Source organism: Pithys albifrons, chromosome 24 (assembly GCF_047495875.1).
Source record: "Pithys albifrons albifrons isolate INPA30051 chromosome 24, PitAlb_v1, whole genome shotgun sequence".
NCBI lineage: Eukaryota > Metazoa > Chordata > Aves > Passeriformes > Thamnophilidae > Pithys > Pithys albifrons.
Window position 1 is genome coordinate 3,147,926 of NC_092481.1, and position 121,179 is coordinate 3,269,104.

The 121,179-nt window shown below is 55.3% G+C and overlaps 3 protein-coding genes across 7 annotated transcripts; 2 read left to right on the forward strand and 1 right to left on the reverse strand.

The window, feature by feature from the left end:
- Positions 1-6,876: 6,876 nt before the first annotated feature.
- Positions 6,877-79,686, reverse strand: PTPRU (protein tyrosine phosphatase receptor type U). Of its 4 annotated transcripts, XM_071576581.1 has the most exons (32): positions 79,455-79,686; positions 60,902-61,030; positions 50,572-50,843; positions 50,417-50,498; positions 49,625-49,740; positions 48,864-49,038; positions 47,698-47,991; positions 46,790-47,098; positions 42,626-42,735; positions 42,139-42,340; positions 41,162-41,264; positions 40,096-40,369; positions 38,532-38,568; positions 37,946-38,084; positions 35,670-35,699; positions 34,212-34,369; positions 30,005-30,195; positions 28,314-28,386; positions 27,311-27,387; positions 26,565-26,582; positions 25,733-25,769; positions 25,224-25,321; positions 25,020-25,136; positions 24,259-24,413; positions 21,813-21,948; positions 21,571-21,720; positions 21,301-21,474; positions 18,411-18,551; positions 17,432-17,557; positions 14,371-14,528; positions 13,208-13,343; positions 6,877-10,741 (listed from the first exon to the last, which is right to left on the reverse strand). In XM_071576581.1, the coding sequence occupies exons 1-32, from the start codon at positions 79,525-79,527 to the stop codon at positions 10,679-10,681; spliced, it is 4,353 nt and encodes a 1,450-aa protein (XP_071432682.1). In that variant the 5' UTR covers positions 79,528-79,686; the 3' UTR covers positions 6,877-10,678. The 4 variants fall into 4 exon arrangements, with proteins under 4 accessions (XP_071432682.1, XP_071432684.1, XP_071432683.1 ...); XM_071576583.1 differs by lacking the exon at positions 35,670-35,699; XM_071576582.1 differs by lacking the exon at positions 26,565-26,582.
- A 12,121-nt stretch (positions 79,687-91,807) lies between these two features.
- Positions 91,808-102,068, forward strand: MECR (mitochondrial trans-2-enoyl-CoA reductase). The gene is made up of 10 exons (XM_071576611.1): positions 91,808-92,035; positions 94,020-94,117; positions 94,963-95,094; positions 97,214-97,357; positions 97,445-97,547; positions 97,883-97,985; positions 98,408-98,481; positions 98,889-98,949; positions 99,886-99,958; positions 100,225-102,068. Exons 1-10 carry the CDS (start codon positions 91,866-91,868, stop codon positions 100,386-100,388), a joined length of 1,122 nt encoding a protein of 373 aa, XP_071432712.1. The 5' UTR covers positions 91,808-91,865; the 3' UTR covers positions 100,389-102,068.
- A 990-nt stretch (positions 102,069-103,058) lies between these two features.
- On the forward strand, positions 103,059-116,083 carry SRSF4 (serine and arginine rich splicing factor 4). 2 transcript variants are annotated; one of them, XM_071576727.1, is made up of 6 exons: positions 103,059-103,231; positions 110,670-110,812; positions 111,704-111,816; positions 113,466-113,680; positions 114,423-114,506; positions 114,660-116,083. In XM_071576727.1, the coding sequence occupies exons 1-6, from the start codon at positions 103,125-103,127 to the stop codon at positions 115,426-115,428; spliced, it is 1,431 nt and encodes a 476-aa protein (XP_071432828.1). In that variant the 5' UTR covers positions 103,059-103,124; the 3' UTR covers positions 115,429-116,083. The 2 variants fall into 2 exon arrangements, with proteins under 2 accessions (XP_071432828.1, XP_071432829.1); XM_071576728.1 differs by lacking the exons at positions 103,059-103,231; positions 110,670-110,812 and adding an exon at positions 111,208-111,394.
- Positions 116,084-121,179: the final 5,096 nt, after the last annotated feature.

Genomic DNA, 121,179 nt, shown 5'->3' on the forward strand with positions numbered 1-121,179 from the left:
GCAGAGCTTGAGCCCATCGTGCCCCCTTGTCCTATTGCTGAGTGCCTGGGAGAAGAGACCAACCCCCACCTGGCCACAACTTCCCTTCAGGCAGTTCCAGACAGTGCTGAGGTCACCTCTGAGCCTCCTCTTCTCCAGGCTGAACACCCCCAGCTCCCTCAGCCTCTCCCCACAGCACTTGTGCTCCAGTCCCTTCTCCAGCCTCGTTGCTCTTCTCTTCTCACTTGGGTTGGAAGAGACCTCTGAGATCATCAACCCTTGATCCAACCCCACTGGGATCACTCTGGCACTCTGTGCCCTGGACTGGTGATCACAGTGGGGTTGGATCAAGACATGTTGGATTCTCTGTCCCTGGAGGTGTTTCAGAGGACACTCAGTGCCACATCCAGTCCCTTCTCCAGCCTCATTGCTCTTCTCTGGCCCCGCTCCAGCCCCTCAATCTCTTTCCTCAACTGAGGGGCCCAGAACTGAACACAACACTCAAGGTGTGGCCTCCCCAAGGCAGAGTCCAGGGGAAGGGTCACTGCCCTGGGCCTGCTGGCCACGCTAGTTTGGATCCAGGATTTCATGGGAAGATCCTACCTTGGCATTGCACAGCAGCTTGACCTGGTCTGAAGGTCACCTGAACCACCTGGGGTCAGTGAGTAAGTCCTGGATGCTCCAGGACCTTGGAACATTTCACCTCTGCTTCTCTCCACCTGCCCCTTGGTCTCCACAGCCTCCTGGGGCTGGTCTGTGCCCTGCAAACAGGACCCAAGGGAGCTGGGAATCATAAAACATGGAATCAGGGAATGAGGTATGTTGGAAAAGACCTCTAAGAACAGGTGGAACAGGTTGGGCAGAGAAGCTGTGGCTGCTCCATCCCTGGGACTGTCCAAGGCCAGGTTGGACAGGGCTGGGAGCAACCTGGGACAGTGGAAGGTGTCCCTGCCCATGGCAGGGGTGGGACTGGATGAGGTTTAGGGTCTTTTCCAACACAAACCATTCCATGATTTTATGATTCCAAGATCATCATGTCCAGCCATTAACCTGGCACTGCCAAATCCACCCCTAAACCACAGCCCTGAAAGGGGACCTGGCACTGCCCTCTGCATCAGCCCATGTGCCCAGAGGGCATCCTGTCCCCATTTGCCTTGGCAGGGGCACCACAGGGATAACTGGGCAGCATCTCTGGGGTTTGGGAAGGAGATCACCATGACAGCTGAGGAGCACAGGACTGATGGGTGAACTCCAACAGGGTGGCTGGAGAAATGCCCAGAAGGGGTTCAGCCTCCTGAGTCTGTTCAGGAGAAATTTTTGACAGGGTGAAATATGTTCTTATTCCAAAAAAAGCCCCCCAGAAAAACCCCCAAAGCAAATCCAAGTGTGAAATTTGCTGTGAAATTATTAACCCCCTGGAGAAGTTTCTCCTTTTCAGTGCTAAGGTCCCAGTTTCAGAGGAGGCTCCTGCCTGACCCCCTGATGCTCCTGCCTGACCCCCTCATGGTCCTCCAGCTCTTCAGGGTGGGCTGCAGGGCAGGCAGGGGGTGGTGCCCAGGGGGTTGTCAGGGCAGGTTTACCTGGAAAAAAAAATCCCTTGGACTTCCTATTCCTTGGAGACCCTGAGATCAGCTCAGTTGGTTAAAACTTGGTTGCATTCCAAGGTCATGGGTTCAATCCCCTGTGTGGGCCATTGACTTAAGAGTTGGACTGGATGATCCTTGGGGGTCCCTTCCAGATCAGAACAGTCTGGGATTCCTTGAAGCAACAACTTTCTGAATCCCATCTCAACAACCCTCATGTCCAGAACCTCAGAGCAACAACTTTCTGAATCCCATCTCAACAACCCTCATGTCCAGAACCTCAGAGCAACAACGTTCTGAATCCCATCTCAACAACCCTCATGTCCAGAACCTCAGAGCAACAACTTTCTGAATCCCATCTCAACAACCCTCATGTCCAGAACCTCAGAGCAACAACTTTCTGAATCCCATCTCAACAACCCTCATGTCCAGAACCTCAGAGCAACAACTTTCTGAATCCCATCTCAACAACCCTCATGTCCAGAACCTCAGAGCAACAACTTTCTGAATCCCATCTCAACAACCCTCATGTCCAGAACCTCAGAGCATTCCCAGAACTCTGCAGACCCATCTCAGGTCTCCCAGCCCTTCCTCCAGCCCCTGCCTTCATCCAGACACTTCTCATCCCAAACCTAACCCTGAGGAGAAGAAAAAAAAAAAAGAAAAAAGCAGGTTCTGAGACCCAGATCCCAACCAGAAGACGTTTCTGATGAATTTTCATTTTATCTCAACAAAACTCCTGGAGCTGCAGAGTCAGCCAATGCTTCTTCAGACCTCATTAGGTGTCCCATGGAGCAGGGAGGGACGAGCTGCTCCAACATTCCCTTTTATTTGTGCTTTAAACACCACCCAGGTGGGAATGGGGAGGGTTGGATCGATTGGCAGTGCCAGCACGGGCTGCCCGAGGTGAGGGTTCCTTAGAGGGTGGTGGTTCTGCCAACGTGTGATGCCAGGGAGACACCAGAGGGGCACCAGCAGCCCCCAACCCCCCAGGGCACAGCTCCAGCCAGGGCAGGGGGGAGTTCTGGGAGCGAAGACAGGGATCAGCACAGGGGGATGTTGGTGGGGGTCCAGAACATGGAGATGTGGGCCCAGAACATGGGGATGTGGGTCCAGAACATGGGGATGTGGGTCTAGAACATGGAGATGTGGGCCCAGAACATGGGGATGTGGGTCCAGAGCATGGAGATGTGGGTCCAGAACATGGGGATGTGGGTCTAGAACATGGAGATGTGGGTCCAGCACGTGGAGATGTGGGTCCAGAACATGGGGATGTGGGTCCAGAGCATGGAGATGTGGGTCTAGAACATGGAGATTTGAGTCCAGCACATGGAAATGTGGGTCCAGAACATGGAGGTGCGGGTCTAGAACATGGAGATTTTAGTCCAGAACATGGGGATGTGAGTCCAGCACATGGAGATGTGGGTCCAGAACATAGAGATGTGGGTCCAGCACATGGGGATGTGGGTCTAGAGCATGGAGATGTGGGTTTAGAGCATGGAGATGTGAGTCCAGAGCATGAAGATGTGGGTCCAGATCATGGAGATGTGGGTCCAGAAAATGGAGGTATGGGTCAAGCACGTGGGGATGTGGGTCCAGCACATGGAGAGGTGAGTCCAGAACATGGAGATTTGCGTCCAGCACATGGAGATTTGAATCCAGAACATGAAGATGTGGGTTCAGCACATGGGGATGTGAGTCCAGCACATGGAGATGAGAGTCCAGAACATCGAGATTTGAGTCCAGGACACAGAGATGTAGGTCCAGCACATGGAGATGTGACTCCAGCAACCATTAACATGGAAGGGCCAGTTGAGCACCACCAGTGGCCACCAGAGACTCCCTGTTGACTCCAAGGGCTCCAGGCTGCTCAGGAAGGGGCAGACCCCCCCCCCCCCCCCCCCCCAGCCACTGATCTGCAGAGACATCCGAGACCTCAGACAAATCCCAGATAAAACTGTTCCACCTCTTCCAGCAGGAACAGCTCCCCTGGCCTGGAAACCTCAAAGACACAACACTGAGAGGAGAATGAAACAACTCATTTGGTTTTTCCAAACGGCATCCTGAGAAAATCATCCCGTTTGTAGCCAGAGGATGATCCTTTTGGCAGCCTGAGCCCCCCTGAGCTGTCTGGGAGTTCCTTGGAGTTGGCTGAGTGTCCTCACCCACCTGGGGTTGGACACTCACTCCACAGATATTGTTGTTGACCTCCCTCTTTGACATTCTCCCCGAACTTCCCGAGCAGGATTTTCTTGTCCAAGCATTTGTGGTTTGTATCTGTGCTCAAATGCTGCTTTATAAATAGCAGGAGCTTTATCTTGACTCTACCCAACAAACTCAACTTAAAGCTAAATGCATAATTTACTGCAAATTAAACTTAATGGGACTGGAATAATTATGTTGACTTTTGGAAGTACTTAAGGATAAATACATGATTAGATATTTTGCACACCGCGAGGAAATATTTATTTCTAAATACAAATTCTCCCCATCCAGCCTTTTGATGGAACATTTAGAGGTGACATGAGCAGCATAAAGATTCCAGTCCTGTTCAGGCCACTTTAATAAATTATCCTCCAGCATCTTCAGCACTGGAGAGATGGGAATTCTCTGGAAAAGCTGCCAGGGATGGCATGGGGAGATTGGCACATCCCTGGATGGGGCTCTTCAGCCTCCACTCCCTGTGCCCATCATGTCCTGGGCATCCCTGCAGAGCTGGGCTGTCCATAGGACCAAGGTCATGCCACAAGGTCATCCCACTCAGGGACCCATCACACACTTCTGCCCAAAAAATCCCCCAGGTGAGGATGGGTGGGTGGTCTGGGCACGAAGCTCTGCCCCAGGGATGGCAGTGGGACAGGTTTGTCCCCATTCCAACCTCATCCCAAGGCGTGGGAGGTCTTGGCAGGGTCTCTGGAGGACAGAGCTAAGAGGGGATGGAGAGGATGAGGCCAACCTGAGCCACAGCAGCCCTTGGCCTCATCACAGGTGATAGATGGGCCACTGGAACTAATTGCATTTGGGTTTTGATTTAATGAATTAATCTGCCAAGGTTAATCAGGAGGGTTTAACACACCCTCCCCCAGCCCTCACCCTGGGCTCAGGACAACCTTTCAAATGCCACATCAAAAGGAAAAAGCCAAAACCTGAGAGGGTTGAACTGCCATGAGGGGCAGGAGTGGGGACCCCCACACTGGGAAGGGACCTGCTCTTAAAAGAGGGAAAAGGAAGCCCAAAATTCCTTTGGGAATTCTTTTGCTCATGTCCCTCCAGAACTGGGTGGATGAGATCTGGGCACCCTCCTGGCAACACTCCCCCAGTCCTGAAGATGATTTGGGGTTCTGGGCTCTTCAGGGGCAGGATGGCCATGGTGGGGCTGGCAAGGACAAAGCTGAGCATCCACTGGGAATTCCAGCCCCTCTGGGCAGGTGGAGAGGAGTGGCACAGGGGTGGCACAGGCGTGGCACAGGGGTGGCTCCTGGCACATCCAGCACTGTCTGTCAGCCAGGATTAGGGATGAGCCTGGGGATGGAAGGACAATATCCAGGTCACCTCCAACAATGCCACGACATTGGCTTAGGGAACTTCTGAGCAGCTCTACCAGGGGGTGTGTGCTCCTGATATCAGCACAGAGGGGGCCTGGGGTGGCAGAGCAGCTCCCAGGAGCCCCAGGTTGGGCACTGGATGGCACATTTGGATTAGTTATTGAAATGCAAAGTGCTCCTCTGAAGCAGCTCTAAGCCCCCCAGGCCTGGCAGAGCAGCAGCAGGACCCAAGCCATGCCCATGCCAAGGAACTCTTGGCTCTGCAGAACAGGGAAAGAAGAGAGTTCCACCCCACCCCATCCCATCCCCTCCTGGGGCTGCCCCACAAGAGGCCACTCACCAGGACACGCTGATGAAGCAGAGGTGGGACAGGAGGGACATCTCCATGGGATATCTCCATGGGATGAGGACCTGCACTGCTGGTCTGTCCTGGCTCCAAGGACCTGTTGGCTCTCCTGGGCTGTCCAGGTCTCTTGGAGAAGTTGCAGGGATGAAGTAAGGAATGACAGTGATGCCACCCACCTCCCCAAGCTCCTGGGACCTCAGAGAGCCATCAAACCCAGTGGCCACCACCCTTGTCCCTGCAAACAGCTCCTTTTTTACCTCAGTGAGCCATAACTCGAGGCCCTGGTGGGAGCAGCTGCTGCCTCTGCCTTCATTACAGCCCAGAGAGGGAATGATGACCATCATAAACCAGGGGAAAGGCTTTTTCCTCATTTGCTCCTGGTGACAGTGAGTGCCCAACGAGCTGTGGTGCAACACAGCTTGGGAAGAGCCAGGCTCCAGCTCCAGGGCAGAGGGGACCCCGGGGAGGAGGGTGAGGAGCCACCACAGAACTCAGAAGTGGCTCTGGATGGGCCACCAGGCTGTGGCTGTGGGGCACTCAGAGCTGCCCAGCAAGACCCTTGCAGGAAGGTGCCTTACTTTTATTTTTCATATATTCAAATGTATCAGGTGCCTGTTTGGCTGGAGGAGAAAGGGACAGGGCACTGCTGGTGGCCTGGGGGCTGCAGGGTGGCCTCACCCTCTCCTGAAGTCCCCAAACAGCCCCAAAGCCCCCAACAGGGAGCAGGACCCTGAAGCTCACAGGGGCCAACCCAACTCAAGACCCCCCTGCCCTCCAGGACATCCCCAGAGTTCACCCCCTGCCCACCCCGAGCCCTTCCCAAGTGCAGGACTTGATCTGAATTTGCATTATCCCCCTTTTATTATTTATTGGTGCAGTGTAATTACTGCATCCTTCACGAGCCTTAATTAAAGATGAAAAACAATCCTGACAAGTCAATTAGTTTGGGGTTTCTTTTTTTTTTTTTTTCCTTGGTCTCCATTAAATTAAGACTCAAGTGTTTCTGGAAGTGTTTAATATCACAACACATTTAACTGAAGGCTGTTCTGGAATAAATAAATCACCAGAAACAATGCAGGAACTTTTCCTCTCTTTTTACCACCAGGATTTCATTTTCCAGCTGGGAAAAGCCCTGAGTTTCTTCTTCCTCCACAACACCTTTGGCAACACTGGAGAACTTCCATCACAAGCTTTGGGCACCCAGGGTGGGTTTTACCCAATCCAAGATCTCCAGGAGGACACCAACAGCATCTCCTCTGTGCCATGAAGGTGTTTTGGAGTCCTGGAATTTGGACCTGCAAATTAAGCCCCTAAAATATCCTTAAAAAAGCAAAATATGACTGATAGAGAGTTTTGGGGTTTTTTTCTCCACCTGGAGCCTCAGAACTCCCCAAACCACAGCAAAAGAAATCCAGAGGCCATCACGAATTTGGAACATTTATTTATGCAACTGATTTTCTGAAAAGGAAAGAAAGCCAAAATAATGATAATAATAATAATAAAATAATTAAAAAAACAATTAACAACAGCTGGATGTGTGGGGTACAATCCACATCAGACATAATTCTCCCTCCTCCTCATGGGATCAACCCCTTTGGCAGCACCTCTTGGATGCTGCTGCTTTTCAGGATCACTTTTTCTGCATATGGACAAAATTTGGTGGTTTTTCTTGGGTTTTGTATTTTTTTTCCTTTTTTTTTTTTTGTTTGGTTTGGTTTTATTAAAAAAAAAACAACAAAAAAAAGCACCACTCCAACCTGTAATACCAATAAACATTATCCATCTTAAGAACAGTATTTATATTTTTATAGAGAGATTTCTATATATATATTTCTATGTACAGGATGTCCTTGCCTGATGTCAGAGGAGCATCTCAGGAGGAGCTGGAGATGGGTTGGGTTTTACAGCACTTGGATTTCAAAGTCTGCCCTTCACCAGAGATGCCCTAAAACCCCAGAGACACCCAGCAAGGAGGTATCAAAATAAAATAAAAAGGGGGGGGAAAAAAATCTTGATTTTAAAACATATGTACAACTCCTCCAGCTTCTGCTGTCTCTGTAGGACCAAGTGGGGGTTCAATTTTCCACCTTTTCCTCTTTCTGGCAACACTTTCACCTACAGCCCTGTGGGATGGTCCCTCCTTCTGGAGCACAGGGAGGATGTGGGGGAAAATCTGGGATGAAGCAACAACATCCCTCCAGCTCCCAGGGCTGAAGAGCCCCCAGATCATCCCATTCCCAAGGATTTCAGAGGTTCAGCTCAGCCCTTTTCATCCAAACCCAAGGAATTCCTGCACCCACCATGCAGAGCCTTCCCTAGGACAACATGGACATGTCTATGGAGAGAGGGGGATTGGGGAAAAGACTCTGATTTATTCCAAGTCAAGGCTTGTGATGGGAGTTCCTGGTGTCACCAGGTACTGGTCAACTGGACCATTTGGGGGTAAAAAGGACTATTTGGTCACAAGACAAGATGGGCACATGACAGGGTTGGACAGCAGGGATAGAAAAAATGGGAATAATGTTGTATAGCCCTTGGAATAAGTCGTCAGGCTGGGAATTACTCAGGGAGCAGGTGAGACAGCCAAGGGTCTGCCAAAACCTTTGGGAGCTGCTGAATCCCCAACCCCACAGTGGGTGCAAAACCTCCAAGGGCAGGGATGGATCTCCTCCAACCTTGGAAGGTGGATGGAACATCTGGGTTTGCTCCCCCAGCCCTCCTGATTCTTGAGGGAGAATTCCCTGGGGAGAGACATCCCAGCTCCAGGTAGGCAGGGCAGGGAAGCTGCCCCTGCCCTGGGCAGGTGGGGCAGGAGGATGGGGGAGCACAGATGGGGGATGAAGGATGAGAGGAGGGGGAAGGATGGGGGAAGGATGAAGGATGGGGGAGGGGGAAGGATGAGGGAGAGATGAAGGATGGGGGAAGGATGAAGGATGGGGGAAGGATGAAGGATGGGGGAAGGATGAAGGATGGGGGAAGGATGAAGGATGGGGGAAGGATGAAGGATGGGGGAAGGATGAAGGATGGGGGAAGGATGAAGGATGGGGGAAGGATGAAGGATAAGAGGAGAGGGAAGGATGGGGGAAGGATGAAGGATAAGAGGAGAGGGAAGGATGGGGGAAAGATGAAGGATGGGGGAAGGATGAAGGATGGGGGAAGGATGGGGGAAGGATGAAGGATGGGGAGGGATGAAGGATGGGGAGGGATGAAGGATAAGAGGAGAGGGAAGGATGGGGAAAGATGAAGGATGGGGGAAAGATGAAGGATGGGGGAAAGATGAAGGATGGGGGAAAGATGAAGGATGGGGGAAAGATGAAGGATGGGGGAAAGATGAAGGATGGGGGAAAGATGAAGGATGGGGGAAAGATGAAGGATGGGGGAAGGATGAAGGATGGGGGAAGGATGAAGGATGGGGAAGGGATGAAGGATGGGGAAGGGATGAAGGATGGGGAAGGGATGAAGGATGGGGGAAGGATGAAGGATGGGGGAGGGATGAAGGATGGGGGAGGGATGAAGGATGGGGTTGCCCATATGCACCCTCCAACATCTGGAGAAGTTTCTCATCTGTTCTGCTCCATCCCCACAAAACAATATGATGGTGAAGGGTTGGTTCTGTCTGGCCTTCAAGACAGAACAGACCCCAGACCTGCATCCCTTTGGCTGCACCTTCCTGAGGCTGTTTAATCACCACCAGGCTGTGAGAGCAGAACCCCCTGTAATTATCACACCATCAGACACAGGAAGTGCCACCTCACACCCACCTGCAGCAGGATGGAGCCAAAAAAGCAGCAGGTACCTGCAGTCACCAGCCCTGGGTGGCACCAGGGCTCGAGGGCCTCCCCCTGCCCAGCCCCAACACAGGGGCACAGCTCAGGGGCTTCAGCACAGCCAACACCACCCCAAAACTGGCCATCCCAAAACTGATGATCCCAAAACTGACCATCCCAAAATTGATAATCCCAAACTGACCATCCCAAAATTGATAATCCCAAAACTGACCATCCCAAAACTGACCATCCCAAACTGATTAACCCAAAACTGATTAACCCAAAACTGATTAACCCAAAACTGATTAACCCAAAACTGACGAAGCCAAAACTGACCAAGCCAAAACTGACTATCCCCAAACTGACCACCACAAAACTGACCATCCCCAAACTGACCATCCCCAAACTGATCAACCCAAAACTGATCAACCCAAAACTGATCAACCCAAAACTGACCATCCCCAAACTGATTAACCCAAAACTGACCAACCCAAAACTGACCACCCCCAGACTGACCATCCCACTCCACCAGCCCCAGCAAAAGCCAAGAGCATCAATGGATAACTGCCTGGGGGTGGCATCCAGGAGGGACATGGGATAGACCTGAATTTTGAGGATTTTGGCTTCAAACACAGCTAATCACATGGGAAGGGTTAAAAACAGCCTTTGGGGCTCTTAATTCTACAGATGCAGAGGATGGTGTGGAGGTGCAGGAGAACCATCCCTTCCAAAGTCCAGGTGGGTCCCTGCAGAGGGACGTGGCCAGTGCTCCCCCTGCCCTCCCACCCCCCATCCCTGCTCCATCCAGGGCTGGACACTCCAAGGGTTGCAACTCACAGGACTAAAACAAGCGAAGATCAAACTCATGGTGTGAAGGGGCAGAAACTCAAGAGCTCCTGGGAGGGTCTTTGTGCCCCCCAAAGGGCAGAACCCGCTGGCACCGCTGGGCTCCTCGGGAGCAGCTCCAATCCCACGCTCCACTCCAAAACCAACGTCTCTTCTCCCAGTATCCATCCTTCCCTGCTGGGAAACGGCCTGGGCTCCTCCTGTCCTCCTCTTCCTCCCTCCCTGGGCTCCTCCTGTCCTCCTCTTCCTCCCTCCCTGGGCTCCTCCTGTCCTCCTCTTCCTCCTCTCCAGCTCTTCAGGGGCACATCCTGCTCACACCGACCCCATGGCCGTGACTCCAGGGAAGGGCACGAGTCGTGACATCCAACCCGTGCCCACTCAGACACACTCAGGGCACAGAGGGAAGATGGAGAGCAGAGGACGAAGATGGAGAGTGGCCAACACATCCAACACATCCCCACGTCCTTCCACGTTCTTGAGCCGATGGGTTTGCCCGTTGGGTCCTTTGCTGTTTCCCTGCCCACCTTCAGCAGCAACGCCACGTCCAGGTGGGAGATGCACAGTTGGCACGACCCCTGCGCCAGCACTTGCCACCCCTGTGCTGGCCAGGTGCTATCTGGTCTCCAGGGACTCCAGATATTCCAGTGCTATGTCGTAGCAGAAATGATACTGCTCCTGTTTGGAGAGAGAAGAGAGGATGTTGTGATCCCAAGGGAACTGTTTCCCAAATCCAGCCCTATCTGAGGCAAAAGGTGTGTCACCAACCCTTGAGGGGCTCCATGGGATGTCAGCTGGGCTTGTGTCCTCTCCAGACCTCATGGCAGTCCTTCAGAAGCCACAGCCAGGAAAAACTCCACTCTTGGCAAACAACACCCACTGTTGGTGTTGTCCACATTGTCCCCAGATCCAAAGGCACCACGAGCAACAAATTTCCAGTATCTTGGGGACAAATGGCACCTTCACCTCCCCCAGGGGATGGCCAAGGACTGTGGCATCCACAACCATGGAAATACAGTTTCTTAACCACCTCAGGGCACAACCAGGAGCAGCACTGGGGGCTCAGTGACCACCATCACCCGTGTCCAACCTCCTCATCACCACAGTGAGTGACATGAGTCAATCAGATGGTGGCAGGGCCATGGCAACGATGGAGTTTGGGGTCAGAGGTGTCTGAAACAAAACCTCAAGCAGGAAACTGAGGAGGGTTTTTGTTTCTGAGCTCAGCAGAGGCTGGAACTGGTGAGTGCCAAGGTGACCATCCATGGTCCGGGTGGGTGGAGATGCCCTGCCCTGGCTGCCAGGACATTCCTCATCACAAATTCTCTCAGTGCTGATAGAAAGGTGCTGTTCTCCATCCCCAGCAGGGATTTGGTCTGGGAGTTTGCTTTGTGTGACAAGACACAAAGGGAGGAAAGTCCCGGCAGTTTCGCTCCCAAAAATCCCAATTTTCCAAGGGAAATGCCAAACAAATGAGCATTTTGGTGCTCAGGTCCAAGTCTGACCTTCCTGTGAGAGAGCCAAGGACTGGAAGTGGAGAAGTTCCTCTCCAAGCCTACAAAAAGCCCAGGCTCACTGTCCCATCATTTCCTGAGAGATCCATGAACGATGTCAACATCCTCCCACCCTTTGTTTTCCCCCAGGGAAAGCCCAGCATGGGTTTGATAGCAAAAATCTCTGAAATTGGGCTTGCAAAGGCAGCCTCATCCATCCTCACCCTCATCCTCCTTTCCATGACGTGTCCTCTGCTCTCCCACCCTTGTACAACTCCCAGCACAGGAAACCACCTTGGCAGTGCCCAACCCCACCAGGTGTTGCTCCAACGGGCAAATAACCCAAATAAATCAGGATTTTGGTGCTGCTACAAACACTGGGACATCAGGTGGGAGCAGGGAGGGAAAGGGGAGAGCTCATCTCCTCAAATCCCATCCCCAGGACAGGGATTGCAGCACCAAAAATCCTGTTATCCCACATGGCTGGGAGGCTGCTCAGGGATCCAGGTGGGAGCAGGCAGGGGGAGAGAGAGGAGGACTTCAAAGAGGGGAGGCTGTGCCAGCTCAGATTAAAAGCACATAATGCTTTTTGGATTAAGAAAAGGGATTGTTTTGGTTTATCATCATCTAAAGATAAAGCCTGGGGGGGAGCAGAGGGGAGGAGGCACTGGCAGCAGGAGGTGCCCGTGCTGGGCTGTGGCACCCCAGGATGGGTCCAGCCTCCCAGGGACTCTAGGACATTGAGACTCCCAGGATAGCTGGTTCAGGTTCATTTGAGGCAGGAGGCTCCTCCTGTCCTGATGGGAATGTTGCTTTTCTTTAATACCTTTGCAATTCAGCCCAATGGGTCTGGTGGCTTCGTGCCTGTCACATCATCTCTCCATTCTGTCCCTCCCCTCTCACCCTCCCTCACCTTCTCCTCTGCTTTTAATTCCTAATGCAGATCTCATCCCCTCCTCAAAACCATTTCATTTTGCAACTTAAGGGGTTTATAATCCACACAGGGTGAACATTTCCAGCTGACTTGCTTTTAAAACATTATGAGGCACCTGGATCCTCCCCCACAGGGATGGCCACGCAGCTGCTCCATCCCCTCCACCATTACTGAGGGCATCAATTAGGGCAGGGCCTTTCCACCCTGACCTGCTGCCACCTCCAGCCTCCTCCTCAGGGCATGTGGCTCCATCACCACTCCCAGCAGCTCCTCCAGCCATTGATTTCACTCCAAATGCTGATTCCTTTTGTATTTCCAACAGGAATTTATCTGAGTCCCTGTTATAGTTTTCTCTCTGTGCTTGGGGGGGTTGGCAGTTGCTTATCTCAAACCAAGACAGTCCCCCTCAGAGCTGCTCCCAACACCAAAACCCTTCCAACCACCCACAGTTACATCCCATAAGTTGAGTTGAACCTGCCTTCTGACTCTTGGGAAGGATTTCCACCAACCCCAGTGCTGACCCCACGTTAGCATGGCAGGATGAAGACAAGCCCAAGGCTGCTCTGAGGAGCTGCCACTCTTCCCTGCCCATCCCATGCACTGGCACGAGGATGCCCATAAAGCTCATCAAGGTTTGGGATGGAAAATGTTGGGAATTGAGCATCCCCAACACCTCTCCACCAGCCAGGGTGGGTCTTGGTGGTGTCAGGTGCTTACCAAGGTCTCCACCATATTTGGCTTGTAGTTGCGGAGGGTCTTTGCAGCATAGAAAACATCTGCCATGTTGTGACACTTGATCATCTCCAGGATCATGGTGGAGGCACAGAAGGTGCCACTCCGGCCACCTCCATTCCTGGTGGGAGAAACACACTTGTTGTGGGGACAGAATGGCCCTAGAGAACCATCCTGCTCCCTCTACATCCCCCCTTCCTCTGCGCAGCCCTTTGAGGTGTTCCAGAGCAGGGGGTTCATATCCCAGAATCTTCCCAAACTGGGAGACCTGAACCTGCCCCCCATGGTGGCAAGAGATGTGATCCTGCCCTCCAGGGATATGAAAACACCTTTCTGGACCATCCAAGCTGGATTCTGAGGACAGTTTGGGACAGTTTCCAGCCCTGCTATGGGTCAGCTCCTTGTGTGACTTTGGGGAAGCTGCTGAGATGCTCCTCCATCCCCAGAGTGACCCTGTGGCCTGGAGGAACCTTCCCACACTTCACCTCCCCAAATGCTGGGCTCCCTAAATCCCACACCACTCCATCTGCCCCCCTGGCAGCAAAGGGAACAGGGCAGAGGGAGGGAGAACACGATGCCAGTGTTTGACAAAGCACGTTCTCTAATTATCCCTCGGCTAATGAAGATGGACAAGGCTGTAATTAATTTCTGATTCTGCCGTCTCTGCCCGTCTGGGAACGTGCCAGGTCCCACCTGAGGGTGTTTGGGAGCCAAACTCACTGGGAGGAGGGGGATGGAGCCCATCTCCAGGCTGGATGGGGCTTGGAGCAATCTGGTCTGATGGACCTAGTACCTTCCAATGCAAACCATTCCATGATTCCATGTCCCCCTCAGTGGAAAGCAAAGGGACTTGCACAGCTCCTGCCACATCCCTTTGGAGCCTGCAGGACGTGGTGACAGGGTTGGGACCTCTGCCAAGCCCTGCTGCAGGACAGGGACAGGCATGGAGGGCAGGGTGGGTGCCAGGGTGGCACTCCCACCGAGCATCCATCTCATGGAGGAGCTTTGACAAGGTGCCTCACCCAAACCACTTGTTGTGGCAGAGGTGACACCACCTGGGGACAAAGTCACCCCAGTGAGGGGTTTTTGGACTGCCAGGCACAACTGTGGCCATGGAAACTGGTGGCATCTCCCCAGGGGACACTCACAGGCAGTGCACCACAGTCCTGCCATCCCCACTTTCCTTCTGCCACCTCTCCACTTGGGCCAGGAGGTGCAGGAAGGACTTCTTGGAGTCGGGGGTGTCTCGGTAGGCCGACCACCGCAGGTACTGGAAATGCCGGACCATCAGGTGCCCCTCCTGCAACTGGAAAAGCAAAACTCATCAGCTGGAGCCCATGGGCTGCCCTCACTTGTCTCTGCTGGAGGTTGGATGGAGGGCAAGAGGGGTTTGCCAGGCATGGACAGTGGAGAAAAGAGAGGAAAACCCTTTCCTGGTGCTTTAAGCTGGATAGTTCCTCAAGCTCACACTGGTTCCACCACCCCATTGCACCCAGGGAAAGGTGTGGCTTATGCCACCTCACAGCATCCCAGGCTGTCCCTCTATCTCCTAGAACTTCTCACCAGACCCCCTGAGCCTCCCCGAGGCTCCTCCATCACATCCTCCTCCTGCACACCCAAGATCCACAGGGATGAGTTTCCATCCTGCTTGCTGGAAACCAGGAGGCTGCTGAGGAGCTGCCACCCCCAGAGGCAGGAGCTTAATGCCTGGTAATCTGGTTAGTTTGGAAAGCTAATCTGGTTAGTTTGGAAAGCTAATCTGGTTAGCTGGATCCAGGGGGAAGATTAAAAACATCCACAGAGCTCAACGAGACCAGGTTTTAGCCAGGGAGATGTGGGGGCTCTTCCTCGGGAGAACTTGGAGCATCCAGAGGATGGGATGGGATGGGATGGGATGGGATGGGATGGGATGGGATGGGATGGGATGGGATGGGACGGGACGGGACGGGACGGGACGGGACGGGACGGGATGGGACGGGATGGGACGGGATGGGACGGGACCTCAGGGCTTGGGAGCTTGGAGGAGAAAGGGGGTCAGGCACAGAGGGGGATGCTCAGCTCTGGAGGGCTCTGCCCACCCAATCTCATGTGCCTGATGAGCACCAGACCTTCTCCAACCAGCAGGATGAGGAATTCCCATGGTTCTCCAGCCCAGGAACTGAGGGCATTCAGTGCCCATTCCAACCTGCACACCCCAAACGGGCTTTTCTGAACCTCCTGGGGAGCTTTTCTGAACCTCCTGGGGAGCTTTTCTGAACCTCCTGGGGAGCTTTTCTTCACCCTTTTGGGAGCTTTTCTGAACCTCCTGGAGAGCTTTTCTTCACCCTTTTGGGAGCTTTTCTTCATCTTTCCAGGAGCTTCACTGTGGGTCAGCGATGTTCCTGTGACAGGTTGACCACCTTGGACTCCAGTTTCTGCTTCCAGCTTGAAGCCAGGAAGGCAGAAGGGGAAAGATGAAACAAGTGGAGTCAAAGCAAGAGAAAATTCCTGTGGCAGCCCAGGAAGGAAAGCTCTGAGATGTGTTTTGAAGCTGAGGTGAAAGCTCTGCAGAACTTGTGACATCCCCAGTGTGTGATTCCAGCCAGCAAGGCTTGGCACGAGGTGGCTCCAAGCATTTACCAGCACTGCTCCAGCAATCTGCTCCCTGGGGAATCTCCTCTTGGATCCAGAGATTTCCATCCCACTGAATTGAGCAGGGAACACGTTCTGCCACCTGAGAGCAGAGCATGTTTGGGGTGGGATTTTATGCTGACACCCAGGAAATCCCAGATGTCCCACAGGGAGCGTGAACCAAAACCCTCTTTGTGTTAAGAGTCCAGATAATCAGGATTTATCTCCTCTGGCCCCAGCTACCCCTCCAAAGCACCTTCCCAGCCAGGCCACACACTCCCTTCCAAGCTCCCTAATTCCCATCTGCCTGATGACCTTCACTGGGGCATTGCCCTCAGCCTCTTGGCAACCCTCAGGAGTTTAAAGACTTGAGGGATGTCACCTCTCCCTGGATGGCTTTTGGAGGTAAATCAGCTTTTGTTTCTCCAAGCACAGCTCTGCACCCACGTGGGCTCTTCATCCCAGGCCGTGTCCTTTCCATAATTCCCTGCAATTCTCTTCATTTCAGAGCCAGATGAGCCAGCCAAGGCATCCAAGCAACAAGAAAAACAGGTCAAAAACTTTGCTGGTCTTCTCACCCCGCAGGAAAAGGTGCCATGTCCATGTGAGGTGTCTCCAAGCCACAATATGTGTGTGGCAGGGCAGAGATGGACCTCCAGGGAGGAGGAGAAAGGTCTTCCTGCACTTTTCTAACATCTTGCAAGGAGCTGTGAACTCCAGAAAGGTTGGATGGAGCAATGGCAGTTTTACAGCGTCTCCTCTGCCAGGAGAAGAGCTGGGACTGCATCCTCTGGTGGAGCTGGGTTAGGCTGAAGACAGCAGCACTCAGGGGGGACCTTCTCTCTCCCTCCAAGTCCCTGACAGGAGGGTGAAGCCAGGTGAGGGTTGGGCTCTGCTCCAGGGAACAAGGGACAGGATGAGATGGAACAGCCTCAAGTTGCACTGTGGAGGGTTTAGGTTTGACATCAGGAAACATTTCTCCACCAAAAGGATTGTCCAGCCCTGGCACAGCTGCCCAGGGCAGTGGTGGAGTCATTGTCCTTGGAGTGTTCAAAGGTACACAGATGGGGCATTGGAGGACATGGATTGGTGGTGGCCTTGAAAGTTGCACTTGATGACCTTTGAGATCTCTTCCCACCTAAACAATTCCATGATTCCAGGATCTACAGCACCATTCAGTTACCCAGCTGGGCAAAGACCAGCTCCAGGGCTGTGTGGCCTCACTGGGTTCCTCCTTGATCTGCTCTCCAAAGGTCTTCAACATGGCCCAGAGAGGTTGTGGACTCCCCATCCCTGGAGGTGTTCAAGGCCAGGTTGGACATGCCTTGGAGCAACCTGGTTTAGTGGAAGGTGACCCTGCTTATGGCAGGGAGGTGGGACAAGATTGTTTTCAAGATCCCTTCCAACCCAGACCATTCTGGGATCCTGTGGTTCATACACAGCAGCTCTTGGGGACACCCCAGCCCTTGCCCAAAAAAGTGACCCACCTGCACATGAGCTCAGCCAGCCCTGACACTCCCTGGGGGCACCTGGGCAGACACACATGAAGCCCCCCCAGATTTCCTTTCACTGGCACAGAGCCAGAGCAGAGCCCCTCACCCGTGTGATGTTCTGGACTCGGAAGAGCCGGGACACGATGTCCTCATCGGCCACCCCAGACACGTACTCCACCTCCATGGGGCCGTAGTGCTGGAGCCCTGGCTCAGGCCAGTACTGCAGGCAGGGCTGTGGAGAGAAGGACACAGCTGAAGCAGTGGAGACACTGAGAGACAACCATGGCATGGACTCAAAGACCTGAGTAAAGACCATGCCCTTTTTCCACCTGCATCTCCACATTTGCATGAGGAAACTTCTCCATCCAGGGAGAGTCATTAAAACCAAGTATCAAATAAACTGGGCTCAGAAGAAGCCCCTCAGAGGGCTGGATCAAAGTGCCAAACCAAGGTCTACAAAATAAACTGGGCTCAGAAGAAGCCCCTCAGAGGGCTGGATCAAAGTGCCAAACCAAGGTCTACAAAATAAACTGGGCTCAGAAGAAGCCCCTCACAGGGCTGGATCAAAGTGCCAAACCAAGGTCTACAAAATTAAGGAAGGACAGGCAACCACAAAGCCCTGGTTATAAAATGTAAGAGTGGGCAGGCCCTGGCACAGGTGCTGGAGCAAGTCCAGAGGACACCACAGAGATGCTCCAGGGCTGGAGCTCCTCTGCTCTGGAGCCAGGCTGGGAGAGCTGGGGGTCACCTGGAGAAGAGAAGGCTCCAGGGACACCTGAGAGCCCCTTCCAGGGCCTAAAGGGGTTCCAGGAGAGCTGGAGAGGGACTTGGGACAAAGGATGGAGGGACAGGACAAGGGGAATGGCTTCTCACTGCCAAGGGACAGGGATAGATACTGGGGAGAAATTCCTCACTGTGAGGGTGGGCAGGCCCTGGCACAGGTTGGGTAGAGAAGCTGTGGCTGCCCCATCCCTGGAAGTGTCCAAGGCCAGGTTGGACAGGGCTTGGAGCACCCTGGGCTGGTGGGAGGTGTCCCTGCCCATGGGGCCAGAGCAGGACAAGGTCCCCAGGGTGGCTGAACTCACCCAGGCAGAGTTGGACTGGTTGAGCTGGTTGAGCATGACGATGGAGGTGCAGCCATAGTCGTAGACCAGCCTCCAGAAGTCGGTGGTGGTGTTCTGCAGGGGGTGCAGCGTGACAATGAAGGCAGCACTCTTGGTGTAGCTCTGCACAGAGGGAAGACAAGCACCACTGAGGATGTGCTGGTGGCACTGGAGCCACTGCTGTCACGCCCCAGGGAATCAGTGTCATCAGAAGAGTGGCACCAATCCATCTTCTCCATGCCGGAGCAGAGCTGGTGTCCCTGGCACAGCCTCAGTCACTCCATGCCCTGGTGATGGGGAGGTCCAAGTGATCCCTGCCCTTGGTCAGGATGAAAGCACCCACCCTCTGCTCTCCCAGGAAAGGGTATTTTCCATAAATAAGGAAAGTGTCACCTTTGAGCCCAGAAGAAGCAAAAGCATCACCCACAGCACCATCCCCATCCCCCGTGTCCCACCACTGAAGGGGCACCAAGAGCAGCAGAGACAACCACTGACCTGGGCTCAAGGGTGTTTTGGGGGAAGGAAAGAAAATCCCCAAGCAGAAAGATCCTTAGAAAGTGCAAGAAAGTGGAGGAGCAGGAATGTTGGAACAAGGGACAGGAGGAGAGGAAACGCCTCAAGTTGTGCCAGAGGAGGTTCAGGTTGGACATCAGGAGGAATTTCTTCACTGGATGGACTGTCAGGCATTGGAAGGGGCTGCCCAGGGAGGTTTGGAGTCCCCACCCCTGGAGGTGCCCAAGGTAGGACTGGCCATGGCACTCAGTGCTCTGGGCTGGAGGACAAGGTGGGCATCGGGCACAAATTGGACTCGATGACCTTGGAGGTCTTTTCCAACCTCAGCGATCCTGTGATGTTTTGGGTGAGATTCAACCCCTTGGTCATCCTGCCACCAGCCTGCCAAGGGCCAGCTGAGCTCACCACTGCCTCAGGCAGACCCAGATCAACAGTTTGGCTCCAATCCCTCCATACACAGAACCAGAGGGGTGAGGGCAGCAGATTTCACCAGGTGTTGCCCAGGCTTGCCTTGGCACCCCCATCTTTGGCACAGGTGTCAATGCCAGCAGGGCACCACAGACCATCTGACAGATGGACAGACTGACTGGGCAAACCACTTAAACAAAATGAGACTTTTTTTGATTTTTTACCCAAAGAGGGAAATGGGTTTTATCCCTTCAGCGAGAATTTCATCCTGAAGGCTTTTCCTGTCTCTAAAAAATATTTCATTTGCTGACCCTTTAGCAGAGATTAAGGGAGGCTCAGTGGTGCATAAAAATAAACTGGATATGCAAAGAGCCAGCAAGCTGCAAACAAAGCCCCAGCCTACTGCAGCCCTCCAGGAGCCACTCCCACCACCAGCAGCCCACTCTGCTTTCCTGACTGTGGGAACAGGGACCAGGGAGATGGGATCAGGACCAGGGAGATGGGATCAGGACAAGGGAATGGGATCAGGACCAGGGAGATGGAATCAGGCCCAGGGAGATGATGGGATGAGGACCAGGGAGATGGGATGAGGACCAGGGAGATTGGATGAGGACCAGGGAGATGGGATCAGGGCCAGGGAGATGGGATCAGGACAAGGGAATGGGACCAGGACCAGGGAGATGGGATCAGGACCAGGGAGATGGGATCAGGACCAGGGAGATGATGGGATCAGGACCAGGGAGATGATGGGATCAGGACCAGGGAGATGATGGGATCAGGACCAGGGAGATGATGGGATCAGGACCAGGGAGATGATGGGATCAGGACAAGGGAGATGATGGGATCAGGACCAGGGAGATGATGGGATCAGGACCAGGGAGATGATGGGATCAGGACCAGGGAGATGATGGGATCAGGACAAGGGAGATGATGGGATCAGGACAAGGGAGATGATGGGATCAGGACAAGGGAGATGATGGGATCAGGACAAGGGAGATGATGGGATCAGGACAAGGGAGATGATGGGATCAGGACAAGGGAGATGATGGGATCAGGACAAGGGAGAAGGGATCAGGACCAGGGAGATGGGATCATGGCACTCAGTGCCACGGCCAAGCTCAGCTGAAAAACCTCCAGGGATGGGAAATCCACCCCCTCTCTGGGCTGCCCATTCCAATCCCTGAGCACTCTCTCTGCAAAGAATTTCTACCTGCTCTCCAACTTCAATTTCCCCTGGCAGAGCTTGAGCCCATCGTGCCCCCTTGTCCTATTGCTGAGTGCCTGGGAGAAGAGACCAACCCCCACCTGGCCAGAACTTCCCTTCAGGCAGTTCCAGACAGTGCTGAGGTCACCTCTGAGCCTCCTCTTCTCCAGGCTGAACACCCCCAGCTCCCTCAGCCTCTCCCCACAGCACTTGTGCTCCAGTCCCTTCTCCAGCCTCGTTGCTCTTCTCACTTGGGTTGGAAGAGACCTCTGAGATCACCAAATGCAACCCTTGATCCAACCCCACTGTGATCACTCTGGCACTCTGTGCCCTGGGCTGGTGATCCCAGTGGGCTTGGATCAAGACATGTTGGATTCTCTGTCCCTGGAGGTGTTTCAGAGGACACTCAGTGCCACATCCAGTCCCTTCTCCAGCCTCGTTGCTCTTCTCTGGCCCCGCTCCAGCCCCTCAATCTCTTTCCTCAACTGAGGGGCCCAGAACTGAACACAACACTCAAGGTGTGGCCTCCCCAAGGCAGAGTCCAGGGGAAGGGTCACTGCCCTGGGCCTGCTGGCCACGCTAGTTTGGATCCAGGCCAGGATCCCCTTGGCCTTCTTGGCCACCTGGGCACACTGGTGGCTCCTATTGAGCTTCCTGTCCCTCAGTCCCCCCAGGTCCAAACCAAGCCATGAGAAGTTGCCAGAGACAACCCAAAGCAGCCCCTCCCACCCCTCAGGGGCCACTCACATCAGTTAAGGCCGCGTTGATGTAGTTGTTGCTGTCTCCATCCACGGAGATGAGGAAGGGAAGGCACCGGTCGGGCGGCAGCACGTCCATGCTGCGGTTGCGCTCCCGGTTGCGGGGCAGCAGCGCGATGCTGCACTCCTCCACGTCCAGGTGTGGGGTCACCGAGTTCAGGGTCTGCAGGAACACTTGTGCCACTCAGCACAGGGCCCAAAACCCCCTCCGTGGTGGGCAGCAGGAGGGTGAAGCAAAGGGGAGGTGGGGGCCGCTCACCTGGAACTCCTCGCGCAGCTGCGACGAGTTGCTCTGCGGCTCAATCCTCACCATCTCCTTGTAGGTGGGCTTGAACTCGCTGGCAGGGATGCTGGTCTCGCCACACAGACAGGCTTCCAGGATGGCATCGTGGATGAAGATGTACTGCTCCTTTTGGGGGCAAAGGGGGCAGGGCTGAGGCTCCACAGCTGGCTGTGACGGCAGCCACGTGCTGTCCCTGGGTGTCCCCAGTGCCACCTCACCTCTGTCTGGATCATGTTGATCCTCCGTGAGCAGAGGGTCTTCACGCAGTTGTAGATGTCCACCACGCCCTCGCACTCAGCCATGTCCAGCATCACGTCCAGGACGATGTAGCAGCCAGTTCTCCCCGTGCCAGCGCTGGGGAGGGAGGGGGAAGGCACAACAAACACATTCCCAGTCTGTACTGGCAGCCACACACAGCCCAAAGTGCTGGTGGGCATCAAGCAAGGTGGGTGTGTGGACCCTGCCCATGAATGTGGGGGCAACCGGGGTCCAGGCAGGGCTGTCAGGACCTGACACACCTCCACAAACCACAGCCTGGTTTTGCCTTAGACCTGCCCAAACAGCAGTGCAGCAGTGCCAGGGGTGGGTGGTGGGCATTCTGCAGGTGGGCACCCACGTCTAAGGTTCATTTTAGCAAAGACAGCAAAACACGTTTTTTGTAACAAAACCAGCAGCTAAACCACCTGAGTGCCAACAGACCCCTGGGATCCCAACCCAAAAGGGCCAAGGAGGGCTCAGCACTGAGTCCTGGCAGAACAGGGAGGTTCCCTTGGCATGAGCAGCTCTGAATTCCCCCAGGCAGACCCTCGGGCTAAGGCTGAGCCCAGCAGGATGCCCAGAGCTGACCCAACAGTGGTGACATCCCAAATCCTGGACTCACAGTCAAAGACCTGCTGTTGTTGTGACCCCACCACAACGTGCTGGGAACAGAACCACTCCCTGCTCCTTTCCTAGAGTCTTTTCCAGTGAAATACTAATTCCTGGGGCTGATGAATCACTCGTTGTGATTATCAGTGATTACAGGCTACAGGCACTAATCACACTGGCTGCTCAATGAGCGCTGATGAGGCAGTTGACAAGGAGAAAGCAAATAAAATAAAAAAGTCCCTCCCACTCATCAGCTCCTCCTTGTTTGCCCAGCAGAGGAAGAGCCATTAACCCACCCCATGGGAATGCCTGCTCAGGGCACAGAAAGCCACCACTGCTGCACAGAGGTGCCAATGGTGTCCTCTCAGCTCTGGTGTCCCTGGGGGTAACCCTGGGAAAGGGGCTGTCCTGCTGTCCCCCTGCAGACCCAACGTGTGACCATCAGCAGTGGTCAAGCTGATCTGGCACCCCCACCCACGAGGACAGAGCTGTGTCAGCAGCAGCAGGTGCTGGGGCAGCCCCAAGACAGAGCTGCTCCCCCTGGACCAGCCACAGCCCCCCATCCCTGCTGCCACCAGCCCAGGGGGTGGCATTTTGCAACTGGGTGACATCACAGAAGGACATCAAGGCCAGGCTGGAGTGGGTTTAGAGCAACTTGGTTTGGTGGGTGTCCCTGCCCATGGCAGGGGGTTGGACAGGATGATCTCTAAGGTCCCTTCACCCAAACCATTCCATGGTTCTATGATCCAACCTCACACCATCAGGTGCCCTCCCTATGAACCCAATGTACCCACTCCCCATCTCTCTACTGAATATTTCAGCATTGCTCAGACATTTTACCACCTTCAGAGCCCAATGCTGAGCACCCACCATGCCATGTGCTCCCTGCCATGCACCCACACCCCCAAACCCTCTCCAGAGGGGCATGGTGCCTCCCAGAGCTGGCTCTGCCCCATGGCCATGCCTGTATCAAGAATAGTGTGGCCAGCAGGCCCAGGGCAGTGACCCTTCCCCTGGACTCTGCCTTGGGGAGGCCACACCTTGAGTGTTGTGTTCAGTTCTGGGCCCCTCAGTTGAGGAAAGAGATTGAGGGGCTGGAGCGGGGCCAGAGAAGAGCAACGAGGCTGGAGAAGGGACTGGATGTGGCACTGAGTGTCCTCTGAAACACCTCCAGGGACAGAGAATCCAACATGTCTTGATCCAACCCCACTGTGAGCAGGGACAGAGAATCCAACATGTCTTGATCCAACCCCACTGTGATCACCAGCCCAGGGCACAGAGTGCCAGAGTGATCCCAGTGGGGTTGAATCAAGGGTTGGTGATCTCAGAGGTCTCTTCCAACCCAAGTGAGAAGAGCAACGAGGCTGAAGAAGGGACTGGAGCACAAGTGCTGTGGGGAGAGGCTGAGGGAGCTGGGGGTGTTCAGCCTGGAGAAGAGGAGGCTCAGAGGTGACCTCAGCACTCTCTACAACTCCCTGAAAGGAGGTTGTACCCAGGTGGAGGTTGGTCTCTTCTCTCAGGCAACCAACAGTAGGACAAAAGGGGCTTAAGCTCTGCCAGGGGAGATTTAGGTTGGATATAAGAAAGAAATTCTTTACAGAGAGAGTGCTCAGGGATTGGAATGGGCTGCCCAGAGAGGGGGTGGATTCTCCATCCCCGGAGGTTTTTAAGGTGAGACTGGACGTGGCACTGAGTGCCATGGGCTGGTGAGCACAGTGGGGTTGGATTAAGGTTGGACTTGATGATCTCGGAGGTCTCTTCCAACCCAGCTGATTCTGTGATTCCATGATTCTGTACCTGCAGTGGATGACGACGGGGCCGGCGTCGGGCGGGGTGGACGCCTTGACCCTGCGGATGAAGGCCAGCAGCCCCGTGGCGTGGTAGGGGACGCCGTGCTCGGGCCACGACATGAAGTGGAACTGCTTCACCTCGTGCCGGGCCGAGTAACCTCGCTGCAAGGGGAGGGGGAGAGGGCAAAGTCACTCTCATCTTCTCAGGAATCCACGATTTTGTCAGCTCAGGTGGGCCACACAACAGTCAGACACTTGGCAGCCTCACAGCTCCCTCCTCCTCGGCTGCAAGAGGGTTAAAAAGCAACCAAGGAGAAGGAGGAGGAGGCAGCAGCAGCAGCCTCAGGTCTCATTCCAGAACATCTCAGCTCCCTCCTCTATAACCAGACAGCAATTTGACATTCCTGTAGACTGGAGGGGTAAATTGCACTGGCTGCATCTCCACTTACCAGGCTGGAAAGTGATGGCTACATCACCTCCAGCCCCGAGGAGAGGAAAGATCTTTCACTCCCCCCCCACTCACATGGTGCTCACAGGAAATTAAACACTCACTCACTGCCCAAACCCACACAGGGCTGAGCTGCTCACCCAGCACGGGGTGCAGAGCCAGGGGAAAGGCAAAGGAGTTACTGGTGTCCCTGGGGTTCATAAGCTGCACCTCAGCTCGGGGTGAGGGTCCCATAGTGGGTTAATAAATGAGGTATTGGCCAGTGCCAGGCTGGTGGGAGCTGTCCCCGAGGGCAGGGCTGGGCAGCAGCGGGGCCGTACCCTCTCCAGGGCGAAGGTGCGCACAGCGTACTCAGCCAAAGTCTCCGACTCCACCAGCGTGATCTTGATGTCCCCGTACATCTCTGAGTCATCTGGCCAGTATTTGGAGCACTTCACCTGCAAGCGGAGCACGGGATGGGGTTTGGGCTCTGCAGAGGGGGCTGCTCACAGAGCCTGGAGGGGAGGGCTGGGTGGGGTCCTTACCCGGCCCACCTCCACCAGCTTGGTTATCATGACGATGCTGGAACAGTGTTCCTGCCACACCATGCGCCAGAAATCGTACACCATCTCCTGCTTGGGCCCTGTGGGAGGGAGGAAAGGCCCAGGGGATGGATGGAGGGATGGATGGATGGATGGATGGATGGATGGATGGATGGATGGGTGGATGGATGGAATGGATGGGATGGATGGATGGATGTTTGGATGGGCACCACCAGGAGAACCCAGCCCTGGCAGCACCACAATGCCACCATATCCACTCTTGCCTCTGTGCCACAAACAGCCCCACAACATCTCAGACCCCTTGTGCCCCCAGGTGTGGTGTCAAAGGGGCAGCAGGAGGGGTGGGAGCTGCTCCACACTGGCCCTCTGCCACCCTTTCCTGCTCCAACAAGGTTAATTCCCACCAGGGACAAACCCCAGGTGCCAAATGAGGGGCTGCAGAACCACTGGCTGAGAGGGCAGGGGGAGCAGGGAGGGGAGGTCACACTCACCTTGTGTGGCTATGAAGTGGTTGGACCTGTGGTAGCCCTGCAAGGGAATCAGGGATGTCAGTCCTAAACTGGGGGGACACTGGAACGCGTGAGAGCTGGGCCACAGCCCCGTAAGACATTTCCCAGTAACCCAACTGGTCCTACCCACCAGCACAGTGCTACCCACCACTGCAGGAGGAGGTGGTTCAGCAGCCACCCAGCACCTGGAGCACCCCGTCCTGGGAGGGTGCAGCTCCTGCATCCCATGGAAGGCTCATGTGACACCCAACCCTCATCCCTGGTCTGCACCAAAATCTTCAGCAGCACCCTGAGGGCATCCCGGGGTCCAGCAGCTCCTGCTGCCACCGGCATCGCTGCCACCAGAGCCCCAGTGATGACAACCCATCCTGGAGCAGCCACGTGGTCCTGAGCCCCATCACTGCTCCCCTTCTTCATCCCAGCTGCTTACTGGGACCATTCCCAACTCTTAACAGGGACATGCCAGCCCAAAGAGCCCATTCCAGCCAGACCAGTGCCAAAGGGACCACAGACCCAGCGTCCCACTCCTTGGCCCTGGGTCCACACCACAAATGTGGAGGTGATTGTGGCTTCTCCATCACCCATGGGTGCTTTCACAGGGGATTTTTGTGGGTTGAACGTGCTCCTCCAAGCACTCGAGGAGGACATTCCACAGACATCTTGGTTTCCCATTCCCTGCACCATCCCCAGGTTTGTCCACACATTTTCCCAGCCTGCCTCTGCTGGCTGTTATTTTACACCACACTGCCCAGGGTGAGGCCTGGGAGGAGATGGGAACAGAGAGAAGGGAGGAGAGGAGGAACCATCTACTTACTTCTCGGTTAATCCGAATCTTAACGATCCCGTTGGGACACAGGTTTGAGAGAAAAAGATCAGAGACAGAGACATTAGTGAGGCACAGATCAGAGAGAGGTTAGAGCACAACCCAGAGCAGGTCATGGAGACACACAGGAGAAAGGACACAGGGGACAGGCAGAGGGACACTGCTCGGGCACTGGGATCCCATCATGGTGGCATCACTGACTGGTGACACCCTCTGGGCAGGAGGGAAGAGTGGGATCTGCTGATGCTTCCAGAAGATGCTGGAGCCTGATGGAGCCTTCCTGCACCTCCCCTGGTCTCAGCATGGAGGTGACAGGGGACATTGTTCTTGGGGACGTCACTGTCAGAGGACACCAGGGATGAGTTCACACACCAGCAGGATCAGTGTGAGCCTCAGATGGCCCCTTGGCCCCTCAACCTCTGCATCCTCCACCCAGGGAGGGAGATCCATGGCCACAAGAGCAAAGGAAAGGGGAAAAAAGATGGAAAAGAGGGGGGAGAGAGGAAATGAGAAAGGAGGGACAGAGCAGACGGAGAAGGGAGAGACAGAACAAGGAGAAGCTGCTGATGAACACAAATAGATCAGGCAGGTCCTTCACGATCTGTCTCAGGGATGCACAGACCAGCCCACCCTGGGCTGGCCAAACTCCTCAAAATGCTGCCAGACAGGCCCTGCCAGTCCACAGGAAGCTCCTGTTGCAGCCCAGACCCCCAGAGACAGGCCCTGTCCCCACTTACATCGATGTAGTTGGCGTTGATGTAGTCGGAGTTGGGGTCACCCAGCAGCGGGTGCAGCTTCACGCGGTGACGGTCGTCTGGGAACAGGGGGAGAAGGGACCATCAGTGCCTGGGGCTGGTCACCCATGGGGTCCCAGGGCCCCCCAGGCACCTGGGCAGTCACTCTGCACCAGGAATCTGCAAAACTCAGGTGGGTGGGGCATATTCAGGAGCAATAAACACAAGCTGGTGGTTTAAACCACCAGGGGCATGGGCTTGGTATCTCCCTGAATTCTGCCCAGTCCTGCCAAAAAGAGGGCACTCAGCATGGCACCAGGATGGCCAGAGCCCAGAGAGGTGAGGGAAAGCTCTGCCCAACCTCTGGTGTCCTCTGGGGTCCTGGACAATCCTGCAGTGGAAGGAATGAAGCTGAGGATGAAGCACGTGGGAGGTGCAGAGTGCCAGAGCTGCTGGAGCACCAGGCTTGGTGTCTCCATCCCTGTGGGAATGTCACTAGAGAGGAGCAGGGAGCAAGATGGTTGTGCCACAAGGATTGGAGGGAGCTGGTGAAGAGCAGCCTCTCTCTGGAGGGTTCCAGCCCTTCCCCAATCTTCTGTCCTAAAATCTCATCATTGAACCCCTTTTTAACTGCAGCATCCTGCACATCCACACCAGAAACTCCCCAGGGCAGGGCAGCAGCTTCTCAGGAGTCCAGACAGGAAAACACACCAGGTTATGTGGGGGCCTTCCAGATTGTCCTCAGCACCCCAGGATATCCCATCCTCAGGAGTTGCCCAGCTCCAGCCCAGCCCTCCTTTGCTCCACCAAGATGTCCAACAGGAGCTCTCAGGCTGGGACCCTGCACTGAGCAAAGACCTTTCTGCTGCCTTTGCCCCACCAAACCCCACCAGTTTATTCCTTGCCATAGACTCGAGTCCAACCTCCCCCCAAAAAAGCTCCCAAAGCCCTTTAGAAGGTTTCTGAAGCTGTTTGGGGTGTCTGAGCCTTTGCTAAAGGCACTCACATGTCGACACATGATCCTGTCTCCCTTTGGTCTTGTCTTTCTTCTTCGAAGCATCCCAGCCTTCAAAGAAACTCTGGAAGGAAAGGATGGATATCCTGAGCAAAGGGCAGGACTGTGGAGTCCCCCCCCAGCCACACAAGAGGTACCAGGACAGACAGAGTGGCTCCTTCATCCCAACACCTGCCTCCTGCAGCTCCATCTCCACAGCACACTCTGCCACTTCTGCTGCATCCACAAAACACTTCATTTTCCAGCAAATTACAGACTGCCTGTTTTTTTACCCAGGGTTGGTTGTGGTTTTTTTTTTTCCTAAACCTCCCCAGCCCCTTTGTCTCCCCAGCAGAGAATAGGTTTGTGTGTGATAACAGTAACATTCATAGATTGGCATGAGAGGAGGAAAGTGGAAGGAAATTACATGTTTTCTCCCCTCCCATAATATCTGAGTGCTTTCAAATGACTGGCTCCAAGAACATACAGCAGCTTTTCAAGGAGCACTAATGATTATCACAAGCCCTGGTTTGTCCAATACATGAAAGGAGGGGGGGCAAGCTCCTGTTCCTGACACAGCTGAGAATTAAACAGTCATTTCTCTGGGAAATTTCAATCCCCAAACCTGTGGGACACTGAGGAGTCAGGAAATCACCCCCACAGGGTGAGCTGAGGCAGAGCCACGTGAAATAATGTGTTTCATTACAAGAGCTCTGGCCTGGCCAGGTGGGATGGACGTGATGCAGCCAATGACCCTTGAGAGGGAAATTCCTCTCCTGGGCTCAGCCTCTCCAGCATCCTCTCCCCATGGTCTTCACAGTCTTGGAAGCTGCCAGATTGCAGAAGATTTGCTTGTCCTCAGGCCATGGCCATGCTTATCACAGGGGTGCTGGGGAGCAGAGGAACATGAGGAGGAGGAGGAGGAGGAGGAAGGAAACATCCCCAGCCTTTGCAGGACAGGCAGGATGATGCACTGCAGACAGGGCTGGCAGGGCTGGGCTGGCTCATCTCAGGGCTCTGTTCAAGCTGATGATTAAACCCAGAGCTGCCAGGACCAGAAGTTGGATCCAGAAGCACAGACACCCCACACAGAATAATAGAATCAGCTGGGTTGGAAAAGATCTCTGAGATCATCAAGTCCAACCTTTGATCCAACCCCAATGTGTGACCAGCCCAGGGCACTCAGTGCCACGTCCAGTCTCATCTTTAAAACCTCCAGGGATGGGGAATCCACCCCCTCTCTGGGCAGCCCATTCCAATCCCTGAGCACTCTCTCTGCAAAGAAGTTCTTTCTTATATCCAACCTAAACCTCCCCTGGCAGAGCTTGAGCCCATCGTGCCCTCTTGTTCTCCTGCTGGTTGCCTGGGAGAAGAGACCAACCCCCACCTGGCCAGCACTTCCCTTCAGGCAGTTCCAGACAGTGCTGAGGTCACCTCTGAGCCTCCTTTTCTCCAGGCTGAACACCCCCAGCTCCCTCAGCCTCTCCCCACAGCACTTGTGCTCCAGTCCCTTCTCCAGCCTCATTGCTAGCAATGCCAGCACAGCTCTGAAACACCTCCTTGCCCACAGGTCCTACCTGTGCCACCTTGTCCATCCCACTGACGCGCTCACCTGCTTGATGCCTTTGCTGTGCCACCACCAGACCAGGGAAAGGTCTCAACACCCTGCTGCCCCCTGAGACACCTGCCCAAGGTGTTCTCACCTCGTACTCCTGCTTGAAGCCGTAGCCCTCGGCCGTTTTCATCTGGTTGATGTGCTGCAGGAGGTCGGCCACACGCACGGCCGGGTGCAGCTGCCCCGTGTGGTACGGGGAGCCCTTGCGGCCGCACTGGCGCCGGGGGGAGCCCCCCAAGAGGCTGCTGGACTCGTTGACCACACTGCTGCGCTGGTCACCTGCAGGAAGGGAGGGACAGCCACAGCCCATGAGAGCTGCAAAGGCTTGGGTGGCATCCCTGTCACCTCCTGGTGCCCATGGAGGGATGAGGGAAACACTCCCGGGAGATGCTGGTACTGCTGCCTCCCTGAGGACCACAATTCCCACCCTCCAGTCTTCCTGATCCTGGCTCTGTGCTACTATCCTGGTTCAGCAACTGAGACCACTGTGTGGGTGTGCCCAAAGCTGTGCATTCCAAACCCTCCATTCATTGCCCAGCAACTGTTCCCAATGGCCCATTGGCAGCAGCTGCCCAGGGCACAGCTGAGCCCTCAGGCTGGGAGCTGGCTGGGAAAGAAGACTGGCAGAGGAGCTGGGAGAACTGCCCTGCAGGGAGTCCTTGGCACCTCCACACCCACCTGAGGGCTCAGCTCTGCCCATGGGCCAGCAACCATTCCAAAATCCCCCCTGACTGCCAGAGTCAGATCCCCCAGTGAGGAACTCCCTGCCCTGGGGGAGGCACTCGGGGCTCCCACCCAAACCTGAGGGGAGACAATCTTGGCCTTTGGGGACTTCTGGGACCACTCCTTGGATGCAGAGGAGGAGCAGCCCCTGGCCAGGAGGAGCCCACCACTCTGGCCCAGACTGTGCCATCATCTGCACCAACAGGTTTGTCCCTTCCTTTTCCTTTGGACTCGGGGGAACCACGTGGGGCTCAGCACAGGGGCCACCAAACCCCCCTGTGTTTGTGCCCCAGGGGGCTGGGTTGGGGTTAAACCCAATTTCTCTTTGTGCCATTGCATTGATTGTAATATTGTTATTAAATTGTAACTCTGACTTATAATCTCTTTTGTGTTGGGTTCATTTCTCCTCCCAGTTTACCTTTAAACCAGCACAGCTACACATTTGCCTGGAAAATGCATTTATATGTCACATAAAGGCCTCTCTTTGGAACAATTTTGCTCATTACGACTTGCAAGTAGTTTTTGAAGTTTAGTTAATTTAAAAGTATTGACTTAGGCTGGGCTGAACCAAACTGGTGTGGCTTAACCCCAAAGGGGCAGCCAAGCCCCACCAGCCACTCACTCGCTCCCCATTCCTGGCATGGGGGAGAGAACTGGAAGGGTAAAAGTGAGAGAACTCATGGGTTGAGATAAAGACAGTCCAAAACAAAGCAAAACAAAGAACTGACTCCTCGTGCTCTCTGCAGCTCTTCCTACACCACAAAGCCAAAACTGCCCATCACAGCCTTTTGTAGGACCCCAGCACATCTATTAGAAATCAGCAGGCAACACCTTAGTGGGGTTAATAACTTCATTTCCAACGACTGGAGGAATTAACTCCCATGCAGACAGGCAAGAGCTTCGGTGCCCAAATATTCATACAGAGTCCTGACTTGAAAAATCCCCTTGCCAGAGTTTCCAGCTCAGCCTGGCAGCTCATTTTCCTCACTGCCAGAGAGCGGCACCGTGTTCCTCCCGCTGCCACAAATTGGGCTGGCTGCTGTTTAATGGGGACTTTATGCAGTGTTTACCTGCTTTATGCCTTAGCTGTGTAATTACCAGCAGAGCCAGACTAAGATCTCACCTGCCTTTGTCAGGGGAAGGCCCCACAGCACATCCCAAGATCTTGGTTTGCACAAAACCTGACGCTCTGTGTTGCTGTCAGGGGACAGGCAGGGAGCCATGGAATGGTTTGGGCTGGAAAGGACCTTAAATCTCATCCAGTGCCACCCCCTGCCATGGGCAGGGACACCTCCCACCAGCTCAGGTTGCTCCAAGCCCCATCTAAGCTGGTCATGGACACTCCCAGGGATGGGGCAGCCACAGCTTCTCTGCCCAACCTGTGCCAGGGCCTGCCCACCCTCACAGGGAAGGATTCCTTCCCAATATCCCATCTATCCCTGCCCTCTGGCAGTGGGAAGCCATTCCCCTTGTCCTGTCCCTCCATCCCTTTTTCCCAGTCCCTCTCCAGCTCTCCTGGAGCCCCTTCAGGCACTGACAGGGGCTCTCATGTGTCCCTGGTCCCTTCTCTTCTCCAGGTGAGCCCCCCCAGCTCTCCCAGAGGGGCTCCAGCCCTGGAGCATCTCCGGGGCCTCCTCTGGACTCTCTCCAGCAGCTCCACATCCTCCTCGTGCCGAGGACCCCAGAGCTGGAGGCAGCTCTGCACGTGGGTACCAGAGATTTGATCTCACTCCAGGCTGAACCAACAGGACAACACGGGAGTGCCCCACGACCCGGGGATTAATGAGCAATTAATTGCTGGCACTTGCAAGGTGCTGATGACTCCACACACTGAGGAACCAGCCTGGTTTCCAGGAGGATTAGTGATCTCCTTTTCAATGCACAGAAAGTGAGGCATGATGGGGAACAGCCACCAACCCGTCAGGCAGCAGCCCATTCATTTACCCTCGTTAATTAAGGATGTTTACAGCCACTCGAGGCTGTCCCCAGCCATGGCAGCGAGCCCGAGCTCCCCAGCTCAGCCCACACAGAGCCCCAGCAGCCTTTGAGGGTTTCTAGGACAGCAACTACAAAAAAAAAATACACCTAGCTGGATGTATGAAAGAAAAAGTTTGCCCTCTGGGCCTCTGTTATCAGTGAGACAATGCCAGGGAGCTCGTGGATCCCGCAGGGGAGCAGCATCTTGGAGTCACTGTCACAGCTGTTACCAGCATATGGTGGAAACTGGGGCACCCAAGCAGTTATTTTACAACTAAATCAGCGTGGAGATCTCCAGTGGGTGTGAAGTTCTCAGTCTCCCTCTGATGCAAACACGGGGGGCTTTTAACCCTTCAAAGCCCAGGGCTGGATGTGCTGGGGAAGGCTGGTGGGGAGCTCCCAACTCCTGAGGGAGGGAAGAGATGGGGTTCCCCCAGCCCCAGGGGGGCTGCAGCCACATTCTGAGCCCACAAAGAGTCTCAGCCTGCCCAGCCACGAGCTCAGATCTCGACGAGAAGCTGAAATGCAGAGTCCCAGCTCGAGCCACCCACGAGTGCTTTGCCTTCAGCACAGCCTGGATGATGATAAAAGCCACCACAGGCAGCGAGGAGATGGGTGCCCTTGGAGATTTACACAGGGCAGGGAAAAGCCTGCAACATGCCACACACATCAGGCTAAAATAGATGGAACACCTTCCACTGAGCCTTGGATAAATACTCAGAGAATCACAGAATCTCCTGAGCTGGACGGGACCCACAAGGATCATCAAGTCCAACTCCTGGCCCTGCACAGGACACCCCAACAATCCCACCACGTGCCTGAGAGCATTGTTCAAACCTTCCCTGAACTCTGGCAGGCTGTTTCTAGGATATTTAGGGACTATTGGGCATCCTTGCTATGGCTGGATGGGAGCAGAGGGGATGCTGGAGGTTCCCATCCTTACCTGGGTTGATGGAGTTGTGGGATGGGTATGAGGAATGTCAGAGTTCCCTGTCCTTTGGCTGATGGAGTTGTGGGATGGGAGTGGGAATGTCAGAGTTCCCTGTCCTTACCTCAGCTGCTGGAGTTGTGGGATGGAGTGGGGACTGTCAGAGTTCTCTGTCCTTACTTTGGCTGCTGGAGTTGTGGGATGGGAGTGGGAATGTCAGAGTTCCCTGTCCTTACCTCAGCTGCTGGAGTTGTGGGATGGAGTGGGGACTGTCAGAGTTCCCTGTCCTTTGGCTGCTGGAGTTGTGGGATGGGTATGAGGAATGTCAGAGTTCTCTGTCCTTACTTTGGCTGCTGGAGTTGTGGGATGGGAGTGGGAATGTCAGAGTTCCCTGTCCTTTGGCTGCTGGAGTTGTGGGATGGGAGTGGGAATGTCAGAGTTCCCTGTCCTTTGGCTGATGGAGTTGTGGGATGGGTATGAGGAATGTCAGAGTTCCCTGTCCTTACCTCAGCTGCTGGAGTTGTGGGATGGGAGTGGGGAATGTCAGAATTCCCTGTTCCTACCTCAGCTGCTGGAGTTGTGGGATAGAGTGGGGACTGTCAGAGTTCCCTGTCCTTATCTCAGCTGTGGGATGGGAGTGTGGGAATGCTGGGGGTGCCATCCTCACCTCTGTTGCCATAGTTGTGGGTGTCCATGAAGGACAGCCCCAGGCGCTCGTCCTCCTGCAGAGTGCTCTGGTCGGTGAAGCTCCTGTCGATGGCACTCATCATGTGGGTCTTCTCGTGCCGGTAGTTGATGGTTGCTTTGGTCATGTTGACAGGTTTTCTGCAGTGGGGAAGAAGAAGAAATAAGCAGGGGTCTGCCAACAGTGCTAGAAGATCCCAGGGAGCAGGATGGGTTATTTCCACCACTGGTTTCCTGCTATCACAAGCCCCACATCGATCATCCCTCAATGGCTGCAGCAACTCCAGCTGCTCATCCTCGATGTGCCCTCCTGCTCCCTCCCATGGGACAGCCAGGAGTGCTCCACATGCAAGGAAAGGCTCTCTGCAGCCATTTGGCATCACATGGATGTGCCCTGACTCTCCCAGCCCTGTTTCTCCGGGCATGACCCACCATCAGCCCCGAGCACGTCGCTGCAGCACAGCCCACCCAACACACCATGTGCATCCCTGGGCTGCACAGGGCAAGGGCCAGGAGCAGGACATGGCCCAGAAAAACAAGGGCTGGAGCCCCTCTGCTCTGGAGCCAGGCTGGGAGAGCTGAGGGGGCTCACCTGGAGAAGAGGAGACTCCAGGGATCCCTTAGAGCCCCTTCCAGTGCCTAAAGGGGCTCCAGGAGAGCTGGAGAGGGAGTTGGGACAAGAGATGGAGGGACAGGACAAGGGGAATGGCTTCCCACTGCCAGAGGGCAGGAATAGATGGGACAGTGGGGAGAAATTCCTCCCTGTGAGGGTGGGCAGGCCCTGGCACAGGTTGGGCAGAGAAGCTGTGGCTGCCCCTTCCCTGGGAGTGCCCAAGGCCAGGTTGGAGCAACCAGGTCTAGTGGAAGGTGTTTCTGCCCACGGCAAGGGGGTAGAATTAGATGATATTCAAGTTCCCTTCCAACCCAACCCATTCTGTGATTCTAAAACCATGTCAGGGACCAAATCCATCCCAAGGGATTCTCAGCACCCACCAGGGCGGTTTTTCCCCCAGTGCAAGGCCCTCATTAGGAATCTAACAAAGATTGTGGGAAAGCTGAGGAACAGAACCTCCCACCCCAAATTCAAGACATTCAGGCAAGAAACCTGAATGACTGTTATTGAGAGGCAGCATCAGGCTCTGAAGAAGCCAAAGCAGGCCTTAAACCAGGGGAGGGATGAACAGGAGATCTGAGCCTGTGTTGGCATCTCAGTGGGACCAGGACACCACAAAACGCTGCCAAAATCCAGAGTTCACCCTGGAGTGGCTGACCCTTCTCTTTTATGCTGCCTTCTGCCTCTAACAAGCTCAGCAACATTATCTTCCCATCCAAAGAGACCTTTGAAATGTACTTGGCAGAGGTAAGGACTTGTTGGAGCAGCAGGGGCGAGGGGGGGCAGCCCCGAGGAGGGTAAAGGACAAAGAGAGCGACGATTACTTACGGGTAATAGGAATAAGAATAGTAGTTCCTCCTGGCAAGCGTGCAAACAAAGAGAGCAGCAGAGATTGCATAAGCAGCTTTTCTCCAGCACAGGGCAGGGGGGGTGTGGGGCAGGTCAGCTGCCAGAAAATTAAATGCACCATAAAGGAATCGGGCTCCCCTTTGGCATCCACGGGTTATTTGTTCCAGGCAGGAGGCAACATCTCAGCAGCAGAGCACAAGCACCAGCTCTCAGGGAGACCACACCAGTGGTGGGTGCTCACAATGTCCTTGTCCAAGGGTTATTCCAGAATTTTTAAGAGTGAATAACAAATATGTCCAACAGGTAGGGATTTCCCCCAGGGAGCTGGTCAGGGTGGGACAGATGGGGTCAGGACACCACATTTGCAGTGCACTTCCTTCAAGGGGTGAGTGCATTCCAGAGCTGCATTCCCATTCCACCAGTTTTCCCAATGGCAACACACTCTGGAGGAGATTTATGAGCAGAGCCTCAAATTCAGGACTCTTGGCATCAGATCTGATTTGTGGCTCAGGTTTGTCCTTCAACAGGTTCACCCCGGGATGCTGAAGCAGCTGCTCCTCCTCCTCCTCCTGCTCCACAGCACTGGCAGTGGGAATGCAGCAGCCACACTCCTGGCTTCCCACCCACAGCATTGCTGCCCAAAACACATCAGCACCCCCAGGATTTGCTGCACCTGAGCCAGCCCTGCCATGCCCAGGTGCCAAGCCCTGCCCTTCCAGTGGCAAAACTCCACAGGACCCTCCGGAGCGCGCGGAGCCACAAAGAGCTTTGCAGCTTTACACGGGCCGAGGTTGTGCCCTGCTGTTTGTTTCTCTCCCCCCCTGGCTGTTCACATTCTTTCCTCCATCATCCCTGTGTTTAATTGCTGTCCTTTCTTTGAGAGCCCCCCTGGCTTCAGCTCCAGCTCCAGCCCTGCACAAAGATCCACTTTCTGGGGCGTTGCATCCGAGCAAAAAGCAGTTACTGCGTCCCCGACGCTCCCAGGGATGAGTGTCCCAAAAAGCCCTCACCCTCCTCCCTCCCACCCCACAGAGATTCCCCAGAGAGAGCCACCAGGATGCATCCATGCTGGATTTGCCCAGCTTTCCAGAGAAATGGGGAATGTGGGGATCCCCACAAGGGTGGGAAGGCAGTTTGGGGGTCCCCAAGGATCATTACCTGGGGATGATTCTCCCCCCCAGAGTGGGCACCCAAATTTTAAAGACTCAAAGCTCTCACTAAGGGGTTGCTCACATTTCACTGGAAGCTCAGATAAAACAAGCCAAGGAGGAGCTGGACTTGTCTGGGCACCCACACCCTGGGGCACCCAAGGTGGGCAGCCCCTGTCCAACCCCAGAGGGTCCAGCATTGTCTTGGCCCCAGCCCAGCCCCTGAGGGGGGACCAGCACAGCCAGAGCTCGGCCAGCTGGGCTCCCCACAGCACCAACACACTGCATTGGTGTTTCCATGGGAATCTGGGATTCTGTTTCATCATTCCATGCACACACAACAAAATGTCCAGCTATGGGTCACCTGCACCCATATGGGGCACTGCAACACCAGCTGGAAAACCTCTGGATGCAGCAGATTTCCCCTTGTGTCCTGCCCATGCAGCAGCACAACTTTGCAGGATGAACAACACCCTTGGTTTGGCCTCGTTATTAACACCCCAGAAATGGGGTTTCCAGCCCCAGAGCAGGGTTTGCCACTTGGGATAGGGATGTGCCAGCACCACTGCCACAGATGGATCCAGCTCTGGGCTGGCCAAGGCAGTGGGGATGCCCAGAGACATCGCAGTGCAAATGAAGCTCATTTTTGTCATTTTGGGGTGGGGGTGCAGGGCTGCACACCCCGGGGTCCCCTGGCTGCTGGTGGCAGGGGGACAGCTGGTGGGACAGGGACAGCTGGACTCAGCACTGGTCCAGGGCTCAGACATGGGCCAGAAGCATTTCCATCGATGCACAACCACCAGAGCAGCAAAAAGCCAAGAAGCAGCAAAGAAAACAGGCAAAAAGACTGAAAAACACACAGGAGAAGGACAGTGGAACAAAGTCCAGAGCCCCAAGGTGGGAGGGACATCCCCAGGACTTTGCTCCTTGGTCCCCATGGCAGGAAGGGCACCGTGCCTGGTGGGATGCACAAGCACATGGAGACAGACTCAGGGAGGGTCTGGAGTCTGCCCAGCACAGCAGAATGACCACCAGTAACTCCCAGTCAGTGCTGGGGTGGTGGAGAAGGGCTGAGCTGGGGAGGGCAGGGATGAAGGGTGGCCTTACCCTTTCCGAATGGCGACGATGATGGCTCCCAGCAGGATAATCAGGACAATGAGCCCTCCAGCACAGATCCCCAGGATCAGGCCCATCTCCTCCGAGTGCTGGGACACCTCCAGGGCACGTTTGCTCTCTTTGCAGGCAGCTGCCAGGGGACAAGGACGGGCAGGAGGGGTCAGTTCTCCAGTGGGGTTGGCAACATCAGAAAGGAAAGCATTGGGATTTGTCCCATGGGATTCTCATTGCTCTGTGAACATGTTATTCCACCAAGACATTACAGGGCTCTGCAGGGCCACACTGTCACTGTGGGCAATGCCATCTCTCAGTTCCAGTGGGGTGAGATAGTCCCTTTGTGCCACTTTTTGTCACACCCCACGTCAGATCATCCATCCCTGGATTCACCACCCAGCACCAACCCCAGCCTGGCACCCCCACCATGATAACGGCACTAAGAGGGAAAACTCAGCCAAGGGAAAAACCCCAAGCACCAAAGAAAGTGGGAAACAAGAGCATGGGATGGGGCTGGAATAAACCTGGAACAAACCAGCACAGCCTTGGTGGGATGACCCTGGCTGGGAAAGGGTGGGCTCACCTTTGCGGGCGATCCGGACGCAGTTGAGTCGCGTTTCCTGGGGAGGTAAAAAAGCAGGATGAGTGTGGGATGATCCCAGCAGCTCCACTCCCCAAGTCGAGGGAGTTTGCTGGTGGTTTGTGCTGCAGCCCCCAAGGAGTTCCTGGGCACCCACAGCCCAGGAGATGCTGCTGCATTCCCACGTTTCACTGCTCCTGGCACGGAGGGGATGGCAAAGCTCAAGACCAGCAGACCCAGCTGAGCTGCAGGACACCAACTGCAGCTAAAACATTCCCAGATGTCATCCAGAGCTTCATGGTTTGGGTTTTTTTCCATCAGTCAGTTTTCAGCCCCCATCCCAGTGTCCTGTATGTGCTGTCAAGTCTACCATGAGGTTCCAGCTCAAGTCTCCAACAGTTTTAACACTTGCCATTTAGGGATGGGTTCCAGCTAAAATATTCCATCTTTTCATGCATCCAACTTCTGTTGCAAAACAAAAAGCACCATCTTGGCAGGATTGCCTTCTTTTCCAAGCATCCTCCAGCCCCTCAGGACATCAGTGCTGGCAGTGCTGCTCCATCCACCTTTGCACTGAGACCTGCCCATGCCACGGGTCCAGGGTAGGGCTGGTTCCATCACCAGCTTTTCCCTGAGATCACCAGCTTGTCCTTCTCCTGCTCCATCTGGCATCAAACCCATGAAAAACCCCAGTCAGGATCCAATCTTTTCGCCACGTCTGAGGGGACAAATCCATTGCCTCCCAGCAGGAAGGCTGTAAAACAGTGTCAGCCACCAGTTATTATCCAGCAGTGCCCGAGGAACAAGCAGGAGCCGAGATCCTCCCTGTCCATCTCGGCTCTAATTACAACCCAGCGAGGTGTGAATGACCCCGGAGCAGAGGAAAGGATTCAATAACCAGCACCTTTCCATCAAGACAGAGCCGTGAAGGATGAAGATGCTGCCTTGGTCCTGCTGCTTGGCTTTCAAAGCTCATCCTTCCCTGGGTGGGACAGGAGCTGCTGGAGCTGGTGATGCTGAGAAAGATCCCACAGGGTCCTGGTGGTCCCGTTGATGACTTGGAGGGCTCAGCCCATGGGATGTGGAGGTGCTGTTGGAGCAGGGCTGTTGCAGCTTCACAGAGGGAAGAGGCAGCAGAAGGCAGGAGAGGCAGCCCTGGAGCTCTCAGGAGTTCTCTGGAGCTGGGATTCTTCATCCCAGTGGTTCCAGCAATGCACACACAGCTCTTGCTGCCCAAACAGGCCTTCTCCACCCCAGGATTAGCCCCAGGAATGGGGTGTCCCCTGCACCAGTGCTGGTTGGGGTCCTCCATCCCCAGCACTGGCAGTGGGACAGGGACAGGCACAGCCCAGGGGTGCTGGGAGGAATGGGACACCCATCCATGGTCCCAGTGTGCCATAAGGGTGGCCTGGACCACCAGCCCAGGACAGTGGAGGTGAGCTCAGAGGGTGGCCCAAGGGAGTGGTATCTAAAACAAGTCCCACTTTCACTGACCCCACCCCAGACTCCCACCCACCTTCTCCCTGGTCCAACCCCCAAGACGAAGCATCTCCCCATGGCCACTCACCCCTTTGAGGTTGCTCATGGCTTGGAAGTAGATGAGATAAGCCTTCTTGGGCTCCAGAGGGGGGTTCCAGTACCCACTGTAGGTCTGGTTGTCACCCACGGTGAAGGGCTTGGCCTCAGTGAGGCTGCTGGCAGGCAGCTCTGCCCCAAAGTAGTGCACGGAGCCGCGGGACACGGCGGCGTCGAAGGTCAGCGGCACCGGGAAACACTCCTGGGCCCCCAGCTCCCGCTTCAGCTTCTTGGGACGGTCCTCCTCCACGATCACCTGGTAGGTGCTGGCCAGGGCCAAGCACAGGGTAGAACCACAGAATCAACCAGGCTGGATAAAACCTCTGAGAACATCGAGTCCAACCTTTGACCCAACACCATCTGAGTGGCACATCCAGTCTCTTCTAAAACACCTCCAGGGATGGTGACTGGGGGGATGACAATGTGTGTGTGGATCTCTTAAGGTCTGAGGTAATTAATGAATGCAACCATAAGGACCAAAGAGCCACCTGTAGAATGTGGGACACCTTGTAACCAGTAGGATGCTTCCCTGTATGTTAAAGGAACTGACTAACCCACAGTGCCATGACATATTGGATACAAGAGTATATAACAAATGTAGATGTAACTAAACATAAACTCTCAGTTTAACGGACTGGAGTTGGAGGGTTGGACTTGATGATCTCAGAGAGTCTTTTCCAACCCAATCAATTCTGTGATTCTATGATTGTAGTTGTAAGCCTTCTGATCAAGCCTTCTGATGCTGTGCCTGAGCTCTTCTGACTCTCATTAACGCACCCCCCTTAACCCTGCAAAGGGTGACCCCAATAGGTGACTCCACCACCTCCCTGGGCAGCCCATTCCAGTGTCCAACCACTCTCTCCTAATGTCCTTCTTCCCAATATCCAACCTAAACCTCCCCTGGCACAGCTTAAGACCGTGCCCTCTTGTCCTACTGCCTGGGAGAAGAAAGCAATACCCAAAACCAGCTCAAAAACACAGTCCTGCCCTTCCCTTGGAGTTCAAACCTCTGTCCCACCCTGTCTGGGGGGGTCTCACCCCCCGAAGCCCCTCCCTACCTGATGGGAGCGCCCCTGCCCTGCGCCGGCCGCAGCAGCACCGTGATGGTGCTCTCCGACTCGCTCAGCGGCGATGGCATGTCCCCGTAGTCGAAGGTGGGAGCTGCAAAGGGAGCAGGGATGTGAGTCCTGGCCCCCAGGGATGTCCCCCTCAGCTCCAGGGGCACACTGAGGCATGGGCAGCATTGCCCAGGGCAAGGCATCACCCAGCAGTGCCATGTGAATTATTGGAAATAAATTATTGCTTGAATGAGTGTTAGGGTTGGGAGGACACCCCTGGGGGTGCACCAAGGGGGGTTATCAACGCTGGTCAGGCAGAGGGAAGGAGATAGGAGTGGGATCCAGCCTTGGCAGGACACAAATGCTCCAGCCTGAAGATGTGCCCAGGGGTGGCACCGCTCAGAATCACCAGCACAGCGTGAGCTTTACCCCCCAATGTAGAAACACACCCAAGCCTGCCCAGCAGCACCCCCAGACCAAGGTGGGGGACCCCTCAAGCCTGGTATAGCCCTGTGGTCCCCAAGCCATTGCTGGCAGCTCTGGGGTCCACCTTGAGCTGCTTTGCAGTTTCAGTGCCCCCATTTGGGCTCATCTCAGACCGCTTGCTGCAGTTAATAGTGATGCCATGGACACAAGCAAAGACCTTCAAGTACTGCATGGCTCGTTAACAAAGCCCAATTAATCCTTGTTAACGAAGCCCAATTAATTCCTCACTTTTATGGTTGAGCACTCAGACAGCACAGGCACCAGCACTGGGCTGGCTGCACTCCCCAGCCAGGCACCCACCAGTCTGGGGGCACTCAGAGGGTTCATGGCACAGCTGCCACCACCAAGAGCACCTTTGCACAGCAGCTTCCAGCCACCAAAAACCTCCCAGCCACCAAAATCATGTGAGTGAACCAGGAGATCTACACCACCACAGGGTATCTGAGGGGAGGAGAAGCCCCAGCACCGGGCATGGAGCTGGGGGAACCTACCAGAGATGTTGGTGGTGATCTCGGTGAGGGCTGTCTGGCCAAAGCCCTTCCCGGTGCGGGCCCGGACCGAGAACAGGTAGGTGGTGCCGGGGTGGAGGTTGGAGAAGACGTGGTAGGTCTCGTTGCGCAGTTTGGAGACGGTGCGGCGCGGGCCGGGCACGTTCACGGCCGGGTCGGACGACTCGATGCTCTGGTAGCTGATCTGCAGGGACAGGGCAGAGCATCACCCGTGGCCATGGGAGAGGGGAGACACCCCAGATCCGGGTCAAAGGGGTGAATTCCATGGAGGGTCATGGGGGCAGCCTGGAGGCAGGTGGGTCTTTGGGGTAAATCAAAAGCAGAGGTTTGCTGGGAAAGCCAAACGAAGGGTTTGGGGGCAGCTGCCTTTAATCCCCATGGCCAAGAGCAGCAGTTGTCCCAGACCCCCTCCACTGCATCCCATGCCCCTGTGGGTCCCCCGTGGGAGCCACAGCCCTCCAGGATGTACCTCATACTGCGTGATGAGGCCGTTGGGCTCCACCGGTTCCTCCCACTTCAGAAATATCATGTCCTCCAGTGGGGTGAAGGTGAGGGACTCGGAGGCGATGCCCCCAGGCACTGGGGAAGGAAAAGGGAGGTGTTGGATGCAGCAGGAAAGCAGTTTGGAAGAAGAAATCCTCTGGGAAACCCCTCCAGGTGGCCCCACATCCCCTTTGCCATGTCACCTGGGCTGCCCAGGGAGATGCTCCCCAAGGCAATGATGCTCCTGGGCCCACTGGTGACACTTTGCCACGGGAAGGGGATGTCCCCACCCCATGGCACAAATCCCACAGGTACCATTTTTAGCATCACAGTCCCACGCACTGTCACCTGCACAACCTGCCCAAGCTCAAGTTAAATAAATGCCCTTTTCCCCCACAACCCAAATCCCCCCAAGGAGCCACCAGCACACTGAGGGGACACTGCCAGGAGCAGCAACATCCTCATCAGCAGCCAGACGTGCCCTGCCCTCCCCTCTAATTAACACCACCACAATAATAACTGTAATCACTAACGATCAACAGAGCGGGATCAATACCCGCTCCTTTATCATGGAATTCTGCACGGAGAGGCAGAGCCTTGGGAAAGTCCTTCTCCCAAAACACCCACCCTCTCCTTGCACGGGGACAGCAGCTCTTCCCCTCTGCTTTGGGGTTTGTTTTTTTCCACAGCTTTTGTTGGGATCTAATTACAGGCTGGGAGAGAGGGAAGGGAGGGGTGTCCTCCCGCGCTTCCCACAGAGCAAAGGCGCCGTTTGCACCTGATTTACAAGCTAATTTAATCAGAGGCACTGTGTCCTACACGTGTACACAGCCCTTATTAAATCCCGGGAAAATTATGGAAACCTTTAGGGCAAGAATGTGTGCACCTATAATTTTTTTTATATGTATATAACCTGTGCTATATAATTATATGTTATTTTTTATGATTCTATATTATATATAGAATTAATTTTGTTTTTAGTTATTTTATATTGCATCATCATTAAATAATTTCCTAGAGTATAATTTATATATTATCTTAATATTATAGTATATATAGCCTATATATTTATGTGTATAGGTACAGGCATCATGAGCTCCTGGACACACCAGGTTAAAACCAGCAGAGGATGCACAAAACATCTTCCAGATGTGCAAACCCCCCTCTGCAACCCATATATGCACATATATATATTTATTTATGGATTTATATCTATTTATTCAGGCTTGCAAGAAGAGAACTGCCTCCCCACAGCACCAACATGATGCATTGGTGTTTCCATGGGAATCTGGGATTCTGTTTCATCATTCCATGCACACACAACAAAATGTCCAGCTATGGGTCACCTGCACCCATATGGGGCACTGCAACACCAGCTGGAAAACCTCTGGATGCAGCAGAATTCCCCCTGTGTCCTGCCCAGGCAGCAGCACAACTTTGAAGGATGAACAACACCCTTGGTTTGGCCTCGTTATTAACACCCCAGAAATGAGGTTTCCAGCCCCAGAGCAGGGTTTGCCACTTGGGATAGGGATGTGCCTCTTTGCAGCCCACCAGGACCAGCCCCAGCCCTGCACCAGCAGCTGCTGCCACCAAAACTGGCCTTGTGCCCAATTAAACCACAATTAAGGGTCCCATTATTAACGAGCCTTCAGTCCCTCAGCTTAATTGCGTTGGTGAGGCCACACCTTGAGTACTGTGTTCAGTTCTGGGTCCATCAGTTCAGAAAGGATATTGAGGTGCTGGAGCGAGTCCAGAGAAGAGCAACCAGGCTGGAGAAGGGACTGGAGCACAAGTGCTGTGGGGAGAGGCTGAGGGAGCTGGGGGTGTTCAGCCTGGAGAAGAGGAGCCTCAGAGGTGACCTCAGCACTGTCTGGAACTGCCTGAAGGGAAGTTCTGGCCAGGTGGGGGTTGGTCTCTTCTCCCAGGCACTCAGCAATAGGACAAGGGGGCACGATGGGCTCAAGCTCTGCCAGGGGAAATTGAAGTTGGAGAGCAGAAAAAAATTCTTTGCAGAGAGAGTGCTCAGGGATTGGAATGGGCTGCCCAGAGAGGTGGTGGATTCACCATCCCTAGAGATTTTTAACCACAGATTGGCCGTGGCACTGAGTGCCATGATCTGGTAAATGGACTAGAGTTGTACCAAGGGTTGGACTTGATGATCTTGGAGGTCTTTTCCAACCCAATCCATTCTGTGATTCTATGATTCTAGGTGGTGCTCATCACCCAGTTCTAGGAGCTGGAATTCCTCATCATCCTCCCAGGCAGACAGGGAGATGCTGTGCCAAGCCCATGTGGAATAACTGCAATATATCCATAGGTGGGTATCCATCAATCCATCCCAATGAAACCAAACGTAGACACAGCCCCAAGTCCAATCCAAGGGGGAAGCCACCAGTCCCAGCTAACTGAAGCACAGGGAAAAGCAGCTGGAGTGATTACAGTAGAGCCAAAAGACATCTGGAGCTCCTGTATTAATATTCCATAAGAAAACAGCTGGAGCAGTCACAGCCCAGTGAGAACAGCTGGAGCAATTAGAGCTGGCAAATGAGCCGTGGGGAGGGCAGCGCTGGGTGCCCCCTGGCATGGCAGGCTCGGCGTGGGGATATGGAAAGTGCTGGTGTGGAGAGGAAGCTGCTGGGATTAGGCTTTGGAGATGAAAACAGGACCTGGAGGCACTTCAGGTTTCTTCAGACACTTCAGCTCCACTGCAGCTCTGCAGGTTTTGCTTTCCAGGCTGGGCAAGAGGAGTGACAAGCGTCGCACACACATTGGTGGGTCCCAAACCACAGTGAGTCCCAGGCAGGGAATTCCATGGAAGGGTTCTCCTCCAGGGTCCTCAGGGGGACTGGAGCCAGCTGCATCCTTTGCAATTATTAGTTCTTCCACTTTAATTGCTGATTCTTGATGCTAAAAAGTGCTTTGGAGACGAACTGTGGTGGTGTTTAACAGGTGACTCCACGAGAGCCAGGGATGCTCCAGCCACACTCAGCATCCACCCAGGGGTGCAGCACCCACACAAACCCCAACACTGCTGCCCTCCGTGGAGCAGGATGAGACCCCCTGGCCCCACCACTGCAAGACCAGCCATGAGAGGGGCAGCTCTGACTCTAGTGGCTGCCCTTGAAGGAGAATGGGTCATCACAGCACACAGAGGGGATCCCTGGGGGGCAGTGAAGGGGATGTGACAAGCAGAAAGAAGTGGGAGAGGCCAGCCCTGGATGTGGCCTGTCACTGATGGGTGGCACCAGACACATGGAGTCCTGTACCTCCTGCCACATCCACTGCATCTCCAGAGCCCACAGTGACCTGAGCACTCTGTCACACCTGAGCTGCAGTTGGGGACCATGGTGAAGGTGAGGCCAGACCTGGGAGACCCATCCAGTGGCCTCAGCTCCAGGACAAGGGCTGGGCCAGAGCAAGATATTCCAAACAATGCTGGATCCTTCAGTGAGGTTGTCACCTCCCTCAGGTGCTGGCAGCAGGACCCAACCCCGAGGCACAGCCAGAACAGGGGGAAAACCACAGCTCAGCCATTCAGGAGCCAAAAACCAGGGCCCTGGTCACCACAGAGCACAACCTGAACCTGCTCGAGGGCAAACTGAGCTGGGGAAGAGCACTGGGGGAGCCAAGCAAAGCTGCTCCCACTCTTGGGCTGCTTTCCCGGGAATACAACAGTGCCGGATCCAGCGGCGACCAAGCACAGAAAAGATGTTACCTAAGTACAAAGCACTAATTGTTTTAATTGCTGTTATTATCGCTGCCAGATTTGGTTCCCAATAAGGGATGAGTGAGCACAACTCGTGCTGGGAGGAGCTGGGCATCAGCCAACTCTCACACCCTCCACTGAACCAGGCATGGATAGAACTCCACTCCAAGGACAAGGGCAGTGTGTCTGCAGTGACATCCCCATCCAGTCCCCAAGTTCTCCCCAAGCATTTCCCTTCCCCAGCCACCACCACTGTCCCTTTCTGTCACCTCCCCTGCGGCTGCAAGAGCCTTTTCACCTCCCTGTTACAGCGATGCCACAGGAGATATTCCCATCATGCCCCTGGGCTGAGAGCCATGGATGCCACCAGAAACACTCTGGTGTCTCAACAGCCACAAAGTGCCACTTTTGGGGGTGATGCCCCTCCCTGAGCAGACTCACCATCCTCATCCGTCTGGAAAATCACCTCCTTGCCCTCCTTGCGCCCCTCGGGGTTGGAGAGGATGAGCTTGACGTGGATGTTCTTGTAGGGCAGCAGGTTCTTGATGGTGTAGCGGTTGGTGTTTCGCTCCATCTTCACACACTCCTGGAAGGTCTGGTTGTGGCCGGAGCCCACGAAGTAGCGGTAGCAGAGCGAGACGGTGTAGGTGTGACAGCGGGTCAGGTTGTAGCCCAGGGGCTCCCACTGCAGTGTCAGCTGCCTGGACTGGATCTCGGAGAAAGCCAAGCCTTTGGGGGCCCTCATGGGCTCTGGGGAGGGAGGAGATGGGGACATGAGTGGGAAAAAAAGCATCTCGTGGATTTGTGTTACCAGGGAAAACCCTTTTCCAGCACGGGGATGAGTGCAGAGAGCACCCCCAACCCCAAAACTGGACCAGCCCTGGCACAGGATGTTGCTGCCCTGCAGACAGGGCTGGGGACGTCACTGGGTCTCAATGCCACCAACACTGCAGGGACAGCAGCCCCCATGGGCTCATCTTTCCCCTGTGGGGTGGGGCTGGGTACCAGCCCTGCTGCCCTGGTGGGCATTGGGAGCACCCACCCCATGGGCAGCCCCAGATAACCAGATAGAGGCCAGGAGAGCTCCCATGTTGTCACCAAGCCCATGTCAGGCTCTTGAAAGGAGAGGGACTGAGTGCCATTGCTGAGAAGTTTAATTAGCTCTAATTGCCATGAACAGGAGAAGTCGGCATTAACGAGGAGACAAGTTCCTCTGCCAACACATAGTTGGCTTGGGTTAATGGCAGTGAACTCCTCTCCCCGCCCACGGGTGGTGGGGAGGGCTTGGGGTGGGAGGGCACGTCTCCCAAGGCGCCCCAGGGTGCCCAGGATGCCCCGGCAGGACCCACCTGCGCACTTGGTGCGGCTGATGAGGGGCGGCCCCGGTTTGCCGGTGCCCCCCTCGCCGGGCCGGGTGAGCAGGACGCTGATCTCGTACTCCGTGTCCGGGTCCAGGTGCCAGAGCTTGTAGGTCTGCATGTTGACAGCGTGGACCTCCGACCAGGGCCCCGAGGTCATGCGGTACTCGATCTCCTTGCGCACGATGGGGCCGTCGCCGATGATGGAGTTGGTGTTGAGCTGGATGATGAGGTAGGTGGAGCCCGCCCGGAGCAGCTGGGGGGGTGCAATGGGTGTGGGGGGCTCTGGAAGAGAGTGGAGAAAGGGCAGAAGGAGCATCCCCTCCAATTCCAGAGCCAGGCCAAGGCTGGCACAACCACAGGTACCACAGTTCTGTTTTATTGTTTAGTTGTTACACTTGACACGTTCCAAACCTTCCCACACCAACCCACCACATTCAGCCTGGGGGTGACCTAACTGTGGCCATCCAGTACTTGAAGGGTCTACAAAAAAGATGAAGAGGGACTTTTTACAAGAGCCTGGAGTGACAGGACAAGGGGGAATGGCTTCCTGCTGGCAGAGAGGAGGTTTAGACTGGATATTAGGAATAAATTCTTTATTCTGGGACCGATGAGGCCCTGGCACAGGCTGCCCAGAGAAGCTGTGGATGGCCCATCCCTGCAGGTGTTCAAGGTCCTGGAAGGAGCTCTGAGCAACCTGGTCTAGTGGAAAGTGTCCCTGCCATGGGAGAGGGTGGAACAATTAGAACTTTAAGGTCCCTTCCAACCCAAACCACTCTGATTTGTGCTGCCAAAGACGGGACAAACTCAGATGCCCCACAGAGAGGACATGGGGATCAACACCAAAGTACAGGAGGGAACCAGCCAGTCCTCAAACCTCAGTAAGGCTTTCACAGCAGCCATAGGGTTTCATCTGATAAAATCTTAATTATCTTTCTAAGATACACAGCCCAGCATGGTGCCACACAGTTGCACCATAATTAATTAATTCCCACCTACTGCAATCAAAAGGAAATGATCTGAGGCCACCAGGAAAGGCAGTTTCTGGTTTGATGTTGCACAGGTCATGTGTAGCATCCCATCTTCCTCTTCCTCTGCCAACAGCAGAGCAGAAAGGGCCCATCCATGACCCAGCCACCCAGGAGGGCACCACCCACCTTTCACGATGAGCTCGGCAAAGTTGGAGACGCCCGAGCCGCGGCTGGACTGGGTGACACAGCGGTACAAATCCTGCTCTGCCTTGGACACCGTGTCCAGCTGGAAGGTGGCCAGGAAGCGCCGGTGGCTGATGTGCTTCACCGAGACAGCAGGGACCACCTCGCCGCTCTGCCGCTGCCCCGCGGGAGAGATGGCACGTCACTGGCACCCAGAGCCACCAAACGTGTCCCCAGGGTGGGGGGATCACCCCTGTGCCCAGGGTTTGGGATCACCTTTGACCCCAGGGTGGGGGGATCACCCCTGTCCCCAGGGTGGGGGATCAACCCCATGCCCAGGGTGGGGGATCACCCCTGTCCCCAAGGTGGGGGGATGACCCTTGTCCGGGTGGGGGGGGGGGGGGGGGGGAGATCACCCCTGTCCCCAGTGTGGGGGGATCATCCCTGTCCCCAAGGTGGGGGGAACACCCCTGCCCCCAGGGTTTGGGATCACCCCTGTCCCCAAGGTGGGGGGATCATCCCTGTCCCCAGGGTTTGGGATCACCCCTGTCCCCGGGGGGGGGGAATCACTCTCATCACCAGGGTGGGGGGATCACCCCTGCCCCCAAGGTGGGGGATCACCCTTGTCCCTGCTGCCCTGAAGGGTGTTCTCCCAAAGGGAAGCTGGGCATGGGGGTTCACCACCACCACCACCACTATCCCCCACCACCCCCACCACCACCACCCCCACTACCACCACCACCACCACCCCCTCCTCTCCTCACCTGCATCAGGAACCGCTCAGCCTCAGAGGCCTTCCCAGCAGCCACGCACTGGAAGGTGGCATTTTGCCCAGCGTTCACCTCCACGTCACCCAGGCGGGAGAAATGAGGAGCTTTGGCTGCCAGGGGACACAAGAGAGAGGTGGCAAAGCGGCCAAGCTCTGAGGGGACCCATGGTGGCACTGCTGTAAAAGACCCACCACACCCAAAAGCCACCCGGGATGTCACGGCTGTGTCAAGCTCTGGACAGGCCAATGCCAACCCTCACAGCCCAGCCTGGGGCAGGAATTTGTTCCTGCCCCCATATACCCAGTCAGGGTTGTGATGCCCCAGGGAGTGATGCAGCCTTGCCCCCTGGCACCCCGCAGTGCTGGTGCCACATGCAGGCTATGGGTGGATAGAGGAGGGCAGGTCTTCTACTCCAGCCTAGAAGAAATAGGTGGTGAACCCCAAGAGCTGATGTGTTGGGACAGCCTGGGATTTTGGGTCCCCACCAAGCCTGGGTGGCCCCTCTTGATGGGGACACTCAGGCCCCACGTTCAGCCTGTGCTTTTCCAAGGGTTTATCAGAACTTAAGTGACTTTGGAGCTGGTGGGGATGTGGAAAAAGGAGCCTCAGAGGTGCCCAGGAGGTGAAGCCCAACCAGCCCAGGTGGCAACAGGACACTCAGGCTGCACCTGGGTTTAGTCCACCCTCTCTCTCCAGGATCATCCCAATGGGCACCAGCTCCAAGCCCTGCTGCCCAGGACACCTCCCCACTGCCACCCACCTCGGGTCCCACCCCCTGGCACTCACAGCATGGGTAATTCAGGAGCAGAATGTCATCCAAGCCGAGGTACCCCCTGCGCTCTCCGGACACCACCGCCTCGAACAGCACCTGCGGCACCAAACACGGCGGTCACCCGCGGGCACGGTGCCCGGGCGGTGCCAGGGGGTCTGCTGGGGCTCACCTGGTACTCGCTGGGCCAGAACAAGCTGACAGCCAGCTCTGCCTGGTGCCACTGGCGGCCGTGGGAGCCCGAGGCGTTCCAGACGGCGCTGCCCACCAGGCCCCCCGTGACCCTCACGTAGGCACTGAGGGTGCCAGGGCTGTGCCCGTCCCGGCTGTACATGAAGTAGCTGAACTGCAGGCAGTGGGTGTCATTCTCACTCAGAGCCTGGAAAAGCAGGTGAGCTTTCTGGCCAGGGGTGTGCTGAGAGGAGTTCACCATCAGGTAGGAGCCTGTGGAGGGAGGGAGAAGGGGGAGAGCGTGGAACAACCAAGAAGATGGTGAAGGGCATAGAGATGAAGCAACAGGAGTAGCAGCAGAGGGCACTTGGCTTGTCCAGCCTGGACAAGAGGAGATGAGGGCAAAGCTCAGCAGGGGCTGCAGCTCCTCCTGAGGGGCAGCTCCAATCTCTGTTCTGTGGAAACCAGGGACAAGACCCAGGAATGGCTGGAGCTTTGCCACAGCAGGGGCAGGTTGGATCTCAGCAAAAGGTCCTTCCCCCAGAGGGTGGTGGGCACTGACCAGGCTCCCCAGGGCAGTGGGCACGGCCCCAAGGCTGCCAGAGCTCCAGGAGGGTTTGGATGGTCCCCTGGGGCACAGGGTGGGATTGTTGGGGTGTCTGTGCAGGGCCAGGGCTTGGACTGGATGATCCTTGGGGGTCCTTCCATCTCAGGACATTCTGTGCTTCTAATCCCCCTGTTCTGTGTCTCCCAAGCTTTGCCAGCAGGGGTGGAGAAGGTGGAAGACCTGGGATCACACAGATGCTCCTGTTCCCCCAGGCACTGGTCCATGCCCCAGAGGACATGCAGGACAGGACGGAGTCAGTGTTGGGCACGTCTGGGCAGCAGCAGGACACTGAGATGGGACTTGGCTGCTGGACAAGGAGGTGATTCTGAAAGGACCAGACGTGCTGCCCCCAGGAAAACCTCCCCCTCCTCCCCAGGGCACCGGGGTCAGAGATGGCTCTGGTGCCACTCGAGACCCTGTGCCTGCTCTCCTGCAGTTCCCACAGCTTCAGCTGCCTCAGTCCCCTCCCCAGCCGGGCCCCAGCTGCGGAATTCCCATTCCCAGCTCCTCGGATCATTTACCACGCAGTTGTTGCCGAGTTTAAACCGTGCTCAGCAGGCGCTCGCGGAGGGAAAAAGCTCGTTGGCTTAACGAGCAGCAGCATCCCGGCTCTCCAGGATGCCAGGAGTGCCAGGGATGGCATTCCCAGACCTGCCCCACCACCGGCAGCCACTGGTATCCCACCTTCCATACCCCCAAATCACCAGCAGCAAAGCCAGGGGCCCCCAGTGCAACCCTGAAGCCTTAATTTTGGAGCAGGCAGGATGAAAATCCCAAAGGGATCCCAAATGCAGCATCATTTCCTGCCCTGCACGCTCCACTCAGGCAGTCTGGAGGCAGGAGGGGGATGCTCTTCTTCCCATGGGGCTGGGACACGGGGCAGGGGGACACGGGGCGGGTGGGACACAGGGCAGGGGGACACGGGGCAGGGGGACACGGGGCGGGTGGGACACGGGGCAGGGGGACACGGGGCGGGTGGGACACGGGGCGGGTGGGACACAGGGCAGGGGGACACAGGGCGGGTGGGACACGGGGCAGGGGGACACGGGGCGGGTGGGACACGGGGCGGGTGGGACACGGGGCAGGGGGACACGGGGCAGGGGGACACGGGGCAGGTGGGACAGGGAGCAGGGGGACACGGGGCGGGTGGGACAGGGGGCAGGGGGACACGGGGCAGGTGGGACACAGGGCAGGGGGACACGGGGCAGGGGGACACGGGGCAGGTGGGACAGGGAGCAGGTGGGACACAGAGCAGGTGGCACACGGGGCAGGTGGGACATGGGGCAGGTGGGACACAAGGCAGGTGGCACACCAGGCAGGGTGGCACACGGAGCAGGTGGGACAGGGAGCAGGTGGGACACGGGGCAGGTGGCACAAAGGGTAGGTTGGACACAGCAGGTGGGACACGGGGCAGGTGGGACACGGAGCAGGTGGGACACAGGGCAGGTGGCACAAAGGGTAGGTTGGACACAGCGGGTGGGACACAAGCAGGTGGCACACGGAGCAGGTGGGACACAGGGCAGGTGGGACACGGGATAGGTGGGACACGAGGCAGGTGGGACATGGGGCAGGTGGGAGACGAGGCAGGTGGGAGATGGGGCACGTGGGAGACGGGGCACGTGGGACACAGCAGGTGGCACAAAGGGTAGGGTGGACACAGCAGGTGGGACACGGGGCAGGTGGCACATGGGGCAGGTGGGACATGGAGCAGGTGGGACATGGGGCAGGTGGCACACGGGGCAGGTGGGACATGGGGCAGGTGGGACACGGGGCAGGTGGGACACGGGGTGGATGAGAAGCTGCCCCACCAAACCCTCCCCCTCAGCAAAGGCAAGGGGATTATTAATCTCCATTTTAATAACAGCAGGAGCTGGAAGGACCAAAGCTGGGCCGTTTATCCAAGCCCACCATTGTTTTTCTGACAGCCAGTGCTCCATTATTAATTGCTTTCACAACTGGCTAATTCTAAATCCAGGCACTTCCTCCCATCAGCTCCCACTGAGAGGCTCCAAGAAAAGCTTAATGAAGGCAGAGGGGAATTGTAGGAGGGCACCCATCCCTCCCCTGCAGCATTTGGGATCACAGGGGGCACCCATCCATCCCCCACAGCATTTGGGATCACAGAGGGCACCCATCCATCCCCCATAATATTTGGGATCACAGAGGGCACCCACCCATCCATCCCCTGCAGCATTTGGGATCACAGGGGGCACCCATCCATCCCTGACAACATTTGGGATCACAGAGGGCACCCATCCATCCATCCCCTGCAGCATTTGGGATCACAGGGGGCACCCATCCATCCCCCACAACATTTGGGATCACAGGGGGCACCCATCCATCCCCTGCAGCATTTGGGATCACAGAGGGCACCCATCCATCCCCTGCAGCATTTGGGATCACAGAGGGCACCCATCCATTCCCCATAATATTTGGGATCACAGAGGGCACCCACCCATCCATCCCCTGCAGCATTTGGGATCACAGAGGGCACCCATCCATCCATCCCCCACAGCATTTGGGATCACAGAAGGCACCCACCCACCCATCCCCTGCAGCATTTGGGATCACAGGGGGCACTCATCCATCCCCTGCAGCATTTGGGATCACAGAGGGCACCCATCCATCCATCCCCTGCAGCATTTGGGATCACAGGGGGCACCCACCCATCCATCCCCCACAGCATTTGGGATCACAGAAGGCACCCACCCACCCATCCCCTGCAGCATTTGGGATCACAGAGGGCACCCATCCATCCATCCATCCCCTGCAGCATTTGGGATCACAGAGGGCACCCACCCACCCATCCCCTGCAGCATTTGGGATCACAGAGGGCACCCATCCATCCCCTGCAGCATTTGGGATCACAGAGGGCACCCACCCATTCCCTGCAGCATTTGGGATCACAGGGGGCACCCACCCATCCATCCCCCACAGCACTTGGGATCACAGGGGGCACCCATCCATCCCCCACAACATTTGGGATCACTGGGGGCACCCACCCATCCCCTGCAGCATTTGGGATCACAGGGGGCACCCACCCATCCATCCCCTGCAGCATTTGGGATCACAGGGGGCACCCACCCATCCATCCCCTGCAGCATTTGGGATCACAGAGGGCACCCACCCACCCATCCCCTGCAGCATTTGGGATCACAGAGGGCACCCATCCATCCCCTGCAGCATTTGGGATCACAGAGGGCACCCATCCATCCATCCCTCCCCTGCAGCATTTGGGATCACAGAGGGCACCCACCCATCCCCTGCAGCATTTGGGATCACAGAGGGCACCCATCCATCCCCTGCAGCATTTGGGATCACAGAGGGCACCCACCCACCCATCCCCTGCAGCATTTGGGATCACAGAGGGGCACCCATCCATCCCCTGCAGCATTTGGGATCACAGAGGGCACCCATCCATCCCCTGCAGCATTTGGGATCACAGAGGGCACCCATCCATCCATCCCCTGCAGCATTTGGGATCACAGAGGGCACCCACCCACCCATCCCCTGCAGCATTTGGGATCACAGAGGGCACCCATCCATCCCCTGCAGCATTTGGGATCACAGAGGGCACCCATCCATCCATCCCTCCCCTGCAGCATTTGGGATCACAGAGGGCACCCACCCATCCCCTGCAGCATTTGGGATCACAGAGGGCACCCATCCATCCCCTGCAGCATTTGGGATCACAGAGGGCACCCACCCACCCATCCCCTGCAGCATTTGGGATCACAGAGGGCACCCATCCATCCCCTGCAGCATTTGGGATCACAGAGGGCACCCACCCACCCATCCCCTGCAGCATTTGGGATCACAGAGGGGCACCCATCCATCCCCTGCAGCATTTGGGATCACAGAGGGCACCCATCCATCCCCTGCAGCATTTGGGATCACAGAGGGCACCCATCCATCCATCCCCTGCAGCATTTGGGACCTGCACCTGGGGGGGACCCAAAACACCCAGGGAGTCCCAGCACCAGCTGGGGTGCCCCAGTGCCAGGTGCCACACACATCCCTCAGGGATGGGAGCTGGGCCAAGGGGAAGAACTCACCCAAAAGGACAATCTGCCCCGTGCCCCTGTCCCACATGGCACTCAGGCCCTCGGGGTGGCCACTCAGGGGGAAATAAAATGCTGCCAATTTGTGTCCTGGGAGTCCAGCCCAGCTCATTTCCCCGACACGGGCAAAGCTCTGAGTCCACACTCCCCTTTTTCCTCCTCTCATTTCCCCCCAACAAAACTCCTTCTGCCCTGATGAGATCAGCTCCATTTGGTGCCAGGCCATGGCATGAGGGGGGTGGCTCTGACCCACCCCGTGCCAGGGGACAGGTCCCAAAGGCCACCTCATTAACGAAGGGGCCCTCGTTAACAAACACAAGCCCTTCCTCCCTCCCTCCCTTTGCCAGCAAAGAGCCACAGGACCAGAATAAAGAGGTCAAGACTAAAATTAAACCACTGATGAGTTATTTTAAAAGACAGAGAGTGGCCAATAAGGTCACCCAGGAGCAGGGATCCACCTGAGCATCCTCAGTGGGCAGCGCTGCCCACACACACAGTTTTCCCCTCTTTTCTTTTCAGGAAAAGGCAGGATCCAAGCCCTCATTTTTGTGCTAATTATATCCTCCTCTGCTGGAAATGGCTGGACTTTGCTTCGAGCCCAGGGAGTGGGTTGGGTTTATTTTTTAAATCCAGGAGAAGCAGAGATGCTTTGAACTGCCAGGGGCAGGGTTGGATGGAATACTGGGAAGGAGGGTGGGCAGAGAAGCTGTGGCTGCCCCATCCCTGGGAGTGTCCAAGGCCAGGCTGGACAAGGTTTGGAGCAATCTGGGATAGTGGAAAAACAACTGAAGAAAGAAACAAGTTTCCTGTGCTGTTCCCTAAGGAAAACCCACCAAGTTGCTCCACACAACTCAGTGATGAGGGTTGAGCTGCAAAACCAGCACAGAAAGCCTTGTCCCCTCCCAGCAAATCCTCATGGCGGGTCTCCAGGTGAATTTTCCCACTTGTGGGATCAGCAATTCCTTGGGATACAAAGCAGGTCTCCAGGGATAAATCAGCACCTCCAACAGCCTTGGCCATGAGTCAAAGAGCAAAGATCTCCCCAAGGATTTTCCCCCAGCTCCAGGTTTCTGCTCACCTGCCTGGAAGAGGCAGCTCTTCCCACAATTCTGCCCATCCCAAGGGTCCTGCCTGCCACTTTATCCTTCCAGGAAAAACCCAAACAGCCCTGCAGGAAGAGGAGAGAACCCACTCCCTGCTCCTTCCCTGTCTCGATGAGTTTTTCCTCCTACAAAACCACTGAGAGATAAAAATAAATAAAGACAATTCCAAGAGCTCTTAGGAGGCAGTGGAAGGCAGGCAGGATGACAGGGAGAGGGCGGCTGTGGCAGACAAGAGGTGCCAAGGGACCAGATCTGAGCACTGCAGCATCTGTCTCCAGGAAATCCCTTTGGAAAATGAAGCTGTCAGATCCCTCTCCGTGGCACAGCAGGCAGGGAATGGGACACTCAACCCCCTCTCCTGTGCTGAGCAGCTCCCAAAGAAACTCCAGCATCAAGGGCTGACCTCCCACCACCAAAACTCATTTCATTCTGCAGGGGGTTTAGGGATGTGGAGCAGGAGCTGGTTGGGAAGAAGAGCTGGATCTGCCTGTTGAAGGATGGAGGGACACCAGGAGAGGGGTGGGACTGGAGGAGCTTTAAGGTCCCTTCCCACCCAAACTTTAAGATCCTTCCCCTGTACTTAAACGAAGCCTTAAGACCCTTCCCCTGGACTCTGCCTTGGGGAGGCCACACCTTGAGTGTTGTGTTCAGTTCTGGGCCCCTCAGTTCAGGAAAGAGATTGAGGGGCTGGAGCGGGGCCAGAGAAGAGCAACGAGGCTGGAGAAGGGACTGGATGTGGCACTGAGTGTCCTCTGAAACACCTCCAGGGACAGAGAATCCACCATGTCTTGATCCAACCCCACTGTGATCACCAGCCCAGGGCACAGAGTGCCAGAGTGATCCCAGTGGGGTTGGATCAAGGGTTGATGATCTCAGAGGTCTCTTCCAACCCAAGTGAGAAGAGAAGAGCAACGAGGCTGGAGAAGGGACTGGAGCACAAGTGCTGCGGGGAGAGGCTGAGGGAGCTGGGGGTGTTCAGCCTGGAGAAGAGGAGGCTCAGAGGTGACCTCAGCACTGTCTGGAACTGCCTGAAGGGAAGTTCTGGCCAGGTGGGGGTTGGTCTCTTCTCCCAGGCACTCAGCAATAGGACAAGGGGGCACGATGGGCTCAAGCTCTGCCAGGGGAAATTGAAGTTGGAGAGCAGAAAGAAATTCTTTGCAGAGAGAGTGCTCAGGGATTGGAATGGGCTGCCCAGAGAGGGGGTGGATTCCCCATCCCTGGAGGTTTTCCAGCTGAGCTTGGCCGTGGCACTGAGTGCCATGATCTGGTAAAGGGACTGGAGTTGGCCCAAGGGTTGGACTTGATGATCTCTGAGGTCTTTTCCAACCCAATCCATTCTATGATTCTGTGATTCTAAACCACTCTGGGCCTGCAGCCTCACACCTGCCTTACTTGATTCCCTACATACAACTGCTCCTTTTAAAATAAAACACAATAAAGAGATGAAAAAAAAATCACAATTGCAACGTGGGAGAGACCCATCCATCATCTGTAGGTGAAAGAGAGACAAGTCAAGGGAGAGGGGGGGGAAAAAAGCCCAACCCAAACAAGAAAGCAAAAGGAAAGCAGGCTGGAAAGGTAGAGGCAGGTGGCCAGCAGCCAGCACCCTCTCCAATAAATCCTGCACTCCTTGGAACTGGCTGAGCTCCAAGAGAAACTCATTTTAATCTGAGACCACGAGACTCCTTTGCAAAGTGCTCCCTGGAGAGGCCTCAGTGCTTTGAAATCCTTTCAGCCACTGCAGGGACCAAGAGGGGACACAGGACTGCACAGAATGGGCTAAAAACACACCAAAGTGGGTCCCTGCACCCAGTGGGTGCCCCAGGGACAGGAGGAAACAGCATCTACCTGGAACTGGGGGAGCCACAGGGACAAGAATCCCTTTGGGTGTCACTGTCCCCCTCCAGGTTTGGGTGCTCTTCCCAGTGGGATGCTCCGTGCTCATCCCACCCACCCTGGGACAGTCACATCCACTTCCCCATCCATCCTGGAGTTTATTCCCTGGATTTTTGGCACTCCTGTGAGCCCCAATGTCTTGCTGACCCCACAGTTATTTCCTCAAGCAGAGAGAGCAACCCCACTCCACCCAACCTCCTGAGCCCCCCACGCTCCACCCAACCCCCTGAGCCCCCCACGCTCCACCCAACCCCCTGAGAGCCCCCCACACTCCACCCAACCTCCTGAGCCCCCCAGGCTCCACCCAACCCCCTGAGAGCCCCCCACACTCCACCCAACCTCCTGAGACCCCCAGGCTCCAACCAACCCCCTGAGCCCCCCACACTCCACCCAAGCCCCTGAGCCCCCCACGCTCCACCCAACCCCCTGAGCCCCCCACGCTCCACCCAACCCCCTGAGCCCCCCAGGCTCCAACCAACCCCCTGAGGCCCCCACTCTCCACCCAACCCCCTGAGCCCCCCACACTCCACCCAACCCCCTGAGCCCCCCACTCTCCACCCAACCCCCTGAGCCCCCCACGCTCCACCCAACCCCCTGAGCCCCCCACACTCCACCCAACCCCCTGAGCCCCCCACTCTCCACCCAACCCCCTGAGCCCCCCACGCTCCACCCAACCCCCTGAGCCCCCCACACTCCACCCAACCCCGTGAGCCCCCCACACTCCACCCAACCCCCTGAGCCCCCCACACTCCACCCAAGCCCCTGAGCCCCCCACACTCCACCCAACCCCCTGAGCCCCCCTGGCTCCACCCAACCCCCTGAGCCCTCCCCACTCCACCCAACCCCCTGAGCCCCCCACACTCCACTCAACCCCCTGAGCCCCCCACGCTCCACCCAACCCCCTGAGCCCCCCACGCTCCACCCAACCCCCTGAGCCCCTCAGGCTCCACCCAACCCCCTGAGCCCCCCACTCTCCACCCAACCCCCTGAGCCCCCCAGGCTTCAAACAGTTCACTGCACATTTTAAATTACAGCTGAAAATTGAGCAGAAAACTCAACTAATTGCAGGTTTCAGACTCTCCATCATGAGCCATCCCAACCCCCAGCTCTGGCTGCCCCAGGAAACCCCCCCTGGACACACAACAATTAGAATGGTTTAGTTGAAAGCAATTCTTTGGACTATCAAAGGGATGAGCAGGGATCTGTCAGCAGTTCCACAGGCAGGGTGAGGGTTGTTTGCCCTCACCCAGCACCCAGGACATGCCAGTGGGGACAGGAGGCAAGGAAAAGGTGATGGGAAAAGGGAAGGCAGGAGGAGAATCAGTAGAGGGGAAAAGGCAAATTAAGCCCTGGCATGAACAAGGCCCAAGATAAACAGCTGGAGGCAGATCGATGGAGCAGAAAAGAGTTCTCTGTAAAGAAGGTAATGTTTTAATAAATAAAAAAGGTTATTTTCACTGCTGAGCTCCAAACCAGCCCACCCTCAGCACAGGACTGGCCTCCAGGCTGGGCAGGAGATGGAGCCTTGGCACCAGCAGTCTCAAAAACAAGGAGCATCCCAAGCCAGAGGTTCAGGGACAACTCAAGGGGGTCAGAGTGGGACAGAGAGAGCAGAGTAGGGAGTAGGAATTTTGGCTTTTCCACCCCAAACATGCATCTGGACCGATGCCAGGCTCCCCCAGCCCCTGCCCCTGGTTGGGGGTGGCATGGGGTTCCATGGCATGGCAGTGACACGGGGCTCACCTGGAGCCACACAGTGTCCCTGCCCCTGGCTGGGGGTGGCATGGGGTTCCATGGCATGGCAGTGACACGGGGCTCACCTGGAGCCACACAGTGTCCCTGCCCCTGGTTGGGGCTGGCATGGGGTTCCATGGCATGGCAGTGACACGGGGCTCACCTGGAGCCACACAGTGTCCCTGTCCCTGGTTGGGGGTGGCATGGGGTTCCATGGCATGGCAGTGACACAGAGCTCACCTGGAGCCACACAGTGTCCCTGCCCCTGGTTGGGGCTGGCATGGGGTTCCATGGCATGGCAGTGACACAGAGCTCACCTGGAGCCACACAGTGTCCCTGCCCCTGGTTGGGGCTGGCATGGGGTTCCATGGCATGGCAGTGACACGGGGCTCACCTGGAGCCACACAATGTCCCTGTCCCTGGTTGGGGCTGGCATGGGGTTCCATGGCATGGCAGTGACTCAGAGCTCACCTGGAGCCACACGGTGTCCCTGCCCCTGGTTGGGGCTGGCATGGGGTTCCATGGCATGGCAGTGACACAGAGCTCACCTGGAGCCACACAGTGTCCCTGTCCCTGGTTGGGGCTGGCATGGGGTTCCATGGCATGGCAGTGACACGGGGCTCACCTGGAGCCACACAGTGTCCCTGTCCCTGCTGTGCTGTTCAACCCTTCCACCCCCAGCAGCAGCAGGAGGGTCCCTTGTCCCTGTCCCCAAGTGTCACCCTCCCCCAGGGCCACCCACAACCTGCCCTGCTGTGCTGAGACTGGCACAGCTCATCACACCCAGGGACCAGCCAAGCCTAAACTTAATGCCAAGCAGGAACGAAACCAGGAGAAGCCACAGAGCCCAGCCCTGGGGTACAGGACAGAGAGGAGGTTGGGGACAGATGTCCCCAGGGACATGGGGCCCCCCAGGGGACCAGGACTCACCGTGGGGCAGGTCAGGTGTCAGGTGAGGCATCAAATAGCTGCGGATCAGCTCCCACTCGAAGTCATCGTCCTCTCCCTGGCTGTACTCGCACTGGTTGGGCTCACTGTCCTCCTCAAAGGTGCAGCCAGCTGTGGGAGACACCTGTCAGCCCCTGCTGAGCCCCCAGAGTGGCTGTTCCCTCCCCAGCAGCCCCACCAGGGTGGTGGCATGTCCCCTGAAATGGTGGCACTCAGCGCTCTGTGCCAAAGCCCCAGTGCCCCCAGTCAGTTCCCTCCCCATCAGTGAGATGAGCTGGCAGGTCTGAGCCACAGGACCAGGATGCAGCTCCCAGTTCTGCTTCCCAGGGCAGTCACTGAACGAGGGTTTCTCCCAAGAAACAGGCACTTGGCTGTGGTGGCCACACAGAATTCCTGCTTTGAGCCCAGCCCTCCACCTGTGGATTGACCTTGGGCTCTCGGGGTCTGGGCACTGAGTGGGGCAGGTCTGAGCTGGCACCTCCAACTCCCCTGCAAATGCACCACTGAGCCCCCCCAGGTGTGGGACAGCTCTGCTGGGTCATTTATTAGTTATATCTGATTAGATATTTGTCTGTTGGTGGATTGGGATTGTTTGTCATCCTTTGCAAAGGCAAAAGCCAAGCACCACCTCCCCGACCCACAAAGTGCTCCTGGAGAATGAGAATAAAATGCCAAAAGGTCACTTGTCCCCCCAGGAGGTGACACAGGAAGAGCCTCCCATCCTGCATCCAGCCTTCCCATCATCCCACATCCAGCCTCTCCATCCTGCAGCCAGATATCCCCATCATCCAAATCCATCTCTCCATCCTGCATCCAAACACCTCCATCAACCCACACTCAGCCCTCCAATCCTGCATCCAGATACCCCCATCATCCCACATTCCAGCCCTCCCATCTGCCACATCCAAACACCTCCATCATCCCACATTCCAGCCCTCCAGTCCTGCATCCAAACACCTCCATCATCCCACATCCAGCCCTCCAGTCCTGCATCCAAACACCTCCATCATCCCACATCCAGCCCCTCCAGTCCTGCATCCAAACACCTCCATCATCCCACATCCAGCCCTCCAGTCCTGCATCCAAACACCTCCATCATCCCACATCCAGCCCCTCCATCCCGCATCCAAACACCTCCATCATCCCACATCCAGCCCTCCAGTCCTGCATCCAGATACCCCCATCATCCCACATTCCAGCCCTCCAGTCCTGCATCCAGATACCCCCATCATCCCACATTCCAGCCCTCCCATCCCACATCCAAACACCTCCATCATCCCACATTCCAGCCCTCCAGTCCTGCATCCAGATACCCCCATTATCCCACATTCCAGTCCTCCAGTCCTGCATCCAAACACCTCCATCATCCCACATCCAGCCCCTCCATCCCGCATCCAAACACCTCCATCATCCCACATCCAGCCCTCCAGTCCTGCATCCAAACACCTCCATCATCCCACATCCAGCCCCTCCATCCCGCATCCAAACACCTCCATCATCCCACATCCAGCCCTCCAGTCCTGCATCCAAACACCTCCATCATCCCACATCCAGCCCCTCCATCCCGCATCCAGATACCCCCATTATCCCACATTCCAGCCCTCCAGTCCTGCATCCAGACACCCCTACCAACCTCCATCCAGCCCACCCCCTCTTCCCATTTCCAGCCCCCCCATCCCACATCCAGCCCTCCCCATCCCTCCAGCTCCGGCGCTCGGGGCCGGCTTTGTCCGCGGGGCCGCGGGGGGCTGGTCATTAACACCGCCCCATTGTCCCATTAAACCCGTGATTACTCCGGCCCGGGGAAGCAGCGCTAATTACCGGGCCCTGGGCTGGCTGCGGGGGCTCACTGGGGGCACTGGGGCGGACTGGGAGCACTGGGGGGGGCTGGGCTCACCAGGGCAGGCGTGTTAAGAAAGCCCTGAGCAAGCAGAACGAACAAAGGCAAATATCCCCTAACGGGAGGGCAGGAAAGCAGAGCCGGGCCAGGGGATTATTTTTTTCCTACTTCATCCCGAATTCCATCAGTTAATTCCCCGCCTGCCACGCGGGGATTTGCCACTTAACGGGCTCGTTCCCACCGCAGGTTGTGCCTCGATGCATCACTCAGGCAAACACGACTCCAAACGCCGGGAAAAAAAGCCCGTAAAATGCCCAGAAAATGCCAATTCCCAACCCTTGCGCCAACATTTGAGACTTTTTCTCCCTTTTGCGCTCATTCTTTAAAGCACAAAGGCACCTCCGGCTCTGCCAGAGAGTGTTTTTAACTCTCAGAACCGTAAAAACTTCTCTTTAAGAAACCGAAAGCAGCTTCTCTGCTATTCTATGTCTGGAGGCAGCGAGACATCGCAGTTTGTTCCAAACCTTCCCCACCAGCCCACGCCGAGGTGCCCCCGCAGCGCAGCCCCTGTCGCGACACGCGGCGCGATTTTAAGAGTCGGAAACTTGGCTGCACTTTCCGACGGGAGGAAAAGCAAAAATCTGTCAAAATAAAAAAAATATTCAGGAAAGGAGGAAAATAAAATTTCGAAATCAAACAGTGTCACAGACTAAGTGCCAAGTGATTTAAAAGGAAAAAAAAATAAACCAGCCTAAGCGTTTCTTTCCAAGATCTGCTGGAGTGGGATATTCTTGGAGGCAGAAATTTGTTCTTCAGGGTGGGTTTTTTCTTGGTCTGAGAAAGCAGAGAGGAGGCAAACAACGTTTCAGGCTGGGAAAGCCTCATTTCCCAGGAAAAAGTGGTTCCTTCAGCCTCAATAAACTATTCCCAACTGCTGGAAACGCCAAGGGGGAGGGAGACAAAACCTCCTTCTCCTCCTGGGCTGCACCCAAATGCCACTGGCACCTCCGTGCCACAGTTTGCCCACTGCTCCACCACCCACAGCTGCACCTTGGGGGCCACCCAGGAGACTCCACGAGTTTAAAATGCAATTACAGAGCAGATATTTTGCTGGCAAAGGCACAGCTTGGCCGAGCCCATCCGTCTCCCTTCCCCGGACAGGTTTATTGCTCTGGCTTTTCCCAGCACGAGCCTTCCCTCCCATCCAGGGCAAAATCCAAAAGCAGCTCCACTGGCCACTCCATCTCCCTGACTAATTTGTCCATGATTTGTAGACACAGGGAAAAAATCCAAAGGGTTTCACAGAGCTTTGGTTTCCGTGAGCTGTGGGATGCTCCTGGCACTGACTCTCCCCATCCAAGGACAGGGCTGGGGGAGATTCAGGTTCTCCCTCCCCATCACAAGATTAAGGGCATAAAAATGAACACCTGAGCAGTGAAATGCCAACAGCCCAGCTCCAAAGTCAAAGGGGGGAAACCCAGAGTGACTCACAAAAAATTCAGGTTTCACCAAGATGTTCACAAGGAGGGCAGAGAAACTGCGACCCAAAATATCCGTCTGCAGCAAGGGGGGTTCTCCATCCTGAGGGCTGAGGGGTCTGTGGGGGCAGCTGAGGCTGCTCTGGGTATGGACACAGCCCAAAAATCCCCAGGAGGAGCCCCCAGGTTCTGGCCCAGGGCCAGGCTGGCAGAGCTTGGGTGGGGAGGTGAAAGCAGCAAGAGCAGGAGGTGGGATCCGAACCCCAGAGCAGCTAAAAATACTCCAGGGCAAACCTCAACCCCCAAAAGCTGCCTAAATCACCCCAAATTCCCAGGCTGCCCCAGGCATGACAGGCACGCCGTGCCAAGGATGAGAAGTGCCCCATTAAATACCCTAAACAAGCTCCCCGTGGCACCAGGGCATGGCCAGGCAGTGGGGAGGAGAGGGAGGGGTGCCAGGGTGGGGGTTAAACAGCAGATGGAGCAGGATTTTAAAAATAAGAGAGAAGAAAGAGGTGGTTTGAGCAATTTGCCATGGAGATGGGCACCAGTGCTGCTCAGCCTCACCCCCCGGGTACCACTGGCACCTCCTTGGCACCATCATGTGCCCAAGCAGAAGGGAGCAGAGGGACAAAACTAACACAGGGGTAAAACACCAAATGGGGAAAAAATAATTAAAAAGAAAGTCAAAAAGGTGGTTTGAGGGGTTTGCCACCATGATGGGATCACAGCATGGCACCATCCACGATGGGATCACAGCCTGGCACCATCCATGACAGGATCACAGCCTGGCACCACCCACAATGGGATCACAGCCTGGCACCACCCACAATGGGATCACAGCATGGCACCATCCACAATGGGATCACAGCCTGGCACTGACCACAATGGGATCACAGCCTGGCACTATCCACAAGGGGATCAGAGCCTGGCACCGTCCATGATGGGATCACAGCCTGGCACCATCCACAATGGGATCACAGCCTGGCACTGACCATGATGGGATCACAGCCTGGCACCATCCACAAGGGGGTCACAGCCTGGCACTATCCACAAGGGGATCAGAGCCTGGCACTATCCATGATGGGATCACAGCATGGCACCATCCACAACGGGATCACAGCCTGGTACCATCCATGATGGCATCACAGCCTGGCACTATCCACAATGGGATCACAGCCTGGCACCATCCATGATGGGATCACAGCATGGCACCATCCACGATGGGATCACAGCCTGGCACCATCCATGACGGGATCACAGCCTGGCACCATCCATGATGGGATCACAGCATGGCACCACCCACAACAGGATCACAGCCTGGCACCATCCATGACGGGATCACAGCCTGGCACCACCCATGATGGGATCACAGCCTGGCACCATCCATGATGGGATCATGCACTCCCACACCCAAGGAGGGCATCCCACACCACCCAGACCCTTCAGGGCATCTTCTGATGGGGATTTTACACCAAAAACACACCAAAAAAGGGGACAGGCTTTAGAAAACCAGGTTTATACCCCAGTTTAAGCAAGTGCAGCATCCCCAGAGCTACAGGATAGGAGCAGGTGCCAAAGACTCCCAGGCCTGATGGGGAAAAGCCTGGTTTGATCCCACCTTGGCTTGGCCAGGATTGGATTAGCCCCCTGGTCACCTCAGGGGTGCAGCATGTTGGGGGCACAAACCTCAGCACCCCATGGCACAGGTGCCAGCCAAGGAGACAACACCAGTCATCTTTTGGAGCCAAGATTAATTTTTTATCCCTGGCCTTTTCCAGCAGCAACTCCTGTGCCCCATGCCAGGGAATTATCAGCAGGAAATGAGGGGGATTCAGGTACCCACAGGGCACATGAGAGGGTTCAGGTACCCACAGAGCACTCCACAGGGATTCAGGTACCCACAGGGCACACCAGGGGGGATTCAGGTACCCACAGGGCACATGAGGGGGATTCAGGCACCCACAGGGCACACCAGGGGGGATTCAGGTACCCACAGGGCACACCAGGAGGATTCAGGTACCCACAGGGCACACCAGGAGGATTCAGGTACCCACAGGGCACATGAGGGGGATTCAGGCACCCACAGGGCACACAAGGGGGGATTCAGGTACCCACTGGGCACACCAGGAGGATTCAGGTACCCACAGGGCACATGAGGGGGATTCAGGTATCCACAGGGCACACGAGGGGGATTCAGGTACCCACAGGGCACACCAGGCGGATTCAGGTACCCACAGAGCACATGAGTGGGATTCAGGTACCCACAGGGCACACCAGGCGGATTCAGGTACCCACAGGGCACATGAGGTGGACTCAGGTACCCACAGGGCACTCCACGGGGATTCAGGTACCCACAGGGCACATGAGGGGGATTCAGGTACCCACAGAGCACATGAGTGGGATTCAGGTACCCACAGGGCACTCCATGAGGATTCAGGTACCCACAGGGCACACAAGGGGGATTCAGGTACCCACAGGGCACATGAGGGGGATTCAGGTACCCACAGGGCACACCAGGGGGGATTCAGGTACCCACAGGGCACATGAGGGGGATTCAGGTACCCACAGGGCAAACAAGGGGGATTCAGGTACCCACAGGGCACTCCATGAGGATTCAGGTACCCACAGGGCACACCAGGGGGATTCAGGTACCCACAGGGCACACCAGGGGGGATTCAGGTACCCACAGGGCACTCCACGGGGATTCAGGTACCCACAGAGCACATGAGTGGGATTCAGGTACCCACAGGGCACTCCATGAGGATTCAGGTACCCACAGGGCACTCCATGAGGATTCAGGTACCCACAGGGCACACAAGGGGGATTCAGGTACCCACAGGGCACATGAGGGGGATTCAGGTACCCACAGGGCACACCAGGGGGGATTCAGGTACCCACAGGGCACATGAGGGGGATTCAGGTACCCACAGGGCACACCAGGGGGGATTCAGGTACCCACAGGGCACATGAGGGGGATTCAGGTACCCACAGGGCAAACAAGGGGGATTCAGGTACCCACAGGGCACTCCATGAGGATTCAGGTACCCACAGGGCACACCAGGGGGGATTCAGGTACCCACAGGGCACACCAGGGGGGATTCAGGTACCCACAGGGCACACCAGGCGGATTCAGGTACCCACAGAGCACATGAGTGGGATTCAGGTACCCACAGGGCACACAAGGGGGATTCAGGTACCCACAGGGCACATGAGGTGGACTCAGGTACCCACAGGGCACACCAGGGGGATTCAGGTACCCACAGGGCACATGAGGGGGATTCAGGTACCCACAGGGCACACCAGGGGGGATTCAGGTACCCACAGGGCACATGAGGGGGATTCAGGTACCCACAGGGCACACAAGGGGGATTCAGGTACCCACAGGGCACATGAGGGGGATTCAGGTACCCCCAGGGCACACCATGCATGGCCCCAGCAGCCAAGGGGTGCCATGCAAACACCCCAGGGCAAAACAGGCTCACCATCACCACCATCCAACCACACCAAGATGCCACCAAGGTGGCAGAGCTTTTCTGTCACTCAAATCCAGGGGTTTCACTGTTTTTAGGGAGCAGGGATGGAGCTGGAGCCACACAGACCCAAACCCTCTCCCTTAAATGCACATGAGGAAGATCCTTTTCCTGCTCCAAAGGATGAAGCTCTTTACAGGGCACAAAGGGTTAATGTGCTGCTGCAGGTGGGCACAGGGGGGATGTGGTGCAGTCCCAAACCCCAGCAGCCTGGCATCACCCCCCAGGGATGGCAGGAAGCCAAGGGAGCTGGGGTTTTCTGGGATACAGAACCTCCTGGTGAGGTGCCAGCCCTTCCCCAGCACTCAGCTCCCACCCCTCAGATCCCAGCTGCTATTTAAGGGTGATTTCCTTGGCACTCCCACGGGAACGTGCCCTGGAAGGAAGTGCTGGGAGCTGCTTTCCTGGGCACTGGCAGAGCTGGGGCACAGGGAACACATCCTGCAGCCACCTGGAACTGCAGCTCCTCACCCAGCAAGGTGCCAACACAGCATTCCATGGATTCCTGGCTAAACTTAAGGGATATGGAGTCATAAACCCCATTTCTGTCCAGGGGTCTCAGATTCCCCTGGGAAAAGATGCTCCAGGGCTCTGGGAATCCCCTGGCACTGAGGAATCCAGCTGGGAGAGACAACCCAGACTGGCAGCAGCTCTTGTGCCACAGCATCCCAGTGGGAACCACCCAACAGATCCATGGTCAAGCCAAACTTCCCAGGATTTCTGTCTCAGAGGTGGGAAAACCTCTTTGCCCAGGCAAAGAGGAGCTGAATCCTTCCTGAGCTGCACTTTGCCCACTCCAAGGGCACAACAGAAGTGACTCTGTGCATTGGACACCCCAGAGATGACAATAAACCCCCTCCCTTGCTCCTCTTTTCCTCAATTCTGCCAAACAGAAACACTTTAAAAAGAATTAAACTGATTTCTCAGCCCTGATTAGGACAACATGGAAAGCAGCACCATTAGAATTCTCACCAGCAGTTTGGTTCTGGTGCTCCAAATCATTTTAAATATTGTATTTAATAGCAAAATAATTTGCTCAGCTGTAAGAAACATCAATTTGCAACTGGCAGCCTTGTGTGTTAGGCAGAGAAGCTGATGGGTAAACATCAGCAGCTCCAGGAACACGGGGGGTTTGGCCAAAGCAATTCCAGGGAGAGAACAGCAGATATTAAGACAGAGGATTTGCATAATAAGTCACTTATGCCTGATAACCTCAGTGTTTGGAAAGCTCAGGACTAAAAGAACAATATCCATCTGCCAGCAACTACAGAAGACATAAATCTCCTTTTTTTCCTTTCTTTTTTTTTTTCTTTTTCTGGCTGCTAAAGACTCTTTATGGTTTTTACCTGCAGGTCCCCAGGGAGGGGTCCAACCTCCCTGTCCCAGCAGCCTCCAAAGGACTCCAGGGATGGGGGAGAGTTGGGAAATCTGAATTTATTACCCCAAAGAAAATCCAACTGGGAAAATACAATTCCAAGGGTCTGGAATGCCAACAGGGGTGGGTTGAGCTTGGGCAAGGACTGGCTGTGCCATCCATCACTTATGGTGAAGGTGAATTTAAAGGCAAAGGGGCAAGAACTAAACTTGCCAGAGCCCTTCCCTGGGGCACTTCCAGCTGCTCCTCTACCCTCCCAGCCCCAAAGCAGCTCCAGGGGATCAGCCCTGCTGGGATGAGAGTGGTGCAGATTCCACCAGGAATCCCTCCTGGAATGAGGGTGGTGCAGATTCCACCAGGAATCCCTCCTGGAATGCACCTGCCAGGCTGTTCTGGAGTGATGCTGGGGGGGCACAAGGCAGGAGTTTTTCACCCCCCAGTTGGAGGGGATGGGTGAATTCAACACCCCATCCAAGGGCTGCTCCTGCACGGCCAGAGCTGCTCCTGAGGAAGGACCAGCAGAGCTCCTTGTGCCCAAAACACCCTCGAGGCCACTAACCCACACCACAAGTGCTTTAATAATGAGCCATCACTTAATTAACATCAGCAGGGCTGCCTCTTCCACTCCCAGGGAAGGAAAACACGGCAGGTCTTTGGAAACCTCTGACTGCACACTGTGCAATTCCAGCTCATGGGCTGTGGAGCTTTGTGGCACCTTGGGGGAGAAAATGGTAAAAAAAATTAAAATAGATCAAAAAAATGGGGGGAAAGAGCTCATTTCTCAGACTGGCTCTTTTGCTATCATCAGATCCTCACATCCCTGATGAGGAATATCCACTCCACATTCCCACGGACCCAGAGACACCAGGAGCCCCAGGGGTGAAGTGCTGCTTCCAGGGAATGCCTCAGGACACGGAGATGCTCCCTTGGCAGAGTTCAGGCAGGGAAAGCAGCTGCCCCACCACAGCCCTGGGGGGCTCCAACACCAGCCCCAGCTGTGGAAATCATGGGAGAGACCAAGTTTTCCAACCCCCCAAGTTTTCCAAACCAATCCCACTTTGCAGGGGATAAAGATAAGGGAACTCTCAGGCTCTCCTCCCTCAGCCTCCTGCCCTCGGGGTCCCACGGCCCTGCAGGGGTGGGGGTGGGAGCCCAGGGCTGGTGGGCTCATCCTGCCCAAGATGGATCACGTGCCAGTGCTGGGAGAGCCTCAGGAGGGAGCTCTGAGGGTTCTTTATGGCCTTTCAGGGCAGAGAAAGGAGCCACTTGTGCTGTCAAAGAGCAAACCCACCCAGTGCCCACCATGCCCAGCACCCACTCTGAATAAAGGTGGGAGGAGGAGGAGCACATCCAAAATCCAGGTCGACATCCTCCTCCTTCTGTGCCACCAGCAGGGCCAGGAAAAGCACTGTGGGAGGCTGGCACCGAGGCTGGAAGGTGACAACAGGGCTGGCATGGGCACATCAAGCCCTTCTGTGTCTGGCTGCCAGTGCTGGACCCTTTGCCAAGGAATGGGGGAACTGGAGCTGCTGGCAGGTTAAAGGCACCAGCAGAAGCCTCCATGGGGGGAATGAAAAGGATTCCTGTGCTCAGTGGGTCTGTGGAGTGTGCTGGACTGAGCCAGGCACCCTCAGGGCAGGTAAATTTGGGGTTTGGCTAATTGAGGAAAGAAAACCAGGCTTGGTTTTAACAGGGCTGACCAGTCACGGCTTGGTTATCCATCCATCCATCCATCCATCCATTTATCCATCCATTTATCCATCCATTTATCCATCCATCCATCCATTTATGCATTTATCCATTTATGTATTTATCCATCCATCCATTTATCCATCCATCCATCCCTTCCTCCCTCCATTTATCCATCCATCCATTTATCCCTCCCTCCATTTATCCATCCATCCATCCCTCCCTCCATTTATCCATCCATCCATCCCTCCCTCCATTTATCCATCCATCCATCCATCAATCCATCCCTCCACTTATCCATCCATCCATCCATCCATCCATCCATCCATCCATCCATCCATCCATCCATCCATCCATCCCTCCCTCTATTTATCCATCCATCCATCCATCCATCCATCCATCCATCCATCCATCCATCCCTCCCTCTATTTATCCATCCATCCATCCATTCATCCATCCATCCATCCATCCATCCATCCCTCCACTTATCCATCCATCCATCCATCCATCCCTCCCTCCCTCTATTTATCCATCCATCCATCCATCCATCCATCCATCCATCCATCCATCCATCCATCCATTTATTTATGTATTTATCCATCCATCCATCCATCCATCCATCCATCCATCCATCCATCCCTCCATCCCTCCATCCCTCCCTCCATCCCCAAGGCTGAGTTAAAAACCAGCAGCTCCAGCAAACTCCTGCTGGTCTCCAGCAGCATCCCAGTGCCACCAGTGCTCCCAGAGGTTAAAATCCCCTTTACCCAGGCAGACCATGCCCTCGTGTCCTTGGGTGCCACTCACACTGGCATTCAGTGTAAGAGCATCCTGAGTTGGGGACAGCAGGTTGTACACCCACAGTCACAGCAGCCTCTGGGTGCCTTTTCCTCAATAGCTCTTATTTATTCCATTTATTGCCTTTAGAACCTCCCCTCCAGCACAGGCTGCACAAATGGTTAAGGGAAAAAAAATCAAATTTCCTGTTTCTCTGGAAAGCTGCTCAAAGTCCATCCCCACCCTCTTTATTTTCATAGCCCTGTTAGAAACAGAATTAGAGTTTTGCTGAAGACTTTGACCCCTCGAAATTTTATTGGTAAATGTTGAGCATTTCCCACAGGCCCGATAAAAACCCAGCTGAGACAGGGCAGGTGCCCACCCTGTGCCCCTCCCCAGCTCCAAGAGGAGCAGGCAGGAACACCAGGCAGGGATTTCCTGGCGCTGCTGCACTGCTGAGACCTGGCAGACTCAGTGCATGGAACCTCTGGGATGGAATCCACGTTTCCAAAAGCCAAATCCCAAGTGTGGTGCCAGCCCTGGGTGCAGGATGGACTCAGGGACAGCACTGGCAGCTCAGGGGGGTGTGGGGCATCCACCCATCCTGGCTCCTTCTGGTGGTCCCCACACAGGGACCCCTCCCCATCCCCACAGCAGCACCCCAGGGATGAGCCCCCCACACTGGGGGAGCAGCTGGGCCACAGCAAGGGACTCGTCTCCTCTCCCACACTGGGCTCTGGGTGACATCCTGCCCCCGGTGACAACCCACATCCCACTCCAGGTGACATCCCGCTCCAGGTGACATCCCACTCCAGGTGACATCCCTGCTCCAGGTGACATCCCGCTCCAGGTGACATCCCTGCTCCAGGTGACATCCTGCCCCCGGTGATATCCCTGCCCCCGGTGACATCCCACATCCCACTCCAGGTGACATCCCGCTCCAGGTGACATCCCACTCCAGGTGACATCCTGCCCCCGGTGACAACCCACATCCCACTCCAGGTGACATCCCGCTCCAGGTGACATCCCGCTCCAGGTGACATCCCTGCCCCCGGTGACATCCCTGCTCCAGGTGACATCCCGCTCTAGGTGACATCCTGCCCTCGGTGATATCCCTGCTCCAGGTGACATCCCGCTCCTGGTGACATCCCACTCCAGGTGACATCCTCATCCAGGTGACATCCCGCTACCAGGTGGCATCCTCATTCAGGTGACATCCCTGCTCCAGGTGACATCCCGCTACCAGGTGACATCCCGTCCCCAGTGACATCCCGCCCCTGGTGACATCCCACTCCAGGTGACATCCCTGCTCCAGGTGACATCCCGCCCCCAGTGACATCCTGCCCCCGGTGACATCCCGCTCCAGGTGACATCCTGCCCCCAGTGACATCCTCATCCAGGTGACATCCCGCTCCAGGTGACATTCTGCCCCCAGTGACATCCTCATCCAGGTGATATCCCGCCCCAGGTGACATCCCACCCCAGGTGACATCCCGCTCCAGGTGACATCCTGCTCCAGGTGACATCCCGCTCCAGGTGACATCCTGCCCCCAGTGACATCCTCATCCAGGTGACATCCCGCTCCAGGTGACATCCTGCCCCTGCTGACATCCCGCTCCAGGTGACATCCTGCCCCCAGTGACATCCTCATCCAGGTGATATCCTGCCCCAGGTGACATCCCGCCCCAGGTGACATCCCGCCCCAGGTGACCCATCCAGCAGCTGATGGTTCAGTTGTGGGGTGAAACACACTGGACCAGAGCCCCCCGGGGCTAATTGGGCTAATTAGGCTGAGGCTCTCCAGCACAGAGCAGCACACCAGGGGCCACCACGGCTCATCCCTTCCCAGGGTCACCCACAGGCAGCAAACACAGCCCTGGGGACAGTGGCCTCGTTAAGGCTCATCAGGTCATCGATGTCCCCTTGTCCTGTCTGGGACAGCTCAAGCATCTCCAGCCACCACATCCCAGCCACAACCCTGATTAACTTAACGATGCCAAGGAAGGTCAGACCCACACAGGGCTCCAGGGAGGCAAAGAAGTGGCTTGGCTTATTTGGGGCTCCCCAGTCCACACTGAGGGGGGCACTGGGGCACAGCCCACACTGGGAGGGGGGCACTGGGGCACAGCCCACACTGGGGGGGGGGGGCACAGGGGCACAGCCCACACTGGGGCACAGCCCACACTGGGGGGGGGCGCACTGGGGCACTGCCCACACTGGGGGGGACACTGGGGCACTGCCCACACTGGGGGGGGGGCACTTGGGTAGAGCCCACTCTGGATGGGCACTGGGGCAGTGCCCACATTGGAGGGGCACAGGGGCACAGCCCAGCACCAGCACAGCCCTGGAGCAGGGAAGGAGGAACCCTCAGGGAGGGAGGGACCCTCTGGCAGCCCCGTGGTGCCAGGGAGAGCTGCAGACACAGGGAGCTGGCACGGCTGTGCCAGCATTTGGCAGAGTCACCCAAGGACAGGAAACAGGGCCAGCCTCATCTGGCTCACCACAATCCACACTTGGATTCACTCTCCAGGTGGGAAAAAGAGGGGGGCAAAGCCTGAGCCCCTTAAACCTGCAGGAAAGCCAGGGGTGTGTCTCTGCCCAGCAGTGCCCAGGCAGGGGCAGCAAACCAGGGCTGGGACTCCCAGGCAGGACCTGGAGCAGTGTGGGAGCAGCCAGGGAATGATCTGCAGCCAACAACCACCCAGCACACAAGAAAAACACACCTAAGTTAAAAAAAATAAATAAAACAACAGCCCAAAGGGCAGCTGGTGTGTGGCACCCACCCCTGGCACTGGCAGCACTGAGGGGCACGGGGCTGCCCCACAGGCAGGGGCTCTGCTGCCTTTGCCTTCCAGCAGCTGGAGCTGAGCTGGACTTTGGCTTTTGATGTGGGCAGAGGGTGTAGAAGCTGCTGCTCCCAGAGCCAGGAAAACAAACAGCTCAGGGAACACCCAGGAAAGTCCCTCCAGCACCTGCCAGCTCCACATCCCTCCTCCTTCCTCCACAGAGGTGCCCAAGGAGGAGGAGCAGGTCCTGTGTCCCCAGGTCCCCTCCAACAGGGCTGGCACCCCCTCTCTGCCACCCCATCACCCACCCACATCCAGCCCAGCACAGGGAAAAGGAGCAGCAGCTTCTGCCAGGCCACCTGCAGCGGAAAGGAAAAGCTCCATCTCCACGACTTATTTATTTTAAGGCTGCCAAGGAGGAGGCAATTAGCTCCGGGGGATTAATTGTTGGGAATCCTCCCCATGAAGGGAGGAAAGCCTCAGTTTCACCAAGTCCAAGGTGGGGGTCTCCAGGCTGGAATGGCAGAGCAGGATCCATGGAAAGCTGTGAAGTGAATCCCAAGCTGCCACAAGGGAAAGGAGCTTTGGGAATCTTGACATTTAATCACACGGTAACTAAAGGTTCCCAGACATGTCTAATAAGACAATTATAGTGCATGTTAATAATAGATTATTAAAAAGCTTATTTATGGAGGTTTAAGCAGGCAGATGGCAGGGCCATGTCGATAAGGCTCTCCAGAGCCTGTGCTACCTCCCAGCTCCCGGGGATCCAGCAGGGATTTGCCTTCCTCTGCCTCCAGCCCCTCGTGCTTAACCCTCACACAGCTGCCAAAAGCCAAGCAGCAAATCCCTGCAGAGGGGCTGCAGCCAGGAGAGGATTTTTATGGGGTGTTTTGGGGTGCTCAGGGCTCCCAACCCCTCTGCAGAGCAAGGATGGGGTGATGAAATCATGGAAAAGCTTCATCCTGGTGCAATCAGGGGGAAAATCACCATTAACAGGCAGCAGGGAGGGGTTAAAGCCACCAAAAAGCACCTGCCTTGGTCTTCCAGGAGGTGTCCCTGCCCCCCCCCCCAAGCCCTGATCCTGCTGGGATCTGCTCTGGGAAAGCTCCCAGGGAAGCTGGTTTGTCTGACTGTGGATTACAAAGGGAAAAATGTGCAGTTGGGGCCAGGAGGTGACTCACCAGCATCCCCATTCCCCAGGCCAGGGCAGGTCCAGGCACCCAGGGGAAAAAACATAAAACAGGAGTTTTGGAACGAGAAGAAAAGGGGAAAAATGAAACAAATACAACTGTAAGTCTTGATGGGGGAGGAAAGGAACCCAGGCATTGCCAGGCTCCACCACAGAACTGCAGAGCCAGAGGGGCAGGTCCATCCAGGAGCATCAGCATCACTTGGAACATCCCTAAATTCAGCTTCACCCTCACAGATGGTGAAAATCCACCACACTCCAGTGTGTGGAGAGGGGAACACTGGAGAGCCAAGGGCTTGGGAGCCAGAAACCTCTGCCCTGGGCACACTTGGGCACGTCAACAGGATTTTCCGGAGCACCCCGACACAGGAGCCTCAGGGGTGTCTGTGCTGTCTGGGCACTCTGGGAAAGGGCATGGCACTCCCAGGGCACTAAAAACACACACGAAGGAGCAAACAAGGGAAAGAGCCTCTTCCCTGGCACGGCAGAGCAGGCAGGAAGAAAAAAACCCCAAGCCTGAAAGAAGCTGACAAGGAAAATGTAACGTTCTCACACGTCTGATGCGCTTGGTGAAGGCGAGGTGGGGAGAAAAAATGCCTTGTGGAGGGAAAGAAACCCCAGGAAAAGCACTGGAAAAGCAGGATGAGGCACCTGAGAGCTCGAAACACCAACCCCACTCCTGATCCCCCTCCCAGCGGCAGAGACGCAGCATCCCACTCATCCCACTCATCCTGCTCATCCCGCTCATCCCACCCGTCCTGCTCATCCCGCTCATCCCAGGGCCCCCTGTGACCGTTAACGGCTCCCAACCCCAATCCCAGCGCTGGAAGCAGCGTCTGCTTGGCTGTTCCCTTTCACTCGACCGAAACAGCCGCGTCGGGGTCAGGGTCACCCCTGTCACCTCCTGCCAGCGCCGTCCCGGGGGGCACAGGACGCTTGGGGGGCCCCAACCCTCCTGCCTGACTCCCAGCGAGGGGTTCATCACCACAGGCAGCAACAACCACCCCAATCCTCCCCCCTCCAAACCATCCCAGTGCCACCAGAGCCACCACCAGCCCCAGCCCAGCGCTCTCCTGCAATCGCAGCCTCCCAAGTGGGAGCTGCAAACCCAAATGTTTTATTTGCTTAATTGGTGCTAACGAAGTGGAAGCCGAGCGCGAGCGGCTTCCGCATAATTCCGGCAGGAGTGGCAGCAGCACCGCGGCTGTGTGTCCCCACATGTGTCCCCACACGTGTCCCCAGGGCTGGAAAACAGCCTGGCAGTGTGGGGGGCAGACGGGCTGGGGGACCCCTGGAGAGCAGCTCATTGCTGAAGGTTTGGGGGGCAGCACAGAGAGTGGAGCTGCAATTTATGGAATGGTTTAGGTTGGAAAAGATCATCGAGTCCAACCGTTCCCCCAGCACTTCTCCAAGGCCACCATGTCCCTGAGAGCCACATCCACCTTTCTTAGCAGAAAAGGCACAAGGAAGAGGGAAATAGCTGAGCCTGCACAACCTGCTGCCCCATGGCCCAGCCTGCTCTTGGCCACAGGATTCCCGCAAGGAAAGGCTCCATGTTTGCTGCAAAGAGCCCAGATAGGAGATATCAGGCCAGCAAATCCCACCAAGGACAATCACAGGTCCCTGTGACAGCTCGCTGGCACCTCAAGAGCCCCTGGATCACCAGGTTTGGAGGGTCAGCAAGTCCCTTCCAACACCATCCTGGTGCCCACCATGACAAGCACAACGGGCCGGCACAGCTCAGTCACTGCACAATCCTAACGAGCTGCAAAAGTTTGAAGGCTGCAGGAAGGAGAAAACAGCACCCCAAGGCAGGGAGGGGACCATACTGGGGTACCTGGATTCGTCCCAGCTCAGCTGGACACGGGCACACCATCCTCATCCTCCCCACCCGCAGAAGGCACCGCACTGTGCCCCTTCTTTGCAAAGGCACAGGGAAAAAACCCTCATCTTCTGTAAATCCCCACCAAGACAAGCAGCTGGTCCTTCCCGTGTCTGGCTTTGGGGTCTCTGCTGACCCCAGAGCACGTGCAAAGGGATTAAATATTGTTTTAACCAGCCCTGCCGGCTGTGCTGCCCCAGGGACGAGCCTGGCGATGGCCCCGCAGTCGGCAGTAAAAACCAGCTCCAGGTAAAAGGCAGCCTGCAGTGGAGCCGGGGACTGGGGGCAGACCCCTCACCTCCAGCTGCATCCAGCCCCTTCAGCTCCACTGCAGAGCTGAGCCTGCTCTGCATCTTCCAGGGAAACGCTGGAATAAACACGCTCCTGATTCCCAGCGGGAGCGGGCGCGATTCTGCCCCTCGTTCATCCTGCAGGGAAGGGCAAAGGGTTTGCTTGGGAGGGGGAACCTCCCTACAAAGCCCCCCAAGCCCCAGCTGTGTCCCCAGCACTGCCCCTCCAGCCCCTCGCAGGCTGCGGCAGCTCAGCCCCCACAGCCGGCACAGGAACACACAGGGCTGGGGGGCAGCACAGCTGGAGACCCCCCTCTGCCACCGGGGGGGCACAGATGCCCCTTCCCCTGGCAGGGCACTGAGCCCCTCACCAGCTGCGTGCCTCAGTTTCCCCACCGTCTCCCTGCTCTGCCCTGAAGCGCAGAACAGCAGATCACCCCCCAGAACACAACCCTAACCCCCTCCTCAAAATATAAAACCATTCCCTCCCCATCTCCCCCACCCCGCAAAGCCAGGGCAGCCTCAGCAGCTTTGTATCCCCCCCATCCATCCGTGTATCCATCCCTGTATCCATCCGTGTATCCATCCATCCATCCATCCATCCCCCACCACCCGGGTCAGACGCCGTCTCTTGTTTTCTGCTGACGGGTGTCACTATTTATAATTTTTGGAGAAAAGCCACTACCCGAAAAAAACCAAAATCAATGCACCACCACGGGGACTGCGCGCAGGTGGATTTCAAGGTAAAAAAATAAAGAACTGGGCAAAAATACACTTTATTGTGCTGACTATGAGCTTAAAGCCGGGGGCTGCAGCCCCCTCGGGGTGAGGCACCCGCTCCCCGTTCCCCCCGTGCCTCAGTTTTCCCCCATGAAGCCCCAAATTCCCGCATCCCGCAGCATCCAGCCCCGCTCCTGCCTCCCGAGGGGATCGGGAGCGAATCGCCCCCCTCTCGGTCCGCGCATCAGCCCCTTCTTTCCCAGCCCCTGCTTTGGGGGTCTCGGGGGTCTCAGGGCAAAGGAGGGAAACATTAAAAATGAATAAAATCAAGAAACGAAACAAAATCAGTGACTCGATCGTTGTTTCGGCACAACTCCGGCTGTGCATCCCCGCGGCGCAACCAGAACGGGCAGGCTGCGACCGGAGCCGCCGCCGCCGCCGCCACCTGTTCCTACCGGAGGGTCCCCAAACCCACCCCTCGGGACCCCCCGGGGAAAACACCGGGATCCCGCCGCCCTTCGGGAACCGGGATGGGGGTTCCTCTTGTCCGATCCACCCCGCGCCGCCACCGGGGGAAGTTTTCCGTGCCGGGGTGCAGCGGGAGGGGGGTGGGACGGCCGCGGTACCGGGAGCGAGTGGGGGCCGTCGGAGCGCGCTCGGCGGAGCCTGCCCGGGGCTCGGGGGGGAACCGAGACCCCCCGGGAGGGCAAACTTCCCCCGGTGGGAAGGCGAGAGGAACCCCCATGCCCATTCCCAGGGGTGGCAGTGCCACTTGGGACCCCGGTCCCCGAGGTGGGGGGGCGGGGGGCAGCAAGATCCCGGTGGTCCCATCCTGCGGAGAGGGGTCCTGGGGAGACCCTTCGGTAGAACAGTCGGCGGGACGGCGGTAGCGGAGCCCCCACCGCGGTCCCCGGGGGTGGCGGAACCCCCGCGCAAACAAGGCACCCCCTCCACCCCTCTGCCCCGTTCCTACCGGCGGGCGCCTCGGTGTCCAGCGCGTAGACCCGCAGGGCGAGGGCGAGCAGCAGCGCCCGGGCGCTCCGCATGGTGCGGCCGGGGCTCAGATGAACCGGGCGGGGGGTCGGGGGGTCGAGGGGTCGGGGGGGCGGCGGGGCCCGGGCCGTGGCCGCCGCCGCCGCTGCGCGCCCGCGGATCCGGCGCGGCGGGGGCGCAGCGGGGCCCCCGCGCCCGCCCCGCGCCTCAAATACCGGCGGCGGCGGCTCGCGCCCGCCGTGACGTCACCGCCGGGAAAGGGGGGTGGGATGGGATGGATGGAAGGATTGGATTGGGGAGGGGGGGGGGGGGAACCGCCGGTACCGGGAACGGGAACGGAGGGCGGGGCGGCGGCGCCCCCTGGTGGCCGCTCGGGGCGGTGCCGGGGGAGTTTGGGGAGGGGGAACGACGGGGGGGGCGGGCCCGGAGTTATGGGGAGGGGAGGGAAGGGAGGAGGGAAAGGGGGATGGAAGAGAGGATGGAAGGGGGTTCTCCAGTACCGGCGGGTCCCGGGAGTTACGGGGGGGAGGGAAGGGGGAGGGAAGAGGGTCTTCAATACCGGGCGAGAGGGGAGGGGGGTGTCTCGGGAGTTATGGGGAAGGGGGATGGAAGGGGGAGGGAAGAGGGTCTCCAATACCGGGCGAGAGGGGAGGAGAGTGCCCCGGGAGTGATGGGGAAGGGGGAGGGAAGGGGGGATGGAAGGGGGTTCTCCGGTACCGGCGGGTCCCGCGAGTTATGGGAGCGGGAGAAGGGAAGGGGAGATGGAAGGAGGTTCTCCGGTACCGGCGGGTCCCGGGAGTTACGGGGGGGTGGATGGAAGGGGGAGGGAAGAGGGTCTTCAATACCGGGTGAGAGGAGAGGGGAGGTGGGGGATCCTGGGATTTATGGGACAGGGGGAAGGAAGGAGGGGTACGGTACCGGCGGGGAGGGTCCTCAAGGGACAAGGACACGATGCTTTGCCGCACAGGATGGTGACATGGAAACCTGGACAAGGCTGCATAGGGGTGGCAGTGACACGTGGGATGCCAGTGACACCCCACAAAGCCACCGTCCCCTGGGGTGGGAAGGGGGTGATGGAGGGAGGGAGGTGCTGGATGTAGAGCAAACAGAAAGGAGAAAACCCCCAAAAGAAGGAAAATCTCCATCCCTTCCCGGGTGCAGGAACAGGCAGTGGCAGCCCCCGGTGTCCCCAGCGGCGGTGCCAGCGGGGATGAAAGGCCCCTTGTTCACTGACATCCTCTCCAGCCCTGTTTCTGCAGGAAAATGTTTTTCCCAAAGGTTTGGGGTGAGGAGGAGGGGAGCTTTGCATCAGCTTTCCGGCGTGATCCCTGCTGGGGTCACCCAGCCCTGGCTCCCAGCAGTCCTCCAGCCAGGTTATCTCATGGTGACAAGTGCAGGGTCTGTCCCCACAGACCCAGGGACAAACCACACCAGCACCCACAGGTGTCCCCCAGCCCAAACCAGCCCATTTTGGGGTGAGGACAGAGGGTGATGGACATCCCTCTCCAAACCACACCAGGTGTGGATGTGCCCCATGCCAGGCACAGAGAGATCCTGATAAATCCTCTCCCAGCAGTGCTAAAAGCCTGTTAAAATAATGCCTGCTAAGGGAATTAAGCTGCTTAGATATGTGGCAGCAAAGGCAGGAGAAGGCTGGCACAGTTCTGGTTTTGCAGAGTACCCCAAACCCCAAGGAAGGGAAAACCCCCCAAAATCCTGCTGGGAAGAGGACCTGGGTCATGAAACACCAAAGGGCTGAGGTGGGGACAGTCTCTGCACAGAATGGGGAGGAATGTGGGGGGTCGTCCCAGCAGCTGAACTGAAACAGTTCAGTGGGGAAATGCATCTCAAACCAAGCAGCAGAGGGATATTCCCAGGATTCTGGGGGAACCAACCTGGAAACGGGGAGTTTTCAAGCAGCACAAGCCTGTTGGAGACTGCACTGTGCTTCCCACTGCCTTTTAAACCTCAAAATCCTGTTTCCAAACCAATTGTTTTGCAAACCAAAACAAAAAGGGGCTTTTTTTTGCAGCCAGTCTGTCACAACAGGCCTTTCCTCATTCCCTGGGGGTCACCATCCTGCTCCACCACCCCACAGCTCAATCCCAACCACCAGCTCCTGGGGTGAGCTCAGGGATTCCTTTGGTGACACATCTGCTAAGGAGGGTCATTAATGCACCCAGGATGGGGGCACAGCCCTAATTTTCCAGGATTGGACTCCACAAAGGCTCCTTGTTCCAGGGGTTCCAGGGAAGGGCTGGCACTGGCCCAGGGCATGGGATGTCATCACCTCCCCTGGGGCTCCTTCCCTGGGGAAGGGGCTTGGAGGAGCCTTTCCAGGATGATGGAGCTGCTGGGAGTGTGGAGGGATTCATGGGATGCAAGGAGGGGGTTCATTCATGTTGCCACCAGGTTTGGGCACAAGCAGGAGTTGCCCCAGGGACTCTGAGGGAGGACAGTTCTCCTTCCAGCACATCCAGCTCAAATCCCATCTGTCCAACAGGTCTGAAAGGCAGGAAAGTTTGGCCAAGGGCCCATCACCACCTCCCTGAGCTGGGGGGCACCTGCCTGGCATCAGGGCCAGGGGTGCAGACAGGGGCACAGAGATGGCATTGGGGGTGGCACAGCACAGCATGGCCTGGGGCTAATTCTGCCTGGAGGGGAGAAAGGAGGGACAGATGGACAGACAGCACTGCCCCGTGCAGCTACAGCAATGGAACCAGTGACAACCCATCAGGACCAAGCTCTGCCCCATTCCCGAAGCTCAAATCCTATCCCTGATCCCTCCCCAAACTCCTCCTTCCACTCTGAGCACCGGCAGGATGAGGGCACAGCCCCAGCCCTGTCCCCCCTGCCATCAGCTCCCAGCGTCTTGCAGGAGCAATCGAGTTAAAATGAAGTAATCACTCTTCAAATACAGTCATTTGCAGGAAAAATACAGGCCTTGCAGGGATTGCAAATGGTCTCCACTGGAACGGTCCCTCCCTCTCCAGGGAGGGATGTTTTTGGCTCCGGAGTGCTCTGTGACAGCAGAGCAAGCACAGCCCTCCAGCCCCATCACGTCTCGTGGCTTTTCCCAGGCTGGGAGGGGGGGGGAAGCTGGAATTTGGGGTTTGGAATCTCTTAGGAGGAGCCCACAGTAGTTTGGGGAGGATTTTTTTTTCCCTCTCAGATGTCTCTGTTAAATGTCAGATTGAGGATAAGGGGCTGCCCTTATCCCAGCACCCACCGGCCTCCCCCAGACCATCTTCCCACTGGTCAGGGCTTTCCAAGCCCAAATCCTTTAATTTTTAATCTCCTTCAGAATGTCCCCCTTACTGGCAGCACAATAATTCCCATTTTTCCCCATTAAACCCACAGGACACAGAGCCCATCACCCCCTCCCCGGCATCACTCCCTGCAGTGCCTTCCCTGCAGCAAACAGCTCTGCCAGAGCCGCTGGGACACAACCCCTACACTGAATTTTAAGCAATTTCACCTCCCAAATTTTTTCTTTCTGCCTTTTTTCCTCCTTTCCCCTTTACTCCAAACTCTCTCCCTCTTCCCTCCTCTCCCCGCTTTTGCTTCTCCCATCCTTCCACCCCCGCCCAGTTCTTTCTCTCCAACTCGGGGCTATTTTCTCAAATCACCTGCCTTTTGCTAATGCCGAAACCCCTTTTTTTTTTTCCTCCCTTAACAGCCCAAATAGATTATCTCATCGTGCTGTTCTCGCCGTCTGCCCAGCCCGGAGCGGTCAGAGACGCCCGAGCGGTGCCGCGGCCGGATGTAATGGGGCTATTAGATGAGTTATCACAGCCTGAAAGGATGAAATAACTTCTGTGCCTCCGTCCAAATCAAACTCCCTGTTCCCGTTCAATGCAACCAAGGAACAAGAGTTCCCAGAGGAAATAGCCAGGAAAATGTTAGAAGGTGTTAGATAATGTTATTTAAGAGCTGACCCTTTGCCAACCCACCTGGTGTGGTTTGGGCTCCAAGGGCGTTGGGGTTTCTCCGTGGCATCGGTGCCAACACCCAGAGCACTTTGTTGAGTGCCTGGAGCACGTGGCAGAGTGTGGGGACACAGGAAACCGCATTTTTTTCACCCCAAGCACTAATTCCAAGGAAAATTGTTGCTTTTCATCTGGGAAGGAGCTTTCTGGAGCTGCCCCTGCGTGATGTCTCCAGACCTGCAGGTGCAACATCCCGTGGCAGCATCTCAGTCCATGTGGGAGATGCTCTGGAGCCAGGGAGGAGGCCACGAGCCCCTGGGCTGGCCCTGCAGGGTGGCAGTGCCCCGGGCAGCTCCACCCGACCTTCCTGTGCCCACCAGTTCCCCCAGTGGGATTTTACAGGATTCCCTTAGAGTGGTGCCAACACCCCAGTCCTCCCTCCTGGGCTGGTGAGGAACCACCCGAGGCAGCAGCTTCACCTCAACGAGTAAAGTCCCAACACTTCTGAGGGGTCTGCACTTCCCTGTGGTTCCAAACCCAGCATCTGTCAGCCTTGTCACATAAAACTGGTAAAAATCACATTATTGGGGACACAGGCTCAGGTTTAGTCCCTTCCCCACTTCTGGGAATGTCTGGGAGAGCCATATTTGCTCCTGGAATTTTTACAAACTGCTTTTAATCCAAAAATACTCCAGAGTACCCTGGAATGTCTGTCTGTCCATCTCCTCAGTGCTTACCCAGCCCAGCTGCCATCCCAACTGAGTGGATTTGCCTATCCCTAAACTTTGTAATAAAACTAATTTAATTGAAAAAAAACAAAATCAGAATAAAGGCATTAAACCCAAGGAGTTTTGCCCCAAAACTCTCTGTGTCATTCCCTCCAGTATTACCTAAGGATGGTGTGGGTTTTTTGAGGGGAGATGTAAATCAGCCAAGGCTTTTTGGGTCTCTGCTCACATCCAAAATCACGAATGTCATTTATTTTCAGACCTGAGGTTTGGCTATTGCTCAAATTTCTCCTAATCACGTCTCAGTGCTGAGCACTGAGCTGGGTGTGCAACCAGCAAATCCCACTGCAAGGAAAGGAGGGAACACCATCGAACTCAGCATTTATTTATTAATTATTTTTAATTTGCTTTTTTCGGCTTGTTTGGGTTAATTCTGCTCGGTTTTCTGCAGGGGGGAAGTGTCAGCTCTCCTCCCTCTTGTTTGTCCTCTGAGCATCAGCAGCTCTGGGTTGGTGCTTTTCCAAACGCCGCTGGAAAAGGACGCGCTCGGCAGTTTGTGACACAAAGAGCTCGTCGGGCATTTCACAGGAACAAACAAACCCAACCGGCTTTGGAAACAGCAGAACCCAGAGATCCATCGGTTCATCTCCCAGATAAGGTGGTCACAGTTTCCAGGAGGAATATTTCAGGTCTGCAGCTGACAGGAGGAAAAAAGAAAAGTTAAAATGCAGTTAAATGAGGATCAAAGACAGTGAGTTGGGGCTTGTCTTCACCTGGGCAACTTTTCAAGATGTTTCAAGAGATCTCCCTGCCAAGTCACCCGGGGTGGTGCCTTTGAGTGCCATCAGGGCAACGTGGGGCTCCAAAGCAGCATCTCCCCACGGGCAGCATCCCCCCACGGGCAGCATCCCCCCACGGGCAGCATCCCCCCACGGGCAGCATCTCCCCACACAAGCAGCAGCTCCCCACGGGCAGCATCTCCCCACGAGCAGCATCTCCCCACGAGCAGCATCTCCCCACAAGCAGCATCTCCCCACAGGCAGCATCTCCCCACGGGCAGCATCTCCTCACAGGCAGCATCTCCCCACGGGCAGCATCTCCCCATAAGCAGCATCTCCCCACAAGCAGCATCTCCCCACGGGCAGCATCCCCCCACAGGCAGCATCTCCCCACGGGCAGCATCCCCCCACAGGCAGCATCTCCCCACAGGCAGCATCTCCCCACAAGCAGCATCTCCCCACGGGCAGCATCTCCTCACGGGCAGCATCTCCCCACGGGCAGCATCCCCCCACAGGCAGCATCTCCTCACAGGCAGCATCTCCCCACGGGCAGCATCTCCCCATAAGCAGCATCTCCCCACAGGCAGCATCTCCCCACGGGCAGCATCCCCCCACAGGCAGCATCTCCCCACGGGCAGCATCTCCCCACGGGCAGCATCTCCTCACAGGGAGCATCTCCCCACGGGCAGCATCTCCCCACGGGCAGCATCTCCCCACGGGCAGCATCCCCCCACAAGCAGCATCTCCCCAAGGGAAGCATCTCCCCACGGGCAGCATCTCCCCACGGGCAGCATCTCCCCACAAGCAGCATCTCCCCACGGGCAGCATCTCCCCACAAGCAGCAGCTCCCCACAGGCAGCAGCTCCCCACAGGCAGCAGCTCCCCACAGGCAGCAGCTCCCCACAGGCAGCAGCTCCCCACGGGCAGCAGCTCCCCACGGGCAGCATCCCCCCACGGGCAGCATCTCCCTACGAGCAGCATCTCCCCACGGGCAGCATCTCCCCACGAGCAGCATCTCCCCACGGGCAGCATCTCCCCACGGGCAGCATCTCCCCACGGGCAGCATCTCCCCACGAGCAGCATCTCCCCACGAGCAGCATCTCCCTACGGGCAGCATCTCCCCACGGGCAGCATCTCCCCACAAGCAGCATCTCCCCACGGGCAGCATCTCCCCACAAGCAGCATCTCCCCACAAGCAGCATCTCCCCACGGGCAGCATCTCCCCACGGGCAGCATCTCCCCATGGGCAGCATCTCCCCACAAGCAGCATCTCCCCATGGGCAGCATCTCCCCACAAGCAGCATCTCCCCTCCCCATCCCACCACGCTCCTTCCCCACCCAGCTGGATGATCCCCTTTGGACACATCTCAGTTCTTCATCAAGCCCCAAACACCAACCCAAGGAGCAGCTCCTGCACCGTCCCAAGCTGGAAAGGTGCCTGACCAGGATGATTTTTGCATTAATGTCCCCTGAAAATCCAGGGATGGACAACCCGAATTGTTATTGCTGCACAACCCGAATATTGGAGGCACAATAAAAAGCAGTGATGGGAAAAGCAAGGAGCAAGCAAGGACAATGTCCCAGCACAGCTGGATCCTCTCAGCATCTCCCTCTCCTTCCTTATTTACGGCTGGAGCTGAATCCTCCTTGTTCATCTCCTTGGCAGAGGATCAGAACTCATCAATTCTCCATTCGCCACCCAGCGTCGTGTTTCTTTCCATACATTTTTTTTTAATTATCTGACAATGAAACAATTTAAAGGAGGATTAAAAAAAGAAAACTCAAAAGAGAGGCAAGAAACAGCCATCAGTGTGCTTAGAAAATAAAATCCCCTTGGGCATCCCATCGCACCACCCTCGCCACCACAGAGCCAGGAGCATCGGGCACAAGCTTTTAGGTGAAGGATTCAATAGTTTATGGGATTGTCCAGCTCCATCAGAGGTGTTAAATGAGGGATTCAGGGATAAGCCAAGGATTATGTAAAGCAGGTCTTTCAGGACAATGTGGGTTTCATTCAAAAGTTCAGGCGTGTCTAATAAAAGGGATGGACGTCAGAGCGATGGGGCTCTGCCAGCACTGCTGGGCTGGGGGGGAATGGGGCTCCAAATGGGAAAAGAACAGCCCTACACCTGTAAAAAACCGGGAGGTGGGGATGGACCTGACCCCCAGACTCTCCACTGGGCACAGGAGGAGGAGGAGCATGTGGCTGCAGTGCCCAGAAAAAGAGGGAGAAGGGGTCAGTGCAGCCCTTCCACTGCCTTCCCCCACGGGGTGATCCTGAGCATCCCTTTCGGTGCCTGGAAAAGGGAATTACTTACAGATTGTTTTACCTTTTGGTGCATCCCAGCCCAGCATTCTGACCTGATTCCCACAACATCTGGCAGGGCTTGGACCACCTCTGGTACCCACGGGACAGCCACTGAGATGCAACACCAAAATTCCCCCCAAAAACCCCTTCCCAGCGACCTCTCCAGCCTCAGCTTCCTTCATCATTCCTAAACAAAGCAGACACACCTTCAATTCCTCCACCAAAAAGGGAGAAGGCAATAGATTATTATGCCCTTTAATTAAAAATGTGTCAGTCTGAAAAACAGTTAATTAATAACTCCACATTAACTCAATGGAGTGCTGGGAGGGCAAGCACAGCCCACCTGAGGTTCCTTGGTCGAGCTTAACCTGCTGGGCTCAACTTCTCCTCCTAAAATCTCTGTGTCCAACAGGTTTGAGGGATAAAATCACAGCAAGGGTCACCCTGGTGTCACCCTGGTGCTTGTTCCCACCCTGCTCTGCAGGAACAAACCCACCTTATTGGCAGCACTTCTGCTTTCCAGCCGTGCCCAAGTGTGACCAATTAATCAATAGCTGCATCAATCACGATAATATGATAAATTACAGCTCATTAACAAAAGCAGAGGGGAGCACAGAGCATCACTCCTTCCCCTGGCTGGAGCCAGGCACTGAGAAACCACCTCCTCTTCCTGCTCTCCCCACCCGCTCCCAAACCCTCAGCTGCAAAGTGGATTTTCATGCGTTTCTCCTACAAAAAATTGCAATTCCAGGATATGAAGTAGTCATTAATCACCCGGAAATTGTGCTGGTTACAGGAGAAACGTTAACAAAACAATCCTAAATCGCCTGCCAGCCCCCATTTGTGGGTGCACACGTTTGCAAGGGGATGGAGAGGCCCCTCATTTGGCTGCTGTAATTAGTGATTAATCCTTTGCCACACCGTGCAGGGGGTGGGCACCACGTCTCGCTGGCACCAACACCCTCTGCTGTGCCCAAACCTCTGGTGTAGCCACCCCAGCACAGGAAATCCTGGTGTCCTTGGAAAGCTGCAGGTTGTGAGGTTATTAAAACCTTATTATTTTATCACTGTGATTAGATTAAAACACTGATTTAAAGCATCCAGCCCATTCCTGCCTGGTGGGAAAGCACTGCCAGGACATGGGTGTGCTCAGGATGCCACTAAATTGTGGGAAAAGCCTGGTTTTAGTGCTGTGGAGGGGGAACAGAGCTGGCTCCCCAAACTGCAGCCACCAAAGTCTGGGAAGTGCAGGATCTGACCACAGGATCCCTTTGGAGCTCCCAACCCCTGGGATCTCACCCACCTGGATGCTCCATGAGGAGCAGTGGAGCTCCTGGGCTTGGCATGGGGTGGGATGGTGTTAATGAAGAACTCTGCTAAGGTTGTAAGGTTATTAAAACCTTATTATTTTATCACTGTGATTAGATTAAAACACTGATTTAAAGCATCCAGCCCATTCCTGCCTGGTGGGAAAGCACTGCCAGGACTCAGGGGTGTGCTCAGGATGCCACTAAATTGTGGGAAAAGCCTGGTTTTAGTGCTGTGGAGGGGGAACAGAGCTGGCTCCCCAAACTGCAGCCACCAAAGTCTGGGAAGTGCAGGATCTGACCACAGGATCCCTTTGGAGCTCCCAAACCCTGGGATCTCACCCACCTGGATGCCCCATGAGGAGCAGTGGAGCTCCTGGGCTTGGCATGGGGTGGGATGGTGTTAACAAAGAACTCTGCTAAGGGTGCAACCCAGGTTGTGAGGTTATTAAAACCTTATTATTTTATCACTGTGATTAGATTAAAACACTGATTTAAAGCATCCAGCCCATTCCTGTCTGATGGTAAAGCACTGCCAGGACTGGGTGTGCTCAGGATGCCACTAAATTGTGGGAAAAGCCTGGTTTTAGTGCTGTGGAGGGGGAACAGAGCTGGCTCCCCAAACTGCAGCCACCAAGTGCAGGATCTGAGCACAGGATCCCTTTGGAGCTCCCAAACCCCTGGGATCTCACCCACCTGGATGCTCCATGAGGAGCAGTGGAGCTCCTGGGCTTGGCATGGGGTGGGATGGCGTTAACGAAGAACTCTGCTAAGGTTGTAAGGTTATTAAAACCTTATTATTTTATCACTGTGATTAGATTAAAACACTGATTTAAAGCATCCAGCCCATTCCTGCCTGGTGGGAAAGCACTGCCAGGACATGGGTGTGCTCAGGATGCCACTAAATTGTGGGAAAAGCCTGGTTTTAGTGCTGTGGAGGGGGAACAGAGCTGGCTCCCCAAACTGCAGCCACCAAAGTCTGGGAAGTGCAGGATCTGACCACAGGATCCCTTTGGAGCTCCCAACCCCTGGGATCTCACCCACCTGGATGCTTCAAGAGGAGCAGTGGAGCTCCTGGGCTTGGCATGGGGTGGGATGGTGTTAACAAAGAACTCTGCTAAGGGTGCAACCCAGATTGTGAGGTTATTAAAACCTTATTATTTTATCACTGTGATTAGATTAAAACACTGATTTAAAGCATCCAGCCCATTCCTGTCTGATGGGAAAGCACTGCCAGGACTCAGGGGTGTGCTCAGGATGCCACTAAATTGTGGGAAAAGCCTGGTTTTAGTGCTGTAGAGGGGGAACAGAACTGGCTCCCCAAACTGCAGCCACCAAAGTCTGGGAAGTGCAGGATCTGACCACAGGATCCCTTTGGAGCTCCCAACCCCTGGGATCTCACCCACTTGGATGCCCCATGAGGAGCAGTGGAGCTCCTGGGCTTGGCATGGGGTGGGATGGTGTTAACGAAGAACTCTGCTAATTACACAGGCTGTGCTGCAAACCAGGATGTGTGGATGCTCCCAGCACCCAGAGAAGTCCGATCCCATGTGAGAGATCATTTCCAAGCCCCACTGTTTGTCCTGCTGTGACAGGTCAATGAGGAAGGCAGGAGGTTGCTCTTCCCTTTCCCCCTCTGATCTCGTCAGCTTTAATTGGAAGAATAAACAAGACCTTTCCTCCAAGATAATTATACAAAAGATTGAATTAAATTGCTATCAGGAATTTTTTTCTCACCACTTGTGTCAGGCATCTGTTGTTTTAAATAAACATGTGATGAACATTTCCCTGCAGCTCTCCCTGTCTGTGGCTGCCACATCCATCCTGGACAGGGTGGCTGAAACCACTGGTTATAGATCCAAGAAAAGGGGCTTTTCTCCCTAAAATCACCAAGTGGTTGGGTTAGGAAGGCCTTAAAGCTCATCCAGTTCCACCCCCTCCCACAGGCAGGGACACCTCCCACTATCTCAGGTTGTTCCAACCTGGCCTTGGACACTCCCAGGGATGGGGTGTTGAAGTGCTGGGAGAGCTGGAGGCATCACACCTTCAATTCCTCCACCAAAAAGGGAAAAGGCAGTAGATTATTATGCCCTTTAATTAAAAAGTGTGTCCATCTTAAAAACAATTAATAATTCCACATTAGCTCGATGGAGTGCTGGGAGGGCTGGAGACAGCAGAGCCCACTTGAGGCTCCTGGGCTGGGCTTGACCTGCTGGGCTCAACTTCTCCTAAACCAGGGCTTAAAATCTTTGTGCCCAGCAGGTTTTAGGGATAAAAGCACAGCAAGGGTCACCCTGGTGACAGATCTCAAAATGATCTCAGGGATCTTTTCCAGTCTAAGTAATTCCACGGTGCTACAATCACATGGATGTACCAGGATGCTCCTGTGCCCATCACCGGGACCTCTGGGATGGCACAGGCACAGGACAGACCCCTCTGCACCCCCAGTGTCCCCCCACTCCATTTCTGCACCCTATTCCAGCTCACCCCATACAGCCCAGATGGACACACAGACACGGACACACAGACAGACACAGACACACGGACACCGACAGACGGACACACACACAGACACACGGAGACAGACGGACACGCAGACACAGACAGACGGACACACAGACACAGACAGACAGACACGCAGACACACGGACACGCACACAGACACACGGACACACAGACAGACACACGCACACAGACACACGGACACAGACACACAGACAGACGGACACACAGACAGACACGGACACAGACACACGCACACACAGACAGACAGGCACACACAGACAGACGGACACACAGACAGACAGGCACACACAGACAGACGGACACAGACAGATGGACACGCACACACAGACAGAGACACACAGAGACAGACGGACAAACACACAGACACACGGACACAGACGGACACGCACACACACACAGACACGGACACACAGACGGACAGGCACACACAGACAGACAGACACACAGACAGATGGACACGCACACGCAGACAGACGGACACAGACAGATGGACACGCACACACAGAGACACACAGAGACACACGGACACACAGACAGAGACACACGGACACAGTCGGACACGCACACACAGACACACGGACACACACACGGACACAGAGGGACATGGACACACGGACACGGACATGGACACGGACAATGATTTTGGGAGCGTTTTGCGGGGACAAACCAGCCGGGAAGCGCCGCTGAGCCCCCACCCGCTCATCGCAGGGGTGGCCGCGCCGCCTTAAGGCGGGAGGGGGCGGAGCGTCACCGAACGGAGCCGAGCAGGGCCGAGCAGAGACGGACAGACCCGAGCAGGGCCGAGCAGAGCCGAATGCAGCGAGCAGGGGCAGCAGCAGCGCGGGTCCTGCGCGGGGCTCGGACCCCCCGAACTGGGACCCCCCGAACTGGGATCCCCCCGGTGCGGGCTCGATCGGCCTCGGCGGGCCTGCCCTGCCAGGGGCTGGTCTATGAGCGGCACGGGGAGCCCCCGGCAGTGGTGCTGTAAGAGGGGAGACACTGGGAGTGCAGGGGGTCTGTACTGGGGTGCACTGGAATAGGGGTGGGAGGACACTGGGGGTGAAGGGGGGTCTGTACTGGGGTGCACTGGAATAGGGGTGGGGGGGACACTGGGAGTATAGGGGGGGCTGTACTGGGGTGCACTGGAATAGGAGTATGAGGACACTGCGGGTGCAGAGGGAGCTGTACTGGGGTGCAGGAATGGTCCTGTACTGGGGTGAGGTGGAATAGGGTGCAGGAATGGAGTAGGGGGACACTGAGGGTGCAGGGGGACTGTACTGGGGTGCACTGGAATAGGGTGCAGGAATGGGGTGGAGGTGCAGGGAGTCTGTTCTGGGGTGCAGCAATGGGGTGGGGGCTCAGGGGGCGTCTCTACTGGGGTGCTTTGTGATGGGGGTGCAGGAATGGGGTGGGGGGACACTGGGGGTGCAGTGGGGAACTCTATTGGGGTGCATTACAGGGGGGGAATTTGGGGTGCATTGCATTGAGGGGGGCGGAGATATGGGGTGGGGGCTGGCAGAGGGGGTGCAGAGTGGGGTGGGGGGGAATTTGGGGGGCATTGCATTGAGAAGGGCAGAGATATGGGGTGGGGGTGCAGGTGAGGTCTGGGGGTGCTTTGGGGGTCAGGGGTTGCTCACCCCAGGGGTGTGGGGTATTTATGGGGTGCAGCTCCCTGTGGGACCCCCATGGCAGTGCCAGGGGTGCTCAGAGGCTCCCAAGCACACGGGGGGGGACCCTGGGGGTGCCCTGATGGTCTCACAGACCGATACCAGGAGGGGTTCCCCTGCCCCCCACCCACTCCTTCAGTTTGCCTCAAACCACGTGTTTTTCCCAGGCTTAATCTGGGGGGTGATGGGCAGGTCTGAGCCCCAGCAGTGCTGCCCCCCAAACCCACCCTGGGTTGCACCCCATCTGTGAGGTTTCTCTCTGAGGTCCCAGCAGGTCTGAGCCCCCAGCAGTGCTGCCCCCCAAACCCACCCTGGGTTGCACCCCATCTGTGGGGTTTCTCTCTGAGGTCCCAGCAGGTCTGAGCCCCAGCAGTGCTGCCCCCCAAACCCACCCTGGGTTGCACCCCATCTGTGAGGTTTCTCTCTGAGGTCCCAGCAGGTCTGAGCCCCAGCAGTGCTGCCCCCCAAACCCACCCTGGGTTGCACCCCATCTGTGGGGTTTCTCTCTGAGGTCCCAGCAGGTCTGAGCCCCAGCAGTGCTGCCCCCCAAACCCACCCTGGGTTGCACCCCATCTGTGGGGTTTCTCTCTGAGGTCCCAGCTGAGGGACCGAGCTGGTCCTGAGCATTTTTTGGGGACAGCAGCTGGTGCTTGGTGTCATCATGAGCTTTGAAAGGAGAAAGCCACATTTTGGTGGATTTTAGGGCTTTTTTTGCAGAGGGGGAGACCTCAAGGTCTTGCTGCCCTGCTTGAACCAGCTCAGGTCACCCCTAGAAGTGCCAGCACGTTCTCTGGGTACATCCAGGCACGGAACCCGCTGATTTTTTGGGGAAGGACAGTTGCTCTTCCAAAATTGCAACACGGTGTTTGTCACCACTGAGATTTGCTGCCATCACCCCCAGCTTGTGCAAGGCCAGTCTTGTGCTTTCTGACTTCTCTTTTCCCACAGATTTCTGACAATATCCCAGTTCCTGTAATGCTCAAGCTGGGCAGGACGAGCCGTAAAACCCCCTGGCTGTTGAAACAGCAGCTTTTTTTTTATGAAACCAGCTGAATTTGTTAAAATTAGTGAATGTCACTTGGTTTGGTGACACAGGATTGTGTTGGGTGGTTGGCTTTAAGTTGCCTCCACCAAAAATCCTGTCCATCTGTCTAATATAAATCTGACTTTTTAACAGGATGGGGAGTGCAGTGTTATTAATTTAAGTGTAGATGGGACAGGCATCTCCCTCCAGCTTCTTGGTGCATAAGACATCACCAAGCAGGTCTTAATGCCCTTTTCTGTGATGTCTCCCTGTCCAGACTGAAGGATCTGGAGGTTCCCAAGCTGGGAGACTCCGATGTCCACGTCAAGATGTTGGCAGCTCCCATCAATCCTGCTGATGTCAACATGATCCAAGGTGATGGGTTGGATTGATACTTGGCACATGAATTCTTGTGGGATGCTCAGAATCAGAATATTCTGAGCTGGAAGGGACCCACAAGGATCATCAAAGTCCATCTCCTGTCTTGGAGGGTTTAGAGGTGCCTCCTGGAGTGGGGATGTCTGGGATGCCAAAGTCCAACTCCGTTGTCTCGGAGGGTTTGGAGAAGGCTCCTGGCATAGGGATGTGTGGGGTGTCAAAACCCAACCCCAGTGTCTTGGAGGGTTTGGAGGTGCCTCCTGGTGTGGGGATGTCTGGGATGCCAAAGTCCAGCTCTTTTCTCTCGGAGGGTTTGGAGAAGGCTCCTGGCATAGGGATGTGTGGGGTGTCAAAACCCAACCCCAGTGTTTGGAGGGTTTGGAGATGCCTCCTGGAGTGGGGATGTCTGGGATGCCAAAGTCCAGCTCTTCTCTCAGAGGGTTTGGAGAAGGCTCCTGGCATAGGGATGTGTGGGGTGTCAAAACCCAACCCCAGTGTCTTGGAGGGTTTGGAGGTGCCTCCTGGTGTGGGGATGTCTGGGATGCCAAAGTCCAACTCTTTTCTCTCAGAGGGTTTGGAGAAGGCTCCTGGCATAGGGATGTGTGGGGTGTCAAAACCCACCCCCAGTGTCTTGGAGGGTTTGGAGGTGCCTCCTGGTGTGGGGATGTCTGGGATGCCAAAGTCCAGCTCCATTGTCTCGGAGGGTTTGGAGAAGGCTCCTGGCATAGGGATGTGTGGGGTGTCAAAACCCAACCCCAGTGTCTTGGAGGGTTTGGAGGTGGCTGATGGGATGGTGATGTTGGGTATGATGGGTCTCCAGCTCACCTCCAGCTTCCCAACAGGGACCTATGCCATCCTGTCCCCGCTGCCAGCCGTGGGAGGGAACGAGGGAGTCGGGGAGGTGCTGGAGGTCGGGAGTCGGGTGACGGCTCTGGAACCCGGGGACTGGGTCATCCCTGCGGATGCTGGACTGGGTGAGTGTGTCCCCAGCACCTCTGAGCCCTCCCTCATCCCTCTCTGCATCTCCCACCTGCCAAGCATCCTCTCAAAGGATTTGTGGCAGTTGCCCAAGCATGACCCGTGGTCGTGGTTTTGTGTGAGCCGTGGGGATTTTGAGGGTCCTGCAGCAAAACCACAGCTCTCCAAAGCACCATCTTAGCCACGTGTCCCTCTGTTTCCAGCAATTCCATCTAATGGAATGGGAGTAAAAATGGGTAAAAAACTCTCCTAGGGAATGCTGGGCCATGGCAGCAGCAGTTGAAACCCATTCAGTGCCATATGAGCCAAATAATAATTACAGTGAGCTGGGTTGTCTCAGACAGTCAGGTATCTGCTGGAATCATTACCTGTTTATGTCTTGATTTAAATTACATTTTCACCACCTATTTTGATTTTTAATGTGTTTTTTTTTAAAGCAAGCTCAGTTGCTGCTCCCCAACCCCTGCAAGAGATGCTGCTCATCCTCCATGGATGCAGGGAAGGGTGGGGGTCCCCAGGGAAGGGGCTCTTGTCCTTAAAATGCAAAGAGCTGGAGCACCTGGAAAAGGAGCAGTGGCAATGCCATTGCTTGTGCTAAACTTTAATTGAGAAATAATCTTCTTTTCCATAGCACAGGCCCTTTGTGAGGCTTCTGTGCCATTATAAAGCATTGCAGCAATCTTTGTTTCTCTGGAAACAACCACGTGTTGTCCCATCAACCCAAAGCTTCCCCCAAGGCCTGGGAGGAAACATTTCACCTGGACAAGGTCGTGGTGACACCTCACTGCAGTTTCTTCCTCATTACTGCTCTGCTGGGAACGTGTGGGAATTCAATTCCCAACAAATGCTCCTTGACAATGCCAATGGCCTGAAATGTGCTGGTTCTGGTTTAGTGTAACAGCTTCTTCTTTGCCTCTTTCTTCTTAAAAGCCTTTTTTTGCTTAATGGGAGAAGGAAAGGGAACAAGTTAAGAGCCAAATGGGATATTTTTCAACATAAAACCCCCTGTAAATAGATGATAGAGGGTTAAATTGGATTTAAGTATAGAGGGAGTAAAGCTGCCTAAATTGGCTTTGAATATCCAGGCTCCTCCATAGGATGGAGAGTATTTCCATTATCTCTACACACTCCCTGGGCCCAGGGAGCCCCAGTCCCATTATCCCCCTGGGAAATGAATGGGCTTTACTGGGGGATAAATCTCACTGAGGGATCCATCCACTGAGTGGTGGTGCCCATATGGGAAAGCATTCCATAGTTCCCTCTGCAGGATGGAATTCTAGGACAGCCTGGCATGGGGATGATACCACAGGTGACATTAATCTCATGGCGTGAACTGAGGTTCTCGTGATGTTTTCCTTGCCCTTCCCACCTTCCTGTGGCACTGCCCATGGCACTGTTGGCACGAGTGACACTGATCCAGTGGCGTGAGCTGAGGCTCTCGTGGTGTTTTCCTTGCCCTTCCCCTGGCACTGCCCATGGCACTGTTGGCATGAGTGACACTCATCCAGTGGTGTGAGCTGAGGTTCTCATGGTGTTTTCCTTGCCCTTCCCATGGCACTGCCCATTGTGCTGTTACCATGAGTGACATTAATGGTGTGAACTGAGGTTCTCATGGTGTTTTCCTTGTCCTTCCCACCTTCTTGTGGACCTGCCTGTGGTGCTGTTCCCACAGGTGACATTAATCTCATGGTGTGAACTGAGGTTCTCATGATGTTTTCCTTGCCCTTCCCACCTGCCCATGGCACTGCCCATGGCACTGTTACCACAGGTGACATTAACGATGTGAACTGAAGTTCTCATGGTGTTTTCCTTGCCCTTCCCACCTTGCCCTGGCACTGCCCATGGCACTGTTACCACAGGTGACATTAATGATGTGAACTGAGATTCTCATGGTGTTTTCCTTGCCCTTCACACCTTCCCATGGCACTGCCCATTGTGCTGTTACCACAAGTGACATTAATGGTATGAACTGAGGTTCTCGTGGTGTTTTCTTCGCCCTTCCCATGGCACTGCCCATTGTGCTGCTACCACAGGTGACATTAACAATGTGAACTGAGGTTCTCATGGTGTTTTCCTTGCCCTTCCCACCTTCCCATGGCACTGCCCGTGGCACAGGGACGTGGCGGACACGTGGGGTGTTCCCCGAGGAGCTGCTGCTGAAGGTGCCGCGGGACATCCCCGTGCTCTGTGCAGCCACTCTGAGTGTCAACCCCTGCACAGCTCTGCGGATGTTGACCGACTTCGAGACCCTGGCACCTGGTAGGGCACTGCCAAGCAGGAGGAATTCTGGGGGGGGGATTTTCCAGTGGCTTTGTGCAATGAAAATGTGGGGTTGTTCCCATGCAGGGGATTCTGTCATCCAGAACGCTGCCAACAGCGGCGTGGGCCAGGCTGTCATCCAGATTGCCAGAGCCTCTGGCATCAAGACCATCAATGTGGTGAGGGACAGGTGGGTCCCCTGGGCAGAAGAAGGTCTGTGGGTCTCAAGTTGGGCTGGGTGGTGGTTTGGTCACGGGCCTGGGGACAGGAACTGGCACCGGAGGGTCCTGCTCCAGAATCTGGTGAACTTTTGGAGAGAGAAGATAACCCTCAGTCATGGCTGGAGGCAAGTTTGGGAGCTGGGTCTGGTCATCCTGCCCACAGAGGATCTTATCCTCTTTGCTCCTCCAAGAAGCCTCTGCCCTATTGTCACCAGGGAACATCAGAGCAGGAGGAAGGAAAAGATGACATTCTGCTTCCTGGCTCATTGAATTCTCTTTTTTTCCCCTCTTTTCCATCCCCCAGACCTGATCTCCCACAGCTGGTGGAGAGGCTGATGGCCTTGGGTGCAGACCATGTGGTCACAGAGGAGATGCTGAGAAAGCCAGAGATGAAAGATATATTTAAGGTACCTCCATGCTGATCCCACTGGAGAGAGACAGTCCAGGGAAGTGGCTGCAGTTCAGCACTGCAGGGAAAGGAGGTGGAAGGACAAACTTCTCTCTTGATCAGGATTTAGCCTGACAAGTGGAGGGATTTTGCTGCTACCACAAAGGCAGGATCACAGATTTTAGGTCAGATTGGACAGGGTTTGGAGCAACCTGAGCTAGTGAAAGGTGTCCCTGTCCATGGCAGGGGGTGGAACTGGATGGGCTTTAAGATCCCTTCAGACCCAAACCATTCCTTGATTCTATGATGGATTTTAACTCCACAGCTCTCAGGTGCCCCCAGGTAAATGTTGGGGTTAAGGCAGTTGCTCCCTCAAGAACCACAGTCCTCCTCTCAAAAAGAGCCCTCAAATTTGGGATGTTTTCTCCTAAACTCTTGCAGAGCATCCCCAAGCCCCGGCTCGCCCTGAACTGCGTCGGAGGCAAAAGCACCACGGAGATGCTGCGGCACCTGCAGTGAGTTGGGCTGGGTGGTGGCTTGGGACACACACCTGTACCAGAGGGTCCTGCTCCAGAGTCTGTTGAACTTTTGGAGAGGAAAGATGAGTGGAAAAAATGCTTTTGGATACCAAGTGATTGAAAGTTAACCCACCATCACTGCGTGTCTCACGCTGCCAGTGATGGGATCTAGTTATGAAGGTCCCCCCCAGGTCCTGGCCAGCTACAACTGGTGGCCTGAGCTGCAAGTGCAGCTAATGGGGCATGGAAGCAAGAGGAGAGCCTGGGAAGTGGGATCTGAGGGGAGCCCTTGGTGTGAGGACAGCCCTGGGGTGCAGCAGGGAGGTTGGGGACAGCAGAAGGGAGGAGGTGGCAAGGTCACCTGCACTTCTGGGGACACACAGCACAGTGTGTTCCTCCTCCAGGCCCAAGGGGACCATGGTCACCTATGGAGGGATGGCAAAGCAGCCTGTGATGGTGCCTGTGGTGAGTACTGGAGATGCTCTTCGTTTCCTTCAGGGCATATCCCCTGTGCTCCACTGTGATGTCCCCTTGTCCCCTGCTCAGCCCCACAGGAGCTCAGCTTTCCCTGATTGAGATTGAGAGCCCCCAGCCTTCTTTTTAATTCCCTAGTGGGGTCTTAGAGGGACAAGCTGCATCCCACTGCTGGTCCCTTGGCTTTATTTGTGGAGGGTTTGTGCTGCTGTGAAATTCCAGCAGGGAAACGGCCCCGTGGATGCTGAGGATCGAACCCAGCCTGACTCTCACTGCAGTCCCATCTCCACAGCCCGCTGTGCCCTGAGCCAAGTGGGAGCAGTAACGAGGGGCTGAGGGGCCTCTCTGCCACCTCCCACTGCTGTCAGGCTGGAGGGGACACAGGGGTGGCACTGGGTGCGTGAGGGGACACACAGGTGGTACTGGGTGTGTGAAGGGGCACACGGGTGACACTGTGAGTATGAAGGGACACAAGGGCGTCACTGGGTGCACAAGGGGACACGGGTGGCACTGGGTTTGTGAGGGGACACACAGGTGGCACTGGGTGTGTGAAGGGCCACAGGGGTGTCACTGGGTGGACGAGGGGACACACAGGTGGCACTGGGTGCACAAGGGGACACAAGGATGTCATTGGGTGTGTGAAGGGACACAGAGGTATCATTGGGTGTGTGAAGGGACACAGAGGTATCACTGGGTGCGTGAGGGGACACAGGGGTGTCACTGGGTGCGTGAGGGGACACAGAGGTGTCACTGGGTGTGTGAAGGGACACAGGAGTGTCACTGGGTGCGTGAGGGGACACAGGGGTATCGCTGGGTGTGTGAAGGGACACAGGGGTGTCACTGGGTGCGTGAAGGGACACAGGAGTGTCACTGGGTGTGTGAAGGGACACAGGAGTGTCACTGGGTGTACATTCCCTCTGTCCACAGAGCGCCTTCATCTTCCGGGACGTTCGGCTCCGCGGGTTCTGGATGACCCAGTGGCGGAAGGACCATGCACGGGGTGAGCCGGGGGGTGCTGAGGGTGGTGATGGGAACGGGTCCCAAACCCCCCCACGGGCACTGTGCTCCTCATTCTCACTCCTGTCAGAGTGCTGCTCATCCTCAGGGCACTGAAACCCCTGCCTTGGGCAGGGGCCATGCCCTGTCACCATCCAGGGGCTCTTCCCTCATCCCACGTGTCCGAGCTGGGGACATGTCACACCCAGGACCCCAGATGGCTTTGAGTGGGTGGCACAGCACAGTGAGAGCTCCCTCCTTCCCATGCAGACCAGCAGAGTGTGGCTGCAATGATGGACACCCTGTGCCAGCTCATCCGCAGGGGACAGCTCACCGCGCCCGCCTGCACCGAGGTCCCGCTCCACGACTACAAGGCAGCCCTGGAGGCCACCATGAAGCCCTTTGTGTCCTCCAAGCAGATCCTCCTGCTCTGACCCACAGCTCCTGGAGGCCTGTCCTGCTCCACCACAGCCCTGCTTCTTGTCTGCAGACTTAGAGGGGGGAAAAACCCCTCCAGATCCACTGATTCTCTTTTTTCCTTTGTTTTTTAACTTCTTTGTGGCCACTGAAAGCTCTCAAAGCCTCCACAGGTTTGTGTGGAAGTGCTGCTGGAGGGAGGCTGCCTCTCACCTCAGCTGGGGTGAGTTTGGGAGCCCAAACGGTGGCTCCCTGGGCTCAGGGTGTCAAAAGAGCAGCAGTTCCCCCTTATGCCTGTCTTTGAGGCTGGGGGAGCTGCACTGCTGGAGTTATCCCAGGTGGGATGTGGGATGGGCAGGGAAAGCCCAAGGTGTCTCCCTGCAGCCCCAGTGCCCCCAGGCTGAGGGAGGAAGGGGCACAGACTCCCCAGAGCAACGAGGTGCTGCTGCAGCTCCTGGAGGAGCCCTGGCATCTGCTGGGTTTTGCCAAGGGCACTGTGAGTGCTGGAGCCTTTGGCCATCCTGGCTGGAGCCTGAGTCTTGCTGTCCCTGAAGACCCCCCTGTCCTGGGTATGGGACAGTGACTGTGACATGCAGAGGATGGACATGGCAACATGAAGTGATTTATTATTGAAAACAACCAACAGTGTGTTCTTGCTTGCTCCTGTCCTGCAGCATTTCTACCCCTGTAACCTCACAGCTCCCTGGATACCCTCCCCTGGTTGGGTTCCTTGGATTTTCTTTGCCACAGAACCTTCAGAGCCCAACCCAGGCACCTCACCTTGTGCCCAGTTCCCATCCTGTTCCTCCCAGCTGGAGGACCACGGCTGTGGAATTGTTTGTGGAAGTTGTGAGGGACCTGTTGTGTCAGCTGAAGGTTCTGATTCTGTGGGACCTGATGGGATTCATCCCAGAGTCCTGGATGAGCCTGGATCCTGGATGAGTGGTGTTATGGCAGGGCCCTCTCCATCATCTGCTGAAGGTCTGGGGACTCTGGGCAGGTCCCTCCTGAGTGGGAATTGGGAAGTGACATTCCCGTGTACAGGGAGGGGGTGAGGGAACACTCAGGAAGTTGTAGCTTCATTTTGGGGCTTTTTCTGGGTCCTGGGGGGTGAGGAGTGGCAGGACAGGGATGTTGATCAAGGCTGGGAAGGGGCTCCTGTACAACTGGACTGGAATTAAACCCCACAGCCTTGTTGGAGCTACATGGACACATCAAAGCCATTTTATCCCCCCACCAAGACCTCCCTTAGAGCAGAGCACACCAAGCAGCCCAGCAGGTGATAAACTCCCTGCCAGCCCCTCCCCTCTGCTCCCCCATCCCAAATAAACCCCCCAATACTTTGCATTTCCACCCCCCCCACCAGGACAGGAGGCAGAGGCACATCCCGTTCCCCAGCACTTCCTGATCGATGGGTAAATGGAGGGAAAAAAGCACAAAAAGGACTTTGAAATCATTATGAGCTCTATTGAGCATGACATAAACCAGAAAAATTAATGCAAAGCTTTTATCTCCCTTGTTTGTTGGACTCTGTGATAAAACCCAAGAAGCTTTAGAGAACTCTCACAAAATGTTCCGACCACTCACTCCCACACCAGGGCACGAAGGAATCAATAATTAGATTTAATTCTACGTGTCAAACGAGCAGGATCGTGGTTGGAAATCCAGCTGCTGGTGTTGCACCTACACACTATTAATGTTTTTGAGGGGATTGTGGGGTTATTTCAGGGGGGTGGCTGCTAATGCTGGAATGTTCCCAGAGCCTCTGTTGGGATTTGGTGTGATGTGTCAACCGAAACGATAAAAATAAGTCCCCAAAAATGGCATTTAGGGATCTGCAAGAGGGATGTTGTTGCTCAGAGGCCCTGGGCTGTGATGTCACCCCTGGGCTGTGATGTCACTGTCGGGCTGTGATGTCACTGTCGGGCTGTGATGTCACCCCCGGGCTGTTGTGTCCCCACTGGGCTCTGGTGTCACTGCTGGGCTGTTGTGCCCTTGCTGGGCTGTTGTGTCACCGCTTGGCTGTGATGTCACCACCGGGCTCTGGTGTCACTGCTGGGCTGTTGTGCCCGTGCTGGGCTGTGGTGCCCCCCCCGGGCTGTGATGTCACTGTTGAGCTGTTGCGTCACCACTTAGCTGTGATGTCACCGCCGGGCTGTTGTGTCCCCACTGGGCTCTGGTGTCACCACCGGGCTGTTGTGCCCTGGCTGGGCTGTTGTGTCACCACTTGGCTGTGATGTCACCATTGGGCTGTGATGTCCCCACCGGGCTCTGGTGTCACTGGTGGGCTGTTGTGCCCCTGCTGGGCTGTGGTGTCCCCCCCGGGCTGTGATGTCACTGTTGGGCTGTTGTGTCACTGCTTGCCTGTGATGTCACCACCGGGCTGTGATGTCACCACCGGGTTCTGGTGTCACTGCCGGGCTGTTGTGCCCCTGCTGGGCTGTGATGTCACCACCGGGCTGTGATGTCACCACCGGGTTCTGGTGTCACTGCCGGGCTGTTGTGCCCCTGCTGGGCTGTGGTGTCCCCCCCCGGGCTGTGATGTCACTGCCGAGCTGTTGTGTCCCCGCTGGGCTCGCTCTGGGGGGTCTTACCCAACCCCTGTAACTCTGCGCGCCGGGTGGGCCCCACCTCCCGGCGTGGCCGCTTTAAGGGCGGCGCGCGGCGCGGGGGCGTGGCCGCGGGGCGCGCGCGCGGTGACGTCAGGCGGGCGGGCGGCGCGGGCTCCTCACGCCCCCCGGGCCGGGCCCGCCATGCCGCGGGTTTACATCGGCCGGCTCAGCTACCAGGCCCGGGAGCGGGACGTGGAGCGCTTCTTCAAGGGCTACGGCAAGATCCTCGAGGTGGACCTCAAGAACGGGTGAGCGAGCGAGCGCCCGCCGGGCCCGCGGGGAGGCGGGCACAGGCCGCTGCTGGGCTCGGGGCGGTGGGCACGGAGGGGGGGCCCGCCCGGGTTGGGGGGGCAGGAGGGCCAGGGGTGTGTTTGGAGACGGGCACCACTGGGGGGTTCCTCTGTTGAGGGGGAGAGTGCACTGGGTGTGTAGTGGGCAGGGGGAGAGTGCACTGGGTGTGTAGTGGGCAGGGGGACAGGGCACTGGGTGTGTACTGGGCAGGAGGACAGGGCACTGGGTGTGTACTGGGCAGGGGGACAGGGCACTGGATCTGTACTGGGCAGGGGGACAGGGCACTGGGTGTGTAGTGGGCAGGGGGAGAGTGCACTGGGTGTGTACTGGGCAGGGGGACAGGGCACTGGATCTGTAGTGGGCAGGGGGACAGGGCACTGGGTGTGTACTGGGGAGGGGGACAGGGCACTGGGTGTGTACTGGGGAGGGGGACAGGGCACTGGGTGTGTACTGGGGAGGGGGACAGGGCACTGGGTCTGTAGTGGGCAGGGGGACAGGGCTCTGGGTCTGTAGTGGGCAGGGGGACAGGGCTCTGGGTCTGTACTGGGCAGGGGGACAGGGCACTGGGTCCCCCCTTTTCGGGCAGGCACGAGGCCTGGGTCTGTACTGGGGGGCGGGACAGCTGGGCTCCCCGTTTTTGGGGGGCAGGAGCCCTGAGTTCCCCCTTTGGAGGGGGCAAGACCCCTCATTTTCTGTGCCAACCACGGGCAGGACAGCTGGGTGCCCAGCTCAGCTCTTGAGGGGACAGGAACAGCCCATCTGTGCCCTGTCCCCTTCTATAGAGTGGGGATGTCCCCCCCAGGCCCCTCTGCCCCCCAGCATGAGCTGCCCAGGCTGCACCCCAGGAAAACACACCCCAAAAAACAACCCCTTTGTTCTGGGGGTGCAGAGCCGCCCCCAGAGCCCCCAGGCTGCCCCAGGGGGTGTCCTGTCCCCCCAGACCCCGCTGTACCTGTGTGATCTCACCTGTGCTGTTCCAGCAGCTGAGCCCCCCCCCTGCTGCTCCAGGGCTTGGATCCTGCTCCAACTTGCCCGAGACATTCACGTGTGGATTTTCCAAGAGAAAACAAATTGCTGGGTTTGGTGGGTTTTTCCCTAACACTCCAAACCTCACCAGTGTTGCAGCCTTTGCTTCTTCCACGAAATCCAGCCTGAAGTTTTGCTTAGGAAGGCTGAGTGGGTCATGGATTGTATTATTACATATCCAGGAGAGCTGGTATTAATTCCACCTTGGAAGTGGAGAACAGGAATTTCTTGTACAAGTTAGTCCTTGAGCATAAAAATAAAAGAGGCCCATTAAGTTTTAATGCTGGTTGTGCTGCAGGTGGACTTTTAACAGGTTTAGAACATGAATAAAACCCATTATTTAAAGCAAACAAGTGGTCACGTGTCAGTGTTTTAACTCACACAGCCTCAGGTGGTGTTGAGGATTAGCTGAAATATCCCCTGTGCTGTTTTCCAGCCCCACTGTGGGTCCTTGGAAGTGTTTTGGAGGTGGGGGATCAGTTTTCCTGTTGCTGAGTAAACCCCCAGCCTCAATATTTCTGTTTCACAGGTGTTGGGAGGGGGGAAAAGCCAATTAAACTTTGTTAGGAGATGTGGAACTGCTGAGTTTCATGGCTGATGTGGCAGAGGGACTTGTCTTCCTGCTGTGGATGGAAAATACCTGCTGAGGAGCAGCCTGAGGATCCCAGCCCAGTGCTGAGGAACAGGGAGGGGATGTGGGGACAGGGGCTCATTTGGGGCTGTCCTTGAGCAGCCCAAAATTGTGGCATCTTATTGTGAGTGGTCACTGGCAGAGAGGGGAGGAGGGCACAGGCTGCCTGTATCCAACATCCATGCTGTGCTTGGGATACACTTTAGTCCTTTAGTCCTTTCTTGTGACTTCCCTTGGGGAAAACAAGAGTTCAAAAGCTGCAAAATACGGGAAGGAAAAGAGGAAATTTAGTACAATATAATTCATTTGCCTTCATGTTGCTGTTTGGTGCTTGAGCTGTGGCTTAGCCAGAGCCCAGCCTGCATTTCTAGGATTAACTCAATTCCTCTTTTAGTTTTATATTCTGAAGTTCTTTCACAGGTTTGCAATTAAATTCCTTGAGAAGAAATGTATTTGAGCAATCAGGTTGAGTTTCTGTGCTTGGGACAGTCCTGAACCTTCCTCCACAGCTTATTTTTAGTAGTGCTTAGCAAGGGATTAAAAATTCCTGCAGAGTGTTTGGCTGGAGAGATTCCTGCAGTTGCTTCTGGAAGTTTGGGGGCTCTCCTTGGTGTGGATCAGCTGCTGAGTGTTGGAGCAGCTGAACTGGAGTGCTGGAGCCAGAGGATGGAATGGAATGTGATCCCACAGAGTCCTCCAAGCTTAGCTGGGGCTCACTAATTGTAATTTAAGCTTGCAATTCAATGGCTAAAAGCAATTATTGCCTGAGGGAAGGATGGGGAAATGAAACTGTGAGTCCTGTAGGATTCTCTGCTCCAGGTGCAGTGTTTAATTGTGTGCTCTCAGTCTCCATGTTCTCTTTTCCCACTCAGAGCTGCACTGACAACCAGAGTTGTGTGTGTGTATGAAGTGAGCAGAAAATGGGACTTTTTAGCCTGTTTTTATTGTCTAAAAACACACTAAAACCCACCTGTGATGCCTCTGAGAACTGCAGACTGTCAGAGGAGGAGGAGCCAATCTGCAGCTCACTTAGAAACAGTTCTACCTGTGTCCTTACCTGCCTGCATCACTTTGGAGAGTTCATGGCTTCATCCTCATGCCACACCTGCAGGACAGAGGGATGTGACTTCTCCAGTGGATTGAGGAACACAAATCCAACCTTCAGACTTCCATTCTTCCATCCAGCTCAGCTCAAGGTCTGTGTTTGCTGCCCAAAGAGAAGTGGTTTGGCTTGGAAGAGACCTTAAAGCCCATCCTGTCCCACCCCTACCATGGGCAGGGACACCTCCCACCAGCCCAGGGTGCTCCAAGCCCTGTCCAGCCTGGCCTGGGACACTCCCAGGGATGGAGCAGCCACGGCTGCTCTGGGCACCTGTGCCAGGGCCTGCAGACCCTCACAGAATGATCTGGAATGTGATGCTGTCCAGCACACCTGGGTGATGGTGAGGTGACCTGTTCATGAATTGGCTTTTAATTCCAGTGGATTTGTGGATTATTCTGCCTTGGGGAGGCCACACCTTGAGTGTTGTGTTCAGTTCTGGGCCCCTCAGTTCAGGAGAGAGATTGAGGGGCTGGAGTGGGGCCAGAGAAGAGCAACGAGGCTGGAGAAGGGACTGGATGTGGCTCTGAGTGTCCTCTGAAACACCTCCAGGGACAGAGAATCCAACATGTCTTGATCCAACCCCACTGTGATCACCAGCCCAGGGCACGGATTTCCCGCCGCCCCGTGGAACGTCCCGCGGGTTTCCCGCCGCCCCGTGGAACGTCCCGCGGGTTTCCCGCCGCCCCGTGGAACGTCCCGCGGGTTTCCCGCCGCCCCGTGGAACGTCCCGCGGGTTTCCCGCCGCCCCGTGGAACGTCCCGCGGGTTTCCCGCCGCCCCGTGGAACGTCCCGCGGGTTTCCCGCCGCCCCGTGGAACGTCCCGCGGGTTTCCCGCCGCCCCGTGGAACGTCCCGCGGGTTTCCCGCCGCCCCGTGGAACGTCCCGCGGGTTTCCCGCCGCCCCGTGGAACGTCCCGCGGGTTTCCCGCCGCCCCGTGGAACGTCCCGCGGGTTTCCCGCCGCCCCGTGGAACGTCCCGCGGGTTTCCCGCCGCCCCGTGGAACGTCCCGCGGGTTTCCCGCCGCCCCGTGGAACGTCCCGCGGGTTTCCCGCCGCCCCGTGGAACGTCCCGCGGGTTTCCCGCCGCCCCGTGGAACGTCCCGCGGGTTTCCCGCCGCCCCGTGGAACGTCCCGCGGGTTTCCCGCCGCCCCGTGGAACGTCCCGCGTTTCCGGCCTGCCATGGCAAAGGGAATGGCACGTGGAACTTGGGCTTTGGGGCTCCACCACATCTCCAGCTGTTCAAGAGAAGTGAGAAGAACTTGGCACTTATGGAATGCCTGGGAGGATGCACTTCCAAAGCCATTCAGGCAGGGAAGCAGCAGCAGGAGGAGGAGAAAGATGAGGGTCTGCCTTTTATTTCAGCTATTCAGCAATTTTAGAAATTCACTTTTTGCCTTTCATTTTGGATTTAAAAAGCCAAACACCCACCTTTGGGAGGTTCAGCCTGTTGGAATTGCTCAGGGTGAGGACACTCCTGCAGCTCTTTCCTTTTCTGATCCATGAGCAGAAAATGGGGAGGTTTCACAGCAGCTGAAGGGAATTGCACTGACATTTTTAGTAGCTTTATGCCACATATGAAGTGTAAGGGTAGACATTCAAAAGCTGGGATGGAGCAGCAGGTTCCAATGGCTGGGTCAGCAGTGGTGGCTTTCTGTGCTGTCAAACTGCTTCCAAAGGGTTTGGATTCATGATTTTTTTCCTATGGTGCAATATTGTCCATATTTACCAGGTGGATCAGCATTGCTTTCATTTAGGAGTGACATGGGATTTGAATTTTATTATTCTTTCAATACAGGTAATCTCAGGGTTTGGAAGAACTTGCTATCTTGTCTTAAAGTAAAGAGAAGTTTCTTGAAACTTTTGGTTTTTTTCCTTTTCCAGCAATACCCTATTCTAAGTCTGCTGCATTTAATGTATTCCCAGATGGAAAGGACACAGTGCAGGGTGAATGATCAGCATTCCCTTTTGGAATGAGCAAAGAAAAGGAAAATTTTAATGGTGTTCATCAGAGTTTGGCCAAAGTCGTGCTGATGTGGGACCAACTTGGAAGCAAATTCCCATGGGAGGCCAGGGCAGGAACTGGTGCTGCTGGAGGGGCTGTGTTGGCTGGTGTGGGATGGAGTGAGTGAGGGCCCAAAACAGCTTCTGGGAGAAGATGTTCAACACTGATGGAATTCAGAGGTTTCTCTGTTCCCACTTCAAATGTCCCTGCATCTATTGTGGTAGCAGTGCTGGTGCCATCACAGACACTTCACCTGTCAGGAGCTGCTTTTAGGGTGAGAACTCCTTTTATTAAAGCGAGTTTGCACTCACTTTATTTCTGGAATGGGAGGGAGGAAAGCTGTGATTTGAACGGCTTTGTAACAACTGTGATCGTTTCAATTGTTACAAATCCATCACACTTGTTTGTTCCCTGGAGCTGCAGCACTTTGGAGGTGACAGCAGCTGCCTTGCCTGTGGTGTTTGAGTAATCCTGAAGTTTGGCATTAGTGCAGAGCCCATCACACAGCAAACAGTGCTGTGATTGTGGGAGGTGGAGAGAAAGTTTTAAAATTGAGTGATCTGAAAGAGGCCAGTGTTTTCTGTGGAATGGTAGAGTGTTTTGGTAGAGAGATCTTAAACATCATCTCCTTCCACCCCTGCCATGGGCAGGGACACCTCCCACCAGCCCAGGTTGCTCTAACCTGGCCTTGGACACTCCCAGGGATGGGGCAGCCACAGCTTCTCTGCCCAACCTGTGCCAGGGCCTGCCCACCCTCACAGGGAACAATTTCATCCCAGTATCCCATCTATCCCTGCCCTCTGGCAGTGGGAAGCCATTCCCTGTGTCCTGTCCCTCCAGGCCCCTTGTCCAAAGTCTGTCTCCAGCTCTCTTGGAGCCTCTTTGATGCTGAAAATCTGCTTTTTGTATCAGGAGTTTGTTGTTCTTTAAAACCCCAGTGCTCACTAAGACTCTCCCTCTGGCTTGCTGAGACCCAAGCCCAGGATTGTTTCCCTGCAGCATCCACAGGTGTTGCCTTCAGAAAGAGTCTTCAGTTGTTCACGGGGCTGGAGCATCCTTGGATTTGGGTGACTCCAGAGCCTGGGTCCCATCTTAGCAGGGAATTAGGGAGAAGTGATTTCAGCTGCTGGTAGACCCAGCTCTGACTAAGAGCCCTCTGGTGGTTTTTGTTCTCTTCCCTGACCCACTGGCATAATGGGAAATAAAATTTAAGTGGAGTTTAGTTCCTGTCAGGTTAGAAGGGCAGGTGGGATTTGGCTTCAGCTGCTGTGAATTTGCTCTGTGGCCATGAACAAATCCCCAGGTTGTCCCTGAGCCCCTGCCCAGGATGGACTTGTGGACACGGGTTAGTGGTGGCCTTGTCAGTGCTGCTCAGTGGTTGGACTGGGATCTTTGAGGGCTTTTCCAACCTCAACAGTTCTGTAACTCTGTATTTATTGGGAGTGTGGGGAGTGCTCACTTTTAATGGTTGGGGGTTTTAAATCCTACCTTTAAAAAGAAAAATCACACCCTCAATTTCATCAAAGATTACACCATAATAGTCATCTCTTGCCAACATAAGAATTCAACCACTACACTCTCACATGACTAAGATTCAGTTCAATTCAGCAACTTTCATTTCTGTAAAACATGTATTTATAAATGAATAGATGTGTTTTCAAGCCTTCCTGTTTCTCTCTCTCCCTGTCTTTGGAGGATTTTTTTATTCAATCTTTTCAAGGCTCACAGCCTCGAGTCCTCTGGTGCCCTCAGGGGGCTTCTCTGCAGGACAGCACACCTTGAGTGTTGTGTTCAGTTCTGGGCCCCTCAGTTGAGGAAAGAGATTGAGGGGCTGGAGTGGGGCCAGAGAAGAGCAACGAGGCTGGAGAAGGGACTGGATGTGGCACTGAGTGTCCTCTGAAACACCTCCAGGGACAGAGAATCCAACATGTCTTGATCCAACCCCACTGTGATCACCAGCCCAGGGCACAGAGTGCCAGAGTGATCCCAGTGGGATTGGATCAAGGGTTGATGATCTCAGAGGTCTCTTCCAACCCAAGTGAGAAGAGAAGAGCAACGAGGCTGGAGAAGGGACTGGAGCACAAGTGCTGTGGGGAGAGGCTGAGGGAGCTGTGGGTGTTCAGCCTGGAGAAGAGGAGGCTCAGAGGTGACCTCAGCACTGTCTGGAACTGCCTGAAGGGAAGTTCTGGCCAGCTGGGGGTTGGTCTCTTCTCCCAGGCACTCAGCAATAGGACAAGGGGGCACGATGGGCTCAAGCTCTGCCAGGGGAAATTGAAGTTGGAGATCAGAGAGAAATTCTTTGCAGAGAGAGTGCTCAGGGATTGGAATGGGCTGCCCAGAGAGGGGGTGGATTCCCCATCCCTGGAGGTTTTTCAGCTGAGCTTGGCCGTGGCACTGAGTGCCATGATCTGGTAAAGGGACTGGAGTTGGCCCAAGGGTTGGACTTGATGATCTTGGAGGTCTTTTCCAACCCAATCCATTCTATGATTCTCTCCCTGTTTCTGGAGGGATTTTTTAATTCAATCTTTTCAAGCCTCACAGCCTCGACCTCTCAGGTGCCCTCCGGATGCTCCTCCGTGTGACAGCAGAGGGTTCATTTCTCCAGTGACCCTTTCCTTTCCCTGCCTTTCCCAGGTACGGCTTCGTGGAGTTCGACGACCTGCGGGACGCGGACGACGCGGTGTATGAGCTGAACGGGAAGGACCTGTGCGGGGAGCGCGTGATCGTGGAGCACGCCCGGGGCCCGCGCCGCGACAGCTCGTACGGTTCCGGACGCAGTAAGCACTTGGGCCCTTGTAGCCGTGCCTTGTTTTAAATAAAACATCAGCTAAACTCAGTCCTTTAAAAAGTAATTTGAAAAAAACAAAACCGTACCAAGTTGTTCTGTAACTGTAAATGTAACTGTTGATCTGAATTATTTCTTAACTTGTTTGTTTGTATTAAACTATTTTAATGGATAAATTAATAAATGCAGTTTCTTGTACCATTTTATTATTATTATTATCATTATTATTATTATTGTTATCATTTTGTTTAACTATTTTGAATGGTTTCTTTGCAATGTGCTGTTTAACATAGACTTAACAAAGACCTCAATGTTTTAATTGAAAGAGTCCTTTGAGGCTAAGATGACTGCCCGTTCCATTTGCTGACCTTGGGGTACCTTTCCATGAGTGGCTCTTTGACCTTTGTGGCCTTTGGCTGACCAAAAAAAAAAGGAAGCCACGTGACGACCGCAGCCTTTGCCCATTAGACCTGGGTGGTGAGGATCCCAAGGGTTAGAGACAGATGAGATTAATCTGAACTAGGTGCCTGAAAAGCTTTATTCATGTCAGATATTCAGAAAGCCTTTAAGCAATGTAAGTAACATTAGTCAACTGGCTTCATTGGGTTTGCTTCTTTCGAACTGTTTTAAAAATAATATTAAATTTAATTGCATGTTAATCGTAGCGTAATTATAATCCTGTGCTCTGCTTAATTACGTGCTTGTAGTAAAACATCTTTAATGCTTTGGGTCTTTATAAGATTTCCATAGGGAGGGTTGGGTGCAGCCTGGGGTGGGAGGGCTGTGGTGCCTCTGGGAGCACGTGGGGCAGGACAGTGGTGGTTGGGGCGGGGTGAGGAGGCTCCTTTTCCCTGGTTGAAGTTCTGTCTGTCACCTCCTAAAGGTGGATATGGTTATAGAAGAAGCGGAAGAGATAAGTACGGTCCCCCAACCCGTACAGAATACAGATTGATTGTGGAAAATCTGTCAAGCCGCTGCAGTTGGCAGGATCTGAAGGTACGGGGCCCTTTCCTCCCCCTCCCTCTCTTCAAGGGCACAGCAAGGCAGAGTGGGGAACGCCTGTGCTCTGCTCCTGTGCATGGCAGGAGATTTGGGAAGTAGCACAGCCCTTAAATCGATACAGCAATATATTTGCATTTATGAAAGCATTAAGGAGAGCTTGGGAGTTGCTCCTGCAGGCTTGGTGGCACTGGAAGGTGGGGGCACAACTTTTGTCCTTAATACCAACCAACAGCACGTACAGCTGTGTTTTATCTTCTCTTTAAGCCTTGTCAAAACACACTTGAATCACGTCATGGGTAGGATTCACTAGAGATGGAGGAGTTTGCCCTTGTCACTTTGGATTTAACCCATCAACTTGTAAGGTGCTAGAGCTGTTTGAACCAATAGCATCATTCCTGCACAGGCTCTGTTAGGAATTTCCACACCACGTAAAGCTGGTTTAAGGGGAGTTTCAGGGAAAGGATGCTTCCAGAAGGAGTAATCATGCAAAACCTCTGCCAAAAGCTGTTGCTTTTGAAGTCCAAAGGAGTGGAAGGTGATTCTCAGCAGTGGAGGTGTTGGGTGACACTGTGGAGTCCCTGGTACCTCCAAGTACGCTGGAGGTGACGTGTTGACTTGTGGTTATCCCCTCATGGACTCAGGGAGCAGGATTTCAATAGTAGATGCAAAAAAATCAGTGTTTCCTTAAGCTGAGCAGCAATGGTTAAACCCACTTGTTCTTACAGGAACACTTTCTTTTATGGTTCTCTTTTAAGGATGTGTAAAATTTGTTCTAAACAAACTTTGACGTAGTAGAAACTGGTCTGTAATTGAGTGTAACACTAGTTCAGGTACGTACAGAGATGCTGCCAATGTCTTTGTTGTTAATGCTTCATCAGTAGCTTCTCTTTGCTTCTGGTACTCAAATTTGTAAGTAGAGCATGGCATGATTAATCCTCCAATGGTTGCATTGCTGCTTTTTTGGGAATAGCTTTGATTTCAGTGTACCAAAGATGGGAGTAGCTGGGCTGAAAACAGACAGAACCAGAGCTCTGTGCAGTGTTCCCACTGCAGCCAAATTCCACAGGGGTAAAGGATGGCCTGGCCTGGTGGCTCCATTCAAGTGGGGTAGAAGGGCCCTGCCTGATAAACAAAGGGGTTTGGGAATTGAAATGGAGAAACCAGGAAGCATGAAATGGGAAAATGATTGAGCTTTGCCTTCTCTGGGGGTTTCTTCCAGCAGAATGAGCTGGTTTGCCCAGGTAGAGGACAGAGGGAGGTTTGCTTCTTGCCTCTTCATATTCAACCTTTATCACCTTCCCCAATTATCTTAGAACACATGATTTAGAGAGCAAACACTCTATTATTTCTTTAATCACTTCTGTAATTTGAAACTTAGAGTCCAGAGCATATTTGATGTTAGACTGGAGATGGGAGACCTTCAATTATCATTTGGCCCAAAACTACCAACCCCACCTTGGTTCTAATCACACCCACTCTGTGAAATCAGAGTGTGTTACTTGGCACTGCAGATGCTGTTTGGTTCAAAGCTTTGCTAACATCCCTGTGACCAGCAGAGGCTCAGGGGGAGCAGCGTTACAGAACTGAGCCTGGAATCCTGGCTCTGGATTCGAGGCCATGGTGGTTCTGTCCTCTTCCCCTAGGATTATATGCGTCAGGCAGGGGAAGTGACATATGCAGATGCACACAAAGGAAGGAAAAATGAAGGTGTGATTGAGTTCAAATCCTATTCTGACATGAAAAGAGCCCTTGAAAAGCTGGACGGGACAGAAGTAAATGGCAGGAAGATTAGATTAGTGGAAGACAGACCTGGATCGAGACGGCGCCGCTCCTACTCCAGAAGCAGAAGCCATTCAAGGTATGTCTGTCATGTGGGTCAGGCTGAGACTTTCAGGTTCCAAAGCACCTTCAGAGTTCTCAATAAATGCAGGGTTTGAGAATATATTGGTAACCAAGGGCAGTGAGGGCTCTTGGGGATGTGTGGACCTGCTCTCTGAACACCTGTGACTGTTCCTCCCCAGCTCTTTAGTCCTCCCTGCCTGGCAGGAGCAGCTGGTGGCCGGTGGGGCTGAGCACACAGAGTGGAGCAGAAGGTGCTTTCAACACCTCAGCTCTGAACACTGTGTTCTGCTCCAAGCACCAGGACTAACAGTTCTTTCTCAGCTTGGAAAGCCCCACCTGTTCCCTGTTCCTCAGAGATTTGCTGCTTTCCTTGTCTGACCAAGAGCTGCTTCAGCAGCACCAAGTGTTCTCCCCTTTCCATTCTGGGGTAGAACTTGTCAAGAAAACTGAGGCAAACCTTTACTAGAAGAACTTGGTTATGAAATCAAAGCCTGAAGTTGAAGCTTTATCCCAGGGTCTCACCATATTGAAACTGTGATTTGACTGGGAAGGTGATTATCCCTTGAATCAATGGGCATATTTTCCAGATCAGCGCCCTGCTCGCGGCCAGATGTGGCAGCAGGGAGGAGAGGTGGGCAGAGGGGTGCTCTGAGGTTGTAACCCTGTTGTGTAACTCCCTGAAAGGTGTTCTAACCCTGTGGGGTTTTCCCCCCAGGGATCCCAAGCCCCCCATGGCCACGTGGTTCCTTGTGTTCCAGGTCTCGCTCTCGAAGCAGACGCTCCCACAAGAGCAGGAGCCGCAGTGGCAGCAGCAGCCGCTCCAAGAGTAGATCCAGATCCAGGTAAGTCTTTGTCCTGGGAGAACTGGGGGCTCTCACTTAAATGAGAAGTGCTAAGTTTGTTTTTCTTTTCCCTCCCATTCTCTGCACCCTGTTTGTGCTGCTCAAACCCACAGCACACTAAAGCAGAGCTGTCTGTTGCCTTTGCCCTTGCAGGTCTGTGTCCCGTTCCAGAAGCAAGAGCCGTAGTCGAAGCAAGAGCCGTAGCAGGGGCCAGAAAGAGAAAAGCAGGACTCCAAGTAAAGAGGACAAAAGTAGGAGCCGCAGCAGGAGCACAGAGAAAGCCCGGAACAAAAGCAAGGATAAATCTGAGGGTGCTCTCCATAACAGTGATGAGAAAGCCAAGAGCAGGAGCCCCAGCAAGCAGAAGAGCAGGAGCAGGAGTGGGAGCAAGGACAGGGGAGAGGCGAGGGAGAGCATGAGGAGCAGGAGCAAGGAGAAGAGCAGAAGCAAAGACAGGGAGAAGAGCATTAGCAAGGCTAGAAGCAGGAGCAAGAGTAGGGATGAGAGCAGGAGCAGGAGTCACAGCAAGGATAAAAGGAAAAGTAGGAAGAGGAGCAGGGATGACAGCAGGAGTCGAAGCAGGAGCCGCAGCAAGAGTGAGAAGAGCAGGAGGCGCAGCAAGCGAGACAAAGGCAGCAGCAAGAAGAAAAGGAAGGACAGCCACGAGCGGTCCAGGTCAGGCTCCAAGGAGAAGGAGCACCTCAAATCCGAGTGTGACAAGAAGGAGGCGAAAGGCGAGGGGGAGGCTGCGGAGTCTCGCTCCAGGTCTAGGTCCATTTCCAAGCCCAAACCAAATGTCAAAGCAGATTCTCGTTCCAGGTCGAAATCCGTGTCAAAGCCGAGGTCCCGGTCCAAGTCCAGGTCTAGGTCAGGCTCTAGGTCACGCTCCCGGTCGCGGTCGAGGTCCCGCTCCAGATCCTAACCTTGCTGCTGACACCCCACCTGGAAAGGTTGGAACAGTCTTTTGTACATGTTTAGTAGCTGTACCCAAGTGATTGAAGTAGAAACCCTGTGGATGCTGTATATTTTTACCCACTCTGATGGTCTGTCTGTCATTACCTGCAGTGCTCCCTCCCTGCACTGCTCCCTGGTGTGGGGCTGCTCCACTCAATTCCTACCCAACGGGAAGGTTCTCTTTAAATCCAACACTTCCTAGAGCTCCCAAATTGCCCTGTTTTCCAGGAAGAGCCTTGCAGGGAAGGAGCTCTGCACCCTGGTGGGTTTATGGGTTTGCAGTGAGGACTGATGGTAGGTATGATGGCTTCAACAGTCTTTGCCCTCAAATTGATGCCCTTTGATGTCTGCCATGTAGTGGAAGTTCTAAGTCTTAAGTTTCATACTACTTTTGTTCCATATTTTTTGGACTTACAAAGTTGTGAATAGCACAGTCAAAAGGATAAAAAAATAGAGGTACTTGCAGTAATTGATAGGGAAAAGAAGTATAGTTCCATATTCTGGTATTGTGACAATATCCTTGTTTTATATTAAATTTTTTTATTTTATTTTTTCCCTGTCTTGCAAAGTACAGTGATTCCTGTTTCCATGAAATTTGAATAAAGACTATTTTTGCTTGATGACATTTGGTGGTGGTTCCATGACATTGTGTGGGGACTGTCAGTGTTTCCAGGGGACCAGTGAAATCCTGAGTTTGCTTTTGGCTCAGAATTTCACTTCATATTCTGTAGCTCATCAGTTTAATGTTTTCCCCTTTCACCCTGTTTGCTTTTCTTCCCATGCCCTCAGGAAATGAAGGAAAAGACCCATGATGGTTTCACAGGTGTTTTCCTGCACAGGCAGCAGGAGAAGGTGGAGCTGCCCCAGCTGTTTCATTCTGGTTGTTCTTTGATGTCACGATCCCTGACTGTGCATTTGGAATTTCAGTCAGGAATTGTCACTTTCTAAATGGGAAGGTGTCAGTCTGACCCAGGTGGGAGGAGGATGTGGACTGGGATAACATGCACCAGGATCAGCCAGTGTTTGTCTTGCTATCCCCCCAAAACTCAGGGGGAATTGGAGCTTGGAGATTCCCAGTCATGGATGGAAGGAGCAGTTTGTGCCTGGCCCTTTCCTGGGAATGAGCTGCTGGCACAGAAACCCCCTCTGCTCCAAATCTGTGCCATGGGGCTGCAATTCCTTGGCACTCTCTTTCCCAGTCCAGCTTCTCTTGGTACACCCAGAGCAATCTGGAGTTTAGGCTGGAGCCTCAACTTGTCTCTTCTCTGCATGTTTTCCAGGAGTTTTTCCTCCTCATAAAACCTGGGGGGAACATTCATCAAACAAAAAGCTCAAGATGTTCTCCTGAGCATCTCTGGGCTTGGAAACACCAAGGGTGTTCCACTGGTGTGTCCCCACAATCCCTGGGAATGTGGGGAGGAGAGGGGGCAGCTTTTAGCAGGAGTTTGTAGATGTTCCTGAGTAATACCCCAAATTTAGACTTGGGCCATGCACAAACTGCTCAGACTGAGCTTCCACAAACCCTTCTCTGGCAGAGGTGGCTTGGAAGGAAGAAGTGACATTCCCAGCCTTCCATCAATGCCCTGAAAAACAAAGAGGCAAAGGCTATTTTGTGAGTTTTTTGGGTTGAGTAAGAGGGTTAGTTACAGCTTCCTTCAAAACTGTCCTTTAGCAAATTGCAAACTGCTCACAGAAGGGATGGCAGCAGCTCTGGCAGCACGATGTTGGACTTCAGAGGTGCAAGTAATTCTGTATAATTTGATCATTTGGAACTTGTCCTGCCATATTAAAAAGATGAAAGGCCAATAGATCATCGGAATTACTTTCAACACCAAATATTTCCCCAGACTTGAAGAGGGGTCAGGGCTTGGCAAGTGGCTCAGACTTTATCAAATGTCAAATTAGCACGGCAGTGTGAGAAAGCTCTGTGGAAGTGATATTTTATTTCTTTAGAAGGAAAAGCCTTTTCCAGATGTATCTATTTAGGGCTTTAACATCTTGGGCTCTCATAATGACATTTTTAATCTTTTTTGCTGCTTAATCTTAGTACAGAAGCAAACCAGGCAAGGCAAGATGTTTGCTAATGGGGGATAATTAATGGGGAAATACCTCGAAGAAAATCTGCAAATTGATGAAGACCAGGCAAAGATTTAAACAAGTGACTGCCAGGGCTGCTCCTGAGGACAGGCCTTTGGAGGTGGAGGTATGTGGGAAACCTGTCACTGTGTGCAGTAGGAAGAGGGAAAAGCACAAAGGGGGCACTAATTGACAGGAAGCTCAGCATGAGCCACCAGTGTGCCCAGGTGGCCAAGAAGGCCAATGGGATCCTGGCCTGGATCCAAACTAGCGTGGCCAGCAGGCCCAGGGCAGTGACCCTTCCCCTGGACTCTGCCTTGGGGAGGCCACACCTTGAGTGTTGTGTTCAGTTCTGGGCCCCTCAGTTGAGGCAAGAGATTGAGGGGCTGGAGCGGGGCCAGAGAAGAGCAACGAGGCTGGAGAAGGGACTGGATGTGGCACTGAGTGTCCTCTTAAACACCTCCAGGGACAGAGAATCCAACATGTCTTGATCCAACCCCACTGTGATCACCAGCCCAGGGCACAGAGTGCCCTGGGCTGGTGATCACAGTGGGGTTGGATCAAGTCATGGTGATCATAGAGGGGTTGAATCAAGGGTTGGACTTGATGATCTAAGAGGTCTCTTCCAACCCAAGTGAGAAGAGAAGAGAAGAGCAACGAGGCTGGAGAAGGGACTGGAGCACAAGTGCTGTGGGGAGAGGCTGAGGGAGCTGGGGGTGTTCAGCCTGGAGAAGAGGAGGCTCAGAGGTGACCTCAGCACTGTCTGGAACTGCCTGAAGGGAAGTTCTGGCCAGCTGGGGGTTGGTCTCTTCTCCCAGGCACTCAGCAATAGGACAAGGGGGCATGATGGGCTCAAGCTCTGCCAGAGGAAATTGAAGTTGGAGAGCAGAAAGAAATTCTTTGCAGAGAGAGTGCTCAGGCATTGGAATGGGCTGCCCAGAGAGGGGGTGGATTCCCCATCCCTGGAGGTTTTTCAGCTGAGCTTGGCCATGGCACTGAGTGCCATGATCTGGTAAAGGGACTGGAGTTGGCCCAAGGGTTGAACTTGATGATCTCGGAGGTCTCTTCCTACCCAATCCATTCTATGATTCTGTGAAATCCTCAGGTGTGAGACCTGGAGTGCTGGTGATTCCTGGGTGTGCAGAGCAGGGTTTGGATACACAGACCCTGGGCAGGAATGGTGGTGATTCACTACCTGGAGTGGGAACAGACCTTGGGAAAGGCTCTTCCCTCCCAGCAGGCACCACAATTCCCAGCCCAGGTACCTTTTTATCCCAGATGGGGTGTTGGAAAAGGAATTCCCAGGGAAAAGTCACTCTGGGGCAGGCATCTTATTGCTGCTAATTAGGATGAAGCTTCCTAAGGGCCCCTCAGGACAGGGCAGTGATTCCATAGGGAATGCTGGGCACACCCCTCAGCTGAGACTCTGCAGCACCATTTAATGCTCATTTCTGCCTCATGAACATCACTGAGTGACTCTCCCCTATTAATTTGGCATAAAAGTGTAGGTTTTCCATCAAAACCAGCTCCTGTGGCTCACTGGGGGGGGGGGGGGGCACTTTGCCTTTCCCAGCCTGGAGCTGCTGCACTGTGGGCTCCTGGAACTAGGGATTTACCTGGCAGCAGGTGTGAAGCCAGGGCAAGAATGGTAATAATATAAAATATTACCAATAATAATGGTTATTATATTGCAGAGCCAGAGAGGAAGATCAGTGGGACATCCTCAATATTCCCTTTGGTTGGAATAATTAAATACAAAGTGAGAATTCAGCTTCATGCTGGAAATATCCACCCAAATGCACAGAAAAACAGCTCCAAAATCTGATTTAGGGTTGGGATATCCATCTCATGGGGCAAAAGCACCTTGTAGGTGAGCCCTGAGGAGGGAAAGCAGGAATGTGGGTGGCAGGAACGGGGTAGTTTCTGGCAAAATGACCAGTAAAGCAGCAAGATAAAAGGGCAAGAAGCCCTGAAATAGGGATTTCAACAAAACTTACCACAATTAAAACTGGAATAAGAGTTTAAATCAACAGAAATAGTCCAATTTGTAAAATCCTTTGGCTCCACAAGTTCCCTGCCAACCTGGGCCCAGTGAGTGCTTCAACACCAGGGGCCAGCAGGGGCTGGGATTTAGCTGGGACTTGCTGGCACAGCTGAGGTGAGAAATACATTTGTTTTCTGACTAAATCAAAGATTTTGAAGGGTATTTTATGTGCCTCACCCAAGGGATGAAGAATATTATGACACGTTTCAAAGGAGCTGTTGCAAATCTCATTTATTACTTCCCTGAAATCCTGGTCCATTTATGCTGTCCCAGCTCCTTTCTCGCCCACCAGGGCAAAAAACCCCAAAACATCCTTACAAAAATCCCACCCCCACCTCTTTTATTGCTCCAGAATCCAAATGCAAAGGGAAGTAACATTCCCAGATGAGAGGAAAACCAAGTTTCATGAATGCAGAGAAGGCAGCACTATTTTCTGTTACTTGTGGGCACGTCCAGCACTGTCCCAATCCACTGGATTCATTCCCATTCCAGTGCCAGTCCCATCCCATTCCCCCCCACCCCATTCCCTCTTCACATTCCCCCCTTCCCACTTCATTCTCAACCCCACTCCTCCACCCCATCCCACCCCATTTCACTCCATTCCCCCTCTATCCAATTCCCCTCCCCTCTCCTCTCCTCTCCCTCTCCTCCCCTCTATCCTCATCCCTGTCCTATCCTTCTCCCCACCCCATTCCCTCTCCCCACCCCATCCCACCCTATTCCCCCTCTATCCCACCCCCTCCCACCCCATTCCCTCCCATCCCATCCCATCCCATTCCCCCTCTATCCCATCCCATTCCCCCTCTATCCCATCCCATCCCATTCCCCCTCTATCCCATCCCATCCCATTCCCCCTCTATCCCATCCCATCCCATTCCCCCTCTATCCCACCTCATCCCATCCCATTCCCCCTCTATCCCATCCCGTTCCCCCTCTATCCCATCCCATCCCGTTCCCCCTCTATCCCATCCCATCCCGTTCCCCCTCTATCCCATCCCATCCCGTTCCCCCTCTATCCCATCCCATCCCGTTCCCCCTCTATCCCATCCCGTTCCCCCTCTATCCCATCCCGTTCCCCCTCTATCCCATCCCGTTCCCCCTCTATCCCATCCCGTTCCCCCTCTATCCCATCCCGTTCCCCCTCTATCCCATCCCGTTCCCCCTCTATCCCATCCCGTTCCCCCTCTATCCCATCCCGTTCCCCCTCTATCCCATCCCATTCCCCCTCTATCCCATCCCACCCCATCCCATTCCCCCTCTATCCCATCCCATCCCATCCCATCCCATTCCCCCTCTATCCCATCCCATTCCCCCTCTATCCCATCCCATTCCCCCTCTATCCCATCCCATTCCCCCTCTATCCCATCCCATTCCCCCTCTATCCCATCCCATTCCCCCTCTATCCCATCCCATTCCCCCTCTATCCCATCCCATTCCCCCTCTATCCCATCCCATTCCCCCTCTATCCCATCCCATTCCCCCTCTATCCCATCCCATCCCATCCCATTCCCCCTCTATCCCATCCCATTCCCCCTCTATCCCATCCCATTCCCCCTCTATCCCATCCCATCCCATTCCATCCCATTCCCCCTCTATCCC

Excerpts from the sequence above, each read along its gene's own strand:
- PTPRU (XM_071576581.1), bottom strand. The coding sequence starts at position 79,527 with ATGCGGAGCGCCCGGGCGCTGCTGCTCGCCCTCGCCCTGCGGGTCTAC. Across the intron at positions 21,721-21,812 it reads TCAACATGATCCAGACAGAG|GAGCAGTACATCTTCATCCA; the intron begins GTGAGGTGGCAC and ends TGCCCCCAAAAG. Across the intron at positions 21,475-21,570 it reads AGCTGCGCGAGGAGTTCCAG|ACCCTGAACTCGGTGACCCC; the intron begins GTGAGCGGCCCC and ends GTGTTCCTGCAG.
- MECR (XM_071576611.1), top strand. The coding sequence starts at position 91,866 with ATGCAGCGAGCAGGGGCAGCAGCAGCGCGGGTCCTGCGCGGGGCTCGG. Across the intron at positions 92,036-94,019 it reads GAGCCCCCGGCAGTGGTGCT|ACTGAAGGATCTGGAGGTTC; the intron begins GTAAGAGGGGAG and ends CTCCCTGTCCAG. Across the intron at positions 99,959-100,224 it reads GCGGAAGGACCATGCACGGG|ACCAGCAGAGTGTGGCTGCA; the intron begins GTGAGCCGGGGG and ends CTTCCCATGCAG.
- SRSF4 (XM_071576727.1), top strand. The coding sequence starts at position 103,125 with ATGCCGCGGGTTTACATCGGCCGGCTCAGCTACCAGGCCCGGGAGCGG. Across the intron at positions 110,813-111,703 it reads CTCGTACGGTTCCGGACGCA|GTGGATATGGTTATAGAAGA; the intron begins GTAAGCACTTGG and ends CACCTCCTAAAG. Across the intron at positions 113,681-114,422 it reads AGAAGCAGAAGCCATTCAAG|GTCTCGCTCTCGAAGCAGAC; the intron begins GTATGTCTGTCA and ends CTTGTGTTCCAG.